The sequence below is a fragment of the Pseudophryne corroboree genome, chromosome 4 (assembly GCF_028390025.1).
Source record: "Pseudophryne corroboree isolate aPseCor3 chromosome 4, aPseCor3.hap2, whole genome shotgun sequence".
NCBI classification, from domain to species: domain Eukaryota; kingdom Metazoa; phylum Chordata; class Amphibia; order Anura; family Myobatrachidae; genus Pseudophryne; species Pseudophryne corroboree.
In genome coordinates this window covers 462,071,435-462,215,613 of record NC_086447.1, presented here as the reverse complement: position 1 = coordinate 462,215,613, position 144,179 = coordinate 462,071,435, and the positions used below count along the sequence as shown (strand labels likewise).

Genomic DNA, 144,179 nt, shown 5'->3' with positions numbered 1-144,179 from the left:
TTATTATAATTTTATTAGACTGCACTGACATCTTCTGGAAAAGGCTCATACAGATTTCAGTTTTTCAAATATTACAGTTTACAAAATTCCTGACAGTGCAAACACATCCCTAAGACTGAGACAGCATAACGTGAAGAGGCCTACTTACAGTAACAATAGTTCCTTTATTCTGGCAATAATTCTGAAAAAGAAAATCTTTATTGATTCATGCCGAGGGCTGCTCACTCCAAGTAGACAAACTGGTACCTGCCTTAATAGATACTGGAAAGTACTGTAATAAATCATTTAGCACTCATTGTTACATGGGGCCACAAGTTCTTATATAAATAAGGTCATATTTTGAACAAAGTCGCGCATGTGTGCTTTCAGGCAATTTGGGAATGTTTTTAAAAAAAAATTTAAGGCTGTTTTCATTTAAATGGAGCCCTGCAAAGTTCTATACATCACTAACCTGAGAACATTTTACAAAAGGCACTAACATCCTAGTTTAATGCACCAAATAGGTGTCAGTGACTAGACAGGGTGCTTTTTCAGCATCTGTGGTCATGTTTTGTATTTAGTAATATGATTACTCATTGTACGCTTTTTTATTTTAATATGTTGATTTTTTGCAACAATACTAAAAACATAGTATCTGGTAGTCTATTCACAACCATTCACAATCTAGCTTTTTGTATGACCAATTATTCATGTACTGTCTAACCAAAATATTGAATGAATTGGCTCAGATACTTTAATAGAAGCTCAGAAGTAAGTAAATTGTAAAGCAAAATAATGGATGTCAATTTTTTGTAAATTACAAAGGATTCACATTTTAAGTAGGCTTGATAACACATGGAATTTGTTCATATTTTGATCAAAACATTTAAGCTTGCAGCTCAGCATCAGTAATTCCTCATTTTCTGCAACTTCCTACACTACAGTATCATATTTATTTCAAGAAAAAGTTCTTCATGTATTGTCTTTTTCATTCATATATAACATTAATAGTGCCAAGTAGCTGGTACACCTATAATACAGGTAAAACCGAGCCCAGGCATATTTATTTATTGTTTAGTTTCCAAATTTTGCCTAGTGTTGTCCTGCCTGCTGTCAATCAAGGCTATATAAGCCCTTTTTGGGTGTGATTTATAAGACAGCCCTTGTCTATCTGTTTCTGGGAGGTGAGAACATTATAACTGGAATGAATGGTGTGTTAAGCTTATATGCTAGTGTAGGGACTTGGAGAAGGTGAGGAACCTTTGACACTGGGCTGCAAGCTTAAATGTTTTGAGCAAAATATGAACAAATTCCTTGTTTTCAATAGCAAGATACAGATTCATAGACACTGTTACAGTGACGTAAACAGTTGTCTTTCTGTTTTGTATTCATGTATGCATAATGGCATTAATATTGCGATACAGCTGGAATCATGTATATCATGGGGGAGCATGAACCTATTTGTTTCAAAAGGGTTAGACTGCAGGAGGGGTGGGTTAGGGACAAAATACTTAACGGGATTTGTGGGGATTCTAGCCCTTGGGATCCCGCTGTCGGTCTCCTGCCTGTAGGGATCCCAGCTACCAGGATTTCGTACCCAACTCAGTGCAACAATGCAGATCCTATTACTGCAGGGCCTAGCAAGTAAATCTCCCATCTGAGGCCAGCCAACATACAGTACTGCTAGGACTGATTAAGGCCTTGCCAGAAATGTACTTCAGTACTAACCTAGATCCCTAGACAAACATTTCTCAAACACATACTGTAGTATAGTTATATCGTGAGTCATTGCAATCTCCTGGGTGAACATACAGTTTAAGTCTGTAGAACTATTTATTATTATTATTATTATTATTATTATTATCTATTACCAGTTATTTATATAGCACACACATATTCCGCAGCGCTTTACAGAGAATATTTTGTCCATTCACATCATTCCCTGCCCCAATAGAGCTTACAATCTATATTCCCTACCACATGTACACATTCACGCTATGGTTCATTTTGTCAGGAGCCAATTAACCTACAAGTCTATATTTTTGTATTGTGGGAGGAAACCGGAGTACCTGGAGGAAACCCTCGCAAGTACGGGGAGAAAATACAAACTCCACACAGTTAGGGCATGGTGGGAATTGAACCCATGACCTCAGTGCTGTGAGGTAGTAATGCTAACCATTACACCATCCGTATTGCCCAAAACTAAAATGATCTTGATAACTCTGATGACTTTTATGCAAAGTACACATAAAACTATATTAGATTTATTTTATTTTTTTCATTTTTGTTATTTGTGAATCTCATAACACTTTTAGATATTGAATATGTAGAGTATTTATTATTTTAACTTGTATATGTGTATCTAACAAAAGCAAGTTTGTCATAAGATCACAGTGCCAACATGTTACCAATGCTGGTTGACTTTGAAATATTATGCAATGGCCTGCTATAATAAAATGGCCAGAAGACAAGCCTAGGTTATGTACAGCATTCCACCACATTGAGCCTGTCACTGGCGCATTGCCACTGAGAGCAGGCGAGGTACAATAGGTTAGTTGGAAAAACAATGCCCTGTAGGGAGAGCTGGTAGAATTTAATGACTTTTGAGAACATGCATAGACGGTCAGGAGAGTGAAGAGGAAAAGAGAGGTTAGCAGCATCATAAAATCATTCTCTTTCCCCTCTTTCCAGTGCAATATAAAGAAGCAACTACTCAGCCCACTCAGTTAGGACTCTAAGGCAAGAGCGGTATAAGTAAACAATATTGCAACTGAGTTAATTGAGGTATTAGTGAATGTTAGGTAAACATTGTTAGAATTTTATAAGAAAAATCTAGAAGAAAAATAAATATTTTAAATACAAAACAACTCACAAAGGAAATGAAGTGAAAGGAAAGAGCGATATATGCATGAAAACAAACAAAAAATGTATCTACAGTCAAGTTGAATTTGCCTGTAATGCATTTAAGGGAAGGGGGCTTATTGGTTGTTCTTTGGAAAAGACAGGCTGTATGGTTATGTTCTCGAGGGACTCCAGGATCTGGCTAGGAGACTGTTCTTAAAGCTTGCTGTGTGTTGGGATGTTCATTATTGTAATCTTAAATGAGAATAAATGAGATACAAGTATAAATATCTTGTCTTTAGTCAGTGCAGTTCAGTTACTATGAATACTAGAAACATATTTACAGAAAATATTTATACTATTCCCATGTTCTTGTGCATATTTAAATTATTAAAATAATTGCCCTATTTTCTAGACACTATCCCATCTGTAAATCTCTATTACAGTTCAGTGAAATAGTCAATCACATAGGCTGAGGTTGCCATATGGCTAGTTCTGCTAAGGTAAACATTCATATCAGCAATTGACAAATGGAACAGTGCCTAAATTACCATGATAAATGGGATTGGTTCACTGAACCAAATAAATACTTTATGCAATAAGCATCTCTAAGATCCTATTCTGTAACAAAGCTATATAAAAGTCATTATTTTGACAAAAAACATTTTTCAGTATAATTCAAGTCAATTGGCCAGCACATTAGTAAATAACAGAATAGTGGAAAGCGGTTATGCACTTGTAGTTACAATGAAGTTTATGTAAACTCTCTACACGTCATCTTCTTGTTCATATTTGTTTCTGATGCAGGTTGAGTATCCCTTATCCAAAATGCTTGGGACCAGAAGTATTTTGGATATTGGATTTTTCCGTATTTTGGAATAATTGGATACCATAATGAGATTTCATGGTGATAGGACCTAAGTCTAAGCACAGAATGCATTTATGTTTCATATACACCTTATACACACAGCCTGAAGGTAATTTTAGCCAATATTTTTAATAACTTTGTGCATTAAACAAAGTGTGTGTACATTCACACAATTCATTTATGTTTTAGATATACCTTATACACATAGCCTGAAGGTCATTTAATACAATATTTTTAATAACTTTGTGTATTAAATGTTTGTGTATATTGAGCCATCAGAAAAAAAGGTTTCACTATCTCACTCTCACTCAAAAAAATCTGTATTTCAGAATATTCCGTATTTTGGAATATTTGGATATGGGATACAACCTGTATAGCCTTTTATCGCTCAGTTATAGCATGTACAGAATCATGCTGTAAAACATCTCAGCAATTTTTTTTTTAATACTTAGAACTAGAGATGAGAGGTTCTGATTCACAGAAATCTGGAAACCTATATTAGGGTACCAGGTAGAATCAGGTCGATATTTGCTTCCTTCCATAAAAATCTGATCACAAAAAAGGAGGCAAAACATAATTACTTAGAAAATGTTTTGGCTCAATGCTTTCGATTATATTTGGAAGTGTGTGTAGTAAGCACAATTACTGTTGATGTAGGATATTGTGTGTTTTGAAGGCATCTATAAAGTGATCTTAGCTGCCATCTTAGATTAGGCAGTGTGTACTGTATAGAGGATAGCTACAGTAGGTGGTTGCTGGTCTACTATATCAACCTAGTGGATTGGATAGGGCAGAGGTTCTCAAACTCGGTCCTCGGGGGCACACACAGTGCATGTTTTGCAGGTAACCCAGCAGGTGCACAGGTGTATTAATTACTCATTGACACATTTTAAAAGGTCCACAGGTGGAGCTAATTATTTCACTTGCGATTCTGTGAGGAGACCTGCAAAACATGCACTGTGTGTGCCCCCGAGGACCGAGTTTGAGAACCTCTGGGATAGGGTATAATAAAACCAGCGCTGGATACACAGCAGCACGTTTCTTCAAAGTAGAAAACATTGTTCTTTTCTGTTCAAATACAAGTGTCAGGTGTATTGTCTAATCAATATCTGATCAGTATGAGCATTTATCCAAATGCAGAATTTTCAGTGCTGCAGTATACAGCATTCACAACGAAAAAAAGGAAATTATTTTTCATTAGAAATTAAAACCTAGTGGGAGACCGTGAAGTGTACTGTCTGTGCGAGGCATATTATTCACTATCACCTCTGTGCTAGCCAGCAGTAAAAAATTTAATTGTCAATTTATTTACCTTGACATTGTATCTGCCACTAAAGTGCCACTATGATTCTTAGATGTCATATATTTTATTAAACAGTCATGTGTTTCCATCACTGCTCTGTGAATATTTGAGCCAGTCAGCCTCACTACAGCCTTTGGCCGCTGTTTTTGAAAAAACTGACAGTTGTGAAATGGTCATTGAAAAATAGTTTTCAAATGTTTTTTAATGGCTGTAATTGAATGTTAATGTTAGAAATACTAATGTGGGAACACAAAGAGTTCAAAAATAATTTTACCTGTATTTATCCAGATCCAAAACCAACACGTCAAGGCAGTGTCGGACTGGTGCATGAAGGGCCCACCAGGGGAATGCAGTTGTAGGGGCCCATTCTTAAGGGTGTGACCATGCTCGAGTGGGTTCATGGCCAGATATGGCCAGATATGACAGAGGTTTAGCTAACCATTAGAGAGTACATGGTAAATATATACTAAACCATAGTCCTGTGACGTATAATGTAACACATGTAACATACAGTATGTATAATACATAATTCAAGTGCAGTAGGATAAAGTCTGAAACCTGATCTCTAGAGGAGGAGGAGGGCCCATAGGCAGTGGGGCCCACCGAGGGTTTCCCCTGTTCCCCTGTGGGCCAGTTCGACCCTGTGTCAAGGTGATTTTGAAAAACAAAAGCATAAAAATTATTTATGAACTAAAACACAAATGTCTGTGCACATCACTACTTATCACTATACTTCAATGATAAGGGTATAGATATATTTTCCTGGTACAAATAGGTTAATTGAATTGTTCCAGATTGTAAGGATTATTCTTGACAAAACATGTACAGTACATAAGAAGACACCAGTGGATAAGTTAAATAAATACAGTATACCAAAAAAAAGTTGGGTTTTTCATTGTTTATTGTATAGTCTAAGTAGAAATGTGTGAGGACTCTCGTGTTTTGGGTTTGGTTCTAATTTATCATGTTTTCCTTTTGGAAAACCACCCTCAAGTATTTTGGTTCGGATTTGGATTTCGGTTCGGTTTAAAAATCGATAAAAAAAGGTGATAATCATTGATAAAAATTTGATACAAATCTGTAACAGTACGGATGGTGTAATGTTTAGCATTACTGCCTCACAGTACTGAAGTCATGGGTTAGATTCCCACCATGGCCCTAACTGTACGGAGTTTGTATATTCTCCCCGTACTTGCGTGGGTTTCCTCCGGGTGCTCCGGTTTCCTCCCACAATCCAAAAATATACTGATAGGTTAATTGGCTTTCAACAAAAACTAACACTAGTGTGTGTGTGTACATGTGATAGGGAATATAGATTGTAAGCTCCACTGGTGCAGGGACTGATGTGCATGGCCAAATATTCTCTGTAAAGCGCTGCAGAATATGTGTGTGCTATATAAATAACTGGTAATAAATAATAATAAAATAATAACAGTTAAAATCATGTCATTTTGCAATCCAAAATCCGAAATTCAGATTAAAAATCTGAATTCCGAACCACTGGTAGATTCAAACCGGGATTCAGTTCAGATCGGATTTCCTTAGGGCAGGCATGTCCAAACTGCGGCCCTCCAGCTGTTGAGAAACTACACATCCCAGCATTCCCTGACACAGCTTTAGCATTCTCTGACAGCAAAACTGTGTCAGGGCATGCTGGGATATGTAGTTTCACAACAGCTGGAGGGCCGCAGTTTGGACATGCCTGCCTTATGGGATCAGGCTGGGTTTTGGTTTGGATCCACAAAATTCTGGTGGATTCAGAATTCTGGACAACCAAACTGCACATCTCTACTTCTAAGTGGATACTGGTATTTTTCAGACCATTGCCTTCCAGTTACAGTAGCTCCTGGTTATATGTATTATTCTGCAAATTACTCTTAATATTAATACTGATTTACACAAAATACAAATTAAATTACTACAGTAAACATACAATATAATAAAATATGGACCACATGAGATTTAGCTTCTCCACTAGGACAACATAAAATCTTGGCTTTACAGACAATGAAAACTGTCAAAATGCATATTCTAATGTAAATTTAGATATTCCCTTACTACATTAAAAGCCATATGATAATAATGGTAATAAATCACAAAGTGCATCGCTTAAACGTCTTTCAAACAGGATTCTAGTAATGGATATGCTCCGTAAAAGATCTGTTGAAATCATCTGAAACCATTACCTTGGTTTTATGACAATAGACGAGATCTTTAATAGAAATATTCTTTTATACAAGTTTTTTTTTTTTTTACCTTTGTACAATTTATTGCTTTTGTGTACAACATAATTCACTCTGGAAGTACAAAATTTGTCACTGACATTTAATGCAAGCCTAAGGGAATGGATAAAATTAGCTAGTTAGCAACTTAACCTGCAAAAAACACAGTGGGATGAACAAATTTCTGCCATCAAAGCAAATGACTAACATTTAGCAGGTATTTTTATTTTTTATTTTATTTTTTGCACTGTCCTATTTCTTGAAGAAAAAAAAAAGTCAGGCTAACATTTTGTCAAGGTCCTAAATCTCCCTCACAGTCTACTTCTTAATGGTTTCAAGTAAATGACTATCCAGAGGATAATTAGCCACTGTGCTGTCGTATCGTGTCAGGTCACAGCTGGATTTAGTCAGCATTAACCTTTGGAGAGAATTGGAATATCAGTATCATTTAAAATTAAAGGCGCGTAAGCAGGCATTTCAGGAGATGTGAGAAAAGTAATTGTCTGTAAATTGTTTGACCTTGAGATTTAATTGCATGCACAACACACGTTTTATCAAGAACCCTGGACTGTCTTCTTTCTCTCATTTCCAAGTTCCATCTCGGCTTGCACAGCTTATTAAGCTACATGTGGGTACTTCAGTAAAATATTAAAGACTGCTTTTCACACAAAACAAAATGCTTTTGAGAGAGGAAAGCTTTCTCTGATGAAATAAAGTTACTTTGAAATAAATAGGCTTGTGGAATTTAAGTTGCATAAAATGAAAACTGTATATTTAGAGAAATATTCAGTGTTAAGCTTACCTTTTTTCTATAGCTAACATGTTTGCATATTTTGCCTTATTCCCTATTCCCTAATGAGACAGCTTATGCTTTCAAAGTCCCTGAAGCTAAGTGTATCTCTCAGCAGCCTACACTCTTAATAATGAAACTTCATAATTCCACAAAACCAAAATGGCCAATCAGCTTCCCAGGCATAGCCTTCAGGTATCTTTCTGCATACATTATTGATGTGGTACTAGGGCCAGGAAATTCACTTGCGTATATTAGAAGTCTAATTAATATTTAATTACTTCTGAGAGGACACTTGACAATACAGTAATGGTCAATAAATACTATATTAACATAGCGTGAGTACTTAGAGATGCGCAGTACACTTTAATACAAATACAGGAACATTTTTACAGGTTACAAACAATTTGGTTTAACATTAATATTCTGTTTTCAGCCTAGCTTAAATTTATGTTTTTGGGTTGTGCAGTTGCTTAGGACCCATGCTTGTTTTCTGGGCATCCCGAGAACAGGCACCTGAATAAAATTAAAGAAATAAACACTTTTACAACCATGTTAAAGAATATATTTATATATGTGAAATGACAAATTTCTTTTATTATTATGCTGTTATAAATCAGTTGCACAATTGTTGCTTTTATAGAATGGAGGCTGTTATGCTGATTGTTAAACCTGGTGACATGCAAATGTGCTAAGGGCACAGCGATATCTGATCTGCTGAGTGCTAGGGTTGGAGGTAACCAACCTCATAAAAGGTCTACAATATAAAAATAGTAACCATAACACTTACTATGGATATTAAACATAACTAATGCTGGGGACCTGGGTCACTGTTTTTAGGTTTTTAGTTCTCAAAGTATGCTGTATGATATATACACACATAAATATTGTGCAAAAAAAAGTTTTATTGTTGGTTTTCTCTCTCTCTCTATATATATATATATATATATATATATATATATATATACACTGCTCAAAAAAATAAAGGGAACACTAAAATAACACATCCTCAATCTGAATGAATGAAATATTCTTATTAAATACTTTGTTCTCTACATAGTTGAATGTGCTGACAACAAAATCACACAAAAATTATCAATGGAAATCAAATTTATTAACCCATGGAGGTCTGGATTTGGAGTCACCCTCAAAATTAAAGTGGAAAAATACACTACAGGCTGATCCAACTTTGATGTAATGTCCTTAAAACAAGTCAAAATGAGGCTCAGTAGTGTGTGTGGCCTCCACGTGCCTGTGTGACCTCCCTACAACCCACACAAGTGGCTCAGGTAGTGCAGCTCATCCAGGATGGCACATCAATGCGAGCTGTGGCAAGAAGGTTTGCTGTGTCTGTCAGCGTAGTGTCCAGAGCATGGAGGCGCTACCAGGAGACAGGCCAGTACATCAGGAGACGTGGAGGAGGCCGTAGGAGGGCAACAACCCAGCAGCAGGACCGCTACCTCCGCCTTTGTGCAAGGAGGAACAGGAGGAGCACTGTCAGAGCCCTGCAAAATTACCTCCAGCAAGCCACAAATGTGCATGTGTCTAGTCAAACGATCAGAAACAGACTCCATGAGGGTGGTATGAGGGCCCGACGCCCACAGGTGGGGGTTGTGCTTACAGCCCAACACAGTGCAGGATGTTTGGCATTTGCCAGAGAACACCAAGATTGCCAAATTCGCCACTGGCGCCCTGTGCTCTTCACAGATGAAAGCAGGTTCTCACTGAGCACATGTGAGACGTGACAGAGTCTGGAGACGCCAAGGAGAACGTTCTGCTGCCTGCAACTTCCTCCAGCATGACCAGTTTGGCAGTGGGTCAGTAATGGTGTGGGGTGGCATTTCTTTGGGGGGCCGCACAGCTCTCCATGTGCTCGCCAGAGGTAGCCTGACTGCCATTAGGTACCGAGATGAGATCTTCAGACCCCTTGTGAGACCATATGCTGGTGCGGTTGGCCCTGGGTTCCTCCTAATGCAAGACAATGCTAGACCTCATGTGGCTGGAGTGTGTCAGCAGTTCATGCAAGACGAAGGCATTGATGCTATGGACTGGCCCGCCCGTTCCCCAGACCTGAATCCAAATGAGCACATCTGGGACATCATGTCTCGCTCCATCCACCAATGCTACGTTGCACCACAGACTGTACAGGAGTTGGCGGATGCTTTAGCCCAGGTCTGGGAGGAGATCCCTCAGGAGACCATCGGCCACCTCATCAGGAGCATGCATTGTAGGGAGGTCATTCAGGCACGTGGAGACCACACGTGGAGACCACACACACTACTGAGCCTCATTTTGACTTGTTTTAAGGACATTACATCAAAGTTGGATCAGCCTGCAGTGTGTTTTTCCACTTTAATTTTGAGGGTGACTCCAAATCCAGACCTCCATGGGTTAATAAATTTGAATTCCATTGATAATTTTTGGGTTATTTTGTTGTCAGTACATTCAACTATGTAAAGAACAAAGTATGTAATAAGAATATTTCATTCATTCAGATCTAGGATGTGTTATTTTAGTGTTCCCTTTATTTTTTTGAGCAGTGTATATTGGAAAAAAGTGAATAAGATCAAAGCGACCATGGGTGGCATAAACTTCTAGGGACTACGTTTTTTTCTTTTAAAACAAAATGGGGTTTATTAGTACAGACAATGTTTAAAAGACGTACACATAAAAAGAACAGTGTTACAGGTTTTAAAATGTTAAAAACCTGAAGGGCACATATAAGACAGGAAAAATAGAGTATAAAAACTCATACAATATTAAATGAAAAATAAACACATTAAAATACGCTGTGTGTCTAAAATAAAGCGGATAAAAGCAGCTTAATTGAGGATTCAATAGTAGTTTTTTTCGGGTTTAGCTTCTAACTGACATACTGTAAAAAAGCTTTCTACTGTATTTTTTGGCGCTGTTGGTTCACCCCATACACACATATATATATATATATATATATATATATATATATATCTTGTACTTGGACTGGCACTCCTCTTACAGGTAGTAGGTTGCTCCGGTGCCCCCAGTGAAATAGAGGTATTACCAATTGGAAAAAGACCTGCGACACTCAGAGACTTAGCAGTGTAAATCGTGTATTCACATCAGCATATCAAACCAACGTTTCGGGGCTCGCACGCCCCTTAGTCAAGGTCACCTAAGTCTCTGAGTGCCGCAGGTCTTTTTTCCAATTGGTGTATATATATATATATATATATATATATATATATATATATATATATATATATATATATTATTTATACCCTCAAATAGTAACATGCAAAAGTAACTCACACAAAGTGGCATGCAAAAGTAATCGAGAAGTACAGATTTGACAAATAACGCTTAAACAGAATGTTCTAGAAAGGTGAACGAGTAGATTTTTAAGGTAAATATTCAAACTATTAATTCATTATTTGTCTGGATATTTTTTTTAAATAAAAACTGATAAAATTCAGCTTGCATAAGTATTCAACACCCATGTGCTGTGGAAGCTCTAAGTTTACACAGATGAGTAATATTGTCCTAGTAATTGGCATGCAACTTAGCCTCTACCTCTGAATCATAAAAGGTCAGCTTTTCAAATAACATTGGTCACACTGTCAATTTGAAGGAAATATTGAAAAAATAAAACCAAAGAGCATTCTAAGAAAATAAAAGATAATAGATTATAGATATGCACAAGATAGTAAAAAGGTACAACATAACATCCAGTGCTTGATATCCCAGTGAGCATTGGTGGATCAATTGTGATGAAACTTAAGCTGCATTTTACCACCCAGACACTGCCTATGCAAGGACATTTCTAAAAACTCAGCTTTAGATCAAGAAAAGAGACTTTTTATGGAAGCCACACAGAAGTCAACTATCAGTTAAAAGGAGATATAGAATCAGTGGGGGTAATTCAAAGTTGATCGCAGCAGGATTTTTGATAGCAATTGTGCAAAACCATGTGCACTGCAGGGGAGGCAGATATAACATGTGCAGAGAGAGTTAGATTTGGGTGGGTTATTTTATTTCGGTGCAGGGTAAATACTGGCTGCTTTATTTTTACACTGCAATTTAGATTGCAGATTGAACACACCCCACCCAAATCTAACTCTCTCTGCACATGTTATATCTGCCTCCCCTGCAGTGCACATGGGGGGTCATTCCGAGTTGTTCGCTCTGTAAAAATCTTCGCATCGCAGCGATTTTCCGCTTAATGCGCATGCGCAATGTCCGCACTGCGACTGCGCCAAGTAAATTTGCTATGCAGTTAGGATTTTTACTCACGGCTTTTTCATCGTTCTGGTGATCGTAATGTGATTGACAGGAAATGGGTGTTACTGGGCGGAAACAGGCCGTTTTATGGGCGTGTGGGGAAAAACGCTACCGTTTCCGGAAAAAACGCAGGAGTGGCCGGAGAAACGGGGGGGGGGTGTCTGGGCGAACGCTGGGTGTGTTTGTGACGTCAAACCAGTAACGACAAGCACTGAAATGATCGCAGATGCCGAGTAAGTCTGGAGCTACTCAGAAACTGCTACGAGGTGTGTAATCGCAATATTGCGAATACATCGTTCGCAATTTTAAGATGCTAAGATTCACTCCCAGTAGGCGGCGGCTTAGCATGAGCAAATCTGCTAAAATCCGCTTGCGAGCGAACAACTCGGAATGACCCCCATGGTTTTGCCCAATTCCTAACAAAAATCCTGCTGCGATCAACTTGGAATTACCCCCAGTGTCTTAGACTGGCATGGAGGTGCAATAGTAAACCATATCAAGAGCTCTGCATACAAAGGCCTGTATTTGAGGGTGACTAGAAAACAGAATTAGCACTTAACAAGCTAGAACCAGAAAGCCCGTAGCTGCATGATTTTTTTTCAGGAGGTAGGCTTCATTCCATAATATAATTCCCATGTTCTGTCGAGAACTGGAGAAAATATGAGTCTTTTAGAGTGGTCTAAGAAGCTAGCAATTGCCCAGACCTCCTTCTTGACTTCTAAGGCACAGTGGATGGTTGGAGTCCCTATGGAAGTAGATAACAAATTATAATGTTTTTTATTCCTACCTTTTGGACATTTTAATTGCCCAATCTGGAAAGGACCCGACCATGATGCAGCGGTATAGACCTATTACATTATTGTCTACTAATTGAACACTGTTATTGGACAAATAGTGCACCCTGGCCTCTACCATTTAGAATCTTTGCAGGCTTTTTTACAATCTGTAGATGTCCTACAAAGTTGAGTATGGGGTAGCAGCAGTGTCTTTGAATGCTGATATGGTCTTTGTGGAGTTGTTCTACCTGGGAAATTCTTTGGAGATTTTATTGAGTGGATCCTGCCATTGTAGTCTGTCCTGCTAACCATATCTGTATTATTGGTCAGTATACAGTTCCATTTCAGTTGTGTAGAAGAACTAGGCAGGGCTGTCCACTTTCCCATGCACTGTTCTTGCTGCATAGTCACAGACCATTGGCATGTTCATATAAGCTTATCCCTGTATCTGTGGTTTACAGGCTGGTGAAACTATTGATTCCAGTGGAGGTACTCCTGGAGGCCATGGAAGCATTGGCCTCTGGGCACCAGCTGTGAAGGGGGCACAGCTAGATCCATTTATAACCGCTGGTTATAGATGGAGCTATATGTGGCTTCCAGCCATTGTCACTTGATGGCTGCCTGGTACAATAAAACATTTTTTAATTGATACAGGCATGCGTGACATCATGCATGCTGCACCGCTGACAGAAGAGCTGACTGCCACAGTGTGAAGAGAAGCAGCCAGAAGACACAGGAGAAGTTAAGTGTCTGTAGGCTGCAGGGAGATGGAGCTTTCAGAGACAAAAGGTGGGCTGGCTGGTTAGACAGAGAGGGGCTGGCTGGCTGGCTGGCTGATGAGACAGAAGGGGGCTGGCTAGCTGATAAGATAGAAGGGAGGCTGTCTGGAAAGCTGGTGAGACAGAAGGGAGGCTGACTAGTGAGACAGAAGGGGGGGCTGGCTGGTAAGACAGAAGCTGGATGGCTGGTGAAACAGAAGGGGGGTTGGATGGCTGGTGAGACAGAAGGTGGCCTGGCTGGCTTGTGAGATAAAAGGCAGGTTGGCTGATTATTGAGACAGAAGGTGGGCTGGCTGATTTTTGAGACAGAAGGTGGGCTGGCTGGTGAGACAGAAGAGAGGCTGGCTGGAAGCTGGTGAGACAGAAGGGAGGCTGACTGGTGAGTCAGATGACATGCTGACTGGTGAGACAGAAAGTGGTCTGCCTGGCTGGTGAGACAAACGGGGGGCTAGCCGGCTCTTGAGACAGAAGGGGGGTCAGCTGGCTGGTGAGACACTGGGGAGCTGTAACTGCAGAAACACTTGGAAATTAGGCTTGAGAGAACTAGGTAGTTGTGCTACTGTGCCGACGTGGGTAGGGCACCTCTATCTGTTTCATCTTTGGCTGAATTTACACCCCTGATTGATAACAATCAGGGGTGTAAGTGATGATGACATGCTCCTGTTCTTGACTGATGGATGTCTTTGTGGATAGATGCTTCCAGGTAGCTATAATTTTGGTACTTTTTTGTTTTAAGATAAACTGGACTAAATCTAATATATTATCTCTGCATGTTTCTAGCCTACCTTGCATAACTACTTTCTGCTACCTCCTGTGGACCACATGGTTTCATTTACTTGGGGTTTGGATTATACCTGCTTTTGACTATGCTGAACAAAACATTGTGCCTAATGATCGCTGTGCTGAAAATTTGCCGAGGTCTGCGATCAGATAGTCACCGCCCAGAGAGAGTGAAAACCCGCCCTGTGCAAGTGTGCAAATGCATGTGTACACCATGCACAAATTCCGCCAGACAATGGACAGCTGCAAAGCCGTTCGCAACTCACTCCCCATCTAATGATTTTTCCAGTCTGTGCAGTCTGTGCGTAGCCCAAAGCTTATACAGCGCGATACAAACAAGCTGTTTGGGGCTGGAGCTGACGTCACACACCCTCCCTGAAAATGCTTGGGAACAGCCAGTTACCACCCACAGATGTCCTCTTCCTGCCAATCACCTTGCGCATGCCTTGCGATCAAAATTTTCGCACCATCCTGTCGCTGTTTGGCGATGTGCCTGCACAGTGCTGTGCATATGCATGCACAGTCATTTGATAATCGTCTGCTGTGCAACACAAAGTGGTAAACAGTGTTATATACTGTATGAGTGCCTGCAAATTTTCCCAACAAAGATATACAATCAAATGTAGCAGAGGCACGATTTGGAACCAAAAAAAAATATATGTGACAAGTGTGCCATGTAAACTAAAATAAGAATTAGTTAAAACACAATTAAAAATAATTGACAACAGCAAATGAGCAGATGTTGTCGTCTCTATCTTCCCTTCAGGTTCTGCTGGTGGCTACTAAATCAACTAATGTAGCTCTTCTGCACTTGCAAGACTCAATTCTCTGGCTTCTTGCTCACTTTATCTTCGGTGGTGCTGTTATTGACCCAGATGAGCCGTTGTGGCATCTTTGCTGAGCTGAGCAAACTGACTCATGACAATATTTGGCTGAAGGTTGCCATCACTGTAGTTGATCAAAATATGTAGTCATTGATGCAGCTGCATCCGAACTAGCCCATAATTAAAACATAACTCAATAGAATAGAATGAAATAGACTAAAATGTTGCTCCTTGACTTCAAGCTACACATTTCACATATATATTAAAAGGTCATGAAAACGATCTACATAGTGTACCATTATTTAATATTTAAACAGTTTTAATTTTAAGAAAATCAAAACACATATACAGTAGGATAAATAATAGAAATAAAGCTTATCTGGATTTGTACAGTATTTCCATTAGGATAAAGGAAGCTTGCACTCAGGAACATAAGATCCAGAATATGAGGATACAGTGCCTTGCTAAAGTATTCACCCCCCCCCCCCCCCCCCTTTGCATTTTTCATGTTTTGTTGTATCACAACCTGGAATTAAAATGGACACCTTTTGCAGCAATTAAAGCGGCAAGTCACTTTGGATAAGTCTCTATGAGCATGCCACATCTTGCCACTGGGATTTTTGCCCATGCCTCAAGGCAAAACTGCTCCAGCTAGTTCATATTGGATGGTTTCCGCTTGTGAACAGCAATCTTCAAGTCTGACCACAGATTCTCAATTGGATTGAGATCTGGGCTTTGACTAGGCCATTCCAACACATATAAATGTTTCCCCTTAAACCACTCGAGTGTTGCTTTAGCGGTATGCTTCGAGTCATTGTCCTGCTGGAAGGTGAACCTCCGTCCCAGTCTCAAATCACAGGCAGACTGAAACAGGTTTTGCTCAAGAATATCCATGCACCATCCATCTTTCCCTCGACTCGAAACAGTTTCCCAGTCCCTGCTGCTAAAAAACATCCCCACAGCATGATGCTGCCACCACCATGTTTCATTGTGGGGATGGTATGTGTTGGGTTTGCACCAGACATAGCGTTTCCCTTGGTGGCCGAAAAGTTCAATTTTAGTCTCATCTGACCAGAGCATCTTCCTCCATACATTTGGGGAGTCATCCACATGCCTTTAGGCAAACTCAAAACGTGCATTCTTATTTTTAACACTAAGTAATAGCTTTTCTCTTACATCCTAGGGGATACTGGGAATCCTTTTAGAACCATGGGGTATAGACGGGTCCACTAGGAGCCATGGGAACTTTAAGAAATTGATAGTGTGCGCTGGCTCCTTCCTCTATGCCCCCCACCACCACCAGACTCAGTTTAGAAAATGTGCCCGGAGGAGGCAATTACGTCTCTAGAAGCTCCTGAAGAGTTTTCTGCATTTATTTTCTGTGTTTGTTATTTTCAGGCAGGTTGGATGGCACCAGCCTGCCTGCTTTGTGGGGCTTAGGGGGGGAGGGGAACAACCCAACCGCTTGAAGGGTTAATGGTCCCGTACCCCGCTGACAGGACACAAGCTCCTGAGGGAACTATTCGCAAGACCCACCACGGTGAGCATACATTCCCACAGCACGCTGCCACCCTTAACAGAGCCAGAAGAATGAAGAGTGGTGAGTACTAAGCTGACGTCCCGGTTAGCGGGTTGCAGGCCATTATGGCGGCATGAGGGTACGGAGATGCACGGCTTTTAAACAGGGCGGACTGTGTCTCCCTCTGTGTACGGACACAGATGCTGAACAGCAGACACAGTACCCAGACTGGCAACATAGCCATAAAAGGAGTCTGTCTCCATTTTATGCACAAGACACATACAGTCAGTATAAAAAAGTGCGGGAAGACCGCGCACCATTAAAGGGTCAGGGCTTCACTATGAGCGGATCCAGCAGCTCACCGGTGCCATTTTCCCTCATGGCTGCTGACACAGATGCTGACTGACAGGGACGCGCAGCTCCTGCGGAGAGACTCCAGATTACCTCAGCGGTACCAGGGGGTCATAGGTGGGGGGGAGCGATTGTTAGTGTACTAAGTCCCTAATCTAGGTACTTAGTCTGCGACCTGGCTAAGCTTGGCAGTAGCGTTAAGGGCACCGTGTGCTGGTTCCATACTCCATCTGTGTCTCCCTGGAAGGGCTCTTTGTAGGTTAATTGTGCATTTAACCTTTTCGTGTGTGTGTGTGTGTGTGTGTGTGTGTGTGTGTGTGTGTGTGTGTGTGTGTGTGTGTGTGTGTGTGTGTGTGTGGTCACTATACAGTATATCAGGCAAAGAGTGTGTTTCATGTAAAGCACAGTGTTCCTCTTCCGCAGGGAGTTCACTAGTGTGTACTTAATGTAGTGTCCCTTACCAGGCTAGTGGGGCAGAACCAGCATAGCTGGACTCCTTCAGGGGAATGATTTCCACAATCTCTACTAAGTTATTTTGGAATGAGAAAGAGACGCAATACTTAAGACAATCTATGACTGAGTTTATGAAAAGAGACTCAGTACCCAAACCAGTGTCTCAGTCCCCTGCCATTTGTCTGCAAAAACGCACTTTGGTCCATATCCTGCAGTCTGACTCGGATGATGAAGGGTAAGACATGGAGGAGGGTGAGGTGGACTAAGAGGTGGGAGATGGTCTTAAAAAAGAAATCCTCAGCCAGTTTTCCTGTGTCAAAGGAATTAAATACCCTGTTTAACCATGGGTTAATCCTGATAGGACATTTCAAATCCCTAAACGGTTATTATCATCCTTTCCTTTTCCTCCTGAGGATAGGAAAAAATGGGAAAATTCATCAATAGTGGATGCATCAGGCTCTCACGGAAAATTGTATTGCCTGTCCCAGGTGCAGCCTCCCTGAAAGACGCGGCTGACCGCAAGATTGAGACTACGCTCAAATTTTTATATACAGCTGCAGGAGTGGCCCGGAGACCCACTATAGTATGTGAGTGGATTACGCGAGCCATTGCTAAATGGTCAGGTAACCTAATTGAGGGGTTCGATACCTTACCTCAAGGGGAGATTGTTTTGCTCCTGCAACATATACAGGACTCTGCAAACTTTATGGTGGAAGCCAGAAAAGAAATGGGCTTGCTTAATGCACGCACTACAGCTATGGCAGTGTCTGCATGCAGGGGTCTATGGCTACGCCAGTGGACAGTAGATGTGGACTCCAGGAAAGGCGTGGAAGGCCAATCTTTCACAGGCGAGGCCTTATTTGGAGATGAACTAGACAAATGGATCTCCAAAGCTACTGCTGGTAAGTCCACATACATTCCTTCTGCAGCTCCCCCAGCTAGGAAGGCCAACTCAGGACCCAATTTACAGTCCTTTCGGTCTGACAAGTTTAGGGGCAAGCCCAGAGGTTCTCCTACCACCACCAGAGGCGCTAGAGGTAAACCACGCAAACTAGCAACGGCCGGTTCACAGGAACAGGGCTCAAGCTCTGCTTCCTCAAAACCTTCAGCATGACAGTGACCAAGATGACTGGAAGACTGGCAGGTGGGAGCCCAGCTAAAACTCTTCAGTCACATCTGGACAATATTATGCCAGTATCCCTGGGTCATAGATCTTATTTCCCAGGGCTACAGACTGGAGTTCCCGGAGCTCCCACCTTGCAGATTTTTCAAATCAGGCTTACCAGTTTCACAAGAGGCAAATATAACTTTACAGAACGCTATTCAAAAACTGGTACAGACCCAGGTCATTGTTCCAGTTCCACCTCATCTACAAAACAAGGGGTACTATTCCAACTTGTTTGTAGTACCGAAACTGGACGGTTCGGTGAGGCCAATTCTGAACCTCAAGTCGTTAAACCCATACTTATGAGTATTCAAATTCAAGGTGGAGTCTCTGAGAGCGGTGATCTCAGGTCTGGAGGAGGGGGAATTCCTAGTGTCTCTGGATATCAAGGATGCATACCTTAACATTCCAATCTGGCCGCCTCATCAGGTTTATCTATGATTTGCACTGGAGGGCTGTCATTACCAGTTCCAGGCCCTGCCATTTGGTCTCTCCACGGCACCGAGAGTGTTAACCAAAGTGATGGCAGAGATGATGTTTCTACTCCGCAAACAGGGAGTGAACATAATTCCATACCTGGGTGATCTTCTGATAAAGGCACCGTCCAGGGAGCGGTTGTTGGACAGCATTGGCCTCTCAACCAGACTACTCCTGGATCACGGGTGGATTCTGAACCTACCAAAATCTCACCTGGAACTGACACAGAGGCTTCCTTTCCTGGGAATGATACTGGACACAGAGTCTCACAGAGTGTTCCTTCCCTTGGAAAAGGCTATGGTAATCCAGTCGATGGTTCGGGATGTCCTGAAGCAAACACGGATCTTGGTGCATCTGTGCATTTGCCTTCTGGGGAAAATGGTGGCCTCATAGGAGGCCCTTCAGTATGGAAGGTTTCATGCAAGACCCTTCCAACTAGATCTATTGGACAAATGGTCCAGATCGCATCTTCACATGCACTAGAGGATCCGTCTGTCACCAAGAGCCAGGATCTCCCTTCTGTGGTGGCTACAGACATCTCACCTCATCGAGGGTTGGAGGTTCGGGATTCAGAATTGGATTCTGCTAAACACAGACGCAAGCCTCAAATGTTGGGGAGCAGTCACCCAGGGGGTGCAATTTCAGGGAAGATGGGCAAGCAGGAAGTTGTCCTTCCAATAAACATACTGGAACTCAGGGCTATTTACAACGCCCTTCTGCAGGCTCATCTCTACTTCGGAATCAGGCCATTCAAGTCCAGTCGGACAATGTAACGGCGGTAACGTACATAAACCAACAGGGTGGAACAAAAAGCAGAACAGCAATGTCAGATGTGTCAAGAATTCTCCTCTGGGCGGAAAAACACGCCGTGGCATTGATGGTGGTCTTCATTCCGGGAGTAGACAACTGAGAAGCAGACTTCCTCAGCAGACACAACCTGCACCCGGGGGAGTGGAGCCTTCACCCACAGGTGTTCCGGTGGTTGACATGTCGGTGGTGATATCCACAAATCGACATGATGGCCTCTCAACTCAACAAGAAGCTCAACTGTATTGTTCCAGGTCTAAGAAACCCACCATCAGTGGCGGTAGATGCTCTGACAACTCTGTGGGTCTACCAGCTGGTGTACATGTTTCCTCCACTACCTCTGATCCCAAGAATTCTAAAGAATAAAAAGGGAATAGGTTCAAGCAATCCTCATTGCTCCGGACTGGCTATGAAGGGACTGGTATGCAGATCTTCTCGAGATGCTGTTCGATGATCCGTGGCCTCTACTTCTTCATGAGGATCTTCTGCAACAGGGACCGATCATCTATCAAGACTTACCGCAGCTACGTTTTAACGGCATGGAAGTTGAATGGCTGATTCTATCCAGGAGAGGAATTCCTGACAAGGTCATCCTGACTTTGATCCAAGCCAGGAAGGGGGTAACGTCTAAACATTACCATCGTATGTGGAGGAAATATGTCTCTTGGTGTGAGAGCACACAATATTCTGCGGTGGAATTTCATCTGGGACGTTTCCTGCTTTTTCTGCAGTCGGAAGTGGATGTGGGCCTACGTCTAGGCTCCATAAAAGTCCAGATTTCAGCCTTGTCTATTTTCTTTCAGAAACAATTGGCTTCTCTCCGAGGTCCAGATGTTTTTGAAAGGTGTTCTGCACATCCAACCTCGGTTTGTGCCTCCCACGGCACCTTGGGATCTCAATTTGGTGCCGCAGTTCCTCCAATCAGACTGGTTTGAACTGTTACAGGAGGTTGACATAAAGCACCATACGTGGAAGACCGTCACACTGCTGGCCTTTGCTTCAGCAAGATGTGTGCCAGAGCTAGGGGCGTTGTCTCACAAGAGCCCCTACTTAATTTTCCACGAAGACAGATCTGAACTCAGAACTCATCAGCAGTTTATTCCTAAGGTGGTGTCTGCATTTCATATCAACCAACCTATTGTGGTTCCGGTTGTTACGGACACCTCTGCTACTTCAAAGTCTTTGGATGTTGTGAGGGCTTTGAAGGTGTATGTAAAGAGAACAGCTCGTCACAGGAAATCGGACTCACTGTTCGTTCTCTATGATCCCAATAAAATTGGGTGTCCTGCTTCAAAGCAGTCCATTACATGCTGGATGAGGCTCACTATCCAGCATGCTTATTCCATGGCAGGCATGCTGGTTCCAAAATCTGTACAGGCTCACTCTACTAGGTCAGTGTGTTCTTCTTGGACGGCTGACCAGGGTGTCTCGGCTTTACAGCTCTGCCGAGCAGCTACTTGGCCAGGTTCAAACACGTTTCCTAAGTTTTACAAGTTCGATACTTTGGCCTCTGAAGATCTTCAGTTTAGTTAATCAGTTCTGCAGGAACCTCAGCACTCTCCCACGCAGTTTGGGAGCTTTGGTACTTCCCCATAGGACTAAATGGATTCCCAGTATCCCCAAGGACGTAAGAGAAAATAGGTTTTTAATTACCTACAGGTAAATCCTTTTCTCGTAGTCCGTAGGGGATATTGGGCGCCCGCCCGGTGCTTCGTTCTTTCTGCACTGTTACTTGGTTAAGTATTCTGGTTTGTTAAGCTGTTACTGTTCCTGTTTCAAGTTTGGTTAGCATGGCTTCCTTCTTGTTCTCTGTGTGTTGGTTCGTAATCTCACCACTTTCCTTATCTATCCTTCTCCCAAAGTATGTCTGTCTCCTCGGGCACAGTTTCCTTGACTGAGTCTAGTAGGAGGGGCATGGAGGGAGGAGCCAGAGCACACTATCAATTTCTTAAAAGTGCCCATGGCTCCTAATGGACCCGTCTATACCCCATGATATTAAATGGATTCCCAGTATCCCCTACGGACTACGAGAAAAGGATTTACTGGTAGGTAATTAAAATCCTATTTTTTCTGGACACTCTTCCATAAAGCCCAGCTCTATGAAGCGTACGGCTTATTGTGGTCACATGCGCAGATACACCAGTCTCTGCTGTGGAACTCTGCAGCTCCTTCAGGGTTACCTTTGGTCTCTGTGCTGCCTCTCTGATTAATGCCCTTGCCTGGTCGGTGAGTTTTGGTGGGCGGCCTTCCCTTGGCAGGTTTGTTGTGGTACCATGTTCTTTCCATCTGAAAATGATGGATTTGATGGTGCTCTGGGGGATCATCAAAGATTTGGATATTTTTTTATAACCCATCCTTGACTTGTACTTCTCAATAACTTTGTCCCTGACTTGTTTGGAGAGCTCCTTGGTCTTCATGGTGTGATGCCTCTTGCTTAGTGGTGTTGCAGCCTCTGAGGCCTTTCAGAAAAGGTGTGTTTATACTTACAGATCATGTGACACTTAGATTGCACACAGGTGGACTTCATTTCACTAATTATGTGACTTCTGAAGGTAATTGGTTGCACCAGAACTTTTGAAGGGCTTCATAGCAAAGGGGGTGAATACATATGCACATGCCAATTTACAATTTTTTTTTCATAAAATTCTTTTTTATATAAATTTTTCTCATTTCACTTCACCAACTTAGACTATTTTGTGCATATCCATCACATAAACTTCAGATGAAAAAAAATTTCATTACATGTTTTAATGTAACAAAATAGGTAAAAAGCCAAAGGGGGTGAATACTTTAGCAAGGCACTGTATGAATATAAAATATCCAGATATACCAGCATAAAAGTGCAACATTACATGTACAACAGTGGCAAGCACAGGGAATGTAGGTGTTATCCAGGACAAATCCACTGTACATACATCTTACGACATTCCACTGGAGAACATTTAACACCTTGATCATACAACAAACAAATAAGCCTTTATCAACTGGCGACATTTTATATTAACTTACTGGATTGAAAATTACTATACTATTGAGAGCTTTTTACGCTTTTTCATGTATTTTAAAGGTTGGCATATTTAATTGCAAGCTGCCCATGCAGATTTTACACTGAAACTACTGTAAATTCAAATTTTGTTTTCATATTAATGGCTTAGCAGTTTGAATACATACAACAATGGGGTGAAATCAGAATTACATTTCAAAACTGTTGAGTTCAAACAAAAAGATCATGAAAACAAGACAATTAATTTAATTTTAAATGGCTCAAATAATTTGAACAGCTCTAAATTTATAATTGTATATTTATTAACCTTGGGGCATTATAAACCTGATGTGCATACACTGCTGTAACACATGTTACAATTGCTTAAAATTTTGTGGTCCATTCTAAAGATCCAAGTTGAGAACTAATATTTAATTGGGGAACTTCAGTGCTGTATTCACTGTAGACCCCATGGATTCAATATGGTCGAACTAAGATTTAATAAATATAGCTGTACTCTGTTTAAAATTGCTATAGATAAACAGACTTTAATCTGTATAAAAAATGATGTTACTCACTTGGGGCAATCTCCACAGATAGCTGAACTCAATCAAGATGACACAGGGGGAGATCAGTCGATATTTAGTTTATTCAACAGGCACATGGAACAAAAACAAGCTGTACAAACTAGAATGTGTCAGAAAATGTGATGTTTTCCTAGCCTCTAGTGAAGCTCTTCATGGATCACGTACTGACTGACAGAAATGTGGAAAACACTCAGAAAGGAGTATTAGTAGGGCTAAGTGAACAACAAGGAATGTAATACAGAATACAACCACAGGGGGAGAAATATAAGTGGATTTCACTATGCACCATCCAATAAAACAGCTCTAATAAACAAGTTACTGTATACTAACATATACTCCTGAAAATACTTTCTGCATAAAGAGTGAGTTCTGATGTCATCACTTTAGTGTATATAAGAAAAATGTGTGTATTATTATAAGGAATGCTGCACTCCCAGTTTGCATAGTATTGTATATATTGTCCCCTTAACCCCTTAACAGACGTTCACCACTACAATCTATATTGAATATAGCTGGGAGGCTGATCGTCCTCGTAAAACATTCATCAACTGCTGCTCCGTTTTGTCAGTCTTTGCATGGGTTTCCTGTATTTGACAGGATCCAATGTAAAATACTTCTACTTGCACATAAGGCTATCAAGCAAACTGCACCAGCATACAGTTCTTCATCTCTAAATATCTCCAAGCTCGTTCAGTATATTTCACACTCATTATCTGCTCCCATTCATGGTCGCAGGACTTTTTCAGGTTACACCTGTGTGGTATGTCCTACCACAACAAGACTTCTTCTACCTCCCTGAAAACTCACCTCTTCAGACAAATTTACCAAGCTCCAGTACCCCCCACATAGCCTCCATAATCTATTCTACTAATTACCTCCCCTTTACACAATCCACATAAAACTCAAACAACCCACTGACCTAAGACCAACATTGCTATATGACTGGATCATATTACCCACCAAGATCCTTTGCAATTTGGCTGGACCAATTAATTTGCAACATATAATCATCATGTATCAAATGCCAATTTCCCTATTGTTTTAAGGTTGCAAGCAAAGTCCTCTTACCTTTATGTCTGTTTACTATCACCCAGTCTAATTTATTAGTTATCAATTGTAAAGCACAGGTGAATGTACTGATTGGGGGGGGCTAGACTGCACAACCTATTACTAAAGATATTAAGAGGTGCTATCATGCTGAGGCGTCTAATACTATGCTGGAGGAAGAGAAATGCAGATGCACACTCCTAGTATTAAGAACACTGATAGTAAGAATCATTTAATTAAGCCCTCACAATTAACATGGAGTATAAGCGAAGTTCTTAGCACACGTTTGCGCAAATATGTGGGCCCATGTTCCATGACCAGATGAATGTAACAGTAAATGTAAAAAAAAAAAAAAAATAGTGGTAGTAGTAGTAATAATAATAATAATAATAATAATACTTGTAAAACACTTCAGGAGCAGGTCAAGCTAATTATTTTTAAATTAAAGGACTCATTAACCAAATTCTGATGGGGAAAGTATTTTCATAAAGCTGGGAACAGGGCCTCAGCTGAGTTTTGGATAGGACAGACATTGGGCCACAAAAAATATCTCCTCATCAATTAATTTATGCTTCACACCTTGCCTGGCATGGTTGCATCAGATGCAACTGTGTCTGAAACGCCCACCAAACATAATTTTCTGGTAAACAATTGATCTGCATACCTGGCTGACCCTGAAACCTGGCCCGGATATCCGGAGAAGATACGAACCAAACCGAGTCCCGGTTCGAATCTTCCCGCGGTTCAGAATTCAGATTTTAAACCTGAATTTCGGGTTTTGAATTCAGTTTGATTTGCAAAAATAACATGATTTTAGCAGTTTTTATCAATTTAAAAATAACAAAATCCGGATACAAAACCAAAACCACTGAGGCGGTTTATGCAAAACCAAAACTCTCTGATGAAATAGAACCAAAACCAGTAAAAATGGGCTGGCACACGTCTCTAATTTGCATCAATGGGAACGCTGAATGCCTATATGCACAGGAAAAAAAACAATAGTTAAAAAAAAACTATTCTAAATACATGTTTTCCTTCCAAAAAAAACCCCAAGACAACAATTCAGACATTTTATGTTCAACGGTGCATGACTTCAGCAGCTATTTCATGAGGCTTCAACTATTCTTCCGGTATACGTTTAATTTGCCAGGTTTCGGAACCCGGCAGTTAGGATACCGATACAGGAATCCCAACAGCTGGCAATGCCAGTAGCCAGAATCCTGGCGCAACAAGACTATTCCCACTCTATGGGTGTCGTGGACACCCATGAGTGGGAATAGAATAGAATCTGTAGCAAGCGCAGTGAGCCACCGAGCCCACAGCGTGGCGAGTGCAGCGAGCCCGCAAGGGGACTCTTTGCGCACTGCCGGCACGGCATTTATTCTCCCTCCAGGGGTGTCGTGGACCACCCAAGAGGGAGAATAGTTGTCGGTGTGCCGACTGTCAGGATCCCGGCGCTGGTATGCTGAGCGCCAGGATCCCGACAGCCGGCATATCAAATGCCCCTCCATTATACTGTATAAATAAAACTGAAGAAACAGTATCAACCCAATTTACTAAATATTGGAAAATTTTGAAATGTATTAAAAAAACTGTGTGAATCTAATTATAAAACCAATTTGGTATTAGCAATTGCTAATACCAAATTGGTTTTATAATTTCAAAACATATTGTATGAAAATAAAAAATAAGATTTTACTTACCGATAAATCTATTTCTCGTAGTCCGTAGTGGATGCTGGGGACTCCGTCAGGACCATGGGGAACAGCGGCTCCGCAGGAGACAGGGCACAAAACTAAAGCTTTAGGATCAGGTGGTGTGTACTGGCTCCTCCCCCTATGACCCTCCTCCAAGCCTCAGTTAGGATACTGTGCCCGGACGAGCGTACACAATAAGGAAGGATATTGAATCCCGGGTAAGACTCATACCAGCCACACCAATCACACCGTATAACTTGTGATCTAAACCCAGTTAACAGTATGACAAACGTAGGAGCCTCTGAACAGACGGCTCACAACAAATAACAACCCGATTTTTTTGTAACAATAACTATGTACAAGTATTGCAGACAATCCGCACTTGGGATGGGCGCCCAGCATCCACTACGGACTACGAGAAATAGATTTATCGGTAAGTAAAATCTTATTTTCTCTGACGTCCTAAGTGGATGCTGGGGACTCCGTCAGGACCATGGGGATTATACCAAAGCTCCCAAACGGGCGGGAGAGTGCGGATGACTCTGCAGCACCGAATGAGAGAACTCCAGGTCCTCTTTAGCCAGGGTATCAAATTTGTAGAATTTTACAAACGTGTTCTCCCCCGACCACGTAGCTGCTCGGCAGAGTTGTAATGCCGAGACCCCTCGGGCAGTCGCCCAGGATGAGCCCACCTTCCTTGTGGAATGGGCCTTGACAGATTTAGGCTGTGGCAGGCCTGCCACAGAATGTGCAAGTTGAATTGTGCTACAAATCCAACGAGCAATCGTCTGCTTAGAAGCAGGAGCACCCAGCTTGTTGGGTGCATACAGTATAAACAGCGAGTCAGATTTTCTGACTCCAGCCGTCCTTGAAATGTATATTTTCAATGCCCTGACAACGTCCAGCAACTTGGAATCTTCCAAATCGCTAGTAGCCGCAGGCACCACAATAGGCTGGTTCAGGTGAAACGCTGACACCACCTTAGGCAGAAACTGAGGACGCGTCCGCAGTTCTGCCCTGTCCGAATGGAAAATCAGATATGGGCTCTTATACGATAAAGCCGCCAATTCTGATACTCTCCTGGCTGAAGCCAGGGCCAGTAGCATGGTTACTTTCCATGTAAGATATTTCAAATCCACCGATTTGAGTGGCTCAAACCAATGGGATTTGAGAAAATCCCAAACTACATTCAGGTCCCACGGAGCCACTTGGGGCACAACCGGGGGCTGTATATGTAGTACTCCTTTTACAAAAGTCTGGACTTCAGGAACTGAAGCCAATTCTTTCTGGAAGAAAATCGACAGGGCCGAAATTTGAACCTTAATGGATCCCAATTTGAGGCCCATAGACAATCCTGTTTGCAGGAAATGTAGGAATCGACCCAGTTGAAATTCCTCCGTGGGGGCCTTCCTGGCCTCACACCACGCAACATATTTTCTCCAAATGCGGTGATAATGTTGTGCAGTCACCTCCTTCCTGGCTTTAACCAGTGTAGGAATGACCTCTTCTGGAATGCCTTTTTCCTTTAGAATTCGGCGTTCAACCGCCATGCCGTCAAACGCAGCCGCGGTAAGTCTTGGAATAGACACGGTCCCTGCTGAATCAGGTCCCGTCTTAGAGGTAGAGGCCACGGATTTTCCGTGAGCATCTCCTGAAGTTCCGGGTACCAAGTTCTTCTTGGCAAATCCGGAGCCACGAGTATCATTCTTACTCCCCTTTGCCGTATAATTCTCAGTACTTTGGGTATGAGAGGCAGAGGAGGAAACACATACACTGACTGGTACACCCACGGTGTTACCAGAGCGTCCACAGCTATTGCCTGAGGGTCTCTTGACCTGGCGCAATACCTGTCCAGTTTTTTTGTTGAGGCGAGACGCCATCATATCCACCTTTTGGTTTTTCCCAATGGTTCACAATCATGTGGAAGACTTCTGGATGAAGTCCCCACTCTCCCGGGTGTAGATCGTGTCTGCTGAGGAAGTCTGCTTCCCAGTTGTCTACTCCCGGAATGAACACTGCTGACAGTGCTATCACATGATCTTCCGCCCAGCGAAGAATCCTTGCAGCTTCTGCCATTGCTCTCCTGCTTCTTGTGCCGCCCTGTCTGTTTACGTGGGCGACTGCCGTGATGTTGTCCGACTGGATCAACACCGGCTGACCCTGAAGCAGGGGTTTTGCCAGGCTTAGAGCATTGTAAATTGCTTTTAGCTCCAGTATATTTATATGAAGAGACATCTCCAGGCTTGACCATACTCCCTGGAAGTTTCTTCCCTGTGTGACCGCTCCCCAGCCTCTCAGACTGGCATCCGTGGTCACCAGGACCCAGTCCTGTATGCCGAAACTGCGGCCCTCTAACAGATGAGCACTCTGCAACCACCACAGAAGAGACACCCTTGTCCGTGGCGATAAGGTTATCCGCTGATGCATCTGCAGATGCGATCCGGACCATTTGTCCAGCAGATCCCACTGAAAAGTTCGTGCGTGGAATCTGCCGAATGGAATTGCTTCGTAAGAAGCCACCATCTTTCCCAGGACTCTTGTGCATTGATGCACAGACACTTTTCCTGGTTTTAGGAGGTTCCTGACAAGTTCGGATAACTCCTTGGCTTTCTCCTCCGGAAGAAACACCTTTTTCTGAACCGTGTCCAGAATCATTCCCAGGAACAGCAGACGTGTTGTCGGGGTCAACTGAGATTTTGGAAAATTCAGAATCCACCCGTGTTGTTGCAGCACTACTTGGGTTAGTGCTACTCCGTCCTCCAGCTGTTCTCTGGACCTTGCCCTTATCAGGAGATCGTCCAAGTAAGGGATAATTAATACGCCTCTTCTTCGCAGAAGAATCATCATTTCGGCCATTACCTTGGTAAAGACCCGAGGTGCCGTGGACAATCCAAACGGCAGCGTCTGAAACTGATAATGACAGTTTTGCACTACGAACCTGAGGTACCCTTGATGTGAAGGGCAAATTGGGACATGCAGGTAAGCATCCTTTATGTCCAGGGACACCATAAAGTCCCCTTCTTCCAGATTCGCTATCACTGCTCTGAGTGATTCCATCTTGAACTTGAATTTTTGTATGTACAGGTTCAAAGATTTCAGATTTAGAATAGGTCTTACCGAGCCGTCCGGCTTCGGTACCACAAATAGCGTGGAGTAATACCCCTTTCCCTGTTGTAGGAGGGGTACCTTGACTATCACCTGCTGAGAAAACAGCTTGTGAATGGCTTCCAATACCGTCGCCCTGTCTGAGGGAGACGTTGGCAAAGCAGACTTTAGGAACCGGCGAGGGGGAGACTTCTCGAATTCCAACCTGTAACCCTGAGATACTACCTGCAGGATCCAAGGGTCCACCTGTGAGCAAGCCCACTGTGCGCTGAAATTCCTGAGTCGACCCCCCACCGCTCCTGAGTCCGCTTGTACAGCCCCAGCGTCATGCTGAGGGCTTTGCAGAACCCTGAGAGGGCTTCTGTTCCTGGGCAGGGGCTGCTTGCTGCCCTCTCTTACCCCTTCCTCTGCCCCGGGGCAGATATGACTGTCCTTTTGCCCTCTTGTTCTTATAGGACCGAAAGGACTGCGGCTGAAAAGACGGTGTCTTTTTCTGTTGGGAGGGGGTCTGAGGTAAAAAGGTGGATTTTCCGGCAGTTGCCGTGGCCACCAGATCCGATAGACCTACGCCAAATAATTCTTCCCCTTTATACGGCAATACTTCCATATGTCGTTTGGAATCCGCATCACCTGACCACTGTCGCGTCCATAAACTTCTTCTGGCAGATATGGACATCGCACTTACTCTCAATGCCAGAGTGCAAATATCCCTCTGAGCATCTCGCATATAAAGAAAAGCATCCTTTAATTGCTCTATAGTCAATAAAATACTGTCCCTATCCAGGGTATCAATATTTTCAGTCAGGGAATCCGACCAGACCACCCCAGCACTGCACATCCAGGCTGAGGCGATGGCTGGTCGCAGTATAACACCAGTATGTGTGTATATACTCTTTAGGGTAGTTTCCAGCCTCCTATCAGCTGGATCCTTGAGGGCGGCCGTATCAGGAGACGGTAACGCCACTTGTTTTGATAAGCGTGTGAGCGCCTTATCCACCCTAGGGGGTGTTTCCCAGCGCGCCCTAACCTCTGGCGGGAAAGGGTATAATGCCAATAACTTTTTTGAAATTAGCACTTTTCTATCTGGGTTAACCCACGCTTCATCACATACATCATTCAATTCCTCTGATTCAGGAAAAACTACAGGTAGTTTTTTCACCCCCCACATAATACCCCTTTTTGTGGTACTTGCAGTATCAGAGATATGCAAAGCCTCCTTCATTGCCGTGATCATATAACGTGTGGCTCTACTTGAAAATACGTTTGTTTCTTCACCGTCGACACTAGATTCAGTGTCCGTGTCTGGGTCTGTGTCGACCGACTGAGGTAAAGGGCGTTTTACAGCCCCTGACGGTGTCTGAGACGCCTGGGCAGGTACCAACTGGTTTTCCGGCCGTCTCATGTCGTCAACTGATTTTTGTAATGTGCTGACATTATCACGTAATTCCATAAACAAAGCCATCCATTCCGGTGTCGACTCCCTGGGGGGTGACATCACCATTACCGGCAATTGCTCTGCCTCCACACCAACATCGTCCTCATACATGTCGACACACACGTACCGACACACAGCAGACACACAGGGAATGCTCTTATCGAAGACAGGACCCCACTAGCCCTTTGGGGAGACAGAGGGAGAGTTTGCCAGCACACACCCAAGCGCTATAATATATATGGGAACAACCTTATATAAGTGTTGTATCCTTATAGCAGCTTAAATATATAAAATATCGCCATAAAAAGTGCCCCCCCTCTCTGTTTTACCCTGTTTCTGTAGTGCAGTGCAGGGGAGAGTCCTGGGAGCCTTCCTCACAGCGGAGCTGAGCAGGAAAATGGCGCTGTGTGCTGAGGAGAATAAGCCCCGCCCCCTATTACGGCGGGCTTTTCTCCCGTAGTTTGTAATATTTGGCAGGGGTTAAATACATCCATATAGCCTCAAGGGCTATATGTGATGTATTTTTTAGCCATAAAAGGTATTTACATTGCTGCCCAGGGCGCCCCCAGCAGCGCCCTGCACCCTCCGTGACCGTTGGTGAGAAGTGTGTGACAAACAATGGCGCACAGCTGCAGTGCTGTGCGCTACCTTCAAGAAGACTGAAGAGCCCTCTGCTGCCGGTTTCTGGACCTTCAATCTTCAGCATCTGCAAGGGGGGTCGGCGGTAGAGATGAGCGCCTGAAATTTTTCGGGTTTTGTGTTTTGGTTTTGGGTTCGGTTCCGCGGCCGTGTTTTGGGTTCGAACGCGTTTTGGCAAAACCTCACCGAATTATTTTTGTCGGATTCGGGTGTGTTTTGGATTCGGGTGTTTTTTTCCAAAAACGCTAAAAAACAGCTTAAATCATAGAATTTGGGGGTCATTTTGATCCCAAAGTATTATTAACCTCAAAAACCATAATTTACACTCATTTTCAGTCTATTCTGAATACCTCACACCTCACAATATTATTTTTAGTCCTAAAATTTGCACCGAGGTCGCTGTGTGAGTAAGATAAGCGACCCTAGTGGCCGACACAAACACCGGGCCCATCTAGGAGTGGCACTGCAGTGTCACGCAGGATGTCCCTTCCAAAAAACCCTCCCCAAACAGCACATGACGCAAAGAAAAAAAGAGGCGCAATGAGGTAGCTGTGTGAGTAAGATTAGCGACCCTAGTGGCCGACACAAACACCGGGCCCATCTAGGAGTGGCACTGCAGTGTCACGCAGGATGGCCCTTCCAAAAAACCCTCCCCAAACAGCACATGACGCAAAGAAAAAAAGAGGCGCAATGAGGTAGCTGACTGTGTGAGTAAGATTAGCGACCCTAGTGGCCGACACAAACACCGGGCCCATCTAGGAGTGGCACTGCAGTATGTATGTATAAAGAAAGAAAAAAAAACCACGGTTAGGTGGTATATACAATTATGGACGGGCTGCCGAGTGCCGACACAGAGGTAGCCACAGCCGTGAACTACCGCACTGTACTGTGTCTGCTGCTAATATATAGACTGGTTGATAAAGAGATAGTATACTCGTAACTAGTATGTATGTATAAAGAAAGAAAAAAAAACCACGGTTAGGTCACTGGTATATACAATTATGGACGGGCTGCCGAGTGCCGACACAGAGGTAGCCACAGCCGTGAACTACCGCACTGTACACTGGTTGATAAAGAGATAGTAGTATACTCGTAACAACTAGTATGACGACGGTATAAAGAATGAAAAAAAAACCACGGTTAGGTGGTATATAATACAATTATGGTTGGACGGACTGCCTGCCGAGTGCCGACACAGAGGTAGCCACAGCCGTGAACTACCGCACTGTACACTGGTTGATAAAGAGATAGTAGTATACTCGTAACAACTAGTATGACGACGGTATAAAGAATGAAAAAAAAACCACGGTTAGGTGGTATATAATACAATTATGGTTGGACGGACTGCCTGCCGAGTGCCGACACAGAGGTAGCCACAGCCGTGAACTACCGCACTGTACACTGGTTGATAAAGAGATAGTAGTATACTCGTAACAACTAGTATGACGACGGTATAAAGAACGAAAAAAAAACCACGGTTAGGTGGTATATATTATAATACAATTATGGATGGACGGACTGCCTGCCGAGTTCCGACACAGAGGTAGCCACAGCCGTGAACTACCGCACTGTACACTGGTTGATAAAGAGATAGTAGTATACTCGTAACAACTAGTATGACGACGGTATAAAGAACGAAAAAAAAACCACGGTTAGGTGGTATATATTATAATACAATTATGGATGGACGGACTGCCTGCCGAGTTCCGACACAGAGGTAGCCACAGCCGTGAACTACCGCACTGTACACTGGTTGATAAAGAGATAGTAGTATACTCGTAACAACTAGTATGACTGACTATGACGGTATAAAGAATGAAAAAAAAACCACGGTTAGGTGGTATATATTATAATAATACAATTATGGATGGACGGACTGCCTGCCGAGTTCCGACACAGAGGTAGCCACAGCCGTGAACTACCGCACTGTACACTGGTTGATAAAGAGATAGTAGTATACTCGTAACAACTAGTATGACTGACTATGACGGTATAAAGAAAGAAAAAAAAACCACGGTTAGGTGGTATATATTATAATACAATTATGGATGGACGGACTGCCTGCCGACTGCCGACACAGAGGTAGCCACAGCCGTGAACTACCGCACTGTACACTGGTTGATAAAGAGATAGTAGTATACTCGTAACAACTAGTATGACACTATGACGGTATAAAGAATGAAAAAAAAACCACGGTTAGGTGGTATATATTATAATACAATTATGGATGGACGGACTGCCTGCCGACTGCCGACACAGAGGTAGCCACAGCCGTGAACTACCGCACTGTACACTGGTTGATAAAGAGATAGTAGTATACTCGTAACAACTAGTATGACTGACTATGACGGTATAAAGAATGAAAAAAAAACCACGGTTAGGTGGTATATATTATAATAATACAATTATGGATGGACGGACTGCCTGCCGAGTTCCGACACAGAGGTAGCCACAGCCGTGAACTACTGCACTGTACACTGGTTGATAAAGAGATAGTAGTATACTCGTAACAACTAGTATGACTATGACGACGGTATAAAGAAAGAAAAAAAAATACCACGGTTAGGTGGTATATAATTATACAATTATGGATGGACGGACTGCCTGCCGAGTGCCGACTGCCGACACAGAGGTAGCCACAGCCGTGAACTACCGCACTGTACTGTGTCTGCTGCTAATATAGACTGGTTGATAAAGAGATAGTATACAACAATATACTACTATACTGGTGGTCAGGCACTGGTCACCACTAGTCACACTGGCAGTGGCACTCCTGCAGCAAAAGTGTGCACTGTTTAATTTTAAATTAATATAATATTATGTACTCCTGGCTCCTGCTATAACAACCTGCAGTGCTCCCCAGTCTCCCCCACACTTATTATAAGCTTTTATACATTGATGTGCAGCACACTGGGCTGAGCTGAGTGCACACAGACTGAGTCACACTGTGTGACTGCTGTGTATCGTTTTTTTCAGGCAGAGAACGGATATAGCAGAGAACGGATATATTAAATAAAAGTTAACTTAACAACAACTGCACTGGTCACTGTGGTAAACTCTGTCTGCACAATCTCTCTCTCTCTCTCTCTCTCTTCTAATCTATTCTAATGGAGAGGACGCCAGCCACGTCCTCTCCCTATCAATCTCAATGCACGTGTGAAAATGGCGGCGACGCGCGGCTCCTTATATAGAATCCGAGTCTCGCGAGAATCCGACAGCGTCATGATGACGTTCGGGCGCGCTCGGGTTAACCGAGCAAGGCGGGAAGATCCGAGTCGCTCGGACCCGTGAAAAAAAAAGTGAAGTTCGTGCGGGTTCGGATTCAAAGAAACCGAACCCGCTCATCTCTAGTCGGCGGCGCGGCTCCGGGACGAACCCCAGGGTGAGACCTGTGTTCCGACTCCCTCTGGAGCTAATGGTGTCCAGTAGCCTAAGAAGCCAATCCATCCTGCACGCAGGTGAGTTGAACTTCTCTCCCCTAAGTCCCTCGATGCAGTGAGCCTGTTGCCAGCAGGACTCACTGAAAATAATAAACCTAAAACTTTTTCTAAGCAGCTCCTTAAGAGAGCCACCTAGATTGCACCCTGCTCGGACGGGCACAAAAACCTAACTGAGGCTTGGAGGAGGGTCATAGGGGGAGGAGCCAGTACACACCACCTGATCCTAAAGCTTTAGTTTTGTGCCCTGTCTCCTGCGGAGCCGCTGTTCCCCATGGTCCTGACGGAGTCCCCAGCATCCACTTAGGACGTCAGAGAAAGCATATATTCCCTTGTAAACCAATGACATTGGTTTACAAAAGCGACATTAAGAAACATCTGCGCAAAGTGCAGTGATACTGTAATTACTTGTAAATATAGAAACAAAATTCCCTAATTTAAAATAGTGCTGGTAAATCGAGGAAATGAACAAGTGTATTTACTATTAGTGTGCAGCGGTGTCTCTCCTCATTCCAGAAGAGGCAAGTACAGATGTATACTAATGTAAATATCCTTTTGGTGGGACATTTCAGTGGCCTTTCCTGAGATGCTGGAGGAAACAAAAAAACATCTTAAGATAAGGTATCACAACTCATGATAAGGGTTCTCAACCTAGTATTCTTTAGAGCGGATGGAGTTAAAATGCCAGCTGTTGGGATCCCGGCATTCAGGAAATTGACACTGGAAGACCAACAGCCTGTGAAATACTGACACACGAAATCCCGACTGCCGCCCGGTATACCCACTCGGTTGATGGGACCATGCCACCAACCGAGTGGGAATAGAGCCTGTGGCGAGCAAAGCGAGCCACCAGGCCCGAAGCGTGGCAGGGCAGCGGGCCTGTGAGGGAACTCGCTGCCTCACTGCCAGGATTCCTGCTGACAGGATGCCACTGTTGGTATACTGACAGCAAGCATCTCGTCTCCCGGTAAATCATACCGGACCCAGTTTAGAGTTCTATAGAATTCTACTGTACAGTAGCTTGTGATACCTTATGATGAATTGTTATAAATGTTTTTTCAAAAGCATATCAGTTAAAGTTGTTTTAGCCAAGTTATGTCTCGTCAGTAGAATAGTTAAATGATGACACTTTTGTTTGGACTTAACCGAGGGCGTAGCGAGAGCTTTGTGATCCCCATAGCAATTTCAAGCTGCCCCCATGATTCTAGATAGACACATCTCACAGCAGCAGATGTTCATTTTATTCTGTATAGTAGTGTTCTTAATAATGTTTTCCCCCTTATTAGTGCCATAGTTCTTTTAATAAACCATAGTAGTGCCACAATTAATGTTATGTCCCAAAGTAGTGCCCTAGTTGATTTTGTGGCCCATAGTAGTGTCCTACTTCATTTCAGTAGTACCCTCATTCATATTAAACACACACTGCCCCCAGTTCATCTTGTGCCACACTGTAGTGCCCAGGTTTACAATATGCAGTATCAGCAGTACATGTTAAGGGTCACTGAAGTGTCTCAGTTCACATTATGCCACATTTTAATGTCACCAGTTCATATTGTGTCACATTACATGACCCTCCAGTTCATAAATGCACCACTGCAGTGCCCCCACTACAAATTATGCCACATTACAGTGGACCAGTACCATATATCATCTAATACATACACTTACCAGTGTAACACCCACTATCATTAATAAATGATTGATGATCTAGAGTTTAATGACAAAATATGCAAAATCAAATGTCAACTACAGTTTAATGACAAAATATGCAAAATCATGCACTTGGGTCTCAAAAATCAAAAGGTAAATATACAGATGTGTCCTCAAATATCGTTGCAGCATACCATGTAGCGGGCGCCATGCAACTTGCGCCTGCTCCTTGCATTATAAGTCCTGTTATAAGTTGCGTTATAAATGTAATGTCACGTTATAACTGTAATGTGTATACTACTTTCTGTCCACCAGATGTCGCTTTTCCTAAACTGTACAGCGCATGCCTAAATAGCCAACAGACCATTTCTAGTGCCGCCTGCTGATTGGCTGACATTTATTGTAACAATAAAGAACCATTAATCACTTCCCTTTATAAAAAAAAATCCCCTTCTACAAAATACAGTGCCACGCTGCCGTCCTGTTCACACTATTCATTTTGTCGTTACATTGTGTACTAAGTTCTGGATTTTATTAGCATAAACAGCTTTATTATCTCAGAAAGCATTCCAGGTTTCGTTGCTATCGCATAGATAGAAACATGTAATCCACTGTACCACTGGTTCCTATCTCATTAATATGACTTCCAGATGGTCTCCATTGCTGTGCCGCCATGATGGAATCAGTTTAATACATCTGCCCCAGTGAGTGTAAAGACAGATGAGGTGGGTGCCGACCAGCTACTACTTAAAGGGGATACTTCAAAGTGAAGGAAATACTACTGTAAGTGGAGACCATCTGTCACACTCCAGACTTTTAAAAGTACTTTCTTACCTATGCGATGTCTGTCCTGGCTGGCGCAAAGGTCCGTGCGCGCTGTATCCACACATCGCTCCCAGAGGTCCACCAGCACTGATCCAGCATGAAGTCTCCTGCAGCAGCTGCTGCTTCTTTTCATAGCACTTCACAGCGCTGTCTTCCATTGCTTCAGTGTTTATTTCTCATTGTGCTCACTTCCTGGTGTTTGGACCTAGTCAGAGTTTCCCTCCAAATTCAGACATGGGCACTGCCATCTTGGATTCCATCAGCTGATCCTCCATTGTCCAATCCTGGAGCTCCTTTCATCAGCTGACTGCAACATCCAATGAATCCACACTGCAAGGTGTAAAGCTAACTTCCTGGGATTACCAATTTGTCAGTACAACAGTCTCTATCCAGGAAGTAACAGTTCTGTGCTGAGCTACTTTATTCCAGTGACTTTGTATGATCCAGTCTGTTCTGATTCAATTCCGGTTACCATTGCTATTTGGACTTTGCCTTTCTTCAGTGTCTTTCTGCAATACTGCTAGTGTTAAGATTCTGGATCAAGCCCGGTGAGCACTCTAGTCCATTCTGGTTCCATTCCAGATGCTGTTGTTATTTGAACTGTGTCTTTCTGCAATACTGCCAGTGATAAGATTGTGGATCAAGCCCGGTGAGCAATCCAGTCCATTCTGGTTCAATTACTGATGCTATTGTCATTTGAACTGTGTCTTTCTGTAATACTGCCAGTGTTAAGATTCCGGATCAAGCCTGGTGAGCACTCCAGTCCTTTCTGTTTCCATTCCGGATGCAATTGTCATTTGAACTTTGTCTTACTTTAATACTGTCAACTGTCAAGATTCCGGATCAAGCCCGGTCAGCACTACAGTCCAATCCAGTTTAATTTTGGATATTATTGTTATTTGAACTTTGTCTTCTACAGTCCAATCCAGTTTCATTCCAGTCATCATTCCTGTGGCTAACCTGGTATTTTCTGTCAGCATACAGTAACTGCAGTAAATCATGGATGTTGTTCTTTAATAAAAGTGTTATTATTTATTATAATTGCCTCTGGGCTTGTCACTGCTAAAACATCAACAATTCTTTTAAGTCTTTGCACCATACCTGGTTAAAGCCTCCTCAATTCATTTAGAATTCCTCTGTGTCAGCTCCATCCACAAACGCCTGTCCAAACCCAACCCTCAGGTGTAACACCATCTTTAGCACACTATTTCTATCTGAGCCAATCGTAATCTTGGAGCTCAATCCTCACTTCCAACTCACTTCACAAAGGCTGAGATGGATCAAATAAGTGTGGAGCTTTACTGATATGGAGTGGGAGAAGCGATCACCTATCTGAGCATTGGCAAGTCTCTCTTTTTAATGCCAGGTAAATGGGCTGGACCCAACTGCTTAGCAGACAATTCCAGGACCTTCATATAAAACTTTGGGGGAGATGTACTAAACAGTGAAAACAGTGGAGAAGTGAGCCAGTGGAGAAGTTGCCCATGACAACCAATCAGCTGCTCTGTATAAATTTACAGTATGCAAATGATAAAAGAGTTACTTCAATGCTGATTGGTTGCCATGGACAACCTCTCGACTGGCTCACTTCTCCACTCTTTTCACTGCTTAGTACATCTCCCCTTATATGACCTGAGTACAGGGGCCTCCTCATCTGTGGAACCTATAGCAATTGCAACCCCTTCACCCACTATTTCTACACCTATGAATTTATCATCTGAAATAGTAAACATATTGCATTTTGAAACCTTCAATGCACTGTTAGATTTTAGAACAGAATGCAGGTCAGTGACGAAGCAAACCTGAGGAGCTCAGCAAAATACTTTGCCTTTGCTCCAATATGCCTTGTTGATTGGCTCAGTAAATATCAAAATGCGTGCCTCCTCTATTTAGGATGTGCACTGTGCCAAAGTGTATATGTCACCATCTAACCCTTTAGTACAGCCCCTTTCAATTCTGTTTTTTCAAATATACTATACATAGCCTTGTGTATCAATGACGTGCAGTGAGGTAAATGGATCAAGAGGCACCGGCTAGTACCAGAGCCAGATTTACACACAATTTATAAGGGCATTATACACAGGTGCATCAGTACATACTGGTGGAAATTTGGTGAGTTTTGATCCGAGATGTGCAGAAAAGATAGGCAGGGAAGGCACTACCTCACCTTTCATAGACTTTTTACTCCAAAGTTTTCACCATAAAATTATTACCATATTACAAAGAAGATATTTATACTATATTCTTTGTATTTTTCATATACTTTATATAGTCAAAACTCTGGCATTACATTGGCGTATATGTTAGTATAACAGGAAAAGCTCTGCCTCAACTGCCTCACTCCACAGCACATCACTATTGTGTATGGTTTAGATAAATCATTAGTGAGAGGGGACATCAGGACTGTTATTATATAATGTTACTTTACAGCATGGGTCTTCAACCTGCAGCCCTCCAGCTGTTGTGGAACTGTACATCCCAGCATACCCTGCCACCGTTTTGCTAAAGGCATGCTAAAACTGAGCAGGGAATGCTTGGATGTGTAGTTCCACAACAGCTGGAGGGCCACAGGTTGAAGACCCATGCTTTACAGTGTGGATCTGGCAGGTTTTTGGAGGATGCAAAAAATAAGTGAGGTGTGTCTTAACAGGTCAAGACTGAGCTGATGCAGAATCAATTACCTTTTCCAGACTGTGAATAGCCATCAGCACAAACATGTCCACCACTTTGTCTCATTACTCTAATTTTGGTCCACAAATACATTAATATCTTGTTTCTGCAATGCTCCACAAAACAAGATACCAACTTCATACTTTACACTTCAGTAGTAACAGAGGTATTTTAAGAGAGGAGGGGGCCCGTGCGCAGACTCTGGGTGGGCCCCCTCCTCTCCATGTGCAGATCTCCAGAAATATGGCGCCTGCCATGGTCCAGAGACAAATTTTGTACTGCGCATGCGCGGTGGCTATTTGGGTATAATTTTTGCCACAGCTGCAGCTCCCGTCACAGGACTCTGGAAATGTAAGTATTAAATCAAAATGGGTGCAGCGTGTGCGGTGTAGGCCCCCCTGGACATAGGTGCCCTTGTGCTCCGCACATATTGCACCCGTGATAGAAACGCCAATGAATAGTAACATTTTCACCCAATCCTTCCTTGTGTAAACTTTTGCTATTAGTAAAATTAGAAACTACAGTATTAGCAGCTATTAGGAAAAGTTATTTATGTTAACAATTCATGGTAGTTTACATTGTAAAATGCATATACTGTAGATAAAGTTGCCAGAAAGCATATGTTTTACTCCAGCAAAAACTTTTTACATGCTAAAATAAAGGACCTGGTATTAATTAAATATATCTCTTACAATACAATATGTACCAATATCTCCATAGATCTGCATAGGTCAAAGTAAGAGCTATAATATAGTTTTGCAGTAAGTTTCTTAGTATGTCAGCATTATATATTAAAATACTTTATATTAGAGATGAGCGGTTCAGATTTACTTGGTTCTTTTCACCAAACTAAGTTCAGATTTATCTTATTGGCTATCCAAAACACATGAGCGGATAGCCAATAAGATGTCACTACATTTAGTGCTGATTTACATAGAACCAGCACAGTCTATTTTTATATTTGGTGGTAGTCATTTGTTACTCTTCGACTAATAGTTTAATGTACTTTATACCTTGGTCCATAACAAGATGCTACTGGTAATCATGGTCATTAGGCAACACTCTGGAAGGATTCGTTATCTGTGAGGCAACCTGTGTTACCTTGGTAAATGAAAGGGTGGAGTTCTGTAACGTTGAATTCTTTGTTGTTTTAATCTATTTTGAACTGTTAACGACCCTTAGTGCCACCGATCAGTCCCTCAATATAATAATTTGCTACAGTAAGTGCCGGTCCCATCTCCAACATGCATGTGCAGTGGGAGACGATGCACACACTACCTGTCCAAAGGCTTCCACTGCAAGGGAGACAGAGCAGACCCTAGCAAGAGAAGTGCACCCAGCAGGAGGTAAGTGTGTACACAGATGCAGGAAAGAAGTACCGGGATGAAACGGGGTTGAGGGGGAGCAGAGCAGGGAATTGGATGGAGGGGGGAGGGGACTGAAAGCACGTTGGAATGGAACGGGGCATGAAGCACAAAGCAGGAGATGTGACAGAAGGAGAGCAGAGTGGTACTTACCATCTGACAACAAGTCAGAGATGGACAGAGCAGAAGAGTAGGCTGGGCGGTGTGTGTGTGATATTTAATTGACGTGCCCCTTACTACAAGGCTCAAAGGGACATTAATATCCTTTTCAGCAATCCCACTTTTATTCCAGATAATCCAGTTCATTTTAGGCTATATGTATATATATTGTTTACTGTATGTATACATCAATTCATTCAATTACTTCTAAAGTGTCTGTGCTGATCCAAATTGTGAATAATAATTCACTGTTGGTGATTGCCTGCTTAGTGCCTTAAATTGTTGGTGGCTATAAATTTGTATACAAAAATATGCCATTGATAGTTTATCTAGAAACAGTGATTTTATTTTCCTCTTTGGTATTTGACATGTTGGAAGGTATAAATTATAGTTGTATTGAGATTAAAATGTAATTACAACAGACTGAATAAAGTACAGTACATTTCAATTATTACAGCTACATATTTTTGCAAATTGCTGGAAAATATTATTAACTGCATTATTTTACAATGTCAGTAATGTTTGTTTTATTTATTTTTTAATGTATGAGCTGTAGAATAGTGTGCAATGTGGATAGTCAAAAGGAAGGTGGGTTCCAACAATTTGGGACCTGCCAGTGGTACATGCTTATGAAATAAAAATAGTGATAAATGTACATAAAGAAATAAACATTTAAAAGCATTTCTTATAATAAAACAGTTTTAAGACACAAAAAAAGACAAACTACACAAATATGCATTTGTGTAATTTCTTCATGGAGAAAGGTTAGAAGGTGTGCACTGTACAGTTTCTCAGTAACAGACTGATCCCAATAACTGACAACCCCACATAGCATAGGTCTCTCTCTCTCTCTCTCTCTCTCTCTCTCTCTCTCTCTCTCTCTCTGTGCTTTTTAGCTGTAGGGTGATTACTCAGCTGCTTGAGAGTCACCAAAACAACAAATCAGCTAAGAGACCAACCAAGGCTTGCGTCATGTGCAAAGACTTAAATGTTGGAGGCAACAGAGTCAGCTGCTGCCGGGCTCCTGCTCTGAGGGGTGGCACCACTCCTCCTGTGCTGTGTGTTCAGTGACACCATTCAATTAAGTTGCGACAGCTGGCACTATCTCTTCCGTGGCCAACTCCCCTACTAGTCGCTACACCTTACAAGTCACACCCTTTTTATTATAGATACACATTTTACGAGTGTCATACCAAGGATTAGAACCCACAACCCATTACACTGGAAGCACCAGTGTAACACCTAACTGATAGAGCTATCTGCTCCTGTACAGGAAGCATGATAATTCTTACTATATGAAGTTACTTCAATGACAATTACAAGTAACTTCATATAGTTAGAATTCTCATGCTTCCTATGCAAGAGCAGATAGCTCCCTTAGTATGGTGCTTTTTTCCAGTGTAATAGGTCATGGGTTCTAATCCTGGGTATTACACTTGCATAATAATTGTCAGAAAAATAATCAGCATTGTGAGTTACTGAGCAGATCTATGTAGTGTCTGCCTGCACACTACATAGATCTGCACATTACATTGATCTGCCTAGTTACAATGGTTTTGAAAGGACAATTCGACCTAATAGCTTCATATAGTTAGAATCTGAAGGCTTGCTGTTATGCAGGAGTAAAAAGCTCTATCAGTAAAGTGTCTGCCTTCAGTGTAACAGGTCATCAGTTCTAATCCTGGGCATAACAGCTTGGGGTGGGGTGCGGTGGGCTGTGACCTCCAAACTCAAATATACTTATACAGAGAATGAAAGCCAGTAGTCTGTTGGCAGGTGAGCTTTAAACCAGGTAAGCACACTTGTGTAGTTGTGTTGGTGACTGTCTCACCTTTTATAAGCCATAAGTGTGGCAGGTAAGCTTTAAACCAGATAAGCACATTTTCCCCTATGAGAAAGCAGTAGCCAGGTCCCTAAAAAAATGTATGTGAAAGTTTATGTGATAGAATAGGACTTGTGGTGAAATGGGGTCCTGTGGAGTGGGCCGCAAGCTCACATGCATTGTACAATTCATAAACCAAAACCCCATTGTTCATTCAGATGTATCACTTTTATACACCTGATATTTTATTACCTAGCTTAAAAATGCATGCAGATAATTTCTACTATGACCATTTCCTACAAGAACTGTACTGTATAATGAACTTGGATTTCACCCTTAAGGATCTTTCTAGCCAACCTTTTAGGGTTCTTTGAGATTTTAACTTGGTAAAAAAAAAAGTTTTTGCTGCCCTGCTGTGATAACAGAACATATCTGAATAAACGATCGAAGCAAAATGACTGAAAAAATGCAGATTCATAGGCAGATTTATAGCATAGTTGCCTACCCTCCTGCATTCTGCAGGAGACTCCCTGAAATAGTAGCAATCTCCCTGACTCCTCGAATATTCCATCAATCTCCCTGATTGCTCCTTACCCTCATTATGCAGCTGCTACATTCTTGGGGGGGAAAAGAAATCAGAGATACATACATTCAAATGGGCTCATAAGTGGTATTTCCCTGCATTGGTTATAAGGCACAATGATCCCTATAGCTATGTGCATTTTAAATAAGGTTTCTCGCGGCCACTTACAATATATGAAACCTCTTGTAAAACACAATACACAAACAAATCCTGCTAAAAATCAGTGTCTTTTCTTCAACACGTAGATCTTACTAACCATGGGGCTCATTTTCATTTGGATGTAAGTCATTTTTAGGACACACCTCTCAGATGTACCAGTGCTGATAGGTGTTACTTTCACAATCTCCCTGAAATGCTTTTTCAAAAGTAGGCAAGTATGATATATAGGCCTATAATTCTTTGTTTTCATTACACAGTGATTTGTCAGAAAGCATCTTAAATAAAGTAATTTATGAGTTTAGATATAATTGTTCCAAGGTTATAACATAAGGGTATTTTTACAAAATGGCTGGTTTTTGTCATGGAGGTTTATCCCTGCCTACATGATGGCATGGTGTGCCCTCCCCTCCTCTCCTGAGTGTAAGTGGCTGAAAATAGCATATTAGCCAGACTAAATAGTGTAACAAGCCGGGGTTGGCGGGCGTCTGTGTGGTTACAGTTATGTATCACAGGTGTTCAGTGGCTTACTGATGAACCCTTTTCCCTGAGATGTTTGTTCCACGTACCTCCTTCAATGTAATACCACTTTCAAATCGCAATGCCAGGTCCCACCCAGGAATTGGAAACGGATCCTTTACGGATGGTTCCTGGCATTGGACCCTTGCACACTGGCTTACCGCCCTGGCAATATGCCGGTTCAGGTTTGCCATCGTGGGCTGGGGGATGGAGACAGCATCAGGGGTGGAGGCAGCACTGGAAGATGAGATCAACCCGGCAACCCTTTCACACTGCACCTGACCCGGTATTAAACCCGGGAATAACCCTTCTTTATTCCCGGGTTCAATTACGGGGTCAGGCAACCCGGGAATTCGGAAGTGACCCTTTTCACACCGCACAGCAACCCATGTCAGTCCGGCAATATACCGGGTCGATACCGGGTTATTTGTGCGGTGTGAAAGGGGTATAAATGGTTCAGAGAGGTAGGACAGATTGATACGTAAACAGAAAGGTCATTTAACAGCAATCTTTATTGAAAGTACCTTTTTTATTTTACTGCAAGAATGTTGGCAAAAAGAAGGTTATACAACAAGATAATGTAAAAGACATTCAAAAAGGATTTAATCATTTTGTGGCAATTCAAAGACAATATATTGGCATTCAATAAAGACTATACTACTCGACAGCTCACATTACAATAGGTGACTCAATGTGGACTCCGGTCTTGCTCAAGGCAATGGTTAATGACGATTCTGATCATAATCAATTTAATCACAGATATGCAAGCCGTAATTAATGAAAGTTTCAAAACAGACAAAGAGAGTATGATGTTCAAAAAAAGAGCAAAAAGAGTGATTTGCACAAATCGATTGAAGTCACTAAGAATATCCTCACTGTACTTTCAATATCCCTACATAGAGTCCCGATCTTCACAGGCAAAAGTGTTGGAGCTCACAGATCCCAAAGTGTCACAGTTTTGCATTGTGGCCTAAGGATTTAAATGTATTTGTTGCACAATGGTATGGTACCTCCTCAAAGAAATATATAATCTGTAATTTTAGAGCTGACTCTCTGTAGACAGTGTCACTGTAATCCAAGTATGCACAAAGTTCTTGTAAAATATGTGCCTTTAAGGTTCCAACTTAGGAAAGTATCTTTCTACTGATTCCTCAAAGTAACAAGTGTCTCTGTACTAACCGCACTGTCTATGGACAGGGTTTAATCTGTGGCAAATATCTGTATTAGTCTTCTAGGCTCTCTTCTCAATTTAGTAGCTGGGCGGTGTGTGTGTGTGTGTGTGTGTGTGTGTGTGTGTGTGTGTGTGTGTGTGTGTGTGTCAGAAGGAATGGGATTCAACACTTGATTGTCATAGTCTCAGTAACTCAATCGGCGGTCCTTCACGTCTGTGCTTATTTCCATGCAGTGTCTGCTGTCTCCTCAAAATGGCAGTGGCGGCCACATCTATGCATAGGCCTGGTGGCATCTGGTTGCCGGCTGTGGCATCTCACGCCCGCTCTCCCGGCAATCACAACTCTGCGGCAAGCACTCCACTGCCTTACCTCTGCAGTGTGTCTCATAACCGCCTTGCGTGACTACCCGACTCGTCAGTTCACTGCTCCGCTCCGCACACGTCTGCTCTCTGCAATGGCTCCAGCTCAACAACCCCCATGACCACTTCATCTTCCCATGCCTCTACTTGCTCCGCAGTCTCCATCCAATCAAATCTTTCCACCTCTCCGCTAGAACATGTGACTCTGTTAACTCTCGCTTTGCCAGTAAAATGTCTTTTAGGTTAGCAAACACTGGTATTCACAATTAAAGGACCATACACTCTTTTTTTTTTGAGGTGCCACAATAGCATGCTATTTTCTCTACCACGTGAATGGGTTTGGGGGGCTGTATTCAGTATTTCAATAGCTGTTTTTACTATTTGATGATGGTATGTAGTAAGGTGTGCATCATTAATCATGTATTAAGGAAACCCACCTCATCATCCAAATTCCTTTCTTGTTCATATGTCTTCCAAAAGTTCACCATACAGAGCACTGCAGCTTCTCTTTAACATTAAACCTAGTAATCCATCACTGAGGAATAAGCTGTTGTTATTAACATCAGCAGAACTGCAGCTAAATAGATTTTAAACATTCTTAGAAGCAGAACATGGCACAATAGTAGTGCATATATTACCAGTGTCGGACTGGGGCATGAAGGGCCCACCGGAAGAATGCAGTGATAGGGGGCCCATACTTAGGGATGTAGACAGCCTACAAAGGGGGTGTGGCCAGCCTCCACAGAGGCTTGAAATACACAATTGTCTTGTGCAGTGTAATGCAACATATCTACCATGTATAATACAAGTGCATAGTCTGGAACCTCCTTAGAGGAGGGGGTAGGCCCTCAGTCACTGGGGCCCACCGGTGGTTTCCCCTGTACCCCTGTGGGCCAGTCCGACCCTGTATATTACACATATTACACTAAGCAGATGCTCCTGAGAACAATCTCTGAGAACAATCTTGGACAAATGACTGTGGGCCTAATTCAGATCTGGTCGCAGCAGCAAATTTGTTAGCTAATGGGCAAAACCATGTGCATTGCAGGGGGGGCAGATATAACATGTGCAGAGAGAGTTAGATTTGGGTGGGCTATATTGTTTCTGTGCAGGGTAAATACTGGCTGCTTTATTTTTACACTGCAATTTATATTTCAGTTTGAACACACACACACCCCCCCCTAAATCTAATAGGCCCTACACACTGGGCGACATGAGTGAAAGATATGAACGATCTTGTTCATTAATGAGTGTGGAGGCACCAGCGATGAACGATGCGCGGCCCCGCGCACATTCATCGGTGGTGCCCCGTCGCTTGTGCATGCAGGCCAATATGGATGATCTCGTCCATATTTGCCTGCACTGCTACGGAGCCGGGTGATGGGGGGAGTGAAGAAACTTCACTCCCCCCGTCACTGCCCCCCCCCCCATCGCCGCTGGGTAACCCGTCGGCCGTATCCACCGTCGGGCAGCTCAGCGGCGCATCGCGCAGTGTGTAGGGCCCTTAACTCTCTCTGCACATATTATATCTGCCCACCCCCCTGCAGTGCACATGGTTTTGACCATTAGCTAACAAATTTTCTGCTTCCATCAGATCTGAATTAGGCCCTGTGTCTCCAGTATCTCATTCTAGCTCTACTGGGCAGGGAAACTATACATCACTGCATAAAATTGCATGCACTACATAAAAATCAATGAATAAAATAAATATTATACTAAGCAGATTGTGACACAGCAGAAGTGCCTGTCAATATTATACGGAGCAGGTCGATGCTGGAACATATTTGCAGCATCATATGTATCTGTGAAGTGCAACATTTAAAATAAATGACGCTGAATAACTTGTAAAACACATGTAAACAATTAAGAGATGAATGCAAATGTAATCTTTACATGTCAATTTCTAGTGATAACTACACATAAACCACTAATATATTTTGGGGGATCTACAGTATTCCATACGATATTGATTGAAGATTGGTGATTGATATATTAAGATTTTAATATCCCATAAGATATTGGTGATTTATTCCATAAGATATTGCTTGATTGCAGATTGGTGCCTTGTGTTTCTGTTAGGAACCTGAGATATTTATACATCAATTCATCTAGCTGCATAAAGCTGTAATTTGTGAAAAAGAATAGTAGGTAATTATTTTGCAGTATATTACAATTATAGTTTATTTATTCCAAAAATTTATTTACTGTATATGTATCCAATAAATGCATTCACCACTACTATTCAAGTAGTTTCTCAAAGGCTATTTCCAGTAAGAATAAATTCTTAACATAAAAATAAAACTATTGACTGAAGCTAAATATTAAGAAATACATAAAAGACGGTGTTGCAAGTATCCTATATAAAGGAAAAAATATTTGCAAATTTATCGTCCAATATTAAATATTTCAAAACACCACATCTGCAATTTGATTTTAATAAAAAATTCTCAATATTTCTAAATGAAAATTTAATTCACCTCTTTCATTTCTCTGTCTGTAAAAGGAATCCAGGTAAACTGATTTTTGTAAAATGAAAATCTGAAGCATAAAGGGTGCCAATAATGAAGCAGGTTTAAATATGTGCTGACCTTTGAAAAGAGCTGAAATCCTTGTTGTTTGGCCAGGATTCTTGCCTGTGCTGTTGTCACCATCAATTTGTAAGCCTAGAAAGATTCAGCTGTTGAAGCTGCCCTGCCCTCTAGTGGATCTTGATACATTTTGGTAACCTTCATTTCAAAATCAAATAATGTACAGAAAACATAATTAGCTGGGGTTTGTTTTCCCTTAATGAATATTAGATTCTTTAATAAATTCAGCTCAGAAATTGTAATGTGTTGTTATAAAGAAAACATTACTGCTTGCTTTGACTTCTAACATTTGTAGATATCTTTATACTTAACTATGGCAAAAACTGCAGAGAAACATAGGTAACACTGGAAATATGGTAAAACAGACAATTCATTTACTATATACATTTCCAGAGAACAATCTTCCAACTTTGTGGGTAATAATTATGTAACTGATGTATGCAGCTGCTAAATAGCTATTCTGATATGAAGAACATATTTAGCATCTATAGATTGTGTCATCTATATCACAAGATAAGTCACACAGATAATATTAAAACAATATTTTACATTATTGAAGTTTCTCACCATTGCTGACCAATTTACCCAAATTCCAATTACATATTGGCAGGAGTGCCAAGAAGGGTGGGGCAGATTCTAGTTACCTGGGCCCAGGACTTTTGGAGGGGCCCCGGTCTGCTGCTCTAAGGGGCGCAACGCATAGCATTTTCCATGATTATTTTTCTGGAGGCCACATCTCCCTGATTTGACCACACACCCCTTCCGTACCTAGGCCATGTGGCTGTCTTAATGGCCCAGACATTCGGCAACAATGATGTCAGTGTAGTAGGGAGGTAAAATGACAAAATAATGGCATAATATGGTAAAATAGTTACATTCTGTGTGCATAGTAGTTTTATGACTATGGAGGTCATTCCGAGTTGTTCGCTCGGTAATTTTCTTCGCATCGCAGCGATTTTCCGCTTAGTGCGCATGCGCAATGTTCACACTGCGACTGCGCCAAGTAAATTTGCTATGCAGTTAGGAATTTTACTCACGGTTTTTTCTTCGTTCTGGTGATCGTAATGTGATTGATAGGAAGTGGGTGTTTCTGGGCAAAAACTGGCCGTTTTATGGGTGTGTGTGAAAAAACGCTACCGTTTCTGGGAAAAACGTGGGAGTGGCTGGAGAAACGGAGGAGTGTCTGGGCGAACGCTGGGTGTGTTTATGACGTCAAACCAGGAACGACAAGCACTGAACTGATCGCAGATGCCGAGTAAGTCTGGAGCTACTCAGAAACTGCTAAGAGGTGTGTAATCGCAATTTTGAGACTCTTTCGTTCGCAATTTTAAGATGCTAAGATTCACTCCCAGTAGGCGGCGGCTTAGCGTGTGTAAAGCTGCTAAAAACAGCTTGCGAGCGAACAACTCGGAATGAGGGCCAATGTTGTCAAACAGACAAGGTGCCGCTTCCTGCAGTCACTGTGAGGAGCACTACTAAAATAGTTAATATGAAGAGTCAGTGTGCAAAAAGATAATGGTCATTTTGAAATACAGTATACATTACGATATTTCAACATAGTGCTCCATGTTAGAGTAAAAAGTCCCACGCATTCTGGATAAAACATATCATACCTTATATGTTTTTTGTGCATTTAGCAGTAGAAGAAAATAAAAACAAGTTGATGATTTAAATAAACCAGTGAGGTTTTAAGTGGAAAAGATGGTGCTAATTTAAAGAGTGTCTATGAGTCTGTAAATGCGTTCAGATGTGTCTGGGCTTTCTCTGATCTTATATTGTCTGCATTTATTTAAACCTCAATTTCACATTTAATCTCGTGTTTGTGTCAAAGGTTTCTGAATTGCTCTCCTTCTATCCATTGGCCACTCTAGATCATATCCCTTTAAACCTGCTGAAGACCTCAGCTTCTGATCGTATCCATGTTCTTGCCTAAATATTTAGCTCCTTTGCATTGTTTTACTGACTTATTTTTATTGTCCAATTTACTCCCTGTCACCAACATACCTATAACCTTTAAGATTGCTCTATGTAAAGTGACTAACAACTTCCACTCTGCTAAAATCAAAGGTCATTTTTTAATTCTCTTTCTTCTTGACCTTTCTGCTGCTTTTTATACCTTTGATCACTCAATTCATATTCAAGCTGTTTACTCATTGGGCATTTATAATAAGGTGTCTGCATACAGATGTTACCCTAAAATATCTGCTTATACCCCAAACATTCATTAGGGCTATTTGATATCTGCCTCTCTCTCTCTCTCTCTCTCTCTCTCTCTCTCTCACACACACACACAGACACTCACTCTCTCACTCTCTCTCTCTCTCTCTCTCTCTCTCTCTCTCTCTCTCTCTCTCTCTCTCTCTCTTTCCCATCTAATCCCTTTTCTTTTTGTCTTCATATGAACTCTGTAAATTTAGGTCGGTACCTGTTGAACTTTAATCTGAGATGAAATCATATCTCCTAAGTTTGTTGCATAAAATGAGAAATGTATCAGGTTATAACCTATTTTGTGCCACTTGCCATCTGAGGCTATTTAACTATTTAACAGGAATGGCATAAGCCCTTACTGGCAATGATGGACCAGTAAAGTCTGAGAGGCATTGCTGGATCCCCTTCGAGTAAAATCCATTCTACTGGAACCTTTCGCCAGCAGCTTACTGTCACAACTGAGGGTTTTGGCTGACAGGAGAAAGCCTCAGTTGTAGGGGCTGAGAGGAACTTAAACCGGGGAGGTTTAATCAGACCCCTGGACATGTAAGTGTTAAAATGAAACCCGAAGGGGTGACCATGACAACCAGGTAAAAGTCAAAATAAAAGTTTATTAACAGACTCCGTGTAAACAAACAGCATTCAAGGTAAATAATGGCAATGACAAATAATATGATTCCTGGAGCACTCTGACCATGAAATGGTTACACAGGACACTGGTAGGTTAAGAACAGCTGTTAAAGTCCTTAGATGGAATAACCTTACCAGGCCTGGCTGTAGTAGTGAAGATATCCAAGGAACATGCCAGTAGATGGAACAGATGAAACTGGTAACTTGAATCAGCTGTTGTATTTGCTGGATAGAACCAGCCAGGTGGTAAGACACGGAGTGGATGCGGAATGGGATCAGCCAGATGATAAAGTCACTGAATGAATGCTGGGTGGAACCAGCCAGGTGATGAAACACGGAGTGAATATAGTAAGATGCTAGGGAGCGTGGAAACAGAGGAGTTGAAGGATGATTACCGGTGGTAGTGGATACTGCTGGAAGTAGATGAAATAGCTGGAAGCTGGAAACTGGATCAGCCACGGAGGACTGCAGAGTCAGGCTGCACCGCAGGATGGTAGGCAGGTGCGGGTCTCTTTGGTGGATGCTGGAGACAGGAGCTGGAACCTGGAGACACAACCACAGGAGAGAGACTGGAACAAGGTATGACAAACAAAGCACTGACCATTTGCTGGCCCAGGCACAGGATACTTATACCTGAAGCAATGCAGGTATTGGCTGGGCAATTATGCAGATTTCCAGGCAGTGGATTGGAGGAACTGAAGCATGTGATTGAATCCAACATGGCTGCGCCCATGTTAGAACTTGGAGGGAAAACTGGTTTAGGAAACCATGTGGAAACATAACTGCAATGGCGGCGCCGGCCGCAGAGGACAGGAGACGCCAGACTGAGAAATGTATGCTGATACTCATGGATGACAATGGAGGCCGCGGCAGGCATGGAACACCACACTGACAACCTGCACCTATAACACAGGAGCGACGGCGGAGGCCGCGGAGAACGGGAGACGCCATGCAGGATTCAAACATGGCGCCGCTGTGACAGCATCTCAGCGTAACAGAAGGAATGTGCAGTATGTGGACACAGATGAGATCCGGCCTTGGAACGCTGAGCGAGCCTCAGGAGACATCTGAAAGGCAGGTAATGGCGTCCAGATACCCGGATCGTGACACTTACAGAGAGAGATGGGAAGGACCAATGAACCGATTGACTGGTCTGGCCGTACGAAGGCTTGGCCTCCCTGATCCCCCATCCAGCTGTCTGCTAGGCTGGCATGCTGGGAGGGACATACCCTCATCGCTTGCCCAAGCATCATAAAATCTTTAATGCTAGACACTGTTTATTAGTGATCAGGTTTTTACTGGTGAATTATGCTAGCATTAGCAAAAATGTACACATTGATTAAAGCGTATGAATCATGTAGTTCATCAAGGAATTAACTTAATAAGTATCATTCTGTACCAACAGAAAGTGTTGTTTACTGCAAATGTACACAACAACATATACACTTGATGCATTAACATACTTTAGGAGAGGCAGGAATCATTTTTAGTTTTGGTTAAGGTGACTATGCATGTTTAAAGCATTTACACTATATATTGTATCATGGTATATAATAAACATTTCTCAATTTTGATCCTCAATAACACATAGATATGCATCCAGCATTATACCAACCAGAATTCAGGTGATATGGAACTGTCTTTACTCTTCTTGTACATACTGTAGGAATGCGACTTGACAAATGCATAGATAACTATCTAGGATAGTGTAAGATGTCAGCTTAGGCTTACTAATGCTAGACCTGCAAATCATTTTGTCCTTATGTCATAAGATGATGATATTTTGCAGGACGTGTAAGGATAAGCTCCATGGAGTCTGTGGAGAATTCCTAAAATTCAGTAATCCAACAGGCGGGATTGTGGGCAAGTATGCTTTCATATTTACAGTTTTCTTCAATAAAGAGGGTGAATGGCATTGTGAGTTTTGGCGGCCTATTTATATAAAGAAAGATTTTGTCTCCATTTATCAAAGTAAATGTGCTAGTACAGCTGAATGACGTTCCTCACTCCGCAATACTGTCTGGCATTGGTAAGAAGAGACTAATTGCTTTGCTAGCCAGTCCCGAACGCACTTGCACTTCCAGCATACTGTATTTGTTAAATGTACAAATAGAATGACAAATTAGTTAAGTACACATAGAAATAAGTTCATTTATTTTGCAAAGAAATTTTTTTTATTTTACTAATAAAACTTTTACTCTGGCTTTACTGCCTCATGCTATCACCATCTGGAGACAGTAATAGTGATCTGAGGACAGGGACGGTACATATAGCACCACTGTCATTGTTAAATCAACATGCTACTGCTGGTGATGGCTTTCGCTGGTGATACTCAATGATACCCACCGTTGGTGGCAGCCTTTAATAAATAATGAGAAAATTGCTCTTTCGATGGTGGTAGGGCTTATCATAAATATACCCTTACTGTACATAGCATATTTTTGAGGCATATTAAAGACGTATCCACTAATAGGTAGAAACATTTTTATGGATTTGTGCAAACAGACCTTCCAAAATGGTTCTGTATAATAGTTTCCCTTTATAGGAAGCAGTATTATGTTGCAACTGGAAAACATTGGGAAATACAGTGTAAATTCTGCTCATATTCTGTACTGGTGCGGTACACCTGTCAGACTGTAACGCAGGTGTCCTAAGGCGAACTCAAGGGGGACAGAAATCTCCCGTGAAGCAGAAGGGCAACAGCTCACATGCCAATAAGTCTTGGGAATTTTTGTACAAAAATGTTTCTGTTTCCCAGACATGATTTGTATATGATGATAATTAGTGTATTCTTTTTAACCCATGAAATAAACAGTAGCTGTCTAGCAAAACAAAAGCCTCAAAGGGACTGTTTTCTTGCATGAAGGAACAACAGCGATAAGCAGCACCTTTATGCTGCTGAGAGAAAGCTATTTTTTTAACTGATTATCTGGAAGAGGCAGAATTTTATGGAAGTAAAGAATGTCTTCTGTGAAAGTAGCACTGTGTAACTTTAACAGAATCTTAAATCGATTAAATTTAAAATAAACTGTTAAAATTCCTTACCACATAAGGGGCCAAGTGTATTGTTGGATCATAGCAAGAAAGTACTAACCAGGTGAAGTGCCTTTCATGTTAGAAAAAATGCTGTAACACAGATAATGTAATACTAGGTCCTCACCTCTAGGCTTGGGATCAGTATGATATCCCGGCTGTCAGGATCCCGGCGATCAGTAGGCCGACGCCGGGACCCTGACAGCCGGAATACCGGCGGTGAGCACAGTGTGTCCCCTTGCGGGCTTGCTGCATTCGCCACGCTTCATATTCCACCTCGGGTGGTGGCGTGGACCACCGTGGATCCCGATTACGGGATCAGTATGAAATACCTCCAATCAAAATCCCGACGGTCGAAATCCCGACAGTAATTGAACGATGGTCAAAATCCCAACAAGGTCAAAATCCCGACATGGACAAAATACCGACATTTAAAATACCAACAAGGTCACAATACTGACATGTAAAATGCCGACTGGTCAAAATACCGACATGCGGCTTTCAATTTTTTTTTGTATGTCGACATAGGTCGACATGGACACCATATAAGTGTACCGCGTCCCCTCCTTCGGGCACGGTGCCTTGCTGCGCTCGGCACACTATTATATTCCCCCTCCAGGTCCACTGGGATGGTAAAGTATGAACAAGTCAGTTTCAATGAAAAAAATCATGAAAAACTTATGTTGGTATTTTAACCTGTTGGCATTTTACATGTTGGTATTTTGACCTTGTCGGTATTTTAAATTTCGGTATTTTGTCCATGTCGGGATTTTGACCTTGTCGGGATTTTGACCGTCGGTCAATTGCTGTTGGGATTTCGACTGTCGGGATTTTGATTGTAGGTAAATTGACTGCATCCCATTACCGTTGTTGACCTTTTATCATCTTAATATAAAAAGGGAATTTTGGGGTACATGTACTAAGCAGTGATAAAAGTGGAGAAGTGAGCCAGTGGAGAAGTTGCCCATGGCAACCAATCAGCTGCTCTGTATACTTTTATAGTATGCAAATTATAAATGTTACTTCAGTGCTGATTGGTTGCCATGGGCTACTTCTCCACTGGCTTACTTCTCCAATTTTATCACTGCTTAGTACATGTACCACTTTATCACTAAATTAATTTACATAGCAGACATCATTGAAAAATTATAATTTTTACTGTTATTTTATTAGCTCACCTGTTTTTGAAATTATGAATCCAAAACAGATAAACTGTACACGCCTCTCCAACAAAATACTATTGCCCATATACAGCCGTGATGTTTTATTTATTTTTTGCAAACTGAAGTAATTTTCTTTTTATCAGAAAGTATACAAGTTAGTTTATTATAGTCATCCTTTTTCTGTCAGTATGTACTATATTTGTTATATTTTCAACGTGTCACACTTGTGTTTTTTGTGAGTGGAATAAGAGTCAGGGAAAGTCTGTGTAGGTGTCTGGAGCAGTGTAGGTGAAACTGATGAGAAAATCAGTAAAGCTTTCCTGACCAGCAATCGAACCCGGGTCTCAGCAGAGAATGCCAGGTCGTAACCATTAGACCATCAGGGTCGTCGGGTGCTGGTGATAGGATAGTATACTGTATGTTGCTGAGAGGAATGGGGCAGTAGATTAATCAAGCTGGATGCTGGATTGATGGTGTAGAGATGATAAATAACAATTTCCTTACTCGATAACTTTAATCCAGAAATACTGGAGTGGTAGAGTTGGCACGGTATTGACCAGGATTGTACAGAGTTGTCGATGTGGTCCAAGATCTGAAAGCACTCAGATGGAAGCAGAACTGGAATACCGACCAAACACCAGAATAGATGGTAGTGGATAATCTGGAACAGAACCAGGAAGCCAAGATGTGCTGGAACAACCTCTATAGGCTATGTAATACTTTACTGAGGTACTGAGGTAAGAAGCTGAAGGATTCTGTACAGCAGGGTCAGAGATCTAGAGTTAGATATCGGACTATAACCGATGGTATCTGTTATTGATCTGGAACTGGTGACCACTGGTATCGGACTGGAACCGATGGCAACTGGTATCGAGCTGGAACAGATGGGAACTGGTACCGATGATTCAGGATATCGGATGGAAATCAATGGTTCAGGATATCATACTAAAACTGATGATCCAAGATATCAGATGAGAAGTGACGGTTCAGGATTTCAGAGAGAAACTGATGGTTCATGATATTGGGCTGGAACCAATGATGCAGGCTATCGGATGGGTACCGATGGTTTTGGATCCAGTAGTGCAGTAAAGTGAAGCTTGGCACTAGAGCAATAGAGCAAGGAAAAATACAGGAGTTCTCTGGAAAGGATGCAGCTAGGCTGTAGACAACATTGCACTTGTACCTTGTGACTATAATTCAATCTCCTTTATAGCCTAAGGAGGTCAGAGATTGGTTGCTGTGATCATCTGAACAGCTGGCTAGCTCAGATTGGCTAAAGACTGGTCACATGCATGTTAGCAACATGACTGTGCCCATGCCTGGATTTTGGAAGAAACTCTGGTGTGGAGGAAGCAGCCTGAATACAGGGAAAGGAGAATGAGCAGAACACTGTGGAGAGCTGGAACCAGAGACAGCATGTCATGATGGGATCACTGTGCGAGGACAACATAAGCAGACTTCAGCCTGGGACACCTCCGTAAGCAGCCCAATGGAGGTAGGGTCTGCTGATGGGGCGGGGCCTGCTGAGGGGGCGGGATCCCCCTGAGCCAGAAGCAATCATGGCCCCCCCTGCACCTCCTCCCTTCCCGCCGCAGCTGGGACTCCACTCCAACTCCACCACAAAGCCCCTCCCCAGTGCACATAGTGTATTAGAACATGCAAGGACCGGGCATCCACAGACATGCAGATCACCAGCCTGAGCATGGCCTCCAATGTGAGCAACCCACAGTCTCTGCATGCAACCACCCCCAGCAACATGCCCATGTCACCACAACAACACACCCATACCATGCCACATCTGTGTCTGACCAGCCAAACCCTGGCAACCACTCAGAAACATCCAACACACCTCTCCTTGGGCGAATCTGCACTGTGACCATGAAAATCAATGAAACGCACTCGCAGATGAAAAACACTGCACAAGAAAAAAATAGAACACACACACACAGAACACTGCATACAAAACTGAGCACATTGACCCCACACACACACAGTATACTGCACCACACAATGGCCCAGTGCATGGACCATACGTACAAACAAACATCATAAACAGAACACACACATCCTACATATAGCACAGAGAGCAGTGGAAATATTAGAAAAATAGTCTTTGTCCTAGTTAAAATATAATATTATATTGAAGGGGCTATGGAGAGTCTCAGTGAGGATAGTGTGAGACATCAGATTAGGGGCTCTTAATTGTATGCTTTTGGGACCACACATACACAAAAAAATTACCTCCAGATCGAGTGACAGCAGGAGCGAGCCAGACGCAGCAGGAGCAGACAGGGCTGCAGATAGACCATCCAGGACCATGAAAATTCACGGTGTGTGACTTAATCATGGACACATGGCATGCCCCCCTTTTTTTTTTTTTAAACCCTACCATGCAGCAGGCACCACAAGTCGACCCAGCAAATAGGGCACAGGACAGGCCGATCGGTATATAAGCCGCCTCTGTAGGAGGGTAAAATAGAGTACTTATAACATATTGAGTGACATCCTATATGCCAAAGCAAGTTTAAATATCAGAAGGCAGATTTGAATTAGGCAGGCTGTATTCAGCTGTCACATGACAGTACAGATTAATGCAGGGGCAGGGAGGCAGCAGAAAGATGGCTCCATAAAAGGGAAGGATGGAGATAGCACCCTGGACACTGAAACTAGGAACTTCGGCGACAAACAGGAAGGACTGATATGTGCTTCTGGACACCTGCCCGCTTATAAGACACAAATGCATGCCACTTTTTCGGACATATTTCTGTAGGCAGATTCTACTTCGGACACCTCTAAAACTTTGAAAATATCACGTAAGTTTCCTGTTGGTTATAAAGACTCATGACCTAAAATGAATAAAGAGATGATAATCACGATTTTCTGCTTTTTTTGTTGAAAAATGGGTTATTACTTTGTCCTCCAAATGTATTAAAAGGCGGTCCACGGAGAAATCAGACATTTTTCCAGTAGTACCTTTGGCTTTTCTTAATAATGCTGCTGTTATAGCCAGCTATAGTGGCAAAGTGTAATGGGAACTTACTAAGCCATCTCTCTGAAGATGGAGCTATGGGTACTCACATTTTCCACTTGCAGTTCATTCACTTATCACATTAAGATCTTGTGTTTTTTCGAGATTTTGGGCATTCACAGCATGGCTGCCTAGGATCCACTCTGTTTGTATTAGCACTAGGCTGGTGTGATACAGAGAGGACAGAGATTGCCATAGGGACTCTCTCCTCTCTCTCTCTCTCTCTCTCTCTCTCTCTCTCTCTCTCTCTCTCTCTGGGAGATATACTAAAATATATAATGTTTCAGCATGTTATATAATTAAACTAGCTGTTCTACCCGTTCTTCGCATGGGAGTTTCTGATTTTCACGGTTGTAAATATAAATGAGTGTTAAACATTTGGTAAATCTATAGTGATGTAAATTTGAGACGTCTTAATATAAGTAAATATTAGCAAATATAGTGGTGGATGCTCAATTTGCTTAGTGATATCATTCAGGTGCTTGAAAGGGAGGGGTATTTCTAAGCAGGAAAAAACACATTTTGTTTCCCCCAGCACCCTGAATGATAGCAGTAACCAAATTTAAATCCCTTACAATATCTTAGAATTCAGAGATCTCGGTTACATATATCTGTGCAAATGTATGTGTAAGCCCCCAAGCCGCATCAAGACCTCTCTGTATATATATTGGGGGTCGCTAGCACTATATCTAGGTGCAGGGCATGGCACCCAAAAAAAAATCAGCATAAGCCAGACAGCCCAGTGAAAAAACTATAATGTTAACAGATTAGTGTTTAAGAAGCCGAAGCTATAGAGAAAGTGATACAAAAATCAGATGTAATTAAAATAAGAAATAGTGTTAAAGACATTAGTATGTGATAAGTGTTAATGTAAGGGTATGCCACACTAAAGCCATCCAGCTCTGCCAATCCAGGGGCACCACATCCCACACCTCCACAACCCCATGCTGGGTTTATGTTTAACGAGCAAGGAGCCACATGATAATGGCTTCCTGCTACAATATATCTAAGCTAAAAGCTACCCACCTTGGAGCAACCCCATAATGCTCCATATGGCATATCAGGACCTGCATCTCCTCCTAATGCAAGCTTCCCTCTGCCTCTCACAACAAGCAAATATATTGGTGGATGCTCAGTTAGCTTAGTGATATCATTCAGGTGCTTGAAAGGGAGGGGAATTATTAAGCAAGAAAAAAAAACATTTTGTTTCCCCCAGCACCCTGAATGATAGCAGTAACCAGATTTAAATCCCTTACAATATCTTAGAATTCAGAGATCTCGGTTACATATATCTGCGCAAATGTATGTGTAAGCCCCCAAGCCACGTCAAGGCCTCTCTGTATATATATATATTGGGGGTCCCTAGCGCTATATCTAGGTGCAGGACGTGGCACCAAAAAAAAAATCAGCATAAGCCAGACAGCCCAGGGCAGCATACCAGTGAAAAAACTATAATGTTAATAGATTAGCAATACAAAAATAAGATGTAATTAAAAATAATAAATAGTGTTAAAGAAATAAAGAAATAAGTAAAATAGGATTTTGATACCTACCGGTAAATCCTTTTCTCCTAGTCCGTAGAGGATGCTGGGGATGACATCAAGACCATGGGGTATAGATGGGATCCGCAGGAGACATGGGCACTCTAAAGACTTTTCATTGGATGTGAACTGGATCCTCCCTGTATGCCCCTCCTTCAGACCTCAGTTGTAGGAACTGTGGCCAGGGAGACTGACATTTCGAGGAAAGGAATTACTTAACTAGTGGTGAGATATCTACCAACTCACACCCTCAACCATGCCGCACACATGGCATTCAACATAACACACGCCTACAGGCATGAACCAATTGCAGCAACATGCTGAACTAAAATAACACAACTAGTGTAACTGTAATAACTAAACTGCAGGTAAAATACGCACTGGGACGGGCGCCCAGCATCCTCTACGGACTATGAGAAAAGGATTTACGGGTAGGTATCAAAATCCTATTTTCTCATACGTCCTAGAGGATGCTGGGGACAACATCAAGACCATGGGGTCTATACCAAAGCTCCAGTACGGGCGGGAGAGTGCGGATGACCCTGCAGCACCGATTGACCAAACTTGAGGTCCTCATCGGCCAAGGTGTCAAACTTGTAGAACTTAGCAAATGTGTTTGACCCTGACCAAGTAGCTGCTCGGCAAAGTTGTAATGCCAAGACCCCCCCCCCCCCTCCGGCAGCCGCCCAGGATGAGCCCACCTTCCTACTGGAGTGGGCATTTACAGACGTCGGTAACGGCAATCCAGCCGTAGTATGAGCTTGCTGAATCATATTTCTAATCCAACGTGCAATAGTCTGCTTGGAAGCAGCCAATCTTGTTGTGAGCATACAGGACAAACAGAGCCTCTGTTTTCCATATACGAGCCGTTCTAGCGACATAGATTTTCAAAGCTCTAACGGCATCTAGAGATTTTGAATCAGTGAACGTGTCAGTAACTACTATCACTACAATAGGTTGTTTTATGTGGAAAGATGAAACCACCTTCGGAAGAAAATGTTGACGAGTCCTCAACTCTGCCCTATCTTCATGGAAGATCAGGTAAGGGCTCTTGGGAGACAAGGCCCCCAATTCAGACACCCGCCTTGCGGATGCCAAAGCCAAAAGCATCACCACTTTCCAAGTGAGAAACTTCAACTCTATCTTTTGTAAGGCTCAAACCAATCCGATTGAACAAACTGCAATACCACGTTAAGGTCCCATGATGCCACAGGAGGCACGAATGGAGGCTGGATGTGCAGAACCCCTTTCACAAAGGTCTGAACCTCTGGAAGAGAGGCCAACTGTTTCTGGAAGAACACTGACAAGGCCGAAATCTGGACCTTGATTGATGCCAATCGGAGGCCCGCCTCCACACCATCCTGCAAAATAATGGAGAAAACGACCTAAGTGAAACTCTTCCGTAGGCGCTTTCTTGGATTCACACCAAGATACATATTTTCTCCAAATACGGTGGTAATGTTTCGACATTACTCCCTTTCTGGCCTGAATAAGGGTGTGGATGACCTCCTTGGGAATACCCTTCCTGGCTAGGATACGGCGCTCAACAGCCATGCCGTCAAACGTAGCCGCGGTAAGTCTTGGTACACGCACGGCCCCTGCTGCAGCAGGTCCTCTCGAGGAGGAAGAGACCGAGGATCTCTTATGAGTAACTGCTGAAGATCTGGGCACCAAGCCCTCCTTGGCCAGTCTGGGGCAATGAAGATTGCTCGAAACCTTGTTTTTCTTATGATCCTGAGTACTTTTGGGATCAGCAGAAGTGGAGGGAAAACATACACTGACGGAAACACCCACTGGGTCACCAGTGCATCCACTGCTACTGCTTGAGGGTCTCTCGACTTGGAACAGTATCTCTAAAGCTTCTTGTTGAGACGAGACACCATCACGTCTATTTGAGGAACTCCCCAAAGACTTGTCACCTCTGCGAAGACTTCTTGGTGGAGGCCCCACTCTCCTGGATGGAGATCGTGTCTGCTGAGGAAGTCTGCTTTCCAGTTGTCTACTCCCGGAATTAATATTGCCGACAGATCTTGTAGATGTTTTTCTGCCCAGGGGAGGATTTTTGTCTCCTCTGCCATTGCCGCTCTGCTTTTCATTCCGCCCTGCCTGTTTATGTATGCGACTGCTGTTACATTGTCCACCTGGATCTGCACGGGATGGTCTTGAAGAAGATGTACCGCTTGTTGAAGGCCATTGTAAATGGCTCTTAGCTCCAGAACGTTTATGTGAAGGCAGGCTTCCTGTTGTGACCAACGTCCCTGGAAGTTTTCTCCCTGAGAGACTGCTCCCCAGCCTCGGAGACTTGCATCCGTGGTTACCAGGACCCAGTCCTGAATCCCGAACCTGCGTCCCTCTAGTAGGTGAGAGCTGTGTAACCACCACAGGAGCGAAATCCTGGTGTTTGGTGACAGGAGTATTTTTCTGTGCATGTGTAGGTGTGACCCCGACCACTTGTCCAACAGGTCTCACTGGAATACTCTGGCATGGAACCTGCCAAACTGTATGGCCTCGTAGGCCGCCATCATCTTCCCCAACAACTGAATGCACTGATGGATCGACACACTTGATGGTTTCAATATCTGTTTTACCATTTTCTGGATTTCCAGAGCCTTTTCCAGCAAAATAAATACTCTCTGAACTTCTGTGTCCAGAATCATCCCGAGGAAAGACAACCTTGTCGTCGGTTCCAACTGTGACTTTGGGTAATTTATGATCCACCCGTGTTGTTGGAGTATTGACAGAGAGCAGTGGCGCACCCAGGGGGGGTTTCCGAGTACCCAGAAACCCCCCTCCACTTAAAAAAAAAAAAAAAAAAATTTTTTTTTATTTTTTTTAACTGAATGAGTATTATTAATGGCTGTATAGCGTCCTCTGCAGCCTGCTGTCTTCCTGGTGGCACTTGCAAGTTCAATAAAAGTTTACTTTATTTTAATTATAGTACATATATATCCATGTGCATACATATATACACATACATACATATAAACACACACACACACACACATGACATACATATATACATATATATACATGTGTATATATATGTGTACTGTATGTGTGTGTACATATATATATATATATATATATGCATACATGTTTAATATGCTATGTATATGTGTATATGGGTTCACTACGATCTCCCGGCGACCAGCATACCTGCGCCGGGAGGCCGGCCGCCGGCTTACCGACAGTGTGGCGAGCGCAAATGAGCCCCTTGCGGGCTCGCTGCGCTCGCCATGCTACGCGCGCCACACTATTCTATTCTCGCTCCAGGGGGGTCGTGGACCCCCACGAGGGAGAATAAGTGTCGGTATGCCAGCGGTCGGGCTCCCAGCGCCGGTATGCTGGTCGCTGGGAGCCCGACCACCGGCATACTGAAGACCACCCGTGTATATGTATGTGTGTGTGTATGTATATATATATATATATATATATATATATGTGTAGATATATGTATGTATGTATATATATATATATATATATACACACATACACACACACACACAGACACACTAGTTTTACGGACCCAGCATATACTGGGTCACCTCAGTCCCCACCCCCGTGATTGGCTCCGCCCAGTTCTGGAAACCCCCCTTGCAAATCCTGCGTTTGCCACTGGAGAGAGTGATATGTTTTGTAACAACTGCTCCCTGGATCTCGCCTTTATCAGGAGGTCGTCCAGATAAGGATTTATATTGACTCCTTTCTTACGAAGGAGAACCATCATCTCTGCCATCACCTTGGTGAATACCCTTGGCGCCGTGGAGAGACCGAAAGGTAATGTCTGGAATTGGTAATGGCAATCCTGAACCGCGAATCTCAGATAAGTCTGGTGAGGAGGATAAATGGGAACATGCAGGTAAGCATACTTTATGTCCACCGACACCAAGTAGTCCCCCTCCTCCAGACTGGCAATCACTGCCCGAAGTGATTCCATCTTGAACTTGAACCTTTTTAAGTAACAATTCAGATCCTTTAGATTTAGGATCGGTCTGACCGAGCCATCCGGATTCGGAACTACAAAGAGGCTTGAATAAAAACTCCTTCTTGTTGTGACAATGGTACCAGGATTATGACCTGGTCTTGACATAATTTTTGGATTGCCGCTGTTACTGCTTCTCTTTCTGACGGAGAAACTGGCAAGGTCGATTTGAAAAATCGGCATGGGGGAACATCTTGAAACTCCAGCTTGTACCCCTGGGATACTATTTGCAATACCCAGGGATCCAGGCCAGACAGAATCCAATCCTGGCTGAAGAGTCTGAGACGTGCCCCCACCCGAGCGGCCTCCCGCAAGGGAGCTCCAGCGTCATGCTGGGGATTTGGCAGAAGTAGGGGTAGACTTCTGCTCTTGGGAACCTGGAGCCGCTGTGGGCTTCTTTCTCCTTCCCCTACCTGTAAAGAAGGGGGAACCTCTCGTCTTTTTGTATTTATTGGGCCGAAAGGACTGCATTTGCGGGTGATAGGTCTTTTTTGCCGGTGCAGGCGCAGAGGGCAAAAATGTTGACTTACCTGCGGTAGCTGCCGAGACTTACGCATCCAGGCCATCACCAAACATGGCCTCACCTTTATATGGGAGAGCCTCCATGTTTCTTTTGGAATCTGCATCCGCGTTCCACTGGCGAATCCACAATGCCCGCCTAGCCGATACTGCCATGGTAGCGGCCTGTGAACTCAAGAGTCCAATATCCTTCATTGCTTCCAGCATGTAGGCGGCAGCGTCCTTGATATTCCCTAACTTAAGGAGTATCTCATCTTTATTAATCGTGTCAATTTCTGATGACACGCTTTCTGACCATTCAATAGCGTGACTCACCCATGCGCAGGCAATAGTGATCAGTGTACCATTGGTAACATAAATGGATTTCAATGTGGTTTCCATTTTGCGGTCTGCCGGCTCTTTAAGAGAAGCCGTGCCAGGAGCAGGGAGAATTACCTTCTTTGTCAACCTGGAAAGTGCACTGTCTAACACAGGGGGTGACTACCACTTTTTCCTGTCCTCAGCTGGGAAAGGGTAAGCTATGTGAATCCTTTTGGGAATAGGAAATCTTTTATCAGGTTCACCCACATCCCTCCAAACAGAGCATTTAGTTCGTGTGAAGGAGGGAACGTGACTTTGGACTTCTTTTCCTTACATAAATACGCCTTCTCCTGAGGTACAGGAGTGGTTTCTGTAACCTCCAACACGTCCCTTATAGCCACAATCATATATTGTATACTTTTTGCCAATTTATGATCTGTCACTCTGGATTCACTATCGTCGACACAAGAGTCAGAATCCGTGTCGGTATCAGTGTTTACAACATTTGCAAATGGTCTCTTATGTGACCCAGAGGGGCCGCCCGCATAAGGAATAACAGCATCCTGAAAAATCACATCTTCCACAGATTTTCTCCAGCATGCAGCCTTAGATTCAGACTTATCTAATCTACGGTTAATCAGATGCATACTGTCACGTAGCTCTTTCACCCATGCAGGCTCTTGGTGTGCCGGTAGCGCCACCACATTACAACTCTGTGTCCATAAAATGGCTTCCTCCGAGGAGGAACTCCCTGCCTCAGACATGCCTCACACGTGTACAGCACACCAACAGACACACTGGGACTTATTTTGGGGACAGACCCACAGTAAAATCTGTCAGAGGGACACAGGATAGGAGCAGCCAGCTCACAATCCCAGCGCCAGTATTTCCTGTGAACACTGTATGTCCACAGCCCAACAGCGCTTTTTAAATAGTAATATACACTATCAAATGCACCACAATCGCTTTGTGTCCCCCCTTAATAGCACCCTGTACTTGTCAGAAGTGGAGGAGAGGACCAGCGTGTTCTCTGCAGCCTGAGGAGAGAGAGAAAATGGCGCTGAGTAGTGTGCTGGCTGCCTGGGGAAGAAGCTCTGACCCCACAATGGCGCGTCCTTACACTCATAAAAACACTGTAATATTTATACTGGCGGGGGGTAGGGCTGTGCCAGTGGAAATTTATGCCCCCTTTTAGCCAGTTTGAGGTATATTTCTTGCTGCCCAGGGCGCCCCCGAGCGCCCTGCACCATGTAGTGCCTGTGTGTGTGGACAGCAATGGCACGCTGCGCTCCCGCCAGCCGCGCCGCACCTCAGCCATCATTTACTTGATAGAAGATCATTCTTCCTATACTCACCTGTCTTCTGACTTCTGGCTCTGTGAGGGGGTGACGACATGCTGTGGGAGTGAGCATCTAGACACGGCTAGCGTTCAGTACCCTTCAGGAGCTAATGGTGTCCTGTCAGCCAGAAGCAGAGCCATGAAACTCTGAGGAAGTTGGTTCTGCTTCTGCCCCCTCAGTCCCATGAAGCAGGGAGTCTGATGCCAGCAGATCTCCCTGAAAATAAAAAACCTAACATAAGTATTTTCAGAGAAACTCAGTAGAGCTCCTCAGAATGCATCCAGTCTGCCTGGGCACATTTCTACAACTGAGGTCTGGAGGAGGGGCATAGAGGGAGGAGCCAGTTCACACCCAATGAAAAGTCTTTAGAGTGCCCATGTCTCCTGCGGATCCCGTCTATACCCCATGGTCTCGATGTCGTCCCCAGCATCCTCTAGGACGTATGAGAAATATTAATCTATGGTTCTTGGCGTTACCCGAGGAGCACCCGGAGCAGATATGGTAAAAAGTGACAGGGCTATTTTTGTAGTTTATTAAATTCTACACACTGGAGGTACAATCCAAATTTTGATTCGATTATCCATTTGGGCGTTATCGTTCATGCAACGCAAGCCACGCATCTGTAACGACGTCATTCTGTCAAGCCCCTTTTCATCCCCTTAGGGGAGGTTTATTAAATTTCTAATTACATAGTTTTTTTTATTTCCCACCTGCAGAAAACCTATGTCACATTTCAGCTTCCTAACATATCGGAAAGTAAGAGAATTAGTGATGAGTCAGTTAATCAGTCAGGGAGTGAGGGCTTTCGCATATATAGATTTGCAATAGGCTTGGAAGACAGTTTGCTAAATGACTTTATTAAGTGTTTGATGTTTTTGTGACCACATTTATGCAGTTATTCTCTCACCTATTAACTTTTCTTACTTTATTAATCACATAAAGGTGACTATCAAGATTTCTTGAAAATATGGACGCATTGGAGCTATAAAAGGTTCAGAGGCGGGCGACCAAACTAATTAAGGGCATGGAGATGCTGGAATGCGAGGAAAGGCATGCAAGGCTAGGCATGTTTACACTGGAAAAGAGGAGACTAAGAGGGGACATGATCAACATCTACAAATATGTAAGGGGACAATACACAGAGCTTGTGTGGGACCTGTTTTTGGTAAGATCAGCACAGAGGACACGTGGACACTCGCTTAGGTTAGAGGAGAGGAGATTCCGCACAAAGCGACGAAAAGGTTTTTTCACAGTAAGGACAATACATGTTTGGAATTCCCTGCCTGAGGGAGTTGTAATGGTGGACTCAGTCAACACCTTTAAGAATGGGTTAGATAAATTCCTAATGGATAAGGATATCCAGGGTTATGGTGCATAGTCATGCACTATAGTTATTTAAAAAAAAGAGGAATAAAACACAACGGCTGACATCGGCATCAGACAAAATTTAGTCCAAAAATAATACTGCACAGGAGACCACAAATAGGTTGAACTTGATGGACAAATTGTCTTTTTTCAACCTTAGAAACAATTTTCCTATTTTCTGTTGCAGTGTATTAAAAAATGCATAGGGTGAGCTTACAATTATTATCCTGTCTATATCTACTAATAACTAGGTAAGGTCATTAATGACAAGTGCAGAAATATTTTCCCACTAGTCAGTGTATTCCAGCCACTACTGGATGAGATCACATTGTATTGCACACCTACTGTATAAAGGTAACAGAGCTAATGAGTTTGGAGAAACGTTTTGTGCCATTCAGTGCATTTTAACAAGTACACCTATTGATTACACAAGGAATCACCACTGCGCTTCTACTATTAGATAGTTTGGCTGAACAAAAAGAAAAATCAGGCAGACAACACTGCAATACTGTTTACACAGATACAGTATATAACAAATACAGTGTGCACAAAAGTGTTCAGTAGTCTGGACAATATACAGTATAGTCATAATCACATACAGTAAATCATTCACACATGTTTTTACTTAGTAACATCTATAAAGAATGGACTTTGGGGGTAATTCAGATCTGATCGCAGCAGCAAATTTGTTAGCTTATGGGCAAAACCATGTGCACTGCAGGGGGGCAGATATAACATATGCAGAGAGAGTTAGATTTGGGTGGGTTATATTGTTTCTGTGCAGGGTAAATACTGGCTGCTTTATTTTTACACTGCAATTTAGATTTCAGTTTGAACACACCCCACCCAAATCTAACTCTCTCTGCACATGTTACATCTGCCTCACCCGCACTGCACATGGTTTTGCCCATTACCTAACAAATTTGCTGCTGCGATCAGATCTGAATTAGGCCCTTTAAGCAGAGAAGTGCTGGTTACTCTTGGCCTGGGGAAAACATAAACAAATGTCTTCTACCATCATGTCAAAATGAAAGCTGCAAGCACAGGTTGTCTAATATAGGTTTTGTTTTATTTTGCCAGTGAAACATGAAAAATTGTTACCTGAAATAGCTATAATCAAATACAACATACTGTATACTGTATCTGTTCCATTTAAAGACTCTTCAATGAAAAAGCTATTCTACTAACCCTAAATACAAAGAATACAGTATTCTAGCTACCTATCAACATTATACTGTAGATGAGTAGGCAAAAGTTGATTACGTTTAAGACTTTCTAAGAGTCCTGATATTTTGTATTTGGCTAATAATTACAGCCCTGTTACTAGGTAAAATTAGTTTGTTAGCTGTTGTCTATTGGTTAGCCTTAGCCTATGGGATCTTAGTGGGTATGTTTTGTGGTGAGGGTTTACTTTGTCTAGTGGAGTCTTATGTTTGAATCCATCATTATTAGTTAGGAAGGATAATTACCTTGTACTGCTGATCTCTCCTCAAAAATATGTCTCATTTTGTAGCCTGTTTATTTAATGTCATTTCTGTCACTCTCTTTCTACCCCTTGCCAATGCTACCATGGCCCATCCAACTAAAAGGGAAATGACAGGTAAGGGGGGATGGGGGGGTGAGCATGGTGCGTGGTGGACCCAGACTCCTCCGTGCCACGCCATCAGACCCTGGCCTGTGTAATTAGCACCTGACCCCCCTCCCTCCCCCTCGGCCCCACTGTACATGGTGTGATTGGATGTCTTACCTGGATCGGAATAAACAGGTAAGATACTGGGTCAGTGTTTGTTGCCTTTTGTTTGGGGTCACAACCAACATGGGAGGTCCAAGGCTGCTATGTTGTATGGGATTTAATTTTCTAGAAAGTGCACAGCCTTTACGATCCCACCAAATATTTTGTTGGGCTAAGGAGTCCTATTCTAGCGCAGATTTGCACAGACCTGTGGATTTGAAGCTGTTGCAAGACCTGTCTTCAGCTGTTTCAAAGGTGGCCTCATCTAAGGCGTATCCTTTCTGAGTGGCTTTTTTATTTGCCTTTTTGGGGGCAATTTGTGTTAGTGAGCTGGTAGCTGCTAGTAAGGGGTTGACAACATCTGGTTTACTGGCTTGAAATACGTTACTAAACGAGGGCACAGTTTTATGAAAAACTCAAATCTCCAAGAATGATCAATTACAAAAGGGGGGGGGGGGGGGGGGTTCATTTGAAGAGTTATGAGAATAGCTCAGTACAGATGTAGCACGGTCATTGTGGCTACATCTTACCATGATCGCACTTTGTTAGGCACGACTGCTACCTTTTTAGGCACGGCCGCGTCTTTGACACGCACGCGTCCCATTCACATGTATGGCGCGGCTAGGTGCGGGAATGCCTAGCTGTGCTTAAAGTGGTGTGGTTACATCTTTATGCCCAGTCTGGCTTTCCTCCATAAACAGTATTTTAGTCTGTAACCTAAAAGTGGCACTCCATGGTTGGTTCATGCCAATTCCTTTCCACTTACTAAATATCAGTTTGCAGCAGTCTCTAAATGTTGTTTGGCTTATTTAGGTTTGAGAATTGAAAACTACGACACGCAGTCATTTAGAATAGATGTGGCAATGTGTGCTGTGGCTTGCAGGCTCTATCTATCTGCCAATCATGCGGCTGGTGAATGAAAGTTGTCCATGTGTAAGTGTTATGGTCATTACTATAATCTGTAGTCTTGTGCTACATGCAGTTGCCCAAAGATGCTGTTTACCCACCAGTTTTTGAATAATTAACATTCATAAAGTAGGGGTGTGAGGGGATTTTTAATTTTTTCTCCAAGGAGGTCATCCCAATTGGCTTGTATCTTATGACCCACTAAGATATTTTTTAAGTTTTCTCCTTCACTTGGGTTGTTCTGTTATTATCCCTTCTACTTAGGTCCTTCGTGTTTGGTTTTGGGTGCTGATTTTGACTTTAGGAGATTTTTTTTTGTTTACAGGTCAAGATGTTTCATCCAGAATTGTGTGGGTTTGTGAGCCACCCCTATATTATTGGCAGAAAACTATGCTCTATCTAAAAACACAGTTTTATTGTTGGAATGTTACAGGGTTCGGTGGATAGGTGTCCGGAGCCTCCGGTGGTTGGATTTGTTGGGGTTGTTGTTTTCTGCTGAACAATGGTGGGGGTCGACTTGATTGACTAGTGATTCATCTCAGAAATAATGATGTAGGACAGGCTAAGGGTAATGACTTGAATTCTTGAAGACTAAGGAATATATATTTCTGTTTCGAAGTCTGGTTAGCCTGCATTGTCAGAGATAGGTCCCTGGCTAGTTTGTCATGATTCCAGTGGTCATGCAGCTCTTGACAAAGTTAGAAAAAAAAAGATAAAAATAGCAGTTTCATGTTGAGTTCTGTGGGTTTAGTGGTCAAACACATTTGAATAAGTTTGACTCCCTTTAATTGTACAGGCATGATGGGGTCCATATGACTAATTTGGGTATGGATTTTTCTTAAAGGGCTCTTTTTATTTTTGGATTAGCTTGGGAGGGAGCTACAAATCAGCAACCACAGCAATGTGGAACACTTACCCCTTTGAGGTAAGGTGAAGTGATCTGTGTCCGAATAAGGGGAGGTGAGTCTTTCACAACAGAGGTTGCATTTTCAGGAGGGGCATTATAGATGTCCCTCAATTTTGTGCATAGATTATTTGGACAGAACTGATTTTTGTACCATGTTTTGGCCACCCCTTTGCAGATTCTAATTTGGTCATACATTAATAAATACTGTGACCTTTAATCCAAGCAGTTGTTATCAGTGTTGTTTTTTTCAATTACAGTTTTAAGGGATTTTTTATTAGGGTTAATTGCAATAATGGGTGCCTTATGCATTCTAATGACCAGTATACAGTACAGTCAGAATTCTAGTGACTGAAATACAATTCATACAGAATTCTAGTAATCCTTATGTAAACCGGATAGAATTTGAAAGATATTTATACCTTACAGAGAACATTCCATGTCCTGCTATACAATATAGAGACCATTATTAGGCCTTATACAATAATGAGCGCATTTTAGTGACCTCAATACAAAATAGAGAGCACCTTTATAACCAATATATACTATACATAGAGCATCTTAAGAAACAATATACAGTACATACAGAAAACATTACGGGAGTATTAATGAGACCACTAGTCAAAGAGCAACACATACTAGTGACTACAATTCAATTCCAATCCTGTTGTGGAGGTGCCTATATATTGATTCTAGACCTAGGGTAACTGATAAAGAATCTCTGAAATTCTCCCACATTTCTGGATCAGCTGAAACTATTTATTTGCACATCTCTAGAAAAAATATTTCTATTTGCACTTAAAACATAGAAAACATTTAAACATGTTAAAGTGACAGTAATGATGATGCCCTTCAGGCCCAATGATTAATTTAATACACAAAGCAGACTAAATCAAGCAATGTATAGAAGAATTATGGAAAAGGTGAATTTGAAGCAGCAAGTGGGCTGAAGTGACATTTTTATTTATACTTTCATGTGCATTTCTAACTGTACTAGGTCATGCTTTACAGGTGTTGTCACAAAAAAAACTGAGTGCTTCTTTTTATGTGTTAAATTTATGGAAACAAATCTATTATACAGTACCCCTGCCTATTTTGCAGTTCCTAAATGACCTTTATTCTGACATCATCATTTTACTTTCTTAACTATAATTATGGTCCATGGGGGCTATTCAAAGTTGTTAGCAAACCAAAAATTAGCAATTGGGCAAACCCATGTTGCACTTCAGGTGGGGCAGATGTAACATGTGCAGAGAGATTAGATTTGGGTGGGGTGTGTTCAAACTGAAATCTAAATTGCAGTGTAGAAATTAAGAAGTCACTATTTACCATGGACATAGACAATATAACCCACCCAAATCTAAATCTCTCTGCACATGTGGCTGGTTATGTTTTAGAACCCCACATTTGTGGCAAAATTGAGTAGAAACATAGAAACAGAATTTGATGTCCTATAAGAATCACTTGGCCCACCTAGTCTGGCCCTTTTTTTACCATTTGGTAACTTCAAAACTATTTGATTCTCAGTTCTTTGTAAGGATATTCTTACAGTATGTCTATTCCAAGTATGTTTAAATTGCTCAACTCTTGGATTGAAGGCAGTGTTGTCCCATGTGTGGTCATTGCAACACAAATCAGTGCGTATTAGTCACAAACTTAAATATCATAATTAGGAAAGTTTATCCTGTAAATTCATTATTACAGACAGTTTACACATCAAGTCATGGTACAAAACTCTACTTTTTCCCAGGTCTGAAGACAGATCTTGTTGATCTTTGTAAATTTGCTCATACAAGCCTATACAAGCTCAGGTAACCGATTTGTAATATGATGCTTAGGGCAGTAGTTCTCAAATTGTGTGCCGCCCTTGGCACCCAGGGGTGCCTCGGGACACTTGCAGGGGTGCCTTGGATTGGTGGTCCAGGACCAATTTAAATTATTTATGGTCAATGTAATAGGCAAAACCAGTGCCGGTGGCTGTCAATCATAAATCATGTCGACAAACAGAAGCAAATCTTTTCCCTCACCACATAACTGAACCTAAGGATGACATATAAACACAAATTACTTAATTAAATATTTCTTTCTAAGTTTCTCAATAAGAAACTTTTGGTCTAGGGGCGCCGTGAAAAAGATTCTGATTCTCTAGGGCGCCTTGATTCCAAAAAGTTTGGGAACCACTGGCTTAGGGATTTATTTACAAATTGAAATGTTTTAAAACTCGGCGCTTCTGATTGTGTTTATGCTGATATTTAAAAGGGCAATGCTTTTACTAGCCATGTCTAGCTAGCAAGAGCATTGTCCTTTTAAATTTTAGGCATAAACATCATCAGAAGTTGAACTTAGAAGATAAATCCCCTAGACTCTTTTACTTCAGCACCTGTTTTCTGCATATCACCACTAAAGTGGTTAGTTTATGTAAAAAAATATTTATTTAGTATGCAAATAGGTTACGTAATTAATATCCCTGCTAGAAACTGCTTATTATTATGCAAGCTGCACCACATCTATAAAAGTACAGCATAGATGGAAAACGTCTAGGAAAACCTGTGATGGTGTATGGTAAAGGAAACACAATTCAAATGTGACTTGATTATGACAGAAGGTCACGTACTGTGCAGTTATTGTGTGATATGAAATATCTCTCTTCTACTGTAATTCACTCAGGACAGTGTGCTGAGGATTTACAGCTCATATGAGTCACGGACCTAAAGTGTTTTTAATGGATTTGTTTGTGATGAAACAATGAAAAGTAACTGCTGGGATAAGCATATTGCAGAGAGCCTAATTAAGTGATCTGACAAAGAAAATAAAGCTCCTTTATCAAAATAAAATAGAAAATGATTAAATAAGAATAAATTGAAGAGACATGCCCTTAGGCAATAAAAAAAAAAAAAAAAAAGCAGGGATGACCAGCAATAATGAAAAGATAGTAGCACCACAAAGCGTTTCCAAAGTAACATCTTTATGAACAAAAGACTGCTAGAACAGCTGACAGGGGAATAATGTGGTGATTGGAAGCCATTTCCACATAAGTAAAACCTGCCTTGTGTGTCAAAGAAAATATTAAGCTGCTCTCTCTGCCTGTTGAGCAATGTTTTTGTTTTTTGTTTTTTAAATAAGAGCAATTTCCCCTTGTAGTAAAATAAATCCAACAGAAAATGATGGGTAATAGGTTCTTAAAACTATTTTCATAACATTGCAAACAGAGGTTTCCACTAATGGTTCCACCCTGTATTGCGCCTGAAAATTCAACACCGTTACATTAAACAACAGGTCACAACAGATCAGAGCATGCACTCAAAGTAATACATAGTGGTATGTTGTTTTTTGTATGGATGGTCACAGTCATTGCAGACAATACAATACACGTATGAGTAAAAGAAAATAAAAGCATAATTTACTTAAACACACAAACAAGCCATTACATTTCCAGTAGCTAATGTACATGGATGGGTTTAATGGTTTAATGGTTTAATCCACACATGAACACTAGGGATCACAAGCTTAAAGCCCTTGCACACAGGTTCTGTTTCTATGGTACTGAAAGGAATGTTGAAATGACAAAAGGATAATAGGTTTCTTTTTTGCCCCCATATTGTTTATATCTGCTGTTATGTGAATAATTCCATATGTGCATGCCGCATATCTTTGTCTTTCGCCATCTTTTTGAAGAAAAAAACAATACAGGATAACACAGAATAGCCAATACAGAAGGTTCTCTAACAGTCTATGTACACATTTGAGCAGAGGTGGCTTAATTAGTACCTCAGTTAATTTGATTTAACTATCTTTGTTTTGCTAAATTTGACAGCATACTAATGACATACAGAGGGGGTGTGGTATGATATATTACATGCATAGCTAATCCCAGGTCATAGGATAATAAAGATCACCGTCACTGGCTGGGGACTCTGACTTTCAGTGCGTCCACTCAATAACCGGAGTAGATGTGGTAAACAGTTAACTATTTCTATATACTGATGTATCCCACAGTGTGGTATAATGAATAGCAAGCTGAAGTGTTTTACCTTTTTACACTTTGGTGTGGTTGAATTGGGGTTGGGCTGCTCACCAGTCCAGGATAAACTTCTCCCATCAGCATATGTGAGGTAATTCTTCATCCAGCTCCCATCAGAAAGATAAGCTACATACTTCTTCCGTCGCAGTCCTCCCCTCAGCAACTGCCTCTCGACATTGCAGGCAATTCTAAGCATTGCCCCAGCATGCACCTGGCTTCTCTTCCGCCACTGGAACCTGCCAGAACATTCCTGCCCTCTCAGGGGCTCATACACATCCTGAGCCATCAATGTACCTTGCCTCATCACTAGAATTTTCAAAGTAGAGTCCAGTTTACACAGAAAAACCCATTGGCATTTGTTGTCCTCATCCATTGTTGTCACTTCTCGCAACAACTAAACTACTATTTAACCAGCCTACAATTCTCTCTCTTTTTATTATTCTATAGGGTAAATAAACTAACCATTTGTAATGATGGTTACACTTAAAAGATATAAACATCCTAAAAGGCTTATCTGCAGAAGCATACATGTCTAATTCTGCTGAAATTACATGAGGTACTATACATGTTCTGTCTCCAGCTTTAAGCCAATATGCGAAATATAGATATGATTATATCAGGCAAGTGGATAAGACACACTAGTGTAATTCTGACCACACATCATGCTGAAATGCTTGTAAAAACATTAGACAAATTGTTACACAATGATCGCTATAGACAGATGAATAATCCCCAACCAATCATTATATCTGAACATTATCACACAAATATTATTATTTATTGATTTGTATGACACAACATGGGGTGTGCAGCACCTCACCTAGAACAGGAGCAGTGCAAACAAAACAAGGAAAAATTGCAAAAGGCTTTACAAATTATTGCATAACATGGGATACATGCTATATAACTATTCTGCATATGTTTTCATTATATCAACAAAAATAGAGCCATCTGAACCCAAAGGTTCGGTGCCACTGTCGGCAATGGGGAAAATATGATGGCATTAGTGAAGGAATTAAAAGCATATGAGGCAAGTGGTGTTAAAATTGTAGTGCACTACTCAGGACCGTAACTAGGTGTGTGCGGAATGTGCCACCTCACATAGCACTGCAGGTTAGTGGGTGCTGTTGCCGGCACTTGTCAATTATCTGTTTTAATTTCTTCCACTTGCAGCTTCTCCCCTTTTTGAAGCCAAGCATCTACTGACCACCCCTGTTTCCTACCCCACCCCTTCTGTTGCTAATACCTATTCAACATTCATGAACTTAGCTTGATAGTTCTTTGTTATTCAGTCACACTGTCCTTTATTACATTTCAAAATGCTGACATACCTGGAATTCAAACCCATTGTCTGTGACATTGCATTCAGATACTGTATTCATTGAGCATTCTGTCCTTGCATAGAAAATTAGAGAATTCTAAGCTAGAGAATTCTAACTATTTCAAGCTTACCTTGCACTTTGTGAAAAAATGTTCAACATTGCAGCTGAGCAGATCAATGTAGTGTGTGGCTGCAAGGGATTGGATGTGTGGCTGCACACTACATACAGTAGATCTGCTCAATTGCAATGCTGATTATATTTTTACAAAAGTAACTTTATATAGTTCTCATAGTTTTTATGCAGGATCAAATAGCTCAATGAGTAGGGTGTCTGACTGGAATGCAACAGGTTTGAATCCTGGGTATGGCAGTATATTAAATTGTGTTATTTAATAAAGGGTATTGTAACTTAATAAAATGGAAGGGGCACCATAGTATGGGCTTTCTCTGGGATCAATTTTGTCAATTCCGCTTCCCCATGAGGGGATGCAAATTATCTTTCGGGCACAGGACACCAAAAAGTCTAGTTACGGCTTTGGTACTACTGCATAGACTGCATGTTGCTGATCTTCTAGGGAAGCCTCATTCCCTGTACCATGATAGATGCAGAAGCTGCTACTGAGTATGTGTCTTGAGACTGTGTTAGAGTGCCACAGTGGGAGACCGCGGTCTTCCCCTCCGCTACAGTGAGACTTGCCAATTACCTGATGTTTTAGATGCTGTTAAAGCACTACATGCACTTCCTCGTTGGAGAGCTGTGTGATGCCCGATCCGTTCAAGCTCCACTCCACCTACCACCAGTGTGCGGAACGATGAGTGTAACTGTAAGTCTGTGACTAATATCTCCAATAATGTCTCTATTAACCATGACACATGGGTGTTGCATGATTCTTTACTGTAGAACAACAAGAAACACCAACAATACACAATTGGCTGCAGGTGCTGCGTAGAACAGACAAAAATCGTTGATCTGCCCTATTATAGCACAAGAGGACTTATTAAGATTTGGTTGTTGGTGTTATCTCTGCTGTTTACATAGAGGCAGCAGTGATAGCACTAATATGGTAATGCAGCAGGAGGTAATGTCTCCTGCGTCCAAGAACACCATATCGGATCTTCTCCGGCACCATTGGGCAGCTTGTGGCAGACATGGAGACACGCAAGCTGCCCATCGCAGAGACCAGGATTCCTGTCCTTTTCCTTCCCCCAAACGGCAGTAACACTCCTCTGTTTTCACAAATGGAACCCCCAAACAGTATCAGACTGTCAATCACTGACAGTCTGATGCCATCCCCGCATCCTATTTCACAGGACCCATTCACGCATGCACAGAATGGGTCCTGTGCATGCACAAAATACTGATAGTTGGTACTTTGCAGTGCAGGATGGTGCAACTACCAGACCTGAATGACCCTCAATATGTACCCAGCCTTAGAAACTGAATTTCTTTTAAATCTACAAATAGTGTCTTACTGCCCTCTTAACCACTTAACTGATTAAAACATTTTTTCCAAAAAAACGCTCAGAAATTGTCTTTTTTATAATCAGTGAATTAGGTGAAGAGCATGTATTTAAACTTATCCCAAATGATTTTATTTAAAAAATATATATACACCAACAATATATAGCACAAAATGAGATCCGTTGTATCCTTTCACTGAATACACACACAAGAACAGGAATTACATACACCACAGTGAGTATGGCTGTACCTGCTTTATCTTCAATAAAACCACTCCACTGGTTTAGTTACCAGGCTGTTCATAGTTGTACGGCATCCGTTAGTGTGTACAGAAACTCTGTTATATCCTCAAGTCTGTACACATATATTTACAACAATGCAATGTAACAGGGGTGACACAGCCAATGAACAGATGTCTTATTGGCCTGTGGGTGTAGTCATCTTCTAACCACACTAACAGACTTTAGTTCAGTCATACAGGAAAAGCTCTTGCAGCTCTACTCAAGTACTGAACAGATAAATGTGGTCCAAATTGACTGCCTACATGTACAGTATGAAATGTAAGATTTATCACCCTTTTTTGGGACCAAGTGACAGGAGCACACTATGGGCTAAATTCAGAGGTGGATACAGATGTGGGTGTAGCTGTACATGTTGGTAGTCACCGTCTACGCTTTCTGCAAATGCTGCTACAGATCCCTATCCTTGCTCTACATCCGTGCACATACTGTAAATGTGAAAGGACTGAGATGTCACTTTGAGTGTCAGTAGATGCAGTAAAAAAACCGTCTGGTGTGTCTTTAGTTGCCAGCATCAGTTGCACCATAGAAATTTTCACCAACCCTATGGCAAGTGCAGATATATCATCTGAGTATGCCATCAATTTGAACAATGAAGCAACACATTTGCAACAATCCCGTAACACGCCCATAAGATGGACCATCTCCGTGCATCTAACAACCTACCAGTCACCGCTCAGGAATGCCCAGCACTTTTCCAAGACATTTCTGCTACCAGGCATCTCCGTGGAAACAGCGCCTTTGTGCATACACACCATGGGCCTAATTCATGTTTGTACACAATGGCCGACGTCCATGCAACGGAGCGATAATCGGCAAACTGTGCATGTGCTGCGTTTGCAATGTGCATGTGCGAGGGTGCCATTGCGATCCCAATCGCACTGACAACTTGTTGGCAGGAAGTGGTGGTTTGGAGATGTTAATGGGGAGTTTAAGGGGAGTGGTTGGGACACTCAGACATTCTAGGCATGTATTTTCTGACTGCTGCGTGATCGAATGTGCTAATACTGCTGTGTCCAGTCTGCATAGACACAGACCAACCCTTAGCTTTGATGTTCTCCATAATTGCGTATAGGGCCTAATTAAGACTTAATCGCAGCAGCAAACTTGTTCTCTAATGGGCAAAACCATGTGCACTGCAGGTGGGTCAGATATAACATTTGCAGAGAGAGTTAGATTTGGGTGGGTTATTTTGTTTTTGTGCAGGGTAAATACTGGCTGCTTTATTTTTACACTGCAATTTAGATTTCAGTTTCAACACACCCCACCCAAATCTAACTCTCTCTGCACATGTTATCTCTGCCCCACCTGCAGTGCACATGGGTGGTCATTCCGAGTTGTTCGCTCGTTGCCGATTTTCACTATCCTGCGATTTGTTGCTAAATGCGCATGCATTATTTAACTAAAAACTTAGCAGTTTTGCTGGTGTTCGTGCGGCGCTTTTCAGTCGCACTGCTGATCGGTGAATGATTGACAGGAAAGGGGCGTTTCTGGGTGGTAACTGAGCGTTTTCCGGGAGTGTGCTAAAAAACGCAGGCGCATCAGGGCAAAACGCGGGAGTGGCTGGAGAAATGGGGGAGTGGCTGGCCGAACGCAGGGTGTGTTTGTGATGTCAAACCAGGAACTAAACGGACCGAGCTGATCGCAATCTAGGAGTAGGTCTGGAGCTACTCAGAAACTGCAAGAAAATATTTAATAATTCTGCTAATCTTTCGTTCGCAATTCTGCTAAGCTAAGATACACTCCCAGAGGGTGGCGGCCTAGCGTTTGCAATGCTGCTAAAAGCAGCTAACGAGCGAACAACTCGGAATGAGGGCCCTGGTTTTGCCCATTAGAGGAAAAGTTTGCTGCTGCTGCGTTGGCAGCTTCACTTGCTAACATTAGAAGCTTCGGTGCCTAGGGAATTGCACTAACATACAAACATGAATTAGGCCCAATGTACAGTATCATATGCACTGTAGTAGTACTTAGGGATATTCGCTCACGTGAATCACTGAACTCCAAGAACATCAGCATTGTGTACAACTCTGAATCAGGCCCTGGGGATATGTACTAAGGCTTGAAAAGTGATACATTTCACGGTGATAAAGTACCAGCCAATCAGCTCCTAACTGCCAAGTTACAGACTGGGTTTGAAAAATGACAGGAGCTGGTTGGTTGGTACATTTATCACTGTGCAATTTATCACTTTTCAAGGCTTAGTACATCTGGCCCATATGTGTGACCAGCTTTACTCCGTTTGCCTATCTATAGTATATAGGGAACTTTGCTATACATGATCACATGATCGGCAAATATAAATCAAGCTAAGACAATAACACCAATAAATAACATATAAGCAGCTACAGAACACAAAAATGGCACCTAACCTTTACAATTAAAATTTAAATGCACTAAAGCTTTAAAACATATTTTCTTAAAAGTTTACTCCTGTTAAAGTGTTTGTTCATCCTTTCCAGTAAACTGCACTGCTTTGCAATACATTTGGCCTGTCCTAATTAAAATGGATTAAATATCATTCTCTGAACTAGTGAAAATGAATGCTATTTCTCAATTATAACAAAAGCTTTTCAGATTTGGATTAGTATCTTAGAATGCTATTAACTCCAGAGCAATAACAGGGACATATATTCTTTGTGAAGAGGCTATTAAAATCAATTTCTGGTTAGGGCAGTCACCTCAGAGAAATTAGTTCTCCTTTACAAGTTGCAGTAACAAGCAGATATGGTTCTAAGCATGCAGTAATTGCATTTAATGTAAAATGTCAATGGTTGACTTAATATGTTAAAGTGAAATATACAGTACATGGAATATTTTGTTGTTGTGCTTTCCATAAAATAAATCTTAAGTACTTGTATATCAACAACCATCTTCCATTAAAATAACTATTTACTACTATTGCTCTAATGTTGAAATGTGTGCTATAACCAGCAAACAACCAACATTTCACAGAAAATACCTGTTTGTTGACTGATTGCTATGGTTTAGTGCAGTTTACAGCTTTCAGCAATTATAACAAATACTCTATAGCCTCTGAGTTACTAAATAAATACAGTAAATGTGTATCATAGTAAGAATGGTCTAAAGCTGGGTACACATTAGATGATGTGTACCCAGCACGACATCGGCTACGACAGGACCCGTAGGGGAGCCGGCATCGGCAAATGCATACAGACGGGGGGAGCGGGGCCCATGCTGCATTTGCAAGTATGAGCTACATGCAGTTCCGGCAGGCAATATTGCTGTCGACCCGCGGGAGTGTGCATCGTCAGCGACATAGTGGGTACACACTGAAAACATTTTAACAATTTGTCATTCCATTCCATCGGAATTGGCCAAATTGTTTAAAAAATTGTCTAATGTGTACCCAGCTTAACCACTTGCCTGGCATGGTCGCATCAGATGCGACCACACCAGCACATGCTTTATCTGACCTGGACCATGCGACCAAACAGATACACAGTGTTTGCTTCTCTTTGCTGCTGTTCTCAGAGGGACCAGAAGGTCCCTCTGCCTTCCCGCACCCTCCCCCCAATATTTGCTGTGCTGCCAATCATTGCTGATCGCTCAGCGTGGCAGGAACCCCCATCCAGTAGCTGCAGCACTGGGGAAATATAAATTAACCTCCCCAAGCCCCCCCCCCTCCCCCCCGTGTACCTGGTGGCTGTCCCGGCATTTAAAATGATAGCCGCAAAGGTTGCAATGTTTCCGATGATTGCGATGTTCTGATGTTTGAAAAAACTAACTTTTTACAAATATAAAAACAAATATATACAAAATATATATATTTTTTTAAAAAATAAATACAATTCATTTGGGATAAATTTAAATACATATTCTTTACCTAATTCACTGAGAGAGAGAAACTGACAATTTCTGAGCATTTTTAGGGGAAAAAATTAATCAGTTAAGTGGTCAAGAGGGCAGTATGACACTTGTTGTGGATTTAAAAGAAATTCAGTTTCTAAGGCTGGGTACATACTGAAGGTCATTCTGGTCTGGTAGTTGCTCTATCCTGCATCGCAAAGTACCAACTATGAGTACAGTGCTTTGCTTCTATGTAAGCAGCAGTGATAGCTACTCCAACCACATCTGAATCAGGCCCCTTATGCTATAATTGGACCTCGTGGCGCCCAGGGCGAAAGTTTCCTGTGGCGCACACCCCCCCAGGTAAAATTGAGTTTGCGCCCAAAAATAGGGGCATGGCTTCTTCATAGGGAAGGGGCATGGTTACTGTTATCCCCCTGTACTTGTACCCCCCCTTACCTGTGCCCCCAGTAGATGTGCCCCCAGTATCTGTGCATTCTGTAGCTGTGCCCCTCAGTAGCTGTATCCCCAGTATTGTGCTCCCTGTAGTTGTGCCCCCAGTACTGTGCCCCCTGTAGCTGTGCCCTCAGTAGTTGTGCCCCCAGTACTGTGTCCCCTGTAGCTGTGCCCTCAGTAGTTGTGCCCCCAGTACTGTGTCCCCTGTAGCTGTGCCCTCAGTAGTTGTGCCCCCAGTACTGTGCCCCCTGTAGCTGTGCCCTCAGTAGTTGTATCCCCAGTATTGTGCTCCCTGTAGTTGTGCCCCCAGTACTGTGCCCCCTGTAGCTGTGCCCTCAGTAGTTGTGCCCCCGTAGCTGTGCTCTCAGTAGTTGTGCCCCTAGTACTGTGCCCCCTGTAGCTGTGCCCTCAGTAGTTGTGCCCCCAGTACTGTGTCACCTGTAACTGTGCCCTCAGTAGTTGTGGCCCCAATACTGTGCCCCCTGTAGCTGTACTGCTTACCAAAATAAATAACTAAATATCACCATCCCCGATCCTACTTCCCGACTGCTGCTGCCCGCCATCTCCGGCCGCCGGCACCACTCCTCTGATCTATGGGAGAGACATCATGACGTCTCTCCCATGGCACCGCATAGACACTAGAGGTCAATTATGACCTCTAGCATCTATGGCCGCTCCCACAATGATGTGCGGTGCACGATGACGCACCAGTAGCGGATCTTGCCATGGCATCAGCGATCTCAGGACAGCGGCGCCCCAGGCAAAAATCCTGCTTGCCTGTGGCAAGATCCGCTACTGGCCACAAAGTATTGATCCTTCCATAATGGAGCATTGGTCTGAGTATCAGAAGGATCTTTTTACAATGATATTTCACAATATGATTTACAAAAAAAAAAAAAATTCTTTAGGGTCTATTGGTATATAAATTAATTATACCACAACAATGGGACAATAGATATTAGCCTCTAAAATACATGGCTACAAGTTCATTGTTCAAAAGTGACAGATAACAATTACAGGAAAATACTAGGTGAAGACATTTCAATCTGATCGGAATGATGGAGTATAGTCATGTGGAGATTCAAGTTAGAAGAAAAACGCCTTAGAGAATTTGTTGTTGCATTACTTATTCACTGTGGATCTCCTCTGGGACACTACCATACAAGGTGGAATACAGGTGCGGCTATACATTCACAGACACGGACGACCGTATGATCCAGACATTCAAGCCGCATGAAGACTATACAGGAAGCCCTGGAGGCGGAGCCCCTTTTGTGTCTGCTGCAGGGAGTAACAGAACTGATGGTAGCTACAGGGAGTTCCTTCTCCCACCACACTTCATAGAGAAAAGGGGGAGTACCGTTTGAAGCAGCTCTCAGTAAGCATATTGGAAGTGGTATATATCCACCTGCATTAATGACATTACATTTCTAACTGTGTCACAGTAGCTGCAAGTTACATTCTACTTACCTCGTTCCTGAAAGTGGGGAGAAGAAAAAGTGCTTGCATTTTTATATCTTATAAAACCAGCCAATCTGAGGATATTTGCTCTTTTGAGCTAGACTGACTCAGGTGTGCACTTATACACGTTTTTCAAAACAAATGTATTGTATGTATTAATAACAAATAAAAATGTGTATATTTTATACATTATAAATTGAAATGATTTTAGTATCATTTAAGCCATAGCGGTACAATTTCCATTAGCGCAGCTCTATCTTTTATATTCTGGATAGTGTCAGGGATAGCACCTACTGTGACAAAGCACCTTATACACTATAATGTCAGGCTTAGTAGAGCATGAGACACTTATGTTTTTAAAACGGCCATTTAACCTGACAAAGTTGCAAGGTTTCCCACAAGGGGGAGTGATTTTGCTTTAAAAGGGGAGAGACCCTATTACCATTGTATTGGATACTGAATGCTGGACTATAAAATAAAGATAAGCATTGACAATGGGATAAGGAAATCTTTAGCAGGTAAATAATCTCTAACATTAGACATCCCATACAGTAGTCCAGCAGGTGTTATGAATCAGAATTATGGAAGTGTGACAGAATTTTCTCATGAATTGGCATTTGAAATACCCTGATATACAGTACCACTGACAAGAACTTTTGATATAGAGAAGTGGAACAGATTAAGAAATAAATTAAGGAAAAGTCTGATGAGTGGAAGGCAAATACATTATGGCTAGAAGCATCTAGTTACAGTATGTCCCCCCTCCAACCTATGTAGATGCCTTATTCTAGCAAAGTTTCATAGGACCTGGTGCAACTGTAGCTAAGATGTATGAGGACACATCTTCATAATGACTTTTGGACTACATATGAAAATCTCACTGATGCAAATCTACAGTATATGAGACCCTACAAGCTGGAAATGAGGAAGGAAGGTATTTTAAAAATGTTGGTGACTAATCAATTAGCTGAATTTGTTACTCTCTTACACACCCCAGAGGTTCATATAAAAATTAGGGACACACCAGTCTGATGCGCAATTATCAGCTTTTAATCCAGTCCCCATGCATCTACCCTTTCTTTTGTTGTACAGTATGTTATAAACCTCCTTAGTAATTCAGATGAGAATTGATTTCTGTAATAGGATGCTGATAAAAAAGGAGAAATAATATTGATGACTGAATACAATATGTAAGCTGAATTATTAATATAATGATAAGTGGGGCATCTCCAATACCTCTAATGACCCCACTGACCTTATCATTTGAACCATACAGACTGATATACATGCAATCATAACTTTAAATTTTATATTGCTGAGTTGGGCAACTGCATGGACACACTTGAACACAAAGTTGCTGAAATCTGCACGTTCCAATCTAGCTGTGGATCGGAACTAGCAGATTTCAGCAAGTTTTGATCGCACATATCTCAGTCTGTATGGTGCGAATGATAAGGGTAGTGAGATCATTAGAGGTATAGGAGTAAATGTATGAAGCAGTGATAAGAGTGCAGAAGTTAGGCAGTGGAGAAGTTGCCCATGGCAACCAATCAGCTGTTCTGTATAATTTTATAGTATGCAAATTATAAATGTTACTTCAATGCTGATTGGTTGCCATGGGCAACTTCTTCACTGGCTCACTTCTCAACCCTTATCACTGCTTTATACATTTACCCCATGGTCTGCTCTGAGATGGTTGCACTAAAGGAGCAGATGGAGGAACTCAAAAACAGGTCCAGATGCAACAACATGCAAATCAGGAACATTATGAAAACCATTAACACGGATGCCCTTTCCAAATATCTGGATGCACCACAAGAGGACCCACACCTGGATGATGCCCACAATATGCTCTACCTAAAGTTTCTGGCAGATGAGCCACCTCATGATGGTTTTTGAAAGCATTGGGTACAACCAGTGAGTTCTGCATTGAAGAGAAAAACTTCTCCTTAACATTGTAGTAGTGAAAGCTACAAGGTTAAGGAGAAGTTGTTATCTTCAATACAGAACTTGCTGGTTCTACCCTATGCTGGCAGAACGTCCAGATCTGTCAAGATGTGTCTCCTTCAATGCTTCGGAAATGCAGATAATTACAGTAATCAGCATCCGTAAGGCCCCCTGCAATCACAAGATCCACTAAAGGTGGAGCAGGGTACCATCCCCAATATTGACTGTCTCTTGAGTCTGTTGCAGCCTCACTTTTGACCCGCACATACTGTACCTGTCTTGCGATAATGTTGTTGGAAATGTCTGCATGTTTTCCCTCCCTTCATTTTCCACGTTCCCCCTTTTCTCCTACAGGCCTCCAATGCTCCAGAACCTTGTCCCCTGCTAACAATGGGTATCCTCCGGGCACACAATTTATGGGCTTCCTCATGTTTTGTCATCTCTGTGGTCACTCCCCGGCTTGGCACCCTCACTGGTTTTTAAGTAACTTTAGTAAGATATGACTGTGTGACACTCTAGCACAGTAAGTAAAGGTCATTTGGTAATGTGTGCTATGTGCAGACTCTATCCAACAATCATTATTTGTGTTGATTAGGCCATTAGCACATTATGGACATTTATTTTAGTATGCATCTTGTTTAATGTTTTTTTAATACATCTACCTTTTGAACATACTGAATGATTACATTAGTTTTTCAGCTGCTGAACCACTGCATTTGGTACCTCCGAAAAGGATTTGCAGGCCTATGTATCCTAAGTGTTTTGTTACATAACATTCATTTAGTTTTCATTTTGACATATTAAAGCCAGCAACCATTACAAAAAAACAAGTATGCCACAACCATATCAGTGATTATTTTGTACACTCATACTTTAAACACACTGATATATAAAGTAAAAAAAAAAACCCTTTTCTAAAAATTAATGCATATATTTTGGTGTTTTCCATAATTTATTGGAGCCCCTAGTGAATGCACCTGTCATCAAGCATGGATATGTTTACCACATGCATTGTTTGGAGGCCTAAATTGCTAGAAACCGTATTTTTTAATAGTACAACTATATATCCAGTTTTTTATATTCCTTTTCAGGTTCTTCTCGTGTTTTGTCACTGCCATCTCCCCCCCCCCCACACACACACACACACACACACACACATGCCACCAGCGCCTCTGGTACAGCCACCACTAGTGACGCTGGTGGCATATTCAGATGACAGGGAGGTTACTCCTGTTGAGCTGCATGTTCCCATGCCACAGCAGCTACAACTACCACTGGCCACCCCACAGTTGGCCGTGTCAAGTGGGAATGAGCTAGCATCCTCCCTCTTTATGTTTCATTAACAACAGATCTCCGTTATGACATGTCAGAATGAAAAGATGGACACCATGGTGCGCCACTTCAGGAGGCCCAACAGCAAAAGTTTGGTGGCTCTGGGGACCTGCATCTGCATGGCAAACAGTATTAACATGCAGTTGCAGGAGCTTACAGCAGCCATAAGTGATCAAACACAGGCCACCCGCTTTTGTTGTCCTACAAAGGAATCTGGTGGCTCAAATGGCTGTTAGGGAGGCTGCCACCACCTCAACAGGCAACTTTCAAGCCACCAGAACCCAAATGGCAAAACACCAGTAATTCCTTCAAGGTGTAGTGTCTATACCTGAGGGGGGGCACCTAAAGGACCAGGGAAGGGAAGAGGCACTTAAACCTCACAATACTCATGTTACCTTTATGTTTTTTATTTAATTTGGTTTATTTGATTGATTGTAACTAAGTTGTTTAGAAAACAGGTAACAAACAAAATTGTGTATGTCTTTTTATTGTTAGTTATATGTGGGAAAAAATTGCGATATAACTTGAAATTTTTTTTTTTTAAATGAAGATTTATGTATACAATTTAGAGGGTAGATTAATGTAAACATTTTTTTTAAACCTTACATATAGGTACACTATTTAGGGGTTATATTATAGGTAAAGGGGGTTTGTATAATGAGTTTTTACACTTACATTTAGGTACACTATTTAGAAGTTATATTATAGGTAATGGGGGTTTGTGTAAGTACACTATTTTTAGCGGTTAAATTATTTTAAATGGGTTTTTAAAGTTAGATATATATTTAGAAATGTATATTTATTGTAAATGTGCTTTAATAATGTATTTTAAAAATGTTTCCCAAAGGGTCACATATAACTCACTTATCTGAACCCAGGACCTGATTCAGCTTCAGGTGCAGTTTTGCTAATATAGCAAACTGCAACTGGCTAGAATTGCATGCAGGTGGCTGCCCAGCACAGGGCAAGACAGACCAGCATGCTAATGGCCACCAGCGATGCGATCGCAATTGAACTGCGGCTGCATCACTGACCACGCAAAACATGTGTAGCCCCCTACATGCGCAGCCTGGCTGTGAAGGCAGGCGCACTGCCACCATGTTTTGGTTTGCAGCGGCCAAGTGTGACATTACGTGACCTCCCCGAAAAAAGCCTGGACCTGCCTTCATTCCCATCGCCACACTCAGGCAACGCCGCATTGCCGCCCCCAACCGCCCCGTGAATGCCCCACAAATGTCTCAATCAGGCAAAGGTGTTTGCATCACTGTAATGCAAACGCACTTTCTGGCCCATACATGCCCAGAACAGGGCCTGTGCATGACTAGAAAAGTGGGAAAATAGTGGATGCGAACCATGAATCCTCTGGTCTATTTTTTGCGATTTTTTTAGATAGTCACATCTGAATGCAAGTTTAAACTGTGTGAGTTGAGAAACATGCAAGTTTGCAAGTTCTCTGACCCTATCACATTGGTCGCTGGAATCCTGCCATCTAGCAATGTCACCAGCCAGAATACCAGAGCTACAGGACTATCCCCACTCATGGGTACCCGCAAGGGGACTCTTTGCGTTCACCATGCTGCAGGCATACTGGCGGCCAGGGTGCCGCTGTCGGTATATTGACAGCCGGCATCCCAGCCGCCGGTAAATCTTACTGAATCCGAAATATCTAGGTGTATTACAATTACAATATCTAGGTATATTACACCATGGGTTAAAGTGGGGTGGAAATGAGTTCCATCACTTTTAATGGTAATTTCCACCTCCTACACAGTCTGCAAAGTAATTCAAACAGAAAAGCCTGCCCCACAAAGCACTTCAATAGATGATGCAGGCGGTGCTAGTGTCACTGAAGAACTGCAGCCACCTCCCCTTCCTCATGTCCTGATGGCTCCATGGTTCTCCTCCACCTGTGGGCCACCCCTCTTGGTACTCACACATGCTGTGTCTGTCGGATGGTGTTTATCCCCTCCTCAGGTCCCAGCATATGTGATGTCATGCCTCACCGCTGCTGAGGTGAACGATAGCCACAAAGAGGAGCAGGCTCTGTCCATACTGAAGACAAGATGAGAGGAGGCTGGAGGGACACAGAGAGGCAGGAAGGCTGCAGGAGGGAGACAGGGCATGGAACTGCTGGAGGGACACAGGCGGTGAGCTGGTGGAGTGACAAAGGCATAACTATGTATAAGGGACACTACTGCTGTGGGCATTATGTGTATAAGGCACTACTGTGGGCATTATGCATATAAGCAGCACTACTGTGAGCAGTAAATGTAAGGGCACAACTATTGTGAGCACTATGTGTAATGGGCACTACTACTGAGGGCATTATGTGTATAAGTGGCTCTACTACTGCGGGCATTATGTTTAAGGGGCACTACTACTGTAGGAATTGTTGTTTAATGGGTATTACTGTGGGCATTGTGTATAATGGGCAGTACTGGGTGGCATAACATGTATACGGGGTACCACTGTGTAGCGTAATGTGAATGAGGGGCACTACTAAGTGATGTAATGCCAATAAGGGGCACTACTATGTGGTTTAATATGAATCATGGGGACTATGTGCGGTGTAATGTGAATAAGATTGTGCTACTGTGTGGTGTCATTTGAATTGGGGGTACTATTGTGTGACCATGACCCTTTCTTGTGAGACCACTGTCCCTTTATAAAGTAAGGGAGGTAGGGCATAACATTATAATTTGTGGGGGGGGGGGAGAAACCCTAGCACTGGCCTGGCGCCGCCTAATAGGGGTGTAGAAGGCGGGGAAAATGAGTTCAGTCTCATCTCCAGGACCATTTTAAGCCCTCTCTTACACCATCTGTTTCTAGACTTTATACAGCAAATTTCGCTCTGATTATTCATAAATTAATACAAATAAATCAACAAGCAAGGAAAAGATTGATTCAACCTAAAACAAAAGGAGGCTTAGACCTCCTGGATATACTAATGTTCGAGATTAAACTTCCTGGGGGCATGACCTATAATATTCTTTTACATATAGAATTGAATCTAACCTGCATTTTATACCTTGTGTAACACCTTGAGGTAACCCACATATCCTAACAGGATGCAGTTAAAATGCCGGCTGTTGGGATCCTGGCGTTAAGGATACCGACGCCATAATGCCATCTGCCAGAATCCCGGTGCATCAGGGCTAGTCCCACTCATGGGTGTCCCCCTCCTCTTTTGTATTTCTGTACCCTATTTTGCTACTGAAAACTCAATAAAATTTCTATTAAAGAGAATATAATGGTAAAGATAACTTTAACACAGAATATTAAGTCTGCAGAAATGTTTTTTGGGTGTCTTGTATAAATATAACTGGAAATAAATACCAGCCGTTGGTGAATCATAAGACATATGATAGTTTATGGTACGAAACTATTGGAAGAGATAGAGAAGTCACCACTTATGGAATAGTTTTTATATTGTAGTCATAATCATGAGTTTGGGATACTGCCATGAGGTATATTGCTTATAGACTTTGGTTAGCATATGTTTTAGACAAGTCTGGTATATAAGGCTGATTACCTTTATGCTAATTAGATGCATATCTGGGTTTGCTTGCTCTGTATGGAAATGTTTAATAAATATTAAGAAGACTCCATTTTGTACTGTTACTCTTCCATAACATTTTAATGGAGGTCCCAACGAGATCAACCTACCATTGATATCAAATAAGAGTGGACAGAGATAAAGTGGACAGAGATAAAGTACCAGCCACTAAGCTCCTAACTGTCATGTTAAAGGCATTGGAGCAGATGTATTAAGCCTGGAGAAGTGATAAAGCAGTGATAATGCAGTGATAAGTGCAAGGTGATAATGCATGAGCCAATCAGCTCCAATATGTACATTTACAGTTAGAAGCTGATTGGCTGGTGCGTTATCACCTTGCATTTATCACTGCTTTATCACTTCTCCAGGCTTAATACATCTGCCCGTGTTTAAAAAAGACAGTTAGAAGCTGATTTTACCTTTCTCCAAGGCTTAGTACATAGACCCCCAAGTAAATTTTATTTTGGAACAAATAATGTTATAATGCAAGGGGAGCATGCAGGGTAAATACTGGTTACTATTGTATGTAGCTCACAAATGATGGACAGATTTATTTTTAAATAGCATTTTAAATTTAGGAAAACTCCCTCTGAAATCAAAATTTCTCTGAACATGCAGTGCAACATGCTTTTGACAAGGTGCAAAGTTACTGTTTTTAGCTGCTACTGCCATGGCTCATCCTTGTTGCAGGACCCAGCCATTGCTAGGAGACTGAAACACCATGTTACATTGGCTGCAGGGGTTGCTGGTCTAGGCGGTTGCCAGACAACTGGGACTCCACTGGCTGCTCTGTTTTGTAGACCTGGCTGTTGCCCAGTAACTGGGACTCCTGTGTATTTGTGCATCTATACAGCTACAATCTGTTTAATCATTAAGGGGGCTGGTCTGCCTGGCTTGATGCCATTGGTCTCTGCTCCTGATAAAAGGCAGCCAGCCCTGCACAGACTGCCAGTGATAGTTTCTGAATTTCTGAACTCTGTTTCAAGTGCCTGGTTCCTGTTCTTATGATCTTGATTGGAAGCCTTGTCAGCCAGTCCCTGAACATTCCCTTGCCTTGCCTAGCCCTGCCAAGTACCTAAAGTCTTCTCAGTTAAGTGACTCTGTGATGACGCCTTGTCCTTGCTGCTACAGTATCTACCCTGTGTTTATATACTTTAATTGTGGATCCCATAAGTGTCTGCTGGCATCCCTAGCTAATTACTCACTGCAAACCTCATATTGGACTGCTGTGTAAACTCTGCATACTTAGTGTTTTGGATTTCAACTGTGAGTTCCTGTGTTATACTTTATCACTCTGCTGCCTGAATAAAGTACTGAGTATGTCTTCATTATTGAGGACGTTCATTACCAACAGCAGTAGTTATTATGCTACATTCCTGTACTACATTCAATGATTGGTTTTGATCTGTGTATTCATCCGTCAGCTGCTTCTCACCTGTGCAAAAGTATTGTGCTTAACTCCAGACCTCACATTACTCTCTAATGATAAAATCCACATCCACAGTCTGCTTATCATTACGCTGAGAGATCCCTGCCACACAGCTCCAGTATACTGAACACTTCTAGTATTCCACAGTTAAGTCTCCTGTTAACAGTTTATGTACCATTCTGCATTTGCCTGCATTTACCACTCCAGATAATAATCTTGCAGTGTAAGCACCTACTGACGGACACTGTACTGGTGTGTATAGCAAACACTAATAAAAGAGCAGGTGGCTGTTATAGGCAGAAGACCCTATTGTAGGTTCTAGGGGTTTTTACACAATTGAGCTGGAGTTCCCTAACAGTTATTTGCTAATTTTTTAGAAGCACGCCTATGTGAGTAAAGCTGGATACACACCTGTAAAATCATCAGCCAGCTCTTTTGATTCTCAGCCCAAATATGAGATATCTTAATAGTGTATACCAGCTTTGGTAAAGTTTCATCTGAAGTAAACAGGTTGTATCTGAAGAATAGGTTTTAAGTGCAGTTTAATATTCAACAGATGCATAGGTACAATATGGGATTAAAACTGAATTGTGTAGTGTACGCACTTGTGACTGTTCTAGCCAATTGATCTACTGATACTCCTCCAGCAGTAGCACCCTCTTTTGTGTCTTTTAGGTAGATATTTTAGACAGATGGGGGTTGTAGATAGCAAGGTAGATTGTATAGATGTGTATGCGTGTAATGGTATTGTGATCAGGACTTCATAAAGTAAAAAAAATCGAAAGCAAAATCCCATTAAAAGTGTGATTGTACAGGTGTGTACCAAGCATAAAATGTTGCTCCAGACATGTTTCAAGATTTGTCATTTGAGTTTTAGACAGTTCTGGGTATATTTTGTAATTGGCATATTTATACAATGAGTCAAACCATGAGTAAGCTCTACTGTAATACACTGAAGAGATAGGTTTTATGTAAACGTTTGCATAAAATGCAATGTATGCATTTTAAGGAATATGCAGACTCTGTTTTTTTATGCAAACTGGATATTTGTAATGCAATTTATACCACTTTTGATATCAATTGTGTTTAATAATACATGAGCCCTAGTGAATATCAGTTTATTGGCTAATTACATGTAATTCTGTCTCAACGTAACCATATTAGAGATCAAACAACAACTAGGTTGCTTTTGCTAGTGTAATTCTAACTTTCTTGTTACTTTCCATTAGGAAAACACTAAATCAACAAAGCTTCAGATCACGGAGTGACAGATAAGGGCAGGCAACTTAACTAATGTAAATTGCAAAAACAGGAAGGTTATACATGGTGTAGCAGTTTGTACCGATGAATTGGTTCTCATCTACCTTTATTTGCCATGAGCAGCTTTAACTATCACTATGGGATATATTTCATAGCATCACTTCCATTGACCCTTTCAAGCAATTCAGGTTTGAGTATTCCTCACACAGAGGAGGTCTAATTAAATAGAATTGCACAGAGAGTTTAGTTTAACAGAGCATAAAATCTTTTCACTTGCAAAAGTGCTGACATTATTAACTAAAAATGTTGTTAACTCTTACAGGAAAATTTGAGCAGGGATAGTAAATATAGAACATTCTAAAATACATAATAGCAAGTAATAGATTCCTACACAAGGGATTTGTTTATCTAATAAGATAAAGTAAATGAAAATAAATAAATCAGCTGTGTCTACATTTTACTAATAGAAAAGAGAGACACCAGTGAATTGTTTATTAAGTGTTGTGTAAATGTTAAATAACCACACTAGCATACCCATTAAATATTTAATTAGTCCCTGGATAAATGTAGCAAACTAGAAATTTGGAGACTTGAAGTAACCTAGGTTGTGCTATATAACAATATGATATATGTTTCTGTTATTTACTATGCCTAATATTAGCATATGACAATGCATTATTTTTCTGTTTTCTCTTCAGATTGTTAACCTTCTGGACACAAGTACTAATATAAAAATTATTATATCCGCGCTGTGAATAATGTATGTGGAAAAGTAGCTCAATATTACATAGCATAAATTTACACATAATGAATGAGCGCTATATATAAGTTAAAAAATATTGCTAAATGCGACACATGTAAGGAAAAAATTAGGTTCATAAAAACAATGTTTGTAGCACCTTTTGGAAAATATGGTTGATCGCTGATTCCCTGCTTGCTCTGGCTCTCCCTACCTTAGATCTCAGAAGATTAGGTCCTGTAGACAAAGTCCGGTTTGCAGTCTGGGTCTGACTGGCGTGTCAGGTTCCCACTGCATGTGTTTCTGCTGCCGCATCCAGCGGCAGCAGTCCCCAGCTGATGACGTCACTCCGTCGGGCAGGAAGGAACTGTGCGGTCATGTGCTAGTGCTAGTGCTACTGATAGCGTTTCCATTCCAACAGCCTCCATTGTGTTTTGTGCGGCTAGCACACTTTATTAAGGATGGCTTATGCACTGAAGGTGGTGTATATTTATACTAAAAAAAAAAAAAATTCCAGACAGAAAGTTCTGGCCAGAAATGTTAAAATATGGTGGGAACCATGTGGTAAAAAGATTTCTTCAGGTTGACATTGATCCATTTTGAAAATTCAATAAAAGGATTTATATAAAGGTGTCACATTTTGCTCATGTGTATGTTAAATGAAATTATATATATACTAAAAAAGGTGTACATATTATTAGAAAGCACTGAACTCAAAATCTATATTCAATCCTTCTGGTTCCAAAGTTATCAATTCATAGATCCATCGGCTTTCATGTTTCAGCTGTGTTATTACATTTCCTCCCCTCCAATTTTTCCTGATCTTTTGGATGGCTGTAAATTGTAGTCCAGAAGGGTTTTTGTTGTGTACATGAAGGAAATGGTTTGAGACACTATGTATCGTTAGTCCTCTTCTTGTGTTATATATATGTTCCGCTATTCTATTAAATTTTCTGCTTTTTGTGCCCAATGTATTGGTATCCATATGGACACTGTAGCATATATAGCACTCCTGCTGTGTCACAAGTTATATGTTACTTAATTTGGTATTCCTTTCATGTTATATTTGATTTACATTTGCATATTGGTTTGAATAGTTAAAAGCTTCATACCACCATATTTTAACATTTCCGGCCAGAACTTCATGTCTGGACAATAAAGTTTTTTAGTATAAATATACACCACCTTCAGTGCATAAGCCATCCTTGATAAAGTGCGCAAGCCGCACGAAACGAGTTGGAGACCGTTGGAGTAGAAGCGCTATAAGTACGACCGCGCTGTTCCTTGCCACCCGCCGGAGTGATGTCATCATCTGGGGATCGCTACTGCTGGATGCGGTGGCAGCAACACGTGCAGCATAAACCTGACACGCCAGTCAGACCTGGACTCCACAACGGACTTTGTGTACAGGACCAAACCTTCTGAGATCTAAGGGAGGGAGAGCCAGGGCAAGCAAGGAATCAGTGATCAGCACAACAAACATTGTTTTTATTAACCTAATTTTTTCCTTACAGGTGCCACATTTAGCAATATTTTTTATTTTGTAACTATCATATAACACTCATTTGTTATCATACAAGGGGATGTAGTTACATTGCCACCAGTGGGGATCCCGGTGGTCAGGATACTCATGCCGGAATCCCGACCACTGTCAATGCCGGTAGCCAGAATCCTGGCTAACAGATACTATTCTCACTCATCTGTATGCTGACTGCTGGGATCCCGGACGCTGGCATCCCAGACCCAAAGCCTTACAAGTACTAATATATTAGTAAGCAATTAGCTACAACATTAATTAAGCATTTGTCCCACTGTAGGCCAATAAAAATCATTGTATTCATATGGAATATCCTTTCACCGGTCTCCAGAGAGAGCTGTGTACAGTACGTAAAGAAAGACTGTAGATGCTGTCAAGCCTCCACCCAAATCTTCACATGGTAATTACTCTTCTGGGGAATGCTTGGAACCAGCGGTGACTGCAGCCTCTGGGCTGCAGCGCCAACTACCTAGTGCAAGGAGAATGTGAGCACTACTCACATACATACAAACACATACATATGAAAATGTATGTAATATATGTGCTGGAAGTGTATCCGGGATTGTCAGCGGTGCTGTATATCACAGCCACCATGCAGAACCGAGGACTCAGTCAGCAAGCATTAGTATTTACTATCCTTCTATGCCTGGCCCCAGACTCTCATTGGCTAGTTTCACAGGAGTCTGGGGGTGGAATTATGAGAGTGAATCCTAAAGCCAAGGCCCAGGTTCTGCATGGCGGCTGTGATACACAGCGCCACTGCCGATCCCGGATACACTGCAAGCACATATATTACATACATCTTCACATGTATGTTTATATGTGCTTAGTGGCTGCTCCCCCTGCACTACAGTAGGTAGTCAACACTGCAGCCCAGAGACTGACCACAAACATCAGAGGAAGATTTGGTGGAACACCCATCCACCATATAGTTTGCCTTGTAACACTTAGGCAAATATTTTTAAACATGTTTGCTGTAGAAGCCACACTGGCTTATTTATTTTTACTAGAATTTAGCTAATTTTTGTTTTATAGAAAAATGAAGGCACTTTTAGAATATCTCACAAATTTACATAAATTAGAATAGAGCACAAACAAGTCAATACGTTAAAGGGTAATACAATAAAAGTTTACACATCACAAGTTGGTCTTGCTTTTTAAATGCTGGGAACTTTACAACATCAGGCACTCTCCAGGATCTCACCAATGCCTGCAAGTCACAGGCTATTACATTTTCCCATAGTCTCATTATACAGGGTGATTCGAAAGTCGCAGTACACCCTTTTGTATCAGAAACTGTGCAGACAATGTGAAAATTGACTTAGATTCAAGATGGCGCCCATGTTCGTTACATACCATAAAAGATAGCCCACCTCACCCATACCTTACTGGAGTATTCAGTTTTCCCATTTCCTGCACAGTTTTTGAAAAAAAAGGGTGTACTTGACTATTGAATCACCCTGTGTGAAAGAGGGAAGTGTGAGGGCTGCTGCTGCTGGATGAGTGAGTGAGTGTGCGCTGCTGGGGGGTGAAAAAGTGTGTGAGTGCTTCTGCTGCTGCAGGGTGAGAGTGAGTGAGAGTGTGCTGCTAGGGGAGAGAAAGTGTGTGAGGGCTGCTGCTGTTGGGTGAGTGTGCGCTGCTGCAGCCACAGCCTGCGTGAGAGAGGACTGCGAACTGTGGACGAAGTAGGTGCCGGAAGCCGGGTGCATGGCATCGAGTGAGAAGGAGGTGCAGATAGCTGGAGCAACTGCAAGGAGGAGTAGCGGTGACACAGGAGAGGGCCCACTCATATAAGTATTGATTATCTACTTTATTGTATATGTGATTGAATTGGCTATTTCTGCTGTGTTGTGAATATTGATTCTCTTCACAGCTAGGTCATAGTCAATATCGTATTGCATAGTTTTGTATTGTTTTGCATTGTTCTTCGGAAGGTAATAGGTAGTTAGAGTTTTCAAACAAATGGGAGGGACCGTGATTGAGAATCTCACTGAGTGCATGTCGTGCAAGATGTATGCTCACCTGGAGCAGCCGACCCAGTGCGAATACATATGCACGAGATGAGTGCAAATGGTTGCCCTGGAAGCCCAGGTAACTGATCTAGGGCAGACCGTTACGCGACTGAGGGAAATTCATAATCTCGAGCAAAGTTTATATATGACGGTGGAGGAGTTGCAGGGGAGGACACTGGTACACAAGGATAATCAGGTAGCCAGCTGGGTCACTGTTAGAAGTAAGAAAAAGAGGGGAAGGCATGACATCTCTGAACTATCAAACCCGAACAAATTTTCCCGATTGGATGATGATTTGGTGGATGATAGCGAGAAAATGATGGAGCCGGAGGAGACTGTACCCTCTAGCAACCGGAGGAGTGGTCCCTCTGGCTCAGATGGGATGAAACTAAGAGGCACCCAGGCAGATGGTAGTGGTAGGGGATAGGGCAATCTGCTACCGGGATCGTGATCGCCGTATGGTCTGTTGTCTCCCAGGTGTTTGGGTATGGCACATCGCGGACCGGGTATATAGATTGTTGGGAGGGGCTGGGAACGACCCAGAGGTCTTGGTGCATGTTGGCACCAACGACAAAGTTAGTGGAAGGTGGGATGTCCTTTTGAAAGATTATATGGACTTAGGCCAGAAGCTAAAAGAAAGGACATCTAAGGTAATATTCTCCAAAATATTACCAGTGCCACGTGCTAGTCCAGGTACGCAGAGGGAGATCAGGGAGGTAAATGTGTAGCTTAGAGACTGGTGTAGGAAGGAGGGGTTTGTGTTCCTGGAACACTGGGCGGATTTCTCAGTCAGGCGCCATCTATTTGTCGCACTAGATTGCACCTGAATGAGGAGGGGGCTGCGGTGCTGGGGGGAAGGATGGTTAGTAGTTTGGAGGGGCTTTTAAACTAGGAGCTTGGGGGGAGGGTTTAGCTAGAAACTATGGTTCATGCAGTGAGAATAGTAAGGATGGTGGTAGTGAGCTAAATGTGGGTGGAGAAGGGGGAGGGAAAGAGCAGCCGGCAAGAGCAAGGGTATTTACATGGGTTCTAAAAAGGGTATTAACAAAGGTATTACTAAAACATTAACTAACAACAATTATGTGTCATCATTACAGCTTATAGAAAATGATGTACGTAGCATAAGGGAAAATACTTATATCAGGGCGGAGAGTTTAGACAGAAACATTGGGTTGATCAAAGAGAAGAGTAAGGTGGGCAGTATTACGTATGGTGGGGGTGGAGAGGAGTGAGAAGGACAGTCAGAAAGAGTAACTCTAGGGAGGCACTAGTAAACCATGATAGGATACCTTTAAAAAAAATGAACAAGGGAACCACTAAACTAAAATGTATGCTTGTAAACGCAAGAAGCCTAGCAGGTAAAATGGGGGTATTGGAATTGTTAGCATCAAAGGCTGAGTATGATATTATAGGTATTACAGAAACATGGTGGGATGACTCTCACGACTGGGTTGCAAACTTGGAGGGGTATTCTCTTTTCAGGAGGGACAGGGCAAGCAAAAGAGAAGGAGGTGTATGTCTTTATGTTAAACCATCTCTTAAACCATACTTAAAGGAGGTTATTTATGAGGGGACTGGCGATAATGTGGAGTCACTATGGATTGAAATTTCAAGTGGGGGTATTGATGCAAAAAAACTAGTCATAGGCACGTACTACAAACAGCCGGATATTAGCATACATGAGGAAGAACAACTCTTGCAGCAAATTGAAAGGGCTGCGGGATTGGGGGACATCCTAGTCATTGGGGATTTTAACTATCCTGATATAAATTGGAGGAATGATGCATGTGTTAAAGCTAGGGGCAACACGTTCTTAAATATGTTAAAGGATCACTAGTTGTCTCAATTAGTCGACGACCCAACTAGGGGTAAAACTACTCTGGATCTAGTAATTACTAATAATGTGGACATTATATCAAACACTAAAGTTGGGGAGACTTTGGGTAACAGTGATCACTATATGATCACATTCGACATCAGTTTCAGGAAATATAGCTATAAGGGTTCAACCAAAACATTTAACTTTAGGAAGGCTAATTTCATTATGCTGAGATGTGCACTAAACGACATTGAGTGGAAAGTTTTTTTTCATAACAAGAACACTTCGGAAATGTGGGATGCTTTAAAAGGGTTGCTAGATAGCAATATTCACAAATTTATTCCCATGGGCAGTAAACGCAGGAGTACCAAACTCAAACCAATGTGGCTTAACAAGAATGTCAAGGCAGAAATGGATAAAAGAAGCGTGCTTTCAAAGCATTTAAATCTAATGGAAAGGAGGAGTCATTCCAGTACTTCACCGAATGCAATAAAAGATGCAAAAAAGCAATAAGAGCAGTTAAAATTGAAAACGAAAAGCAAATTGCTACAGAGAGTAAAACCAATCCTAAAAAGTTTTTTAAATACATAAACAGTAAAAGGTTAAAAAAGGAGAACATAGGTCCAATAAAAGATGAATTTGGAGTATTGATAAATGATGACGAAATAAAAGCGGACATACTGAACAAACTTTTTTCATCAGTGTTCACCAGAGAAGATCTGACAGTGGGAGTAGTGCATAACATTAGTGACAGTAATGATTCGTGGTTAGATACTTGTTTAAGTGAATAAGTAGTCCGGGAGAGACTAAGCAAAATTAAGATTAAATCACCTGGCCCTGATGGACTTCACCCGAGGGTTCTTATGGAACTTAGGTCACAACTAGCAAGACCCCTATACTGATTTTCAATAGTTCAATTATATCAGGCATGGTATCGAAGGATTTGCGTATAGCTGAGGTAGTGCCATTATTTTAAAAGGGATCCAAAAATCATCTGAGTAACTACAGACCGGTTAGTTTGACATCTATAGTGGGGAAAATATTGGAAGGAATTCTAAGGGATAGCATACAGGAGTATCTGCAGACCGCTAGGATTATTAGCAAGAACCAGCATGGGTTTGTGAGGGACAGATCAGGTCAAACTCACTTAGTTACTTTCTATGAGGAAGTGAGCGACAATCTTGACCAGGGAAAAGCAGTGGATGTGGTCTACTTAGATTTTGCAAAAGCCTTCGATACAGTGCCTCACTGGAGACTGATTATCAAATTAAAGGAGCTTGGCCTAGGAAAAACTGTTTGTACATGGATAAGTAACTTGCTGGAGAACAGGGTACAGCGAGTAGTGGTCATCGGGAAGTCCTCAAGCTGGACACCAGTAGTCGGCGGAATACCACAAGGGTCCGTACTCGGGCCACTATTGTTCAACATATTTATCAATGACCTAGAAATAGGCCTGGAAATCACAGTGTCAATCTTTGCAGATGATACTAAACTGTGTAAGGTAATTAATTCAGAAATAGATGTGGAGTCTCTGCAGAATGACTTATCTAAACTTGAAATCTGGGCGTCTAAATGGAGAATGAGGTTCAATATAGAAAAAAGCAATAACAAGAAAAAAGAACCAAAACGTGCGCAAAAGGAAGAGCCAATCAAAAAATATTTGGATTAATTAATTTTTATTTTTTTATTTTTGTTTTTATTAAATATTATTTAATTGTAGTTATTACCAAATAAATTAATTGTAAATATATTCCTTAGAGTGACCACAATAAGATATTGAAAATAATATTAAAATGAATAAAATAACACAATCATGAAATATATAACCATCTAGTTAATTTCTCATATATGGTTAGTATTCCAAAAGACCAATAATGGATACAAATGTATAAAATCCTGAAGAAAACTGGCTGGCCAGCCTTAATTAGTACTTAATAAATTGTGCACAAACAAAATGTATCAAAGATCAATAGAGTATACAAATGGAAGATGTATTGCCTGTAGGATATCATAAAATTGCATAAACAATAAGAAAAATGCAAGGTTATCCATTTCGGGACTAAAAACAAACTTGCATCCGACATATTAAATGGGGAAAGTCTAGGGGTAAGAGTATTGGAAAAAGATTTGGGGGTACTCATTGATAATAGTGATGTGCACCGGAAATTTTTCGGGTTTTGTGTTTTGGTTTTGGGTTCGGTTCCGCGGCCGTGTTTTGGGTTCGAACGCGTTTTGGCAAAACCTCACTGAATTTTTTTTGTCGGATTCGGGTGTGTTTTGGATTCGGGTGTTTTTTTCAAAAAAACCTAAAAAACAGCTTAAATCATTGAATTTGGGGGTCATTTTGATCCCATAGTATTATTAACCTCAATAACCATAATTTACACTCATTTACAGTCTATTCTGAACACCTCACACCTCACAATATTATTTTTAGTCCTAAAATTTGCACCGAGGTCGCTGGATGGCTAAGCTAAGCGACCCAAGTGGCCGACACAAACACCTGGCCCATCTAGGAGTGGCACTGCAGTGTCAGGCAGGATGGCCCTTCCAAAAAATACTCCCCAAACAGCACATGACGCAAAGAAGAAAAAAAAGAGGCGCAATGAGGTAGCTGTGTGAGTAAGCTAAACGACCCTAGTGGCCGACACAAACACCTGGCCCATCTAGGAGTGGCACTGCAGTGTCACGCAGGATGGCCCTTCCAAAAAATACTCCCCAAACAGCACATGACGCAAAGAAGAAAAAAAAGAGGCGCAATGAGGTAGCTGTGTGAGTAAGCTAAGCGACCCTAGTGGCCGACACAAACACCTGGCCCATCTAGGAGTGGCACTGCAGTGTCAGGCAGGATGGCCCTTCCAAAAACTACTCCCCAAACAGCACATGACGCAAAGAAGAAAAAAAAGAGGCGCAATGAGGTAGCTGTGTGAGTAAGCTAAGCGACCCTAGTGGCCGACACAAACACCTGGCCCATCTAGGAGTGGCACTGCAGTGTCAGGCTGGATGGCCCTTCCAAAAACTACTCCCCAAACAGCACATGACGCAAAGAAGAAAAAAAAGAGGCGCAATGAGGTAGCTGTGTGAGTAAGCTAAGCGACCCTAGTGGCCGACACAAACACCTGGCCCATCTAGGAGTGGCACTGCAGTGTCAGGCAGGATGGCCCTTCCAAAAAATACTCCCCAAACAGCACATGACGCAAAGAAAAATGAAAGAAAAAAGAGGTGCAAGATGGAATTGTCCTTGGGCCCTCCCACCCACCCTTATGTTGTATAAACAGGACATGCACACTTTAACCAACCCATCATTTCAGCGACAGGGTCTGCCACACGACTGTGACTGAAATGACTGGTTGGTTTGGGCCCCCACCAAAAAAGAAGCAATCAATCTCTCCTTGCACAAACTGGCTCTACAGAGGCAAGATGTCCACCTCATCATCATCGTCCGATTCATCACCCCTTTCACTGTGTACATCCCCCTCCTCACAGATTATTAATTCGTCCCCACTGGAATCCACCATCTCAGATCCCCGTGTACTTTCTGGAGGCAATTGCTGCTGGTGAATGTCTCCATGGAGTAATTGATTATAATTCATTTTAATGAACATCATCTTCTCCACATTTTCTGGAAGTAGCCTCGTACGCCGATTGCTGACAAGGTGAGCGGCGGCACTAAACACTCTTTCGGAGTACACACTGGAGGGAGGGCAACTTAGGTAGAATAAAGCCAGTTTGTGCAAGGGCCTCCAAATTGCCTCTTTTCCCTGCCAGTATACGTGCGGACTGTCTGACGTGCCTACTTGGATGCGGTCACTCATATAATCCTCCACCATTCTTTCAATGGTGAGAGAATCATATGCAGTGACAGTAGACGACATGTCAGTAATCGTTGCCAGGTCCTTCAGTCCGGACCAGATGTCAGCATCAGCACTCGCTCCAGACTGCCCTGCATCACCGCCAGCGGGTGGGCTCGGAATTCGTAGCCTTTTCCTCGCACCCCCAGTTGCGGGAGAATGTGAAGGAGGAGATGTTGACAGGTCGCGTTCCGCTTGACTTGACAATTTTCTCACCAGCAGTTCTTTGAACCCCTGCAGACTTGTGTCTGCCGGAAAGAGAGATCCAACGTAGGTTTTAAATCTAGGATCGAGCACGGTGGCCAAAATGTAGTGCTCTGATTTCAACAGATTGACCACACGTGAATCCTGGTTAAGCGAATGAAGGGCTCCATCCACAAGTCCCACATGCCTAGCGGAATCGCTCTGTTTTAGCTCCTCCTTCAATGCCTCCAGCTTCTTCTGCAAAAGCCTGATGAGGGGAATGACCTGACTCAGGCTGGCAGTGTCTGAACTGACTTCACGTGTGGCAAGTTCAAAGGGCAGCAGAACCTTGCACAACGTTGAAATCATTCTCCACTGCGCTTGAGACAGGTGCATTCCACCTCCTTTGCCTATATCGTGGGCAGATGTATAGGCTTGAATGGCCTTTTGCTGCTCCTCCATCCTCTGAAGCATATAGAGGGTTGAATTCCACCTCGTTACCACCTCTTGCTTCAGATGATGGCAGGGCAGGTTCAGGTTTTTTTGGTGGTGCTCCAGTCTTCTGTACGCAGTGCCTGCACGCCGAAAGTGGCCCGCAATTCTTCTGGCCACCGACAGCATCTCTTGCACGCCCCTGTCGTTTTTTAAATAATTCTGCACCACCAAATTCAAGGTATGTGCAAAACATGGGACGTGCTGGAATTTGCCCAGATGTAATGCACGCACAATATTGCTGGCGTTGTCCGATGCCACAAATCCCCAGGAGAGTCCAATTGGGGTAAGCCATTCTGCGATGATCTTCCTCAGTTGCCGTAAGAGGTTTTCAGCTGTGTGCGTATTCTGGAAAGCGGTGATACAAAGCGTAGCCTGCCTAGGAACGAGTTGGCGTTTGCGAGATGCTGCTACTGGTGCCGCCGCTGCTGTTCTTGCAGCGGGAGGCAATACATCTACCCAGTGGGCTGTCACAGTCATGTAGTCCTGAGTCTGCCCTGCTCCACTTGTCCACATGTCCGTGGTTAAGTGGACATTGGGTACAACTGCATTTTTTAGGACACTGTGGAGTCTTTTTCTGACGTCCGTGTACATTCTCGGTATCGCCTGCCTAGAGAAGTGGAACCTAGATGGTATTTGGTAACGGGGGCACACTACCTCAAGAAATTGTCTAGTTCCCTGTGAACTAACGGCGGATACCGGACGCACGTCTAACACCAACATAGTTGTCAAGGCCTCAGTTATCCGCTTTGCAACAGGGTGACTGCTGTGATATTTCATCTTCCTCGCAAAGGACTGTTGGACAGTCAATTGCTTACTGGAAGTAGTACAATTGGTCTTCCGACTTCCCCTCTGGGATGACGATCGACTCCCAGCAGCAACAACAGCAGCGCCAGCAGCAGTAGGCGTTACACTCAAGGATGCATCGGAGGAATCCCAGGCAGGAGAGGACTCGTCAGACTTGCCAGTGACATGGCCTGCAGGACTATTGGCTTTCCTGGGTAAGGAGGAAATTGACACTGAGGGAGTTGGTGGTGTGGTTTGCGTGAGCTTGGTTACAAGAGGAAGGGATTTACTGGTCAGTGGACTGCTTCCGCTGTCGCCCAAAGTTTTTGAACTTGTCACTGACTTATTATGAATGCGCTGCAGGTGACGTATAAGGGAGGATGTTCCGAGGTGGTTAACGTCCTTACCCCTACTTATTACAGCTTGACAAAGGCAACACACGGCTTGACACCTGTTGTCCGCATTTCTGTTGAAATACTTCCACACTGAAGAGCTGATTTTTTTGGTATTTTCACCAGGCATGTCAATGGCCATATTCCTCCCACGGACAACAGGTGTCTCCCCGGGTGCCTGACTTAAACAAACCACCTCACCATCAGAATCCTCCTTGTCAATTTCCTCCCCAGCGCCAGCAACACCCATATCCTCATCCTGGTGTACTTCAACACTGACATCCTTAATTTCACTATCAGGAACTGGACTGCGGGTGCTCCTTTCAACACTTGCAGGGGGCGTGCAAATGGTGGAAGGCGCAAGCTCTTCCCGTCCAGTGTTGGGAAGGTCAGGCATCGCAACCGACACAATTGGACTCTCCTTTGGGATTTGGGATTTCGAAGAACGCACAGTTCTTTGCTGTGCTTTTGCCGCAAGTCTTTTCTTTTTTCTAGCGAGAGGATGAGTGCTTCCATCCTCATGTGAAGCTGAACCACTAGCCATGAACATAGGCCAGGGCCTCAGCCATTCCTTGCCACTCCGTGTCGTAAATGGCATATTGGCAAGTTTACGCTTCTCCTCAGACGCTTTTAATTTTGATTTTTGGGTCATTTTTTTACTGATCTTTTGTGTTTTGGATTTTACATGCTCTGTACTATGACTTTGGGCATCGGCCTTTGCAGACGACGTTGATGACATTTCATCGTCTCGGCCATGACTAGTGGCAGCAGCTTCAGCACGAGGTGGAAGTGGATCTTGATCTTTCCCTATTTTTTTAACCTCCACATTTTTGTTCTCCATATTTTGCGCACAACTAAAAGCCACCACAGGTATACAATGTAGATGGATGGATAGTATAGTATTACTTATACTTATGGACGACGAGTGCACTGACGACATAGAGGTAGGTACAGCCGTGGCCTACCGTACTGCTGCTTAGTGCTTATATTTAAATATAATATACTGTATAACGGACCTGGTGGACAGTGTCAGCAGACTGCTAAACTAGTATGAAGAAAGAAAAAAAAAACACCACAGGTATACAATGTAGATGGATGTATAGTATAGTATTACTTATACTTATGGACGACGAGTGCACTGACGACACAGAGGTAGGTACAGCCGTGGCCTACCGTACTGCTGCTTAGTGCTTATATATATGATATACTGTATAACGGACCTAGTGGACACTGTCAGCAGACTGCTAAACAAACTAGTATGAAGAAAGAAAGAAAAAACACCACAGGTATACAATGTAGATGGATGGATAGTATAGTATTACTTATACTTATGGACAACGAGTGCACTGACGACACAGAGGTAGGTACAGCCGTGGCCTACCGTACTGCTGCTTAGTGCTTATATATAAATATAATATACTGTATAACGGACCTGGTGGACAGTGTCAGTAGACTGCTAAACTAGTATGAAGAAAGAAAAAAAAACCACCACAGGTATACAATGTAGATGGATGTATAGTATAGTATTACTTATACTTATGGACGACGAGTGCACTGACGACACAGAGGTAGGTACAGCCGTGGCCTACCGTACTGCTGCTTAGTGCTTATATATATGATATACTGTATAACGGACCTGGTGGACACTGTCAGCAGACTGCTAAACAAACTAGTATGAAGAAAGAAAGAAAAAACACCACAGGTATACAATGTAGATGGATGGATAGTATTACTTATACTTATGGACGACGAGTGCACTGACGACACAGAGGTAGGTACAGCCGTGGCCTACCGTACTGCTGCTTAGTGCTTATATATAAATATAATATACTGTATAACGGACCAGGTGGACAGTGTCAGCAGCAGACTGCTAAACTAGTATGAAGAAAGAAAAAAAAACACCACAGGTATACAATGTAGATGGATGGATAGTTTAGTATTACTTATACTTATGGACGACGAGTGACGACACAGAGGTAGGTACAGCCGTGGCCTACCGTACTGCTGCTTAGTGCTTATATATAAATATAATATACTGTATAACGGACCAGGTGGACAGTGTCAGCAGCAGACTGCTAAACTAGTATGAAGAAAGAAAAAAAAAACACCACAGGTATACAATGTAGATGGATGGATAGTATAGTATTACTTATACTTATGGACGACGAGTGACGACACAGAGGTAGGTACAGCCGTGGCCTACTGTACTGCTGCTTAGTGCTTATATATAAATATAATATACTGTATAACGGACCTGGTGGACAGTGTCAGCAGCAGACTGCTAAACTAGTATGAAGAAAGAAAAAAAAAACACCACAGGTATACAATGTAGATGGATGGATAGTATAGTATTACTTATACTTATGGACGAGGAGTGACGACACAGGAGGTAGGTACAGCCGTGGCCTACCGTACTGCTGCTTAGTGCTTAATTATATATATAATATACTGTATAACGGACCTGGTGGACACTGCAGTGTCAGCAGACTGCTAAACAAACTAGCATGAAGAAAGAAAAAAAAAAACACCACAGTGTTTTTCAGGCAGACAAACGTATACTGGACTGGTGGTCACTGTCAGCAAAACTGTGCACTGTACTCCTGCTATAACTGCTCCCCAGTCCCCACAATTAGGCAGTGTGAGCAGTGCACTCAGCACAGATATATCATGCAGCAGTGCAGCACACTGAGTGAGCACAGATATGGTGGAGCGTTTTTTTTCAGGCAGAGAAACAACGGATTAAACTCAAAACCCTGCACTGTACTCCCTAACAGCTGCTCCCCGTCCCCAATCCTCCCCACAATTAAAACTAAGTCACTCAGTTTTTTTTTTTTTTTTCTAATACAACGGAGAGGACGCCAGCCACGTCCTCTCCCTATCAATCTCAATGCACGTGTGAAAATGGCGGCGACGCGCGGCTCCTTATATAGAATCCGAGTCTCGTGAGAATCCGACAGCGAGATGATGACGTTCGGGCACACTCGGGTTAACCGAGCAAGGCGGGAGGATCCGAGTCGCTCGGACCCGTGTAAAAAAAAGGTGAAGTTCGGGCGGGTTCGGATTCCGAGGAACCGAACCCGCTCATCACTAATTGATAATAGGCTTAATAACCGTATACAATGTCAAAGTGCAGTAAAGAAGGCAAGTAAGGTGCTAGCGTGCATAAAATGGGGAATTGAGACAAGAGACGAGGAAGTAATCCTGCGCTGTACAAATCATTGGTACATCCGCACCTGGAATATTGTGTTCAGTTTTGGGCACCACTGTATAAAAAAGGTATCAGTGAACTCGAAAGGGTTCAAAGGCGATCTACTAAATTGATTAAAGGGCTAGAGGGACTGCATTACAAGGAAAGGCTTACTAGGTTGAATATGTATACGCTGGAAAAGAGGCGTCTAAGAGGATACATTATTAATATCTTCAAATATGTAAAGGGACATTACAAAGAGTTAACAGAGGAATGTGTCTCTTTATTCTCACTGATGTTGCCCCTTACAGTCTGCACTCTACACACTTTGACACTCGGCCGGCTCCCACCTTGCAGGGCTGCTGGGAGTGGAGGCAGGAGCACCATGCCAGCACTACATCATGGCCACGTTCCCTGCCCTGTCTAGGACTCCTGCCATTGCCGTGAAGAAGCGGCACCTGTCTGGCCTCACTGTAAGCCAGCTCACTGTAATGCTACCAGTGACCGGAGAGGAGAGAGATAGAGGGAGAGGATGGCAAAAGACACAGAGTGAAGGGGGGTCAGGCTGAGAGGCAGAGGGAAGGGGGAATAGGCAGAGAGGCACCTAGTGAAGGGGGAGTCGGCTGAGAGGCACAGTGTGAAGGGGGGCAGGCTGAGAGGGACAGAATGAAGATGAAGCAGGCTGACAGACAGAGTGAAAATGGAGCAGGCTGAGAGACACAGAATAAATGGGGGGCAGGCTGAGAGGCACAGAGTGAAGGAGGGCAGGCTGAGGGGCAGAGGGAAGGGGAACAGGCAGAGAGGCACCTAGTGAAGGGGGAGCTGGCTGAGAGGAATATAATGAAGGGGGAGCCAGCTGAGAGGCACAGTGGGAAGGGGGGCAGGCTGAGAGGCACAGAGTGAAGATGAAGCAGGCTGAGAGACACAGAGTGAAAAGGGAGCAGGCTGAGAGACACAGAATAAATGGGGGCAGGCTGAGAGACACAGAGTGAAGGAGGGCAGGCTGAGAGGCACAGAGTGAAGGGGTAGACTGTGAGGCACAGAGTGAAGGGGGAGGCTGTGTTGTTTCAACGTATTACATGTGGATATTTATTGTTTCAGTGTTTCTCGCAGTGTGACTAAAAATGGGGGTGTGACACATGGCCATGCTCCTAAGGTGGGCGCACAACAATGGGGTGTGGCCTTGTGCCAGTTGGGCGATGGCCCACTTTGTGCATGCGCACCTTTGGTGTGAGCATAATACCGGCTCTTTGAGTTGACTACAGATATTTTTGCGCTCTTTCCCTCTGACTGGTTGGCCATCCCTGCACTATATTATAAATGTAATGATCTCTGGCACTATGTATAATGAGTAGTCTGGACTACAGTACTGACTATTCACAAGAATGACAGTTTATTACATCACAATATTACTCATAAAATAAGAATAAAAGCAAAGCTGTGTGTAAAACAAAAGTACCTGATACATATGAGGTTTAGCACATATTAATAGCAAAAACAGTCTATCACAATTATTTAGAGACAGTTTTAAGCAACAGAGTCTATTGGCTTGCTGGGGAGCTGAATAAAGTTTCAGGAAAATAAATTGTAGTAAATACAAATGGAGTGGATCATAGGACCATAGAGTGTATTGTGATGTAGTAGCCACAGGTATATAAGCAGAGTATGATACCAGATAATACCCGGCTTAGGCTCCCAAGCAATCCAGCAACAGGTTTTTTAAACCTGCAAGTGAATTATTGCATGCACAGAACACAGCCAACGTGTTTCAAGTAGTCAGGCGCTCTTCCTCAAAGGCAAGTGTCTGTGCAGTGGTTTGAGTGGCTATTTATAGGTGCATAAATTGTATATCCTGTGATGTGACTTCCTGTGAAAGTTCCCACAGGAAGTGGGTTCTATTTCCAGTTCTTGTATTCCTGGGTACTTGTATTGTATATCCTGTGAAGCAGCTTCCTGTGAAAGCCCCCATAGGAAGTGGGTTCTATTTCCAGTTCCTGTGTTCCTTGGTACTTGCATTGTATATCCTGTGCTGTGGCTTCCTTTGAATGTCCCTGCAAGAAGTAGGTTCTATTTCCAGTTTCTGTATTCCTGGGTACTGGTATCCACTGGAAGTCCTCTGTACAGTAACTTCCAGTTGACAGAAAAAAACAGAAGTGGGGCAGCATTTCCAGATCTTCTTTTCCCACTTTTTCAGCCATGTGCTGTGTAATGGGAACAAAGGTGACTTTTAACAGAGCTCCCGGTTTTGATTGAAAATGGTGTCAAAGGATCCAATCTCCGGCAGTTCAATTGTAGTATTTCCGTAGGGGGAAGGTATTTGTAAGTGTTCCTTGGGATTTGATGAAGGTCCCGTATGTCTCAAAAGAAAATAATATATAAATTAGAACACATATATACTTTATTTAAAAACACAGTGGTACAAAAATTGGCATAAAATAGAACAGAAGTTAATATCCATAAAACATTAAGAAAATTGAGAATAGGTCCTGTGGTTAAAAAAGGGAAGATAAACTTATGAGAAAGAGTTGGTAAAATGTAGAAAAGAGGGTAATAGCTGGGTGGAAAATTTCTTAACAAAATCTTTTTCAAAACTTTTCGAAGAACCACTTCAATTCAAAATCTTTAATAAGACCACAAGGGATTAGGGTTTTCAGATTCAAAATCCATTTAATCTCTCTCTCTCTCTCTCTCCCTCTCCCAATTTCAGTTTTTTACCTCTATTTTTCCAGGAATTTTTGACATTTTCAATTACCATAAAGTTCTTGATATGATTGCTTGAACATCCGTGTGATTTCTTGAAATGATCAGATAAAGAATGGCTATCAAGTCCTTTTTAATATTCCTGAGATGTTCATTCATTCTGGTCTTAAGATCCCTGGAAGTTGCCTCCAATATACCTGAGACCACAAGTACATTCTATTAAATAATTGACATTGTGGTACGGCAAGTTATAAGTCTGCAATGGAATATTCTTTTCCCTTAACTTAGAAATTGGTGGACTTTGCTTCTGTCCTTTTGTCCATTTTGCACATATTAATATCCCACAGCAATGAAACATTTTGTTTTAATGCAGTAAGTAACATAATTTGTCAAGGTGCTTACAGTATAACAAGTTTATTCCTCAAATTGCCAGCTCTACGATAAATTAAACTTGGTTCTGAAATTAATACAGAGGTTAGTATGGAATCTCTCTGCAGAATGCGCCAGTGATGCTTATAAATTTGTTCTAATAACTTTTAATGTGATCCATATTTTGATAGAAAGGCAAATTCCTTGTTCTCAAATGTTCGCTTAGGTTTGGGAATGAGAAGAGTATTTCTATTGAGCTGAAGAACTACTTCTTTAGTTTTCTCCAATTTTCTTTGGATTGTATCCTCTTACGATAAAGGTGGAACTCATAATTTTCATCTGTTCCTGACATGATTCCTCCTCCATGCAATTTCTTTTAGCCCTCATAAACTGACTCTTAGGTACTTCCAGCCATCTATGTAGGTGCTAACTTTCTCTGTTTATGTAACTGTTGGTATTGTTGGGTTTATATAACACATAACCAAATCCCTTGTTTGTTACAGACACTGCTCCTGCTTTTAAGGAAGCAACACACCAATACTCAGTAGACACTAATTAGATAACTAAAGCCATTTGCGATATCCTCTTCTGTCATAAATAACAACATTTGCTTATATTTGTGGAAAGGGACTTCCATTTTTTTTGGTAACCAAGGGCCCCAGCTTGCACACAAAATTCTATTTAGTAAATCAGGTTACCAACATACTGTAACCAAGTAAATGAACTGGTATACTTTAGTATTGTCTGCAAGAAATGGATTATAAGAGTTATCTATTTGAAGAGTATGCATAGTGAGAGACTTACTGATTGCTAAAAGGTAATTAAAAAATCTACATATATTGATTACATCTGATTACATATACTTGAACTTATCCGTGCATTTGTAACATAATCAATTCCTCAAACGAACAAGTTGCAAAATAAAAGCTGTTATTCTTTTATGAAAGATCCTCTCTACAGCTATGTGTATTTACCTGGGGAATCCCCACAACAAAGTACCTCTGATCTGTATACAGTACACCCTACACCGGAGGTTGATTGGGATGGAAAACCAGCATGGGAAATTTATGGAAGCAGAAATAATGGGGGTGGGGTCTGTTGAGGGGGGTGGAATGCCTTCTCATAAGGCCTGATTGTAAGTTGGATGCAGTCGCGGCCATACTTGTATCTTTTGCTTCAGTTAAATCAGCAACTTTATGCTAATGCCACTACAGTGCCCTTTCCTGGTGTAATTCATATTATGCAAGATTCCCAATTTCAGAGGTAAATTTACTAAAACTTCTAAAAATGGAAAGTGGTGATGTTGCCCATAGCAACAAATCAGATTTTGTCAATAATTTCTCTATTGCATCCTCGAAAATGATTGGGCAACATTACCACTGTTCATTTTTAGAAGCTTTAGTAAATTTACCCCTCAGTGTCCACAAATGCTGCAATCATGATTTGTCTGTCTTTAGACACCCCATCGGTCGCACCATTGAAAATTTCACCAGACTTAAGCTAGGTGCAGATCTTCCATCTGAGTATGGCCTCCAATATGAGCAATTCAGTGCCTCTATAAGTAACATGTCCATACTATGTTAAATCTGCTTATGACTAGCCAGTCCCTTGTTACTGCTTAATATTGACCAACACATTTCTAATACACTTCTTGGTGCATGCATCTGAATGTCTACTGCAACTTCAGACAAACACCATCAGTACGCATGCACAGTACAGGTGCAGATGAAAAACAATGCACAAATAAACACACATTGGACACAACAGAGAACATTAAAACATATTGGCCTCCATGGAGAAAACAAACAAACACAATAGGAAACAAAAACACAGTGGGCGGTATTCAAATGATATATAACATCCAATCTCCAGTCTACAGTGATCCCCGTTATCATGCATATTGCATCCATAGTAATCAGGTTTAGCTGCATAAAGGGTTGGGCACCCTCGTTACCCTAGGGTAGGAAGCTGAAGTGATTATACCAAACCCGTCAGCAGAAACAAAACAGGTGTGGAAGGGGGTGAAAATAATTGAATATCACCCTTTGGCTCCTGACGGGAAAAAAATTAAATACATCAGTCTCCGAAAGAAAAAAATGAAACACATTTCCCCACAGGAAAAAAATAAAACATATTGGTCACCACAGGAAAAAATAAGTACATAAATGCCAGCCACAGTACCCCACAGAAGAATGGCCTATCTACATTATTTGCTGATATGCTTGGCTGCTCCCTCGAGAGTAATGTGTATTTGGCTGTTTAGCTCGTGGGACAAGAGCTGTTGAGAGATGTAGTTTATTGAGATAAATGCGGTACCTGGGCTGGCAACAGCAACAACACTATTGCTGCAAGTACACTGTCATAGAGGCAACTACAGGGCTCCCAGGTGGTCCATCTCCTGGCCAGAGATTTAGAGAGTAGCTGCAGTGTCCAAAGCAGGCACATGCTATGGGTCCCATCCTCCAGTACAGAAATGCATAGCCAGAATGTTGGACTGAGATGCATCTTGTACACAGGAAGGGTAGCACCCACTATGTGCTAAGTGTATAAACTGGAGGTTGAGGGGGTTGTATGTCTCAGGGCTGGAGAGGGTATTGTATGTTCAAGAGGCGGGGGGGGGGGGGGGGTAGAAGTGAGGTTAGGGTATATTGCAGGCCGGGGGTGTATTGTATGTCTCGGGAGCCAGAGAGCAGGGTGGGGAATTTATGTCACTGGGGCCATGAGAGAGGGACGGCATCTAGTGTACAGACGTGTCCTCATATCTGGTCTCAATACACCATGCTTGTTGAGACTGAGCTGACATTTCCTGTGCAACTCCGCTAGCGTAAGGCATCTTTTTTTGCCAAAAATGCATCTTAGATGCAAAGCATTTTGGCTAGGACATGCCAGGAGATGGAGCAGATTAATTTGTACTTGTATTTCTGTGTGTGACTGAGTCTGTATATGAAATAGAGATGAGAGGTTCTGGTTCTCCGAGAACTGGACTCACCTTAACTTCCTGATCTGAGTCTGGATCTGAGTCCGGCTTAGGGTTTCCCACTAGACTAGGATCACAAAATGAGCCAAAACATCATCATCCCGCTGTCAGATTTTCGCAGGGTTTTGGATTCTATAAAGGTCCTGTGATCTGCGCCATTTTCACTTCGGCTGTGGAAAGTGTACTAAACGGATGTATCCATCTCAGTGCTGGGTTGTGTGGTGTGGACATGGTGCTGGTGGCTTCTGTGGGGCTGGTGTATCTGACAAGGGGTGCTCTGTCCACCTAGGAGTGATCTGTCCATACATCCAGAGGCTCTGCTCCAGTTGTATACTGTGTTCATCCAGGGGATGGTGTGTCCTATCAGTTTCAGTCCAGGGGTGCTCTGTCTGTCATCTGCTGTATCTGACAAGGGGTGCTCTGTCCACCTAGGGGTGATCTGTCCATCAAACAAGGGGCTGCGCCCCAGTGTAAAGTTAAAATAATAAAAGCTAAAAAGCCTAAAATATAATTATAAATATTTTTTTTGGGATTGTGCTGTACCCCAGTGTACTATACAATTTTTATTTTATTTTCATAATTACTGTGACACTGCCAGTTAGACCACAGTATAGTATTATTTCGTACTCATATACATATTGTGCGACACTGTGGGTGAAGGTGGTACCACAGTAATATATTTTAATACTCATATATAAATTGTGCAACACTGTGGGTGAAATTAAACCACAGTGTTTGATTACTATTTCTACCTCATACACATATTATGCGACACTGTGGGTGAAGGTGGTACCACAATAATATATTTTCATATTCATACACACATTGTACGATACTGTGGGTGAAGGTGGTACTACAGTAATATATTTTCATACTCATACACGTATTGTGCGACACTGTAGGTGAAGGTTGTACCACAGTAATATATTTTCATACTTATACACATATTGTGTGACACTGTGGGTGAATGTGGAACCACAGTAATATATTTTATTTCGTACTCATACACGTATTGTGCAACATTGTTTGTCAAAATAAACTGCAGTGTTCAATTACTACAGTATGTCTGACTCATACGCATATTGTGACACTGTAGGTGGTAAATTTTTTATACAAATTGTAGTGTGTGCTGTACCCCACTTGGTTTCGTGTTTGTTGATAGCTATGGAGGAAGAACAATTGACAGCAGAGCAGGAAGCACATACTAGTGCTGCTGGTGCTGCCACCAGTCATGATGATACAAGTCCATCAATGTCATCTACTAAGACCGTTGCCCAAGAACATAGATGGCTTGAGTCAGGGCATGTAAAATCAAAGAAAAAGTAAAAGTAAATTTAGCAAGAATCAGATTAGTGCAATAACCAATAAAAATTTTGTCTATGCAATAGTGCCCGACACCAATGCCCGAATGAATAATTTAACATTTTAAAATCAAACAAATTAAATTACTACTCAATCCTTCCTTCCACTGCATACATACTCTACCTCCCTTGGGCCCCTGGTCTAGTTATTGATAAGGATCTGTGTCAGACCATTTTTGCTGATTTTGGATTCATATTTAAAAAAAAAATAACAAAAAAGTTAAAATCACATGATTTGGCCTTCTTTTGTTCATAGAGTATTATTAACCTTAATAACATTCATTTCAAGGTATTTCCAGGCAATTTTGACCTCGGTACAAACAATGAAAAATATATATTGTACAATATATATTTTTTGATGCTGTAATCGTCTGTATAGATTATTTTCAACCTCAATGTAGGATCAGTTCCTGAAAGTTATGTTTGACCTGGAGAAGGATCCACCCATTGGAGTAGCTTGCCAACAATGGGTGGAGTGCCTCAAGTTGGTTCAGCCAACTAGGTATGTACCATGTTAACTAATTTTTGTATTAATTAAACATAGTTTCACCTTATTGCAGACATCCCGGCAGAAAAGGAGTGAAATTTCACCATGCCCCGGGGCAGAAAGGGAGTGAAATTGCACCATGCCCCAGCTGTGCCTCCCTAATAAGGAATCCAAAATCTGCAAGATCTGACACTGGATGAACCAATATTGTGAGGTGGTCAAAATTGAGTGGAAATGAATGTTATGGATGTTAATAATATTGTAGGAACAAAAACAGGCCAACATTCTGTGATTTTAGCTGTTTTTAAGACTCTTGTAAAAAAAAAATACATATCCAAAGCCAAAACCTGCAAGGGCGGTCTTGGCAAAATCAATACAGATCCAAAACACTAAGGAGATACAGATCCAAAGCCAATACTCAAAACCCAAGATTTGGCCCGGCGCACATCTCTAATATATTTAGAGAGAGTGCACATTCCTATGTGAAGCATGCAGCTCCCACTGATGAGAAAAACGAGGCTGCACTCCACAGGTTCTGGTGGTGAAAGACTAATAAAATATTCAAACCATAAGGAGTGTACACACGGTGAGATAAATCTGTAAGATTTTGACTATATAGTCAAAATCTTATAAAAAGTTAGTGCAAATTTCATGGTGTTAGGCAACTTGCGATACAGATTTGATCCCGATGCGCGCTCCCATGGGGTTGGTATCATAAGGCTAGATAGACTGTGCCGGCAAGTCAGTCTTGACTATCTAGTGTACTATCTAGTACAAAGTATAGTCAAAATTGGCACTTAGTCAAAATCGTACATAGACAAAATCTCAAGCACACATAGTCAAAATCTGTACTATCTGTACTATCTGGGCTCTGGGGGAGTTCAAGGGAAATCGTATACTCAAAATCGGGCGTAGCAAGGATCTCACCGTGTGTTTGCACCTTTAGTGAGGTCATGCATAGCAAAAACTAAATAGATTAGTTACAAGTTGCATGCATGAAAGAGGAATTTACTCTATATTAAAGTAAGGAGAGCACCCCTGTAATCATGTACCTCATCCAGAGTGCCAGGAGGGGCAGTGAGAGCAGCAGCACAGCCGCTGCACATGTGCACTGATGCGCTCAATATAATGGAACACATTCAAGTGCGCATACGCCAGGCAGAGCCAAGTGATGAGTGCTCTTATGACAACGAGCAAAGGCAGGAGGTGAAAAATATACATATATATATAGAGAGAAAAATGTAAGACATAAATCTGAGCTTGTGAGCAAACAAAAACAGAAGAATAAAAAGTGTATATACAAGAAATATTATATATGCAAAATAATATGTGAAAAATACAGATATGAAAAACCAAAAAATGAAAAATTGAAAATATATTAGGATATCAAAAGATTATAGTATTATGACTATGTCACAAAAAAGGACAGAAAGCAAAAAAACAAAAAATTCTGTGTACATGTACTGTAGGAGAAAAAATTCAGGTCCGTGGCCAAAAGAGTCCTATTTAAAAAATTTGGATAAGGGTTCTTATTCAAGACTCTAGGGGTGATAATGTCAAGTCTGTGTTTCGTAGTAGAAGCGTACGGTCATTACCATGGGGTGGTGGGGGGATCCAGTCAATCATTCTACATTGCAGGCTTGAGGCTTCGTGTCCTTGTGCTAAGAAATGGCAAGGTACTGGTAAATCCACAACACCTGTGTCAAGGGCTTGACAGATGATTGGCCATCCAATCTCGAAACTTTGTAGTGTTCACCCCCACATAATTTAATCCACATGGGCAAGTAAGGATATCTACAGTATTGCATTGTCCATCATACAATGTAATCTAAGTTAGAATTTTATAGGCCGTCCAGAGTGGAGATGTGGAAATATGGATGCAGTCATCACACTCCTACACGTTGCACAACCAGTGCCAAGTAGTATTCTGTGGTTTTTCTGGATGAACATTGGATCTCATGAGGATCTCTTTAAGATTAGGGACTCTCCTATAGGCCATCATCGGGGGGACTTGCACCTTTTAATATTAGATTGGCATCAGTAGTGACAATGGGCCAATAGCAGCATACAGTCCTTTGGATTGTACTGGACATTTTATCATATGTGGTAGTGAATACCATCCAATTTAAACACAAAACACAATATTACTAAAAGTACTGATACAGCGCTGAAAATAAATGTATGCAGACAGGTGGAAAGGATCAATCAACAATTTAATAAAAATTAAAAAATGATGTCTAAATGACAATTAGTGCACATAGAGAGCAGTTAAAAGGCCATGGCTCGTTTAAAAAAACCAAATAGAATCAGCAACAGAACAGGGATTTTCTAATATCCAGTGGTTGGTGGACCTCAATTTTCCTTTAACCATAAAAGATGTACGTCTCTCCACAAATAATTACCAATCCTGGAGGTACAAATGCAGGCTTCCCTGATGATTTCTCAGCAAGTGAGGATGTCAGCACATCAGTTGAAGGGAAGTGGGTTAGTCCTCCATTAGCAGTAGGATGGTTGTGGGAAAAATGGTTCCAAGCTTCTTTAAAGGTCCACCGTCCAAATGATCCTGGATGATCTGTGTCCCAGTGTCCAACAGGTAGGTCCTTACGCATTTCGCTGTCTTCAGGGGGCAGCATTATCAAAGGTAAGTAGTGAATACCATCCAATTTGCTTTAGTAGTACTGCTAGAGGTCGGTGACATGTTTCTGAACTTAGTTCTTTCCTTTACGTAGACATTGTTAAATGGTGACTTCAAGATATCCACCATCGTGAAATCTGTGACATCTCAACCTACTGGGATTCCATCACTCCAAGGTCAATGTTATTATGCATCACTCTTCAAATTTAAAAGACCGGTAAATTTTCTTTATGGGCTTGTGGATGTTGACTACTAGCCAAAATAAGCATATTTCTGTCTGTTTCTTTGTGAAAAAGTTTGGTACTAATCAGGCCTTCATTTAATGTGATAGTGATATCCAAGAAATTTATTGAGGAAGCATCAATCTGATGTGTAAATTTCAAAGGATGTTGGAGACTGTTTAGGGTCGAAACCATAGTATTGAAGGAATCTGCAGTGCCACTCCACAAAATAAAGACATGAATCTTTTAGAAGTATTTTATTTATGAACCATACAGTAGGTCGGAAATTTTTTAAAAATCTGTTCATACACAGTTATATTAATGTTGGTGTATGATGATGCTAGATTCAAGCCCATTGCAGCTCCAGATAATTGAACATATCAGGCTTCATCATATGAAAAATAGAATATATGTGCACACAGGCGCCCATATGACAAAGATGAAAATAACCTGAAGGTGTTGAGGATAAAACATTCAACATACACAAAATATAAAATATATACAGCAGAGATAATTGCACTGATGCCAAGTTAAAAAGTCTCTCACCCTCCAAAGGAATTGCGGTGGGCAAATGCTTAGCAAAGCAATACGGTCCTGGTTTGGCAACACAGCACCACCGCAATGAGCTTATTCTTTGAAGGAGAGTAAGGAATTCAGCAACAAGATTCGTAGTGGATGTTTTTCACTACGAATCTTGCTGCTATGCTAAGCATTTGCCCACCCCAATTCCTTTGGAGGGTGAGAGACTTTCTAACTTGGGAAAAGTGCAATTACCTCTGGTGTATATTTTAGATTTTGTGTATGTTGTATTGGTGATATTAAAAAGTTATTTTCATCTTTGTCATATCGGCGCCTCTGTGCACATATATTCTATTTTTCATATTGTTCATCTCTAGGGATGTAGTGTTCCCATTTATATATGTGATGGCGGCCTTTATTACATTTATTGTGCACCACATAATATTCTTCTATTGTAAGTCTTTATCATAAGAAAAGTGATTGAACTAAAGCCCATATTCTGTCAGTTAGACAAGAAATTCTACCAGGGGGGCCATCGATCTTGTAAAGAAATAAGGCATCCCTAATTGTTCCTTATAGGGAATAATTGTGTATAATGAGCGAATGTCCATTGTGCCAAGAATGATATTATCCAATGGTATGTCCATTGTTGATAATTTAAAAAGAAAATCTGAAGTATCCCGACTGTAGCTATCACTTTGTTGAGCAACTGTTTGCAAAAATGTATCAATGTATACAGCCAATGGTTGCAGTCATGAATTTCAGCCAGAGATAATGGGCATGCTGGGTGGGTGAGAGAGATGTATGTATCTTGGGGAGTGTCTATATTATTGGGCATACTGGATGTTCCACTGTAAGGTATTCAAACGTGTTTTTGTACAGCCATCTCTGGATTAGACCTATATTGAGAATCTGATCAACCCATACTTTAAAGTCTTCCATTCTTCCATAGGTTGTGTTATCTGACAGTTGTCTTAGAATCCCCACATTGTAAAATTTTGAACAACTATAACCCCCCCCCCCCCCTTGTCAGTAGGCATAATTACTATAGCTGTATTTTGTCTAAGTGCAGATAATGCTCCCTCTCAGGTTTTGTTAAATTGTCAAAGTGTCTGGGAGGTTGAGTAGCAGTGAGATCCTGATTGACAAGTTGACTGAAGGTTTTAATGCTTGGGTTAGAAGAAGTAGGGTCAAATGTGGTGGGTTTCTTGAATTTACTTGTAATACTTTTTGAATTATGTTCAGGGAAATGTTCCCGTAGGCATAGTTTACACCCAAATTTATAAAAGTCAACAGAAGAATCAAAAGGTTTATTTGAGAAAGTAGGTAAAAAAAATAGACCACTCTGAGGTAGCCTCTTTGTGGCTTCATCAAGGTGGATATCGGATAAGTTAATCACTAAATCTGGCCCGTCTGCTGCCCTCTTTGGAACATACCTCCCCATCCTGGGGTGTGGGCTTCGACCCCTGGTATTTCTGATTGCTCTCTGGGGGCTATATCTTGCCCTAAAAAAACACCAGTGGGTGGGTGGGAATCAGAGTTATCAGTATCAGGTGCAGATGAGCCAGTTCCACCCCCCCCCTCCCCATAATGAATGGTCTCCTTGTTTGTCTGTGCTGTCTATAGGGTCTCTGGGGTCTGTTTTGGCCTGAATCACCCAAACGCCACCTATATACTATGTGGTTCTGGTAATCAGATACAACTGTAGTCAATTTATTGCATTTATAGGCTGTAAATTCTCTCCTATAAGTATCAATCTGCCCTCTTAAATTCTCAATCTGGTTACATGATTTATCATTTGTTATGGTTGCAAAATGTGAGCTATTAAACACATCAATATCAGTCTTGTGCCGACCTCCTCGACTACTAAGAGCATTAGGTCAAGTGAACATTTGTTCAAAACTCCACACCAGCGGCTGCAGAAAACAGGATTATTTCTGCCTATTGTCGGCACATTATTGACCCTAACCTCCTAGGAATTTGTTTCTGTCTGTGATACTTAGAAAGAAACTGCCCATGAAAGTTCAGGTCTATCTCTCTTCTCCTCAGTCTGAGTAAATGATGGTATAAATATGTGGGTGATTCAGCAGTAGTGATGTGCACCAGACATTTTTCGGGTTTTGTGTTTTGATTTAGGATTTGGTTCCGCGGCCGTGTTTTGGATTCGGATGCGTTTTGGCAAAACCTCCCTGAAAATTTTTTGTCGGATTTGAGTGTGTTTTGGATTCGGGTGTTTTTTTACAAAAAACCCTCAAAAACAGCTTAAATCATAGAATTTGGGGTTCATTTTGATCCCATAGTATTATTAACCTCAACAACCATAATTTCCACTCATTTTCAGTCTATTCTGAACACCTCACACCTCACAATATTATTTTTAGTCCTAAAATTTGCACCGAGGTCACTGGATGACTAAACTAAGCGACCCAAGTGGCCGGCACAAACACCTGGCCCATCTAGGAGTGGCACTGCAGTGTCAGACAGGATGGCACTTCAAAAAATAGTCCCCAAACAGCACATGATGCAAAGAAAAAAAGAGGTGCACCAAGGTCGCTGTGTGACTAAGCTAAGCGACCCAAGTGGCCGACACAAACACCTGGCCCATCTAGGAGTGGTACTGCAGTGTCAGACAGGATGGCACTTCAAAAAATAGTCCCCAAACAGCACATGATACAAAGAAAAAAAGAGGTGCACCAAGGTCACTGTGTGACTAAGCTAAGCGACCCAAGTGGCCGACACAAACACCTGGCCCATCTAGGAGTGGCACTGCAGTGTCAGACAGGATGGCAGATTTAAAAAATAGTCCCCAAACAGCACATGATGCAAAGAAAAAAAGAGGTGCAATGAGGTAGCTGTGTGACTAAGCTAAGCGACCCAAGTGGCCGACACAAACACCTGGCCCATCTAGGAGTGGCACTGCAGTTTTCTAGCGAGAGGATGAGTGCTTCCATCCTCATGTTAATCTGAACCACTAGCCATGAACATAGGCCAGGGCCTCAGCCGTTCCTTGCCACTCCATGTCGTAAATGGCATATTGGCAAGTTTACGCTTCTCCTCAGACGCTTTTAATTTAGATTTTTGGGTCATTTTACTGAACTTTTGTTTTTTGGATTTTACATGCTCACTACTATGACATTGGGCATCGGCCTTGGCAGACGACGTTGATGGCATTTCATCGTCTCGCCCATGACTAGTGGCAGCAGCTTCAGCACGAGGTGGAAGTGGATCTTGATCTTTCCCTATTTTACCCTCCACATTTTTGTTCTCCATTTTTTTAATGTATGGAATTATATGCCAGTAATATATCAATAGCAATGGCCTACTGTACCGTACTGCTATATATTATATACTGGTGGTCAGCAAAATTATGCACTGTCCTCCTACTACTGCGTACAACAACTAAAATGCACCACAGGTATGGATGGATAGCATACTGGACGACACAGAGGTAGGTAGAGCAGTGGCCTACTGTACTGTACTGCTATATATTATATACTGGTGGTCAGCAAAATTATGCACTGTCCTCCTACTACTGCGCACAGCAACTAAAATGCACCACAGGTATGGATGGATAGTATACTTGACGACACAGAGGTAGGTAGAGCAGTGGACTACTGTACCGTACTGCTATATATTATATACTGGTGGTCAGCAAAATTATGCACTGTCCTCCTACTACTGCGCACAACAACTAAAATGCACCACAGGTATGGATGGATAGTATACTTGACGACACAGAGGTAGGTAGAGCAGTGGACTACTGTACCGTACTGCTATATATTATATACTGGTAGTCAGCAAAATTATGCACTGTCCTCCTACTACTGCGCACAACAACTAAAATGCACCACAGGTATGGATGGATAGTATACTTGACGACACAGAGGTAGTTAGAGCAGTAGACTACTGTACCATACTGCTATATATTATATACTGGTGGTCAGCAAAATGATGCACTATCCTCCTACTACTGCGTACAACAACTAAAATGCACCACAGGTATCGATGGATAGTATACTGGACGACACAGAGGTAGGTAGAGCAGTGGCCTACTGTACTGTACTGCTATATATTATATACTGGTGGTCAGCAAAATTATGCACTGTCCTCCTACTACTGAGCACAGCAACTAAAATGCACCACAGGTATGGATGGATAGTATACTGGACGACACAGAGGTAGGTAGAGCAGTGGACTACTGTACTGTACTCCTATATATTATATACTGGTGGTCAGCAAAATTATGCACTGTCCTCCTACTACTGCGCACAACAACTAAAATGCACCACAGGTATGGATGGATAGTATACTTGACGACACAGAGGTAGGTAGAGCAGTGGACTACTGTACCGTACTGATATAATACTGGTGGTCACTGGTCAGCAAAATTCTGCACTGTCCTCCTACTATATACTACAATGCAGCACAGATATGGAGCGTTTTTCAGGCAGAGAACGTATAATACTGGTGGTCACTGGTCAGCAAAAATCTGCACTGTCCTCCTACTATATAATACTGGTGGTCCCCTGTCCCCACAATAAAGCACACTGAGCACAGATATTTGCAGCACACTGAGCACAGATATGGAGCGATTTTCAGGCAGAGAACGTAGATATTTTAAGCACACTGAGCACAGAAATTTGCAGCACACTGAGCACAGATATTTGCAGCACACTGAGCACAGATATTTGCAGCACACTGAGCACAGATATTTGCAGCACACTGAACACAACTGAGAAAACGCTGCACACGTCCTCTCCCTATCATCTCCAATGCACGAGTGAAAATGGCGTCGAAGCACGGCTCCTTATATAGAATACGAATCTCGCGAGAATACGACAGTGGGATGATGATGTTCGGGCGCGCTCGGGTTAACCGAGCAAGGCGGGAGGCTCCGAGTCTGCCTCGGACCCGTGTAAAATGGGTGAAGTTCGGGGGGGTTCGGATTCCGAGGAACCGAACCGGCTCATCTCTATTCAGCAGGGAGTGTTTCAAAATAAATTTGGTAAAAAAAAACAATTTATCTGCATCGTCATCTGTCAAGGAAACGATGCCCTGTTCTACCTATGCCAAAAGATTATCATCTAGAAATCCCAGATGGCCGTGTGCCATTTCACAGATCACAATATCCCCCATAGCAATATCAGATACCAGTCAAATGAATGAAAGAAGTTTTCTTAAGGCAGGAAAAGAAAACGAAAAGAAATAGAAATAATAAAGAACATATTGTGTACAAAATGTCTGCAAGTTTCAGTGTCAATGCAAATACCTGTGTAATCAGTGGTGGGTGTCAGAAAAAATATAGTACCTAGTAATAGAGACCATATTTTATTCATAAAAGGGAAGGTCCTGCACTCTCACACAAATTAAAATGTGATACTTAGCATAGTATAGCCAGGGTGGTCATCCTAAAGAGGTACACTGTCCCAGGGCCGTGAGTAGTATTAATGTTTACCACAGCATCATGCCTTGTTGTATATTGAAGTTCTCTATGTATTCATGCATTTTATACTGATGTCGATTTTATAAAGATTTTTTTCATGACTTTGCATACAAGTGGAAGTGCGGGCTCTTTGTTGCATTTATAAAGTACCTGTTTCTTGTGCCATGCACTCTGGATTTTGTAAAAGTTAATGTTGCAGCTGGTTTTGTATTACATATATATATATATATATGTGTGTATATATATATATATATATATATATATATATATATATATATACAATTTGGAACAGCCCGGCACTCCCTAAAAACATCCAATGTTTGGCCCAGGTGCCCTCCGCATTAAAGCATGAATAGAAGTAAAAAGAATCGGCGGCACTCCAGGACTTATAGATTAAAAAAATTGTGTATTAAGACATCACAAATACAACAGTTTCCGACGTTTCGGGGCCCGTAGCCCCTTTTTCAAGGTGTATGTGATATGTGCAATAAGCTCACCTTAAATAGTGTAGGAAGACCCACCAGTGTAGTGAGGAAGGACGCCTCCGGCCACTCCATCTCCGCCGCGCTCCCTGGACTTCCGGGTTCCGCTACAGATGACGTCACGTGTCCACACGTCGGGTTGCCATAGTAGCAGCCACCGCGTCGGATCGCGCTGGCCGGGGCTGTCAAACGGAGTGCAGAGAAAGAACTTAGTGTGAAATCAAACAGAGCACTTAAACACTGTTCACCCATGCAATATATGTGTGATCAGATTAAACCATATCAGTAAACCATCGTGAACCTAACTACTACATGTAAAGAATGGAATATATAAATGTGTCCACATTGGACAAAATGCAATGCTGTAAAAAATGCAAAAACAGGGATAGATGCAATATTAGGAAAACGTATAATGTAAGGGCATCATAAGGGAGTTGGGGACATGGTGGCTACTCTCTATATTTACACCTCATAGTTGACTACCGCTCATTGTGGCTACTGCCTCTATATTGTGTAAGGGGAGCTCCTACATAAAAGCACGATGTAGGATTATGAGTGGACCATAAATATACTCCACATTATGAATGCCCCAACACACTATCACCGAGAGTGCTCAAATCCACTATAGCCAGGGCCGGATTAACAATGGGGCGGATGGAGCTGCAGCTCCAGGCCCCCCATTGAAAATAGGCCCACAGCAAACTGACAGCATTGACAGGAACTTTTTCCTGTCACATACTGCCAGCGGCCTCCTCTCTCCCATGCCCCCTTCTACGGCTCCATCGATCTCACCTGCCACGGAGCCATGCAGCCTGCAGGCAGTGTGCTGGCCGCCCCTTCCTCTCCAGTCTCTCCTTCTCCGGGGTCCTGCTGTCACTCACAGGCCCAAGCTCCGCCCCCAGACTGCACGGGCCACGGGGAGCTGCTGCTGCAGGAAGCCTGGCAAGTGCAGTGATGGCTTCTTGATTAATATGTGTATACAGTTTGTGTGATGTGTGTAGTGAATGTGTGTGTGTATATGTGGTGGTGGGTGGGTGTGTATAGTGTGTATATGTGGTGGTGGTGTGTGTGTACTTTGTATAGTGATGGGGGTGTGTGTGTACTTTATATGTGAAGTGTGTAGTCACTGTAGTGGGTTCTGTGTGTGTGTTTAGTGTGTATATATGGTGGAGGTGTATGTGTACTTTCTGTGTGGGTGTGTGTAGTGTGTATATGTGGTGGTGGGTGTACTTTGTGTGTCTGTAGTGTGTACTGTATGTGTATATGTGGTGGTGGGTGGGTGTGTTTGTGTATATGTGGTGGTGGTGGTGGGTGTACTTTGTGTGTCTGTAGTGTGTACTGTATGTGTATATGTGGTGGTGGGTGGGTGGTTGTGTTTGTGTATATGTGGTGGTGGTGGGTGTACTTTGTGTGTCTGTAGTGTGTACTGTATGTGTATATGTGGTGGTGGGTGGGTGTGTTTGTGTATATGTGGTGGTGGTGGTGGTGGGTGTGTATATAGTGTGTACCAGTGGTCGAAATGGAGTGGTATATTTTTTAATTAAATGAAAGTGTTCATGTTAAGCTTCTTTCGCAGGGAGCTGCGCCCTACCCCTTTTCTGAGTGACAGAATGCGCCCTGCTAATCACCAAAGGACTGCCTTCTCCACCCGCCGCGCTGTCACTTCTCCCCCCGCAGCACTGTTACTCCTCCCCCGGCCGCGCTGATAGCTCTCAGCTGAAGGCGGAGACAGGGTCAGCATGCAGCGGGAAGGAGCAGCCAATCAGATCCTGCGGTGTCTCCTGCCAGTCCTCCGGCATGGTTTGATTCTGCCTCACCACGGCGCTGCACGCTGACCTGGGCTCCGCCGTCAGCATCAAGAGACTGGCCCTGCTGATCCGGCACAGTGCCCTCCTCCGCAACGGTGAGTGCCGCTCTGCATCTGCCCTGTGCCTGTCTTCCTCTTCCTCCCAGTGCTCTCTACCTGGTGCAGTGTGCCTCAGTGCTCTCTACCTGGTGCAGTGTGCCTCAGTGCTCTCTACCTGGTGCAGTGTGCCTCAGTGCTCTCTACCTGGTGCAGTGTGTCTCAGTGCTCTCTACCTGGTGCAGTGTGTATCAGTGCTCTGCCTGGTGCAATGTGTATAACGTGCTCTATCTGGCACAATATGTATAACGTGCTCTACCTGTCGCAGTGTGTATAGGAGGTTCTACCTGGTGCAATGTGTATTAGGTGCACTACTGTGTGCTATAATGTGAATTTCGGCTTATTCAGTGTGCTATAATGTGAATTTTGGCTTATTCATTGTGCTATAATGTGAATTGCGGCTCGTACCGTGTGCTATAATGTGAATTTCGGCTCATACCGTGTGCTGCAATGTGAATTTCGGCTCGTACCGTGTGCTGTAATGTGAATTTCGTCTCGTACCGTGTGCTATAATGTGAATTTTGGCCCGTACCGTGTGCTATAATGTGAATTTCGGCTTATTCATTGTGCTATAATGTGAATTTCGGCTTATTCATTGGGGTATAATGTGAATTTCGGCTTATTCAGTGTGCTATAATGTGAATTTCGGCTCGTACCGTGTGCTATAATGTGAATTTCGGCTCGTACCGTGTGCTATAATGTGAGTTTCAGCTCGTACCGAGTGCTGTAATGTGAATTTCGGCTCGTACCGTGTGCTGTAATGTGAATTTCGGCTCGTACCATGTGCTATAATGTGAGTTTTGGCTCGTACCGTGTGCTATAAGGTGAAAGGGGCACCAGTACTAGATAGTATAAGGGGTTCTACTACACTGGACATGCCCCCTTTTGGGTGACCACGCCCCCTTTTCTGGAGCGAAGGCGCGCGCATAATTGCATCCTTGACTTTTCCATATCCCCACTTCAATATTTCCACTTCGACCACTGGTGTGTACTGTGTGTGTTTGTGTATACGTGGTGGTGGGTGTGTGTGTGTGTACTTTATGTGTTTATATGTGGGGGGGTGTACTTTGTGTGTGTAGTGTGTACTATGTGTGTGTGTGTACTTTATATGATGGGGGCCTGTGTGTATATGCTATGTTTGGGAGGGCTACGCTAACACCTATTTGTTATATGAGTAGCAGCTGAGGAGGGAAGGGGTTCCACCTGCCCATAGAAATTGGATGCTTAGCGTATTTAACTGTCAGCGCTCACTCCTAAACAAATAATATCACATATGCAGTTTACTTTTAAATTCTGGTATACTCCAATTTATTAGGTTATAAAGCATAAAAATTAAAAACACAATATTATTTACAGTTTATGTGGTTTATATAATGCTGATGGTCCTAATACTCGGGACTAACTAGGGTTAAAAAAAATTTTTCAAAAATACCCTCCTCAGGTCCAGATGTCGGCGGTGCTGTTGGCAGGTCCATGTGGCAGGCGGCTGTGCTATCGGCAGGTCCGGGCAGCAGGCGGCGGCTCCAGCAGGCGGTGAGTATGGGCGGGTTCGGGCATTCCAGGCCGGCAGCGAGGTTTATGCTGTGCGGCACAGTGTGACCTCTAACACCATGTCACGCTGCGCAGTGCACACAGCCGCACTGCCTGGGGCAGGGGGAGCCGAGCAGCATCTGAGCCGTGTGCTGAATTGGCTCAGACGCTGCCCGGCATTTTAAAAAAAAAGCGTTGGCCCAAATACCGGGATAGTAAGCCCCATTTTAGGCCAAAATCCCAGGATACTGCCGATCCCGATCCCAGGATTGGCCACCATATGAGTAACAGGTGCAGCTGTGTGAGTATAGTAATGGGTGCTGCTGTGAGTACAGTAATGGGTGCTACTGGTCTTGCCCCCCCCCCCACATCACTAGTCACACCCTCGGTGGCCCCATATAATAGGCCCTTTGTAAATTTCAGCTCCAGGCCTATGTGGACCTTAATCTGGCACTGACTATAGCGTGTCATGCAAAGGGAACTAACACCACGCTAGTAAGAACACCACTATGTGAACATAATAATAAGTTCCAATAAACAACTTGATCCAGATTGAGTCTCTCGTAGAGATATATATTCCTTTTTTCATTCAAACCCATTGGGCTCGTCGTATTCTGTTTAAATATCCATCTTGCTTCTAACTTGAGGAGTTTCGCTCCTCTGTCTCCTCCACGTATAGAATCTGGTACATGGTCTATAACAATGTGCTTAAAAGAGTTGAGTGGATGTTTCATCTCGGCAAAATGTCTGGCTACCGGTTGGTCAGATTTTATACCCGTCAGTGCTTGATTTATAGCTGACCTATGAAGGGCCATGCGTTCTCTTCTAGTCCTAGTGGTTTTAACCACATAGCCTTTGCCGCACGGCATACTATCAAGTAGATAATGTACTTGGAGGTACTGGTTAGGACATGTCTGATGTGTCCCACCTGTTCAGAAAGGGGAAATTTAAAGGAAGACCCGGTCAACATATGTGTGCACGTAGTGCACCCCAGGCACCTGTAACATCCTGGGGCTTTCGTCAGAAAGTTGATTGGGGGTATGCTGTTAAAACCTGTTATATCTGAATGAACTATGCTGTCTTTTATATTTCTTCCTCTCATGAAACAAGACATGGGTCTCTTGGACCTGAAACACTTCAAATTCTCGTCAGTAGCAACTATAGGCCAAAGTGCTCTTACTGCTCGTTGAACAACAGGACTCGATGTAGAATATGTGGTCTTCCATGGAATCACCTGCCGAGTTGTTTCTTTTGACTTGATAGACAATAGGGACCCTCTGTCCATAGACAGCACTTCTTCTTTCTGGTGCCTCAGTAGTGAGATGTTATATCCTCTTTGGACGAATTTTTCAACCACCATATCAAGTTGGACTCCCAGTGTTGTCTGATCGCTATTTATTCTAGCTGTCCTCAACATCTGGGATTTTGGTAGTCCTTTAATCAGGGATTTAGGATGATGGCTATTAGCCCTCAATAAATTGTTTTTATCGGTTGGTTTTGTATATACAGTCGTAGATATCACCTGATTTGGATGTACACATCATGCTTTCTAATCAGGTGATAGCTTTCTAATCAGGTGATAGCTTTCTATGAACTCTTTTAAGCACATTGTTATAGACCATGTACCAGATTATATACGTAGAGGAGACAGAGGAGCGAAACTCCTCAAGTTAGAAGCAAGATGGATATTTAAACTGAATACGACGAGCCCAATGGGTTTGAATGAAAAAATTGCCTGAAACTCTCTTCAATAACAGGACAGGATAAATGGGGAATATTGTGACCTGACTGAATAGAACAGTCCTTAGGAATATATATCTCTACGAGAGACTCAATCTGGATCAAGTTGTTTATTGGAACTTATTATTATGTTCACATAGTGGTGTTCTTACTAGCGTGGTGTTAGTTCCCTTTGCATGACACGCTATAGTGGATTTGAGCACTCTCAGTGATAGTGTGTTGGGGCATTCATAATGTGGAGTACATTTATGGTCCACTCATAAACCTACATCGTGCTTTTGTGTAGGAGCTCCCCTTACACAATATAGAGGCAGTGGCCACGATGAGCGGTAGTCAACTATGAGGTGTAAATATAGAGAGTAGCCACCATGTCCCCAACTCCCTTATGATGCCCTTACATTATACGTTTTCCTAATATTGAATCTATCCCTATTTTTGCATTTTTTCCAGCATTGCATTTTGTCCAATGTGGACACATTTATATATTCAGTGTTTTACATGTAGTAGTTAGGTTAACGATGGTTTACTGATATGGTTAAATCTGATCACACATATATTGCATGGGTGAACAGTGTTTAAGTGCTTTGTTTAATTTCACACTAAGTTCTTTCTCTGCACTCCGTTTGACAGCCCCGGCCAGCGCGATCCGACGCGGTGGCTGCTACTATGGCAACCCGACGTGTGGACACGTGACGTCATCCGTAGCGGAACCCGGAAGTCCAGGGAGCGCGGCGGAGATGGAGTGGCCGGAGGCGTCCTTCCTCACTACACTGGTGGGTCTTCCTACACTATTTAAGGTGAGCTTATTGCACATATCACATACACCTTGAAAAAGGGGCTGCGGGCCCTGAAACGCCGGAAACTGTTGTATTTGTGATGTCTTAATACACAATTTTTTGAATCTATAAGTCCTGGAGTGCCGCCGATTCTTTTTACTTTTATATATATATATGGAACTGAGCTGAACACTGCTGATCTGCTGGAGGGCCCAATCTATTTTTCATCTATATATCCCACTGATGTGTGGGTAGTATTCAAGTATCCTGAACGCCTATGTGTTAATTCATGTGACAGTCTATCAATTTTTATCAAGCATTCGAGATATACCCCTGATGAAGTCTTTGAGCAAGACGAAACGCGTTGGGTTTTTCTATTTGTCACACCAATCTCCAAACTTGCTATAAGGAGAAGGAGGAGTCTGTAAAAGTTATTCTACTTGTCCTCTGTATAATTGTTCGGTGTCATTTGTTAAGGATGGATACTTAATTCATTGTACCATTGCTTGTGTTTTTATGTTTTAATAAATTTTATATGGAACATGTTAATGTGATTTTTATGCTCTAAAATATTGAGCAAACATATATTAATATACGTCTAGAGATTCCTGCTGAATCCTATTTATTATTTCGAGGAAATACATCCCAAAGGCGCCTATTCCTCTATTGCTACATATATATATATATATATATATATATAACAAAAAATAGACAGCACTCAAAGCTAATCATATTTTAAATGATCATGGTGGTGCAAGGCAGGAAAAGGATAAATAATCACACTCACTTTTTCAATGTACCAGAGTTTGTCTTATAAAAGATTTATACAGCCACACCACACTGGGTGACGTCCAATTCCTTCAGATCTTGGAAACTAAGCAGTGTCGGGCCCAGTCAGTACCAGCTCTGGAGACTGCCTGGGAATACTGGGTGCTGTATATAAATCATGGTGGTTCATGGACCTACATCCCTGCACTATGTGTGATCAAAACAGTAGTCTAATTACGAAATTAGACACTTGGAGGCTTCTTCTCCAATATTGCCACCTGAGATGATATTTCACATGGGGGTATGACTCTCAGAGCTTTTTCCACTATGGGTCATCAATCACAACGTGTTACCATACACGTTAGTGTTACATCACCCTGCCCTGTTTGTAGTGATCCAATTTTTAGTGTTCACTTTGCATGCCCGAGATTGCATATATATACTTGATATATCTCTGGGTTTATTTGTCAGCTTGCACTAACCCTCACGTTGGTTACATTGTTGTAGAGCTTAGACGGCTGTGCCGATGACTCACCCGTCACTTCACTGCACAATACTACGGAGTAGTCGCTATGTGCGGCGCCGGGTTTGTTTACCAAGGCAACGGCGTTTCGGAGCGGGAATAACACGCGAGCCGCTTGCAGGCTCGTCCCGTCTCCTCCCACAATATGGGCTTGTTTGAAAGTGCTTTTTGGCGCCAATACAGGTATTTATTTGGGCTCTGGTTATGGTGTGATTAGCCCCTGACGAAAACCAAGGATCGGATGAAACAGCTGTCGGGCTGTGACTGTGGTATTGTATTTGAAATGCCGTCTCTCTAAGTATTAAAACACCTTTTTTCATTCATCAAAAACCATGAGTGCTGGCTTCTTTTACTTTTTCTGGTACATTGAAAAAGTGAGTGTGATTTTATATATATATATATATATATATATATATATATACACACATATATATTAACAGTTTCTTATATAGCGCAGCATATTCCGTTATGCTTTACAATTGGAACAACAATGATAAAACAAAACTGGGTCCTGCTCACAAGCTTACAATCTATTGGGAAATGGCATTGATACACAAAGATAGCTGCTATCTATTGAATTATTGTCTACCAGATTGCAAAGGTTCTTGGTGGGCTGTATGATATAGTCACACAATGATGTGTGTGGACTGTACAGAGGGGATGTAACTGGATAGGAAAGCTTATGAAAGTTGAGTGAGTAGTTCTAGAATGTGATAAGTTAGCCTGAAAAGGTGAGTTTTCAGGGAAACTTTGATGGTTTGGAGACTAGTGGAGAGTCTTATTGTGCATGGTAGGGCATTCCACAGAGTCGGTGCAGCCTGAAGAAAGTTTTTCATATAAAAAGAAAGGTCCTACACTCTCACCCAAATCAAAAACATCACAATCCCACCACCTAAGCCTTTGTCTGAGGATACAATCCCTGCCAGTACCCCTAGCTTTGCCAATGCAGGCCAAGCATACAAACTCTTACATCAGTGTGGCACACAAATTTATTCTTATTAGCGCTGTACACCTCTACTGCTGTATATTCGGAGGACAGTCCGCTCTCCCCTGATATCTGCAATCTGATTTTCCATCTTGACTTTTGTACATGTTCTTTAAATTATATCACAAACAAAAGCAATATGAGAGAAGCCAGCAGTATTAATTTTCAAAATGACATACTTTATTTTAATTATATTGTGCATATCATACCCATAATGTAAAGTGACTGAATCGGTTGCAAGTGCGTTTGCAGATGCATCACAGAAATTGCAGCATACTGCACATACTGTACACCAAAGAAATAGATAACTGTATATGTGCAGAATCAGGCATACGGACAAAGATCGCAAGCGTGGATGAACTGATAGGACCACTCTTACAGTGAAATAGGCATTTCTGTGCGGCAACTGGTCAGAGATCATGCAGATGCACAGAGCTGTTCCATCTTGTGGGAGTGCCACGGGAGTGTTGTGGGAGTGTAAACCACCTTCAATGCGGACAGAGATGGAGCACCTGTTTCACATGAATCTTTTGAATCTTCAGCATAGTGTGGGTGCAATTACTGATATTAATGGTGACAGTTGCTGGCACATGCAGATACATAGATGTTTGGAATACATGGGAGGTTTCTGGCATAAGCTAGTAAGTAGGCTGCCACGGATGGTAAAAAAGAGCAGATGTGTCTGATTTAGAATTAGTCCCACTAATATCAAAAGTGAACATATTAACTACTTTAACCAGTGTACTACACAAAATAGCTACTCCCTAATCTCTTACTGGTTGTCTCATTTTTAGAAATTTCTAATGGGTAAAGATAAATCAGTATACTAAAATATTAGCTATAATGCAAACTGAAACAAATCCAGAAAGCATAACACAACATTTTTCCATATTTGGAACAGTAGTGTATCACTTCACTAACCAGAGCAGATAACCGCTTCCAGTTTGTGTGCCACAGGGAAATCCAGAAGACTTATGGAGAAACCCAGGATGGCAGGCAGTTTAACCCAGCCCAGCAGAGCTAAGAATGGAACCAGTCCAATGGGAATTATCACACTTTCTCTGTATAGATGGAATTTTGGGATCCCACAAACACCAGTATCTTCTTTTGATGTGTCTTTCCTATATTTATAGGTTGGTACAAAGCAATTTGGTTGTTTGGATAAATGTATGCTGTTATTATGAATTACTATACTATATGGCTGTTATTTTGGATTTCTTGGAAGTACCTATATTAAATTATATTTTTGTATATATTCTGGGTGTACTTCACTGCATGTTTTATTATTTTTTTCTATGGTGCCTGTTAACTACCTGACTGAATTTTCTAAGTTACATCAAGTAGGAAGAAATGAAATCATATTGAGACACGTCTTTCCTCATTATTATCCAGTAAGTGTATTTACTCATAAGTTATCTTATCTATATGGGCCCTCATTCCGAGTTGTTCGCTCGCAAGGCGAATGTAGCAGAGTTACACACGCTAAGCCGCCGCCTACTGGGAGTGAATCTTAGCTTCTTAAAATTGCGACCGACGTACGCGCAATATTGCGATTACAAACGAGTTAGCAGTTTCAGAGTAGCTCCAGACTTACTCTGCCTGTGCGATCATTTCAGTGCTTGTCGTTCCTGGTTGACGTCACAAACACACCCAGCGTTCGCCCAGGCACTCCCACCGTTTCTCCGGCCACTCCTGCGTTTTTTCCGGAAACGGTAGCGTTTTCAGCCACACGCCCCTGAAACGCCGTGTTTCCGCCCAGTAACACCCATTTCCTGTCAATCACATTACGATCGCCGGAGCGAAGAAAAAGCCGTGAGTAAAAATACTTTCATCATAGTAAAGTTACTTGGCGCAGTCGCAGTGCGAACATTGCGCATGCGTACTAAGCGGATTTTCACTGCGATGCGATGAAAAATACAGAGCGAACAACTCGGAATGAGGGCCATGGTTTCAATTCTGAATTTGGAAAAAGAAGAAAAAACAGCACTAATTCATTTTCATTTTTTAAGGGACATTACATGTACACAGGGATATTATTATTTTTTTACAGTACAGTATTACACTATTGTTTATATTTCTTTTATGAATGCTTATTAAGAAGTTTCAATGCTTCTTAAGATTTGCTAGCTTGCTAGTTTAATGGAGTATTCATTTATGTGTATGATGTTTGAATATAAAATTATTATAAAATAGGATTCATGGACACCCAGTTTTAATATACGATAAACAAAATAACAATATATATGAATGTTTGAGTAATTGGCGTAATTGGCTCAAGGAGAAATGTCATTAACTCCAAAAGGATCTATGAAACTTAAAAATTAACTCTAACCAACTTATAGCAGAATTAAATCTCTATGATTGATTAAAAGTAAATTGTGTTAAAAGATCCCCTTTATTTAATAATTTTCTTCCAAGTTTAAAAAAATAATAATTCCTAGATATGTACTGTAGAAAAATTATATTAAATCATATAGCTGACAAAGCCTAATTCGGATTTGTACGCACATCCCACAAGCAATTTTTTGTGAGAGCAACTACTCCGCAATGACAGCACAGATTTTGTTGGTTCAAGTGTCTTTTGATAGGGTGTGTGATGTAGATTTGCAATAAGGTAGCAAAGGATGACTTCTGATAAGTCGTCAGGTTGTTGATGAATAACGTGTCAAAGTCATGATTTTTTCCCATAGAAAAAGCATTGAGCGGGGAGGTGGGGAAGAGGGTTGGGGGCTTTTTCTTTTGGGTATGCAAGTTGCAATGCAGCCATTGCCAGTTTTTATCTGCCCTACATTCAGTTGGTACAATTAACTTTTTGTAACACTTTCGATAAACAGTAAAATTTTGAGATACAGTAAAATTTCGGGATACAGTAAACTGTTGAGATATAGTAAACTTTATATAAATGCATTTTAGGAAACACAATTATTATTATTTTGCTTGATTTCAAACAACGCGTTTGACTAGTAGTCTTAAATCATTGCGCATGTGTTTCTCTTTGACTTATCAAACCAGATTGTAGCAGGCAATGCTGCACAATACAGATTCTATTAGAAGATCTCTACATCATGAGCCTAAGGTGCAGGAAGGAGAAATGTTCCAACTTGTGCACATACAAACAATGGTTCAATGATTTAATGAGGGAGGTAAAGGTCAAAAATGTATACATGGCTTTCTCCTTTAATAAATTATAACAATAAGAGAACTAGAACATTCTAGACACTTGTTTCTGATGTTTATATTGTTTACCATTGGGCAGCAATAATTAGCATTACTTCCTCACAGCACTGAGGTCATGGCTTCAATTCCCAGCATGGCCCTAACTATGTGGAGTTTGTAAATTCTTCCTGTGTTTCCGTGGGTTTCCTCTGGGTACTCCGGTTTCCCCCCACAATCCAAAATGGTACTGGTAGGTTGATTGGCGTTCACCAAAAATTAACCCTACTGTGTGTGTCTGCATGTGGTAGGGAATATAGATTGTAAGCTCCACTGGGGCAGGGACAAATGTGAATGACCGAATATTCTCTGTAAAGCGCTGCAGAATATATGTGCACTATTTAAATAACTGGTAATAATAATAATAATAATAATAATAATAGAAAGGCGATACAAAACAAAGTAACATATTTATTAAAGGAGAGTTAATTATTATAAAAAGATAACATCAGAAATAAGTATGTAGGTAACTAACTATACTTTCTTTAAAATACTGTTTTACACTTGTCCTTATTTCCTGGGATCCACAAGTGTTTCTTTAGAAAAAATATTGGAACAAGGCTGTCTGGGGATAAAACATCATTAGTTACAGCGTGCAGTTTGTTTGAAATATGCGTTCCAGTACTTTAATATCTAAGTACCCGCCTTGTGGAAAAATAATTACTGAACCACTGAGAGCTTCATAATGTCCTGCATTTAAGTCCTGAGCGTCATACATAATGCATGGGAAGCAGGCTCTGCTTTCTGATTACAGAACACTGTCATTAAATGAGCAAATTAAAGATGTGAATAATTCACAGGCTGAGCGTATTGTCAGTGCTGCATTGTGAAATTAGAATTTCTAATAAGTACTGCAATTTTTTTAACCCAATTAACACGGAGAACGTCTTGAGACTGAACAGTACAATAAAAATTATTACCTTATTCTTTTGCTTCACAACAGACAAATTAAACACTGTACTTAATTTTGTAACATTAATTACTTTATTACAGGAAACTACTGTTTTAATCAAAGTTCAAATATTTACTGGAAAGAAGAAAACACACATGCAGCTTCTTAAATGTATTTTCCTGAAAATGTTTCTCTAAAGGACTGAAGTGTCTACAAAAATGCATTAATATCTTATGTAAACAAAATAAAAGCAAATTGCTAGGTCAGCCACTGTGACCTTGCATATGCGTGCAATAGGTTTATTCACCAGTTTTATTGGCTAATTGTTTCCACTGTATAAAACAAACATTTCACTTATATCTATCATTGACCAAAATATCTATGTTGAGAGGAATATACATACTGTTAATGCTTTATATGATCATCAATACATTAAACATCAAATGCAATTTCCTTACCTTAGAATAGTGATAAAGAAGATTACAGATTTCATGTGATTGTCTGGTCATCACTTACTCCGGGGATATGCATGCTGATATTCTGATAAAAACAACAGTGCACTGCCATATAAATAAAAGACCATATTCTTTCACATGTTGAACGTTCCCTTTCCTGGAGTGCAAAACCAGAAACAGCTGTTGGTCATTGCATGATGCATTTCATCTTTAAATCCATGGCAGGCAGATTCCACAGGATGAAGAAGTTAAGACAAGGCAAAGGACGAAGTAGGTTTTTATCCTTACTATGCAGATTATTTGATTGTGTCAATAATAGGAAGGTACAGCAGCTATAGGGAGCCCTCTCAATGCAATGCCCAAAGATATGGTTAGACACACTGAGAGAGAGAGAAGGAAAGGAAGAGAGGGCTGTCAGTGCAGATAAATCTGCATATGGAAATTAGGGTAATCCTGGGTACAGTTTTATTTAACAGTGATGTAGTGTGTTTTTTAATTAAGCAGGAACCTTAGCTATGGAGAATGAAACAGGGGAGGGGATAGACAGGAACCATTCTAAAGTTTAGCAAGAAGAATACGAGCAGTAAATTGAATAGTGCACCAATGTCTGTTAATTCATCTATTCATCCTCTTGGAAGCAATAATTCTTGCTAACCTCGTGTTACTTTACTCTAGAATGTAATTCAAATTACTGTATGAACTGAAACTAATTAAATACATTGTATAAAACAATACTGTATATGTATGTATGAAGGCCTTTCTCAAATAATGTTCACACATAATGCTGCAGAAATATGATAAGTGAATATATAGTGCTTGTATCATCAATACCAGCATGTTGCATAACAAGCCCCTCTGGAGGCTGCAACTAGTCTATGCAAATTAAATTATATTATGTTATTGTAGTACAAATATATTTTTTTATTAAAAATCAATTAATAATGACAGCAAAGATTAAGAGCAGGTCTTGGATAATAGACTTAGCTAAAGTCAGATAACATACAGGAAGAAATACAAAAGAAAAGTCATGAATAAAACCAAGGTCAGAATTCCAAGATATCACATACTGGATCACTGGGGTTATGCAGGGAAAAGTCAGGAACATGCTGGGTCATACATAGGATCAAATTGATAAAAAAAAATTCTCAGAAAGCTAGAGGTAGTCAGTGAGTCCAATATGCTGGCAACCATCTGCTGTAAAGACAATGCTTAATTAGTGAAATTAAGCGGCTAATTTATCAAGCCCTGGAGAGTGATAAATAGCACAGTGATAAAGTACCAGCTAATCAGCTCCTAACTGCCATGTTACAGGCTGTGTCTGAAAAATGACAGTTAGGAGTTGATTGATTGGTACGTTATCACGTGCTATTTTTCACTCTCCAGGGCTTGATAAATCTGGGTATAATTTTGAACTGCAAACCTCCAGTGATTACTGCAGTTATGTGACCATATGGATAAAGTACTGCGTGCCCGCTTCTATAGCAGAAGGGAATGGTGCCAGACCGGAGAGTCAGCCTGTAGCATGCTGAAGCTGTGGAAAGAGCTTCCAAACACGGGATTGGTAGTCACAAGTATTACACTAAGCCTAATATTTTGTGACAATAGCTAGGTCATGGATAAAACTGGTATTATTACTAGTGATGGATGTTAGTTATTTATTTACTTATTATAGGATTCACTTTAGCTTACATTCCCATGAGACATGATGACACATGGAGTTTCCCTATGTGTCTAATACCTGAATGTCCAGTAGGGCACCAAATGAATATATAAATATAAGATGACCATCAAAGTGTGGCATAGGCTGAGTATCCAAAATGTGGAGGAAAAGGTGGGGACTGTTTCGGCTACTACACTAGCTAGACAATGGGGTAAATTAGTTTCTGTTCAGTGAGCATCAAAGAAGCATGTTTGTCATTAATGTCACTAAAACCTGCCCTGCTCCTTCACCACCAGCCATTACTGATTTTTTGGGCAGATTATTATTATCAGAATCTTTTATTTGTTAGGTGACACAAGGTGATATAAATAAACAACAAAACATTAATATTTTTAATGATGATGATACTTCTTTTTCTTCTTCTTCTTCTTCTTCTTCTTCTTCTTCTTCTTCTTATTATTATTATTATTATTATACACAACTATTAGTATAAATCATAAATATAAACATTGTATTAAAAACATAAACAGGGAACAACAAGTACAGGAGAAAGGGTAGCTAGAGTCAGTAAATGTGACGAGTCACAGCAAAGGCTCAACAGCTCTCAATGATTCTTTATCCATCAGTGTCACAGTTACTGTAGGAAAAGAGACAAAACACAAAGAATATTGGTGGCAAAGATAGTTCAAGGGAAGAACAAAAGGGAAGAGAACATCTTAAGGTCACAGCAAGTAGACCTGGGGGTAGTTATAGTCCAGGTTACCAACCACTGAAATAGAGCATAATACAGGTCGGGTATCCGTTATCCAGATACCCGTTAACCGAAATATTCAGAAAACTGGAATATTTCAGTCCTTTAGTGATGCGGCCGACGTCATGACGTCACTGGAGTCTGCGGCCAATCACAGACAGGTGGGGGAGTGGTTTTGCAGCCATTCCCTCACCGTTGCTGACTCCCAGTATCCGCCGCAGACCCACTGCTGACTCCCAGGACTCGACATGGACCCCTTCGCCAACACGCCGGACCACCTGCTAATGCACCGGACCCCCACCCCACCCCCGACACGTCCACATAACAGGTAATCTGTTATTTGGAAAAATCCCATATCCGGAATGCTCCTGGTCCTGAGCATTCTGGATATGGGATACTCAACCTGTACTGAATTTCTAGGAAAGAGTGCACTACTACACAAACTAGAGTCTTCCGGTTCTCCAAATGGGCTTATGCCCTATCCCAAGATAACCACTGAGATCTTTACTGAGCATTTGAAGGGACCATCTTTTATTTAGACTGTGTAAGGCTATTTAGTGCAATATGGTTGGAGGCAGAAGTTTCCTGGTTAGCTCCTGCTGTTCCAGCATCCCTACAGCACTACCTGTTTGCTGTAATTACAGTAACAGACTGCAGTCTGGAGTAAAAGTGCATTAGTCAACAATATTAAGAGCTATGCATACAACTGAGCTGAAGAAAAATCTTATAAAAGCATTTCTGGAATTTGCCAGAAAACATCAGATTGAGGGGGATATTCAATTAGCCCCCGAAGAGACATTGGGAGTAAAAACTTCTGATGTTTCTTCGGGTTTTGCGGTCAGCCTATTCGATTTGACCGGCCATTGAAAAGTGAATTTTCACCCGAAAATATACAGGTTCAGTGAAACCTGTGTGTTTTCGGGTGAAATAGCCCTGTCGTTGGATGAAAACGGGGCTGTTATTGGGGATTTTGCTTTGCCTGCCAGAGGCAGGTGAGACAAAATCCCAGATTAGCTGCGGCATGCGCCGGATTATCGGGGCTAATAAGATAGCCCCCCCCCCCCCAGCGATACTTTTACACCCACAGTCGGTGCGGGTAATTGAATACCCCCCTGACTCAGTTAAAACATGGGATAAGGTTCTTTGGTCAGATGAGACAAAAAAATTGAGCTTTATGGCCCCAGTTTAAAATGCTATGTGTGGTGTAAACCAAACACTGCCAATTCCTCTGCAAACACCATTCCAACAATGAAGTATGTAGGTGGCAACACCATGTTGCGGGGATGGTTTTACTCAGCGGGGAATGGCCATCTGGGCAACAATCTTCTTCAGTCTGCTAGAAAAATAATGCTACCGGCTTCCGTTATGCCGCAGACAGCGTTGCACATGTTGGGGATATAAGGTGAGATTTTATATGTCTGTATGTATATGGCTGAGGACGATGAACAGTAAAGTATCAAAACATTGCATTGATATCCTGCCTCTGTGATTATTTCATTATCCGGGTGCCGCTGGAATCGCTGTATATGTATATGTATGTGTATATGTATATATATATATATATATATATATATATAGACAAACAGTCCCTTCCCACCTGTGGCTCAGGTGTTTGTGTAGAGGAGGAAACAGGCGGCACTCCAAGGGCTTGTATAACAAACTTGTATTCAAAACATGGTGAAAAAAACAAAGCAAAACAAAGGTACAGGTATCTTACAACGTTTCAAGGCATGGCAGCCTTTTCATCAGGTAAGTGACCCTGGTGCTGTGAAAGAAAAGAAAAACGAACCAAACTAAACCCAGAAACACTCACCTTTTAAATAGCATGCAGGAGGAAGGCAAGCTGTTCCCGGCGTCTGTGATCAGGACTTCCTGGTGAGTCACGTGAGAGGCTCTGTGATGACGTGTGTGTTGCCTAGCAACGTGTCCGTGATTAGACAGGCGCCGGGAAAGCCTGTCAGAGAAATGTAAACAAAGTGATAAGGCATGTGAAATACATGCAGTGAAGCTGTGAACGGAACTTGTGAAAGTGAAAGCAATATAGTGACTGAGAGATAAGTTTAAAAAATGTTTAAAAAGACAATATTCAAAAAGCTGTACAGCAAATAACATGCAGTTTTGTAGTTACCAATAAAGGCACATGTTATATAGGCATATGAGCATATTTTAACTGTATATCCCATGCAGGGAAAAATAATTATTATTTAAATTGTAATCTTTAAATTTTGATATTGACTTGGGCACTAAGCCCTGGCTGACGTATGTCACTCAAGAGGTGCAGGAGAACAGGAAAAAGGGGGGGAAGGTGGGAGGGGGGGGGGGAGGAAAAGAGAAGGGAGGCAAAAAAAGAAGGGGAGGGGGGAAAGGGTGAGGGGGGGGAAGGAAAAGAAAGGGGAAAGGGGGGGACAAAAAATATATATATAGACAAAATCAGCAACAATAAAGGTTAGAAAAAAAGGGACAACATGGACTACTGTTGTGTAGTAAAACTTATGAGGAGGCTCAGTGGCATATCCCTCATGATAGAAATATGTTCCAAGTGAATTTTTCGTTGAGGCCCTTGGGTGATAATGCATCCAGAAGAAAAATCCATTTTGATTCACATTTGGATAAGGCCCGCTGTCTGTCTCCACCTCTTGGTGCAACCGGGATGTGATCGATGATTTTGTATCGGAGGCTGGACAAAGGGTGGCCACATGATTTAAAGTGGCGGGCCACTGGTTGGTCAATCTGTTTGCCGTCCAGGGATGCTTTTATGGCCGAACGGTGGAGCGCCATTCTGTCACGCAAATTTCTGATGG

The 144,179-nt window shown here is 42.0% G+C and overlaps 1 long non-coding RNA gene across 1 annotated transcript; it reads right to left on the bottom strand.

Moving 5' to 3' along the window:
• Positions 1-47,985: 47,985 nt before the first annotated feature.
• On the bottom strand, positions 47,986-139,374 carry LOC134911502 (uncharacterized). The gene is made up of 4 exons (XR_010176625.1): positions 138,971-139,374; positions 126,198-126,364; positions 48,989-49,126; positions 47,986-48,522 (listed from the first exon to the last, which is right to left on the bottom strand). It is a non-coding gene; the product is annotated as an uncharacterized LOC134911502 (long non-coding RNA).
• Positions 139,375-144,179: the final 4,805 nt, after the last annotated feature.